The 144179-nt window shown below is 37.6% G+C and overlaps 1 protein-coding gene across 1 annotated transcript; it reads left to right on the top strand.

The window, feature by feature from the left end:
- Positions 1-29877: 29877 nt before the first annotated feature.
- On the top strand, positions 29878-88070 carry LOC134801261 (ABC transporter G family member 20-like). Its single transcript, XM_063773791.1, has 16 exons — positions 29878-29965; positions 30321-30484; positions 32413-32572; positions 40961-41097; positions 42523-42648; positions 43799-43892; positions 45445-45630; positions 46256-46494; positions 47138-47378; positions 50522-50699; positions 52552-52667; positions 58026-58099; positions 61677-61774; positions 72681-72848; positions 83016-83123; positions 86061-88070. Exons 1-16 carry the CDS (start codon positions 29885-29887, stop codon positions 86252-86254), a joined length of 2364 nt encoding a protein of 787 aa, XP_063629861.1. The 5' UTR covers positions 29878-29884; the 3' UTR covers positions 86255-88070.
- The last annotated feature ends 56109 nt before the right edge of the window (positions 88071-144179 follow it).

The following is a 144179-nucleotide window of genomic DNA, read 5'->3' as shown; positions in this document are numbered from 1 at the left end:
TTCATTTTCCGAATCGAGCCGGATGTCATTTCCTGAATAACGTCGTATGACACGTCAATAGATCTAGAAAAGATATGGATTATATGTGTCAGTGTCAAAAGTGACGTTTTTGTTTGAAGAAATGTCACATTTGACACTGACACATCTAATCCATATCGTTTCTAGATCTACTAATTGACGTATCTTAAAGTTCGAATCGGGCCGTAACATTTCGCGATGCTGCCTGGCATCGCGTCGTTAAGAACCATTTAGGAACACATTAGCGCTTGTTGCTAAAACTTATTTCTGAATCGTAATCTTATGGCCTAGCGCCTAGCACGATTTATTGCATATTTAGGTTACAATTTCACTAAAATGTTCGTCTTTTAGGGAGGTACCACACGCTATTTTGTGATTCAGTAGCGAGTTTCAAAAGCGATGTTGAAAGGTTGAAAATGGGGAATACTAGTTTGTGTTACAAGGGATCAAAATGATATATTTCCGTCAAGGGCGTACATTGAATCCTGAGCGTAATGAGGGATTCAAGTGTTAACGCCCCAGACAAAATAATTTTGATACCGTGTGACACATACTGCTTTTCACATCAACTATGAGGAAATTGTTATGTTCCAAAATATGTATTATTTGACCAACGGAACGGGTACGGAACCCTAAAAAATCGTGTCCTAGAACAGAAAAGTACAACTTTGATCCCTCCTAGCAGGGAAGAAAAGTGCCACTTTGATCCCTCCTAACGGGGAAGAAAAAGCCCTTTTTCGAATAGGTGATGTGAAAAGGTTTTTTCAACACACTTGCTCGTAACGTGTAAGTTATTGAAAAAAATATTTTGCATATTTGAATATTTTGGAATGTTTATTTGTACTGGAGCCCGTTTAAACTAACTGCACTGTGTTTGATAGCATAGAGTGTGGAAGTATTATTTTAAACGTCATAATTTCATAGAAATTAAAAGCAAAAACTGGGCAAGTGCGAGTCGGACTCGCGCACGAAGGGTTCCGTACCATAATGAAAAAAAAAAACGAAAAAAAAAAACTTTTTTTTTTTTCGTTCCAAGTACTGACCACGCCCGACGTTGCTTAACTTTGGTCAAAAATCACGTTTGTTGTATGGGAGCCCCATTTAAATCTTTATTTTATTCTGTTTTTAGTATTTGTTGTTATAGCGGCAACAGAAATACATCATCTGTGAAAATTTCAACTGTCTAGCTATCACTGTTCGTGAGATACAGCCTGGTGACAGACGGACGGACGGACGGACGGACGGACGGACAGCGAAGTCTTAGTAATAGGGTCCCGTTTTACCTTTTGGGTACGGAACCCTAAAAAGCATCTTTGTGATCTTCTAAGAACTATGAAAACCCCCTCCCTCCTTGTAAAAAAAATAAGATATGTTCAACCCGCCCCCCTAAATCGTCTTACGTAATAAATAAAGTGCGCCTTAGTCTGTATGTACGCAAATCAACTAAAGACATAATACGAAGCGTTTAGGTAACCTTAACCTCCCATTGTTCAGTTTCTTACGTGTCACATGCATTGTCATAAATGCTTTGTTATTGTAGATATTATTACTTAGAAACAATCTTGAAGGCATAATCGAACTTTTAAGAGAGTTTTATTTTTTGCCATTTTTGTGTATTGTGACCTTTTTTGCCACTTTTGTGTTATTTCTAGTCAGGATGGCGAGCCCTTTTCATCCTCTAGGTATAGGAGAAAAAAGGTGTCCACAAATTTTCATACATTTTTCAAACTTTCCTTTTTGTTACCGCCATACGAAGTATATGGGGAAATGGTAACACAATATAGGAAACTCTGGGACATTTTTTTTGTTCCCACTAGGATCGAAAGAGCTCGTGATTCTGAGTAGAAATAACACCAAAGTGGCAAAAAAGGTCACAATACATAAAAATGGCAAAAAAAGGAACGCTCTTAAAATCTTGACTTGATTTGTTATAGATACGATTCGAACTTGACACACAGTGCGTGCACAAATAAGCTTAGATGGTTGGCAGTCTGCTCTGTGTTTCTCCAAAAACTTCCTGCTTCGCACAGCTAAACTGTGGAATGAATATCGGCCGCGTGTTTAGGGGCCGATAAGACCTTCAAACCTTCAAAAAAAGAGCGTATTTACTCACACTTTAATCTGGAGCCTTGAGAGGGTTTCAATGCACGAGGATCAAACAAAGTAGGTAAATTTTGATTACCGAGTGAAAAAATTTCACAAAATTTTTCACCAGACCCATGCGAGGAAAATACTAAGTACATGTATAACATTAAAAATCCAATGGAATGGACGCTATATCATTTTTCTTATTTGCAGATTCACGTCCCAGGGGTAGACCCAAGCATTTGAGGATCGCCAGATCAGACCCTCACCTAACGGATTCCCATAGTCTTCATCAGATCATCGTCGCTGTTTTAAGGTTGGTGGTCTTTTCCAAAATTTTGAAACTTTCGTACGAAAGTGGTTAGATAGTTACGGAGCTTATGGAAACTTATAATTTTAATATAATCTATTGTGAGTGTTACAAGCTAAGCCAGATAAGTTTATAAGAACTATAAGATCCACCCCAACTAGCAAAATAGTCGTATAAGAATTGATTTACTCAGCCTGTAATCGTATAACAGCCGAGTTACGGTTGTTGAAACACCAATATATCGTATAATAGCGGTTAACTCGACAATTTAGCAATTTTCGCTAATTAGTGCTATAATCATGTCGTATAAACGTTTATAGCACTATCTTTTAGCACTTTTATTCCACCTTTTAATAAATGCTGAGTTAGCGCTACTAAATCACTTTTATTCAGCATAATTGTTCTATTAAAATCATATAACAGCTATAGAATAGCTAATTGTCTGAATAAGGCGCTTTAATACAACTGTTACTCAATTCTCTTCTCTGTTGCTATAAAAGCTTATTAAAAGCAATCCAATAACCATTTGGCAACAATGCTGCTGTAACAGCGCGCTTATATCATAATTCGGGTAATGGGGTTCAAACCGCTGTTATAGGAGCTGAAGTGTATTTACAGGTTTTATTCAACATGTATTCAGCTTAGAGTACTTTTAAAGAGTTTTGAACTACATTAACAGCACAAGTCAGCCATGTTGTCGTTTCAATATAGTCCGGTGGCCAACTGCATGAAACCCTACCTGATAAAAAAATAGAAAAATCCTACTCTGTAGGGGTAGCTGACTTTTAGTAGCATCAACTGCTCTTGGTCGGCCGCGGCTTGATTTGGCAAATTTTGCGCAAATGGCAAAATAGTGGCACAAAAATTCATCAAAAAAAAACCCCATCGTATAATAGAATTGAGGACAGCAAAACAAAAGTGGTCAGCTACATCCTGTGTTGGTTTTTCAATGAGGTAAATTGTAGCTCACTTGGTACCACAAATTCGGTCGGACACAGGAACCAGCCAACACAGGATGTAGCTGACCACTTTTGTTTTTTTGATGAATATTTGTACCACTTTTTTGCCACTTGCGCAAAATTTGCCAAGTTAAGCCACGGCCGACCAAGAGCAGTTGAAGCTGCTAAAAGTCAGCTACCCCTACAGAGTAGGATTTTTCTATTTTTTTATCAGGTAGGGTTTCATGCAGTCGGCCACCGGACTATAAATCCATAAACATGGCGACATCATGTGCTATAAGTGTAGCAGTAAACGCAGTTACTCGACTTATAGTCGAATTAATGAGATATAACAGAAACTAGAGCGTGTAAGCAAATTTTTACTTATTTTAACTAATATTTTTTTATTGAAATTTAAGAAAATAGACGGCCCATTATAAACCAGTGCCTTTGGTTTTATCAATAAAGTATTTTTCGCGCTAGGTTTTACTGTATTACGTGTACTTACAGACAGTAAAAACTTATGTACACAATCACGGTAAAAATAAATGTCATGGATGACAGCAGTAAAAAAATACTTAAGTAAGTACCTTTTTGTTTTATAGACACGTGAAGACGATTAGGCCTCAAACTTAATAAAATAATTGTAATATAATCGCTTACCTGAGATCGTTTTTAGCACATATTAGTTGAATAAAAGCATTTACTGCACTCTTACACATTTAAAATGCCGAGTAAAAGCAATTCGGCTACTTTTACGAAACATTTTTGCTGAGAAAAAGCAGTGCGGCTGCTTTTATAGAACACTTTCACTGAGTAATAGTAAATTGCTAATGTTTATAGAACAAATAGTCGAATAAAAGCACTATCGTTGCTATTAAAACACTAGAAGCGCTTTTATCCACTTTTACTCAACTCTTGCAGCATCGATTTGCTTCTTATACAGCGCTTACTCGATTTTTATAACACTTTTAGTCTGTATAAGTGCGCCTTTTTCGCGTTGAGTAAACGCTTACAGGACTTTTATTCGACTGTTTTTACACCTTTTATAGCACCAAAAAGCGAAAATAAAAACGTGCTCTCAACTTTTATAGCACATAGATTTGCTAGTTGGGACCCCATACGTCCAGGGATCGGATACTGGTATTTTTTGTATGGGAACGAAAACGGTATTTTTTCGTTCTTTGTTAATTATTTCATTTCTAACTAGGCAATCTAGTAATACGAAGTCTTTACCTAAAAACACAACTGAGTCCTACATTTCGAGCTTAAAATAATTCGAAATACTATATGATTATTTCGAAGTTATTGCAAAAAAACCGGTAACGTCTTTCGAGCGTCGGCCGCGAAATTACGATTTTTCGATTCTGAGAAAAAGTTCGTATGAAGAAACGGTTGCTTTTCCTCTTAATGTTTGTTTTCATACTATTCATATAAACATAGTTACATACTAACTTACTATCATGGCAATCGTGTATGATAAATGTAAAATTGCTATGTTATTACGGAAGCCTCTTAGAAGCCTGAAGGTTACGAATGTTACGATGTTTTTCTCCTCACCTTGCCAAGCGAATAAGAACTTTATTGTTATATCTATAAGGGTCAGTCTGTCAAAGGTTAAGGCTACAGTTAATGTAACCGTTTATAAACTTTGTATTCATGTTCAAGGACATGTTCTTATATTTATGATGTTAGAATTGTGTACTTAAACTTTGTTTTAAGTTAAAATTGTACCTAGTTTTTTCTAGGGTTCCGTACCCAAAGGGTCAAAACGGGACGCTATTACTAAGACTCCGCTGTCCGTCCGTCCGTCTATCTGTCTGTCTGTCACCAGGCTGTAACTCATGAACCGTGATAGCTAAACAGCAATAATTTTCACAGAAGACGTATTTCTGTTGCCGCTATAACAACAAATGCCTACTAAAAAACAAATACCTATATAATATATGTACGTCGGCAGCGGCGTTAGCACGGTTGCATTTTTATCGCCTGTCACCATACCTGTCACATTCTAACAAGACAACAAGTATGCATGTGCGAAAGTGACGGGCATAGTGACAGGCATAAAAATAGAACCATGCCGCCACCGGTCACTTAATCAATACCTAAATTAAAATAACTAGGTCCGAAGGTCATAGTTGATGACACTGCCCATGACACGCCGCCGTCATTAACACAGTTCCAACAGCTGATCGGATAAACCAGTTGATTGGTTGTATAACCTAAAAACCGAGCGAACGTGCCAATGCACATGTTTTGAGACATTTAAATGCGTTTCTTAGTATTAGTCACTAGATAATTACGATATATGATGTGATTTGTCAAATTGAGAATTTATTTATTCGGTTGTGTTGAGAAAGAGTGCACACTGAACAACACACATAGATGGGTAGATTGTGTTCTTATAAAATATTGTAACCTCTGTGAATGTACCATATTCTTGCAATAAAGGTGGCTATGATTTTTTTTTTTACATTTTGAACGTAATATACATATAAAGGTTGTGATGTGAAAGAGTGGATACCTACTGAACAACACAATAGCAGTTATCGGATATTACAGCGGGGTAAGTTAAATGAGCATATTACGCTATTATCGGCCCGATTCTAACTTTAAGATACGTCAATTAATAGATCTAGAAACGATATGGATTAGATATGTCAGTGTCAAATGTGACGTTTCTTCAAACAAACAAATTCCATTTCTGACCGCAGCTGCACTACTAGTACGAACGCGTCGGTGTTATTGTCAATTTCCATAGTAAAATAAATGGTAGGTAGTGCTGCTGTCGTTGGAAATGGACTCTCACCTTAAAGGTGACGTCACGATGTCAACTCCAGCTGCGAAATTAACGTCATGTCATAACTGTGGCAGTGATAGGGACCGTGCGCGTTGGAGGGTCTGCCATCTTGTGGCCTGAATGGGAAATATATGTGCACAATTGCACATGTACATTGCCAAAGCAAGTGCTACCATCTACCGTTCTCTTTTGTACGCTTCCTTGTGCATAGTAGGTTCTGCCATCTTGTGGGCTGCATCGGAAGCATAAACGACATATTTACGCCTCGCGCCAAAAATCTGACGGCTCCTATGCTGCCCCCTATAGTTCATGCACGGGACCATACAGCGGTGGCAACGACGCCGCGACAGTAATGCAGCTGCAGTCGATATTCGAACGTCACCTTTAGGGTAACATTCCATTTCTGACCGCAGCTGCACTACTAGTACGAACGCGTCGGTGTTATTGTCAATTTCCATAGTAAAATGAATGGTAGTGCTGCTGCTGTCGTTGGAAATGGACAGTCACCTTTAATGTGATAATAATTACAATTATATCAATAAATGACATTCTGCAATACCTAAGTAAGAATTTAAATTACGTTATAATTATTTCTACAATCATCTATAATTACTTGAACACGTTCGATCATAAAAGCTTATTAATTAGTTTAATTACGTCCAATAATATTGAAAAGGTCGAAACAGACAATAGATGAGTATTAAAATATGACATTTTATAATAACTAATAACTTATCTAAAGAGGTAGATAGTAAAGTAAAATGGCTGTAATTTCAATTCAAGGAAATGCCCATAGTCTAATAAAACATGGTCTTCCATTCCCAGAGTGACACGGGCCTACGTCACAACAACATGGCCGCTATATATAGCGCTATCGCATATTATCATATAGCGCTGTCGCATGATGACGTAGGCCCGTGTCAGTTAGGTGACCTAGAAAAGACGGGAATGGAGTACCAGGCGGAGTATATTATTATACCATGGAAATGCCAATGTTAGTGCTGCTGCTGTCGTTGATGAATGTATTGAATGATATAGTCATAAGGTACTGTAATAATCAACACAAAGTATATTGAGAGTTAGTCGGTAGTAAAGGGTATATTATGCAATTTATATACAATTTAAGAGGAAATACCAGCTGAAGAAACACGAAATTAGTTACTATTAGTTAGATATTAAGTATGTTATGTTCTTGAACTCCCCATCGGCACACAAACCTCCGCAAGGTTTCGCTCACGATGGGTCTTGTAGAGTTAGACCGAGAAATAAAGTCTGCATCGATTTTGATAGCCCACGCAGTGCAAGTGTTATTTTAAACGGCAAATTTCTATGAGATATTGACGTATAAATAACACTTGCACTGCGTGGGCTATCAACATCACTGCAGACTTTTCTTCGTCTAACTCTAAGTAATATTCAACTGTAACCTATTTTTTTATTAAATAAAAAAAAAACTGTGTGTACTGTTACATTCGAAGTACGAAATTGTCTTACGAGTAGACTTTACAGTATCTTAAACACAATCAATAGATTTTAAATAATATTTTATGATTATTGTGTTTCACACGTGACACAATATCAAAAATGTCGAACCGTAAACCAACTAAAACGTGACAATTGTTAATGAGACGTTTTTCACTCCATTATAATTGGTAATATATTTAATTACTGATGACATTAATTTCTTATGATCCGTAAGCTCATCCGGCTTTAATAATAAATCTAATGAGTTCCATGTACGTCATAAGGTTCATAGTAAACCCTAAATTAGATTGGCGTCGTCGTAATGTAGCTCCAGCGGGCGCAGCATGGTTCCATTTTTATCGCCTGTCACTATGCCCGTCACTTTCGCACTTGCATTCTTGTTAGAACGTGACAGGCATGGTGACAAGCGATAAAAATGCGACCGTGCTACCGCCGCAGATGTACTGTACATTTGTACAAGTGTATAATGAAAGTCTGCTAATTTCATGTACCTATTATTAATTATTACATATAAGAGATCTGAATATTCTTGCCATCTTTGAACTGTCCCTGAAATGATGAAATGACGATGATATGAATCACCATCTAGAAATAAACTTTTAGATATGAAATGTTTCTTTGTTTGCAAAGTGCATGCATGCACGCAACTGCAATTGAAGCTGATGTTCACTACACTTTATAAAACAAAGTCCCCCGCCGCGTGTGTCTGTTTGTGTGTAGGTATGTACCTATGTTCGCGATAGACTCAAAAAAAGAAAAAAAAACTAAAAAGATAAAAAATGTGCCCCAAAAAAATGACAGTTTTGTAACGCATTTTCACATACATTTTGTATGGACCCTTACAAAACTGACATCCAAAATTTGTATGTTAAGCTGCGGACACTTTTTTTCTTTGTCTCATTCAATAGTACTCGTGATTCTGACGGCTCGATTCGGAAAATGAATTAGATTTCTACTAGACTTCAACAAGTTACGATACGGATAATTTAAAGATATTTGTAAGATAGATATGTCAAATTTGACGTTTCCGCGATTCTGGAGGTCCTCTTGAACGATTTCGACAAGTTATGACTTAGATATCCAAGTCACATCTAGTCGATATCTAATGTAGATCTAGTTGATCTCTAAATCGTCTCAAGATCTTGTGATTATCTCGAAATCCGAATAGGCCTGTAAGTCTAAATAACCCAAAAGTTCATGGTTTCCGAAAAAAAGTAAATGGTACCAAATTTTCTGAAAACCCATATACTTAATAGACACCTTCGTCAAATGACTGCAGGTATTGTTGTGGTTATATGCCTGATTTCTGTAATTTTTGACAGATTTGACCACGAGACACATCTGCTAGATCTGACAGACATTTCTCTACGTATGATCCTTTTATTAATTATGACATGTCGTAACATGTGTTGAACGAAAATAACTAAATGTCTAGAAAGTTGTCAACCTTCGTTAAAACTGTGCCAATGTCTGACGGAAAATTTCGCGTCTGTTTTGATCTGGAAATTCCCTAGCGAGTGAAGTATAGGTCAAGGAAATTACTATTCGATAACAGGATATATATATTTAACCTTTATGTAACAAAAGATAAGCATAACGTTCAAAAGGTTGCCATCATTCCACAGTCTCCAGTCAAAAATAGAAGGGTGCCAGATTTGTGATTTTTTGAGTTGAGGTTGTTACCTAAAATGTGACGTTATCTATGAAGGGGTCGATGGCGCTTACGCCGAAATAATTACCGGATATTCGGCCTATCTCTACTTTTAACAAGTGAAATCATCATAAATTCGATAGAAGACATTTTTTACAAGATGAAGAAGTACGGATGTAGTGCATATTTTCCATCGTATTTTCTCGGAAACATTCGTATTTGTCATGCTACTTCAATCAACCTCAGACACCTCAGTACTTTTTGACTGACATAGCAAGACACGTTCGTACGTTTCCGTGAAAATCACCATCATCATCTTCCTCGCGTTGTCACGGCATTTTGCCACGGCTATTGGGAGCCTGGGGTCCTTGGCAATGGCAACTAATCCCAAGAATTGGCATAGCACTAGTTTTTATGAAAGCGACTGCCATCTGATCACCAGAGGGTAAACTAGGCTTTATAGGGATTAGTCCAGTTTCCTCACAAATCACAATGTTTTCCTTCACCGAAAAGCGACTATGGTAAATATCAAATGATAAGTTCCGAAAAACTCATTGGTACGAGCCGGGGTTCGGAGTTGCCGTGAGAGTATGAAGGAAAATAATTATGCATTACATCTGTAATGTCTTTTATTTACCACACATAAAATTTCAGGGCCACAGATAATACCCACCCACCAAACCAACAGGATAGACTGCTAAATATCAAATGATATTTCGTAGCCTACATAAGTTCCGAAAACTCATTGGTATGAGCCGGGGTTCGGGGTTGCCGTGAAAATACGAAGGAAAATAATTATGCTTACATCTATAATGTCTTATATTATTTTCCTCACTTAAAACATAAAATTTCAGGGCCACAGATAATACCCATTAGTTAAACCAACAGGATATTACTGTTTGACAGGACGTTAAAGACAGCACACACAAACAGCTGGCTATAACCAGTTATTTGCTCAAATAAATTAGTGGTTACATTAACTACGTCAATGCATTGTCATTTGCGGTGATGCAAGTAAATGATGACTCACGCTACACCGGGCCGTGCACGGGCCGAGGCGTCCGACGTGTCATTTTCTATGACGGCTGATCGGTGATCACGTGGTACTTTCGATTTTAAACTGTTTGCGAGTCTAAACCGTAAAATTATTCAACGTGGTACCTACTTTCCATAGAAAACGAACCGCTGGATGCTCCGGCCCGGCCCCGGCCCGGTCTAGCTTGTGTCATCCTTTACGTGTGGAAAATGGTTTTTTTTGCAATATTCATACAAAGATTCAAGTGCTTTACGTTTCATTGTTTCGACATTTTTTTGCGACATTTTTATTATTTGCAATGTTAGTATGCAATTTTAATTCGTATTAACATTTTTTAACCACTTTACATACCTATACTTATGTAAAATTTGACAAATAATGTAATTTTCATCTTGGGGATTTTTCTGCTAGTAAACTACTAGAGTTAGACCAAGCTAAGTTGGCAACGATATCCCAGACGAAGCAAGTGTTAGTTAAAACGTCAAACTTATATTTTGAAATTACGACAGTTAAATAACACTTGTACCTACCGTCTCGGCTATCAAAATAGTTTGGTCTAACTCTAGTACTTACCCCACCATGCAAAACTACAGAAAAATATTCATTAGTGGTCTGATATTATGAAGTGACAATATCGGTCATGTTACGAGCACTTAAAATCAATGTCGAAATGTGCTTCGTATTTTCCGAGTCATCGCTAGTAGGTAATTTCAAACAAGTAACAGTCGCGAGGTGTAGACTGCACTCGACTTTTAACTTTATCAGAACCACTGTAGGTTGTTTTTTGCTAGAAACATCGTCAGTTGAACTTTGTATTGCTAGCGATGTTAGTTCCAAAAGAGCGTATGATCGGTAATTAATTTAAGACATACGTCATTTTAGAGTATAGTCTCTGATGGCGATACAGTAATTCAGAAACGGCGTAACGTACGCTAATAAATGTAAGACATACGACGTTTTAGAAAATAGTCACTAAGTTAATGTCACTCAGTTTTAAAAGGGCATACAAGCGCATTCTATTTGTTGATTATAAGACTTTATAGTTTTAAAGGCATGTTTAGTGCATTCGGAAACTTTGTAAGCCCGAAGCAATGCGTCATTGGCAGCAGGAAATTGAATTAATTGGAAAAGTTTTTGAACTTAAGAGATTAAGAGTTTAAAACTGCAGGGTGCAGTGTTGCAATCTGTTACTTATAAACTTGGACGGCTTGGAGGGTGTTTGCAGCTCTGACCCATTCAGTTTTTAGTGTTTTATTATGTTATAAACATATTAATAAATGAAGTTTTTGTAATAAATAAGTTTTCATCACACTTGTGCTCGAAGGACGAAGGCCTATATTGTTTCCGCGGGAGTTATGGAGAAAAAAAAAAGCAAAAAAAGCTCATTTCATTTCATTTATTTCTTGCGAAAAACCATGGTTATAAAAGGTGTTACATAAAGGTTTGGTACATGGTCACCCTGCAAGGACGTAGGACTGTCTTAAAAACTAAAAAGTTTATTAAAAAACAAGATAATTATGTTACTTCCTAATAAAATAAGCCTGCGGCCGTCGTGAATTAACACCCTCGTTTCTAATGTTCCACTTACCCCCCTCCTTACACAATGCACTATTTTGTAAGGGTGCAGCGACGGAACTGCATTCCTGTTGCCAGGTAGGTTTTAGGATTATACTGAGACTATGGAACCAACCCCGAAACCGCGAAAAAAAATGTACCGTCTCATAGAAAATGGACCAGCCAAAATGTATGAAACAGCCAAATTTTGTTTTTCTCGATTTAGACGAAGCTCTATGAACATTTTTGACTGACAAATATCCAAAGTTATCCCTCCTCCATAAATGGGGCCCGCAGCTTTGAATATACAATAGTACCTATAGCTCAAGCAAAGATAATAGAGTGCATAGAGACGGATTGTCAAAGTAAATTATGTAGCCACTGTAAATTTACTGCCATCTTTCGACAGACGATAAAACTGTTAGAACGCCATTTGACTTTGATCCTTATTCTTTTACTGATATGTGTTATGTTAACTTATTAAATATTAATATTAACGCCATCTACTCGACTAAGTATAGGCCAAAGGTATGATCCAATCTTTTCGAGCGATGGCGCCATAACCTTCAGCCTACTCTTGAGTAGATGGCGTTAATATTAATATTTAACAAGTTAACACATATCATGCAGTGAAAGAATAAGGATCAAAGTCAAATGGCGTTCTAACAGTTTTAATCATTTGTCGAAAGATGGCAGAAACTGTACTGTAGCTACATAATATACCACGACAGTAACTCTCTATTTCAAATCCTCTTTGGCTCAAGAATACAAACGGAAACAAGAGGGAATAGTATCCCGACGGTTCTCGAGGCCTTGGATATTGGAGTGATCAAAACGATCTTGTGGCCATTGAGATAGAGGCCGGCGGCTCACACAAACGAATTTAACACAGAAATTACAGAGGCACAGAATAAATAATATTACTATTAGGTACAGAAGGTCCACTCTCTAACAAAACGCGTCTATTACGAGAGATACAACGCAAACGCGATCAGGCGTCCATTCCATAGCGGTGCGCGGCAACTACTTAACTATGTCTAGACACCAAAATTGGTGTGCGCCGCATGTACTTGTAGCGATGCGACGAAATCGCGGAGCGAGCCACGCCTGACAGAGCTAAAGTGTCATTTTATGGAGCTTGCTAACTATGTAAACAAAAGTCACCAGTAAATTCATAATTCTTTGATAATTTTAATATGGCGGTTTGTTTACATAGTTTGCAAGTTCCATAGAATGACACTTTAGAGTCGCGTAAAACAAACTTTTTTTTACCGTCGCCAATAGACCACCACCACCACATTCACCACCATTGTTAGCACCTGCACATTTGTCGCTTGCCCAGGTGTGACTACAGATATCTTGTACAATTTGTCACAAGGTAAGCGCTTCAATTTTGTAACGCCTATCTTGATTTATGTCTACGTCGGCATTTCCATCTTCACCACTTATTAGATGGTTGGCAGTGCTCAATTGTGCGTTTCTCTAGAAACTTGGTGCCTCGCACAGCTGAACTGTGGAATACACTGTCGCTCGGTATACACACCGATACGACCATTAAACCTTTAAGAGAATACCGTACTCCCATCTTAAAGGCCGGCAACGCCCTTACAACCGCTCTGGTTTTGCAGATATCTATAGGCAACGGTGATTGCTTACCGTCGATTCGTCTGCTCGTATGCCTCCTATTTCATAAAAAAATTACAAATAGAATAATACAAAAGGTTTAAAGATATTATTAAAATATTTGTAAAACCTTTTGTATGGCAGCCGTACAAATGAAGGCTTCCCTTAATGGTACTTTTACTCGTCCCCGGTGCGTTCTATAAAAAGAAATGACCTACTTACATAAGATTCTAACAAGAAATCACAGCGGTACGATACCTACCGATCTGTCAATGTCAACAGTGATTTTATTATTAATTATTATATAACAAATAAACTACAAATGGCGGACTTAATGCCTAAAGGTGATGTATTTTGGTTGAAGAAATGCCACTATTATAAGCATTATCGGCTCGGAAGCGTTCGTATTTGTCATGTTATTTTAGTCAACCTCAGTGGTTTTGTACTGAGACAGACTGAAATAACAAGACGGTCGTACGTTTCCGTGAAAATATGATGGAAAATAATTATTATATGTGGCAGTGTTGGCCGAAACGTTAATGCAATTGAAAATTCTTGACCATTAACCAGTACAAGTTGAACCGTCAACCGTAACCGTCTGTTACCGTTTACGGTTCAATTTGTAATGGTTAACGGTCAATTGCAATTAACGTTCGGCCAACACTGATATGTGAGCAGGATTAACCGTATAGTCACTTGCAATAATATGTTACACAAGGAAGGCCGCAAAAATATCTGACATGATCTTATTTGTAGAACCCTAAGAACGTGTCACATATTTTTGCGGCCTTCGAAGAGTAACATATTATTACAGGTACCTACCTACGCATTTACGCTGTTTTGTGATTGTCGATATAGTCATCTTGGATAGGCCCCCGGAGGTCCCAAACCGGTTCAGTTTCCGGCGTATTTAATGTTAAGGGCGCCCGCAGCTTAGTCACTGCCTAGGTACCTAATTCCAGGTATCTGGGGCGGGGTACAGACTAGATAGGGCAGTAGTAGCACAGAATAAATAATAGTACTAGGTACAGAAGACTCACTCTCTAACAAAACGCGTCTGTAACGATCAGGAGAGATATGGCCGCTAGGTGGCAGCGCCACGCGCGGCTTATGGCTAGCCACCAAAATTGGTGTGGAACGGATTTACTTTTAGCTACCTGTAGCAAAGCGACGAAATCGCGGAGTGAGCCACGCCTGGTAGTAGTACGTTGTAAAATGTAGTGAACCTGGCGACCAGGCCAAGGTGACGATCGCTTGCGCTTCGCCATCGAATCGCTTTGTGTCTCTCTATCGCTCTTCCATATTAATGTGACTGTGACAGACTGCCTGATTAGAACTTTAAGATACGTCAATCAATAGATCTAGAAACGATATGGATTAGTTATGTCAGTGTCAAATGTGACGTTTCTTCAAACAAAAACGTCAGTTTTGACACTGACCATCTAATCCATATCGTTTCTAGATCTATTAACGGACGTAATATCTTAATGCTCGAATCGGGCCGAGTTAGGAGTTTTAAAATTAGAATTTCACTTAAGAGCCTCTACCATCAGTTTTAACATTGACATAACGCTCACGTCTACGTAATTTACTTTCTGTACATCTCGCTTGCACTATTGCTCGCATATGCGAGTACGAGCGAGATGCATAGAAAGTAAATTACGTAGACGTGAGCGTATATGTCAATGTCAAAACTGATGGTAGACGTACAGGCGTTATTTAACTCACCTAAATTTACCTGGTTCTAAGACTTCTAAGATAATCACAAAAAACTCACCAACGAATGTATTATTTAAAGACTTGACCTTTATAAAGCTGTTATAAAGGTTATTTACCCTCATATAATATTGACGTCAACATCGAAACTACGTCAGTTTACAAATCTGGTTCCAAGTTGACCGTTGACCGATAGAAACTTACTTACTGCCCGATATGAACTTTAATCAGATACGTCCATTAATAAATCTAGAAACGATATGGATTAGATGTGTCAGTGTCAAAACTGACGTTTTTGTTTGAAGAAACGTCACATTTGACAAAGACATATCTAATCCATATCGTTTCTAGATCTATTAACTGACGTATCTTACAGCCGTAATCGAACAATGAGATACGTCAAATACTAGATAGAGTCGGGCCAAAAAAAGTCTGCAGCGGATTTTGATAGCCCACGCAGTGCAAGTGTCATTTATACGTCATAATTTCATAGAAGTTTGACGTTTAAAATAACACTTGCACTGCGTGGGCTATCAAATCCGCTGCAGACTATTCTTGGTCTGACTCTATTGAAACGGTATGGATTGGATATGTCAGTGTCAAACAAGTGTCAACAGCGACATTTTTGTTTGAAGAAACGTCAATTTTGACACTTGATTGACACTGACGTATCCGATCCATATCGTTTCAATATCGCATTGTTCGAATACGGCTGTTAAAGTTCAAATCGGGCCGTCAGTTATGACGTAGTTTGAGGACACTGCCTCAAGGATATTGAAGAGTTAGGTAATTAGAGGGCCTACCGCGAACAACGTTCGACGTGTTGCCTCCCTGTCACACTTACGTACAAATTAACAAGTGCGACAGAGAGGCAACACGTCGACCGTGGTTCGGGGTAGGCCCTCAGAGTCCGTCTACACTAACTTTGCACCGACTTAAATAACAAAGTGAGGGAGTGTCACTATAAATAACGTCATATTATCATATAAATTTGACATTAATGATGACATTAAAATTCTCAATTGCTCAAAGGTTGACTGGAAGAGATCCCTTATAGGGATAAGTTCGCCTTTGTACATTATATATATTTTTTGTTTAATTGTAGTTTAACCTGTCTTATGTACAATAAAGTTTTTACATACATACATACATGTATACATTGCTACACTGTATTATTGCAAATGCCATGCAGACTGCAGAGTTAGCTTGGTCCGATTCTAGCGTGTGCAGGGAGCTTAGCTAAGATGACAGTACATCGACAAATGAAATGAAAATCCGGGCAAGTGCAATTCGGACCCGCCCACCGAGGGTTCCGTACTTTTGAGTATTTGTTGTTATAGCGGCAACAGAAATACACCATCTGTGAAAATTTCAACTGTAACTGAAATTTTGACAACATGTCGTAATATTTCTACAAGGATTACATTTATTGACATGTTTTAAATACACCATATTTTTTTGAAAATTTTCAATGAATATTTAATACCTTTAAAATTATATTTAATGTTACGTAATCGTTTTTATTAGGGTTCCGTACCCAAAGGGTAAAACGGGACCCTATTACTAAGACTTCGCTGTCCGTCCGTCCGTCCGTCCGTCCGTCCGTCCGTCTGTCACCAGGCTGTATCTCACGAACCGTGATAGCTAGACAGTTGAAATTTTCACAGATGATGTATTTCTGTTGCCGCTATAACAACAAATACTAAAAACAGAATAAAATAAAGATTTAAATGGGGCTCCCATACAACAAACGTGATTTTTGACCAAAGTTAAGCAACGTCGGGAGTGGTCAGTACTTGGATGGGTGACCGTTTTTTTTGCTTTTTTTTCGTTTTTTTTTTTTGCATTATGGTACGGAACCCTTCGTGCGCGAGTCCGACTCGCACTTGCCCGGTTTTTAGGGTTCCGTACCCAAAGGGTAAAACGGGACCCTATTACTAAGACTTCGCTGTCCGTCCGTCCGTCCGTCCGTCCGTCCGTCCGTCCGTCCGTCCGTCCGTCCGTCCGTCTGTCACCAGGCTGTATCTCACGAACCGTGATAGCTAGACAGTTGAAATTTTCACAGATGATGTATTTCTGTTGCCGCTATAACAACAAATACTAAAAACAGAATAAAATAAAGATTTAAATGGGGCTCCCATACAACAAACGTGATTTTTGACCAAAGTTAAGCAACGTCGGGAGTGGTCAGTACTTGGATGAGTGACCGTTTTTTTTTTGCTTTTTTTTCGTTTTTTTTTTTTGCATTATGGTACGGAACCCTTCGTGCGCGAGTCCGACTCGCACTTGCCCGGTTTTTTCACGCCGCGCGCGTTTCTCCAAAATGAGGCGCGGAGGGCTGTGTTCAGCGTTAAATAAAAAGTATAAATAACGGAGATACAGTTCTACTAGTATGGAATGTTTGATTGGAAATATCCTCCTCTTTTATAATACTAATTTTGGTTTCTTAAATATTAATGCTCTTTGAGATATTGGGGAAATAAAAAATATCTACTTTTTCCCCCCTTTTTTTTGTTTATAACTTTTGATATTTTTTGTGTGCTAATACACGCTTCGAATAGATTTTTCTAGGCATCATGACGAATCTAATGAGGTATCACACGTATTTTTAGGAGTATTATCTCTATTTTTCAACGTTTTCAGTTTCTCGAACAGAGTATGTCATCTTGGCTAACAAACAGGCCTATTGTACCTATTGGCACATTTACCTGCATTTTCTATCTAGGTCCCCCTGTTTACCTTCCTGCTTGATATGTCTTTGATGTGATAAGGGTAGAGATGCATAAGCCGAGAAGGGTAAACTTTACACAACCTTTTTGGGCACTTGGGCAAAATGATGAAGTTATGAGGGATCTGTTTCTTAAACATGAACATATCAAAGCAAAATACATGCATTGAAATAATTGTCTTAAGGTGGCCACTGACGAGCCTTCCAACAGTCCAAATAGCGTGGCTGCACTCCAAAATCGGTCCGTGAATGTCAAAAACGTACAATGTTTAATATTAGGATGCCGTCCATTTGGATGAATCCATTGTAACGGCATTCATTTGGAAGGCTCGTCAGTGGCCTGCTTTACAAAACGACTATGGCCACCGTCGGTATGGTAATATTGGTAATGTCGTTGTAAATTGGGGACCTGTTTGACTGTTAACAATGATATGTCACATGTTTTTTCATAAACCTAGTGTGTCCCTATGCTGGACAAAGGTCTCCCCTTTCTTCAGCTACTCAAGTTACTTAATGGACAAAATTAAATGGACACTGAAAGTGCCTCGTAGAGAAAAGTTGTATGTAATTAAATTACTGCCTTCTTAAAGAAAATGAAACCACTGGTATTATCCTGCTGTTACACAGCCTAATGAGCAAAAAAACAACCGGTAAAGACAACAGTAACAACGCAGCCTAACTCTTAATACGTCACCTTAAGGTTTACTTTTGAATGAACCGTTTGCCGTTTTTCAGAAAACCGAGTGTTCTGTGGAAAAGTGACTTTGACTTTGAGACGGCGTGGAAACTTCGACACTTTGCAGATACTTAAGACTTATGAAATAGGTTAAGATGTTTTAAGTCACCCGAATTGAGGTATACCTACTGAAAACCGGCTAAGTCCGAGTCGGACTCGCGCACGAAGGGTTCCGTACCATTACGCAAAAAACTACAAAAAAATCACGTTTGTTGTATGGGAGCCCTACTTAAATATTTATTTTATTTTGTTTTTAGCATTTGTTGTTATAGGGGCAACAGAAATATGTACATCATCTGTGAAAATTTCAACTGTCTAGCTATCACGGTTCTCGAGTTACAGCCTGGTGACAGACAGACGGACGGACAGCGGAGTCTTAGTAATAGGGTTCCGTTTTTACCCTTTGGGTACAGAACCCTAAAAAACGGAAACGGCGAGCCTAATAAGAGCGTTTTGACACTGCCCGATCCGAAATCGGATGATACAGTAATGCAGTCGGCAGCATTACCGCAGCAGTATTGCATCACGACACTGCTGACTGCATTAAGTACTGCCTTTTTAAATTTTTTATTCATATTATTCCATTAATTTAGGATTTAATTTGAAGTAGCAACACCATCAGCTTCCATTTGTTTCTTATTGGCTAAATCAGCGGTCGGCAACCTTTTTTTGCGTAGTTTTAGTAGCGTAGTTAACGATGAGTAAGTTGACGCGGGCCGCACTTTGTTAATATTTATGACTTTATCAGACATTGTCGTTTCTCAATATTACATAGCCAGAGAGGCTCGCAGGCCGCAAGTGACAGTTTCACGAGCCGCATGCGGCCCGCGGGCCGTAGGTTGCCGACCGCCGGGCTAAATGGTTGTCATATGTATTGTTGCTTGCCATAAGGCCAAGCGCGCACCACGACTTTTTGTCGCGCGATAATTTAGTCGCAGAAATGTAACGTATGTGTTTATATGGCAGTGCGCGCATATGCGACAAAAAAATCGCAGCGATTTTAAAATTGTGAAATGTCACATTTTTCCGCGACTACTCGCGACGCGATTGTCGCAAAAGTGAATTGCAACATACGGAGTTGTATGGCCCCGCGCGCACTGCGATAATAAAATCGCACCCGGACCTCAGTCGGCATTTCGCTCTTCGAGCGTCAACATGTCGGAATGAGAAAATGAGACGCTAGATGTTGACCATTTAATTATGGAAATAGACGGGGATCACCTTTGTGTTATAAATGCTCAAAGTCATACAGCGATCGCATATTAAAGACACGTTTCATGACAAACGACTGGTACGAAATCCATGTAGAGAATGAACGAATCGTCGACTTTTTCATCGCAGTGCGCGCAGTGAATTTTCTGCGATATATTACAGCGCGATTCTAAAATCGTGTCGCAAAAATTAAAATCGTGGTGCGCGCTTGGCATAAAACAAAACTATAACTATATTCCAGACAATTGTAAAAACGTTAAACTGATCTATACCTAGTTGGTCAAACCAAGTTGTCAGTAAATAAGAACAAAAAAACTATACTCATGCTTTTCTTTTGGATGCTAGTGCTAGTGTAAGACAAAGATAGTATGATGCATACATGCTGAGTTGTGACCCTTTTATGGCATTTTTCACTAAATGTTATACATTGTATATTTGTCAACATGTTTTTGTCATCTGTGTTTGTTTGTCATAAATCATAAATAAATGTATTTCTATTCTATTTCTATTCTATTATCTCTGTCTATGTTTGAAATGAGACAGTCCTTTGACAAACTATATCCATTAAAAATGCAGTGTCGATGTTGCTCCCTGGATTTTTGACATTTGCAGTGACAATGCAGTCGGCAGCAACGTCGCGCTGCAATACTGCTGCAGTCATGATGTTACAGTCTGAATACGGACGGTAACCTTTAAACCACTTCTGACCAATGATATATAGAGATTAACCTAGTTTTACTTAATTTACCTTAACTTAAAAACTAAAAGACTGATTAATATGCATAGATATGATGTCGGTCTAACTTTAATTATTCCATTTTAAAGTCTATTTCAATAGAACTTGCTACCTATGTAAACAAACAACTTAACTTTGTTTTATCACTGTTTCTCTTTGAATTTTCACACCACCTCATCAAATACAATTGAAACCATACACATATACACTATAGAAACGGTCCGTTCCGTAAAATACACAAACATATAACTGTATTTTGGATATTTAATTAAAAGTTTAAAATGGGTTCATAAGTTAGGTTATTAGGACCTGTTGGAATGACGGTTTTGTTTCTTTTAAATTCTACAATTGTCTATGATGGGTAGTGTTGTGACTAAAGTTTGTGATATAAACCCGCTACACACTACCCAACCCACGCTCTGTACCTACCGCCACGGTTATAAAATACATCAATACATCATTCTTAGGTACTAATTTGTCTTCTGATCGTGATTAAACAAATTAAAAATAAGTAACTACTCGTTTTTTACTTTTGGTATTTTATTATTCGATATGGTTTGACATTAGTAAAGTAGTAAGTAGGAGTCTTGGCCATCACTAGTAAATTCATCATAAAGAGACAATTTCAATATGGCGGTTTGTTTACACAGTTAGCAAGTTCTATTGAAATAGACTTTAAGTACTCATACCAAAAACTCGTATTATGAGATTTGTGTTATAATATATTTTTATAAACGGGTCACTCAACAAGTCAAGCGATAATCAAGTCACGTGAGTGACCCGTTAAAATTATTTTTAAAATCATGCTCAGATAATTCGAATGCCTCGCCCGCTTACCTACTTATTATATACTTGAAACTGGAGCCCAATTCTAATGTACATTTTTATATCTAAATGATGCCATTGAGTTATCTTTCGCGCGTGAATTTCGCTCTTACTTGTCCATACGTACATGTATAGGTGCGAGTGAGGCGCACGGTCGAATGATAATAAAAATGATATCATTTTGATGTCAAAAGGTAACTTCGAATTGGCCTCCTGCAATGATCAAAGGCAGTGTCGAGTCTTGCGGTTTTGTACCAAATGTCAGTGATTAGACGAAACCGCTACAGCTCAATGCTTTATCGAGATTAACCTAGCTTTACCTGATTTACCTCAATTTACGTTACAAGACAAGTGCTCGACATGCTAATGCCCAATAGATGACACCCTGCTGTCACCTCTATTGACAATGACATAAGTTTCAAGATGACATGTACTGGGACCGCGTCGAGCACCAGTACCACCACCTCATGCCCATTGGGTTGTTGCGACTCACTGAAAAAAACTCTGTCTTCCTCATTTTAATGAGTAGGCACACGCCTGTATCCAAAAGGAATTTAGTCGAAAAATTAGTTCCGACCTCCGAGCATGTAGGCTATTAAAATAATATACCCACTGAGTTATCAAATTACCTACTTAAATAAAACCTATGAGATTACATTAAAAAGATTATAAACGGGTTACTCAACATGTCGAGCGATAATCGGCGTAATTACGTGAGTGACCCGATTATAATGTAAAAAAAATCTTTTATTGTGATCTCTTTGTTCGTACCCATACTTATTTTCAAAAACAGCGAATTATCCATGTTGTACTGAATATCTACAATAATCAAATAAATAAGGTACTTACCTAAATAATATTACCTACATAAGAGATGAATAAATGTATAAAAAATAATTATGTAGGGGGCCTATTTTAGATTTAAGCTAGTTAATAATTTCTTTTTGTAGGTAGTACCACTGTATATATAATATTATGTATTCTAATTATACGAACTCGATTAGTAAGTATGTAAAATGTTATCCACCAAAAGCCATATTAAAACTAGCTATTTGCTCTTAACCTAAAATGCTTACAAAAACAAATCTCATGAATAATTAATACCTCTACCCTTTCATTACAGAAAATAACTAACAAGTACAGTAATTACTAGTTCTGAAGTTGATCAAATAATTAAAGTTGGGAAGGATGAGCCTAATGAAAGACTCGCAGAATTCAATACCATTGAATTTACACTATGTTTTTAAGTACAGTCTTTGACAATAAATTAAACCAACATCCCTGTCAGGGTATGATGGTCAGGCTTTTTTTGGTCGCGAAGGAATGGAACGGACAAGGAATTAGATTTCTGTACAAATACGACGTAGTCCTCGTATCTTGTCACAGTGGCAATAATATGAGATCCCTAGCGGCTACATTTTGAGTGTTCTGCGTGCACTAACCTCTTGCAGTTTGGTCTTCGGCCTCGCGTATGCCCGTTACATATGAGACGCTTCGGGCCTTAGGCCTTGTGCGGTGTAGGGTGAGTGGCTATTTGTTTGTGCACACTAATTAACGTTCCTAATTACTTGTAGAAAGGATCCACCGAAATAAGTAATTCTAGTTTTGTGTAAGTAAAGTATTTGTGATACATAAGCGATGGTTCTTAGATATATTTTAACTCACCAGATGACGCTGTAAGTTCTAAAGGATCAATTTTCCCAATGTTATTTTACCGATTTAAATTACCTAATGATTTTATTGACAGTTTAAAGATGGTTGGATCCTTTTCCTTAAATTACATTTTTATATCGTCTGTCATCATAGTCACTTTAGTCACGCGATTTAATAAGTAGGTGAGTACGAAAGTGATTCGAATGACATGATAGACGATAGAAGCGCAACCATCTTATCCGCTGAGTTCTAGTACAAGGACATTAGTGTAGAATAACAAGTGCTATAATCCCACAGACTAATTACAATCACTAATGAGTAGCTAGACTATCCCGCGACATATAGTTTCAATATTTTGTAGACACTGAAGGTCGATTCAATCAAGTCACTTTTGAGACAAGATATTTGACAGATTTTAAATTATGACTCTTGCGTTGAACTATGTCACAGTCACCTGCAATAATATGTTACTCTTCGAAGGTCGCAATAATATCTGACACGATTATATTTGTAGAGCCATAAGAACGTGTCACATATTTTTGCGGCCTTCGAAGAGTAACATATTATTGCAGGTGACTGTACCCAGAGTTAGACCAAGAAAAGTCTGCAGAGATTTTGACAGCCCTCGCAGTGCAAGTGTTATTTTAAACCTCAAACTTCTATGAAATTATGACGTATAAATAACACTTGCACTACGTGGGCTATCAAAATCGCTGCAGACTTTTCTTGGTCTAACTCTATCATCGTTTGCCCGCATCATTTAAGAATTACCATTTCGAATTCGAATCAGACTATAATATTTCACCTCATATCAGCCCCCACATTGTCATTAGTAATCTGAGTTTTACTGATAGTGTGTGGCCCGCATAAATACTTAGACGTCCATGCAGTAAAATTGAGCCATTTTTTGCATAGCTTTTGCGTCTGACATAAAATCTCGTCTTCACTTTCATTTGCCACAAGATAAAAAATTAGCAGATTTGTATTGCACTGGCGCTAGTAATGTAAATAATACATTTTCTTCCGGGATTAAAGTGCGTTAGTGAACATTACGAAAATGGCGTAGCGGTTAAGATGCCCGTAGATTTTCCAGAGTCATTTCTTAATGACAGTACTTGCGTAATGTTACTCTTGTCGTCACGATCATGCGTAAGCTAAATTTTTTGCTAAAGTGACGTAAATATGTAATGTTGAACGTTATTTGCAAATGGTGATGAGATCATTTTAGCCGTAAAGTATACAGTAGGTACTAAAACTTTGTATCTATGCGTTTTTCTGAATTGTTTATAGGTTCGAATGGCAAAGCAACTTTTTTCCGCATACCAAACGTGGCCATTGAGAAATTTATTCATTGTTTATCATTATGTTATCACATTCTCTTGTAAATATTCCAAATTCTGAGTTTGTAATTCCAAAATCTGGGGTATACCTTTACGTATATTCAATTAGCAGAAATGGCATCAGAATGCTTGTTTTTGGATAGGTTTAAATTATGATTGGATTTATATGGACAGATTTTCACTTTACATTTTATGGTTTACCAAAAAACCATAAACGATATGGATCCTAAAACTTTCAATTCAAATCAATATTTTTATTTAATGACAAATAACATAATACGCGCAATATACATGTGTGTATAAAACTCCCGCGAGACTAGAATGTTAAAATTCACGAGTCACTCACGTTGTTAGTCGATTTTCGTAAGTGTGCGCGCACTCGCGGCAGATGTTCCTCAGAACGGATCGAAACAATGTCGAGAGGTTATACATTGAAATAGGCGTCACATACTAAAAAAAGTGACCAAGCCCTCAAACGTCAGGATGTTTGCCGCGTAAGCTGAGCCGGCTCGATTCCAGCCTCGATCACCGGAGGGATTGATCAGTTTTTCTTTAGTATATGTACCTACGTATGCATCTATTTCAATTTATAATTTATATAATAGTAGTGTGACTGCTTAAAAGCTTAGTTATACATCGAGAGATAATATAAAATTACGTGAGTTAGTTATGTGTAAACTGCTTCGAAAAAAAAAACTAACAAATTTAAGGCCTGCAAGACTTATCCTATACACACAACACATGTATACTAACGTAACTATTAAACTGTAGATATAGGTAATCATACTATTAAAGTATTTTAGGTTGAACACAAAGGAATTCCTTCCCTTGATTCGAAATTTCGTGTAGTTTCGTTAACATTCCTCCTTTGATTCACCAATTGTCTTTTCGTTGCCAATAACTAAGCCTATACGGTGTGCTGACTAGAGATGCAACGAATATTCGGCAACTATTCGGTATTCGGCCTATTCGGCCACTTTGCCGAATATTCGGTATTCGGCCGAATAGTAGGCAACATTGGAATATCTGTTGCACCAACCTAAAAAGAAAAATTACACAAAATAATAACCAAAAACTACATAGGTTATATTTAATATTTAAAATGTATTCTTGGAAAGTAGTTAAATACGAAGGCACGTTTTTGAGCATTTGTTGATTACAATTTTTTTTTCATGGGTCTGTTTTGATTGACTCTAACTACATTAATTAATTCTGTTCAACATAAAAATATATATATTAGCAAACGTTGTGCTTTGTTGGCGAACAGTTTTCATAATAATTGTCACTCAAAATGTTCACACGTAATGCCGAATATTCGGTATTCGGCCAAATTCACTATTCGGGGCATCTCTAGTGGTGACGTATAGGTATTTAAACATATACATATAAGTATATATGCTATGGTAAGAGAAAAATGGAGGACTCAAAAGATGTGTAGTTTAATTAAGAAAGAATCCCGTCGTGTATTTGGATTCTCCATAGACCTTGAGCGACTTCAAGTATGGACTCGCGCGCGAGAACGCAACTCATGCTAGATGGTCTGGAATACTGATACTATAATACTACTGTTTTGGCAATTTTGGCTTTCGGAGCCTTAAAATAAGACGGATTGAGGACCTTGTTTACTTTAGACGCTCTCTCGCTTCGCTTCGCTCGTGGTTCAATTTTGAAATATTTTGCTTCTTCTTCTTCTTTTTAGCCCTTTTCAATCCTTGAGATGTATCTCCTTAAATTTTTGCCATTCTGTCCTATTTTGTGCCCTTTGTACCCATTTTGATCCAGCTGTTCTTTTGATGTCGTCATACCAACGCATTTTTGGTTTTCCTACTGGGCGCGACTCCCCTCAAGGTCTCCACTCTACCAGCCTCTTGCACCACGAGCCGTCTTTCCGGACGACATGTCCAGCCCACTCCTACTTCAGTTTCGCCATTTCGCTTACCCGATCAATATTGGCGCGAGGGGTTTAACGACAACTTTGCCCCCTTTTACAAACTATAGTCACCTCGGCGTAGCATGATGCTGCTAAGAGCGCCAATTAGCTCAGATACGAATTGCGCAAAGCTTGCAAACATGTCAAGGTGAAGCCATCATAGCGAAGGGCGCGGACTCAGTGTCAGCGATTCATTGAGCCGAAACGAGCGGACTACATTCCAGTACAGCGGATGGGCTAAAACTCTCGTGCAGTTGATATAAAGTTTCCATCGCGAATTTCGCAAAGCCTGCAAACATGTCAAGGTGAAGCCATCATAGCGAAGGGCGCGGACTCAGTATCAGCGGGTCAAGGATGGCTCACGTTTGAACGGTTCGAGTCCGAGCCGAGGCTTCCGACACTTCGTTTTCTAAAGCATCATCGGTCATCGAAAACGAACATTGGCCCGGCCCCGGATCGTGTAGTAGCATGAGTCGTAACAAGGAGTACTTACATCCCAAGGCGGCGCGGCGGTAATGTGTGTGTAATTTCATTTCAATTACCAATTGCTCAAAACTAGCAAACGTCAAGGTGAAGCCATCATAGCGAAGGGAATCTCTCACGGTTGAACGGTCCGGGTCCGAGCCGTGGCTTCCGACCACAGACTACACAGACACTGCAAAATGAAACGTTTAAAAAGAGCACGAGGTACACATAGACTCAATTTTACTTGTTTCGATTGGGTCGAGACTCGGCGAGAGAATCTCGACAAATGTGTACTTACAGCCGGCATTAAGATGAAGCCATAGTAATGTTTTTTCGTTCGAATCACTTTAAACGCTCACACAGAGGACACACCCTAACTCATTACATTCACGGGCAGCCGGTTGTCTTCCCTAAACGAGTCTGATTAACCACTTCCATATGCGAATCGCTTATCAATAATTGTTGACAGTAATATTACGTAATCCTTATAGGGCAGTGGCTCGTTGGTCCAAGGATCACTAGGGATTACTGTGGAGTCTCTATTGTTTCCCAAAAAGTTTTAAGTCATAATGTATTGTTTGCCCGCATTTTCGTTAGTCATAATTTATTTGGTTCAGAAACGCGTCACTTTTCAGGATTGCCATAAAAGAAACCTAACCTAACCTAACCTAATCTATCTATGGGATAACCTTACGAAGATCCTGAAAAGTTAACGGTTTCAGAATTATGACTAATGATAATATGACAAACAATACATTATGACTTAAAACTTTATGTCAAACAAAAGGACTCTATTCCTGTGATCGCGAACATCGAACATCTAAAATCTGGGCATTTTCACTTAAGATTGTACCATTTTCTTTTATTCGAAAATGCATCAACTTTTGGGTTTGAGTTGGGGTCGCGGCTATTGTGGCATTGTTTCGTATTATGGCGGCAATTAGACACAGAAATAATATTCTATGTATTAGAAGTTTTGTATGTTAAACTTCCATCGCTCTTATTTCTAAGTAGGTACCTATAACTTTTACCAACGAAAACTTAAATGTTTTTGCCAAATTTATGCTGAAGAATGTCGTTAAACGAGAACGTAATTACGATTGTGTGATGGCGGCTTTGACTTAAAATCACCAAGTTGTTTAACGGCCTGATTCAAACTTTAAGATACCCAAAAATTTGCTTAACGGCGCGATTCGGGAAATGAATTAGAGATTCACTAGATATGAAATAGTAAAGATATGTGACGTCCCACGGTAAAGGTACCTTATGGCGGTTGGCGCTTACGCTATTATTAACGCTATGCGACGTAAGCGCCAGCCGCCATAAGGTACCTTTTGCCGTGGAACGTCACATATCTTTACTATTTCATATCCAGTGAATCTCTAATTCATTTCCCGAATCGCGCCGTAAGATACGATATGGATCGGATACCGTCAGTGTCAAAAGTGAGGTTTCTTAAAAAAAAACGTTTGACACTGACAAATCCGATCCATATCGTATCTTCAGCATATTTTTGACGTATCTTAAAGTTCGAATCACGCCGTAGGTGTAAGTCTGTGAAATGCGTCATCAGTTTGCGTGTTTTATGCTTTTGTTCATATTTTACTAAACAGGTTTTATACTTTTGTGAATATTTTACTAAACAGGTTTTAAAACACGTGTCTGCTTAACACATTTTATGATTCGATTTTACGACTGTGGATTATGTTGGTAGATAAATTACTATTTTTGCGAAATTGGGTTTTATCCAGTCACAAAATATCATGGTCGCATTTTTATAACAACCCCTGTTACCAACCAACCAGCCAACCAACCAACTGAAAGTACTTACAATCAGAAGCAGCATAACACTCTCAAACGAATTTTAACGATCATTATTTCTTGTAGAGATCTTTTTGAACACTTCGCATAGCTACTTCCGCAGCTGACTGTGCTTAAGTGACACGAGTAATATTGCTGATCCTACTCTGTTCATTCACGAGTCTGAGGTTTAATAAAAGGCGGATTTAGTCATGACCTCATGACTTAACTCTAGACATTAATGGGCCCCAGAGTCTAATAAACCGCTTTGTCACAAGTTTTGCAATTTTTTTTTTGTGGAATTTAATTTTAAAATTCATGATTTGTGTCGTTTTCAAGCAAAAGGCTTTATCGCTTACCATAAGGACCAAATTTGCTTGTATCTTTATACGAATAACTTATCTAATCGTCCTTATGGTAAGCGACAAAGTGGTACATTTTGCTTGAAAACGACACATTTAACTTTTAGTGTGTTACTTTGCCCGCGAGTTTTGTGTTACTTTGCCCACCTTTTTAGTAAAATCAGATGTAGTTAACAGTAAAATTAGTATTCTTAATTGGACGGTGTTAATAAATTAGCACCGTCTAATTTGCGTCACTATAGCTATCCTCCTAAAGGCCCAGCCATACAATTGAAAGAACGGCAGCGAAATTTGAACCTATAGTGTAGGAAATAGAGTTGATTTTGCGTTGTTTGAAAATTGATCGAAACAAAGCAAAAGCGACTCTGTTCCATTTGAATATGGTTTAAATTTCATCGAACTGAAGAAGTAATAAGTAGGACCTTGGGTCTTAGGAGGCTATGCTAATTACTGTTACTTTGCCCACATTGCTGGTAAAATAGGCAGTATTACTGCAATGTTCTGCCGCCAGAGTGCAGCACTAATTTGTTTAGTAAACCATACAGTAACTTATATTACGTACTAGGCCTTACACAGTTTTTTGACAAGTTTTCCTATGACATTGATGCACCAAGGCGGTTTGTTTACAGGTGGCCTACCGCGAAACGCGAAAATTGAAATTTCTTTATCTGCCTCTCTATCGATCGAATAAGCAAGAGTGATAGAGGCAGAAACCGAACTTTCGATTGTTGTGTCGGTAGATCATGTGATTGATCTAGTGACGCATGATGTGTCATTGATGTCAATGAGGTTTGTTTACAGTATGTGCTAGTGGTGCCACCTACACAGAGCTTTGCCTAATATTCCCTATTCTAACAAAGGTTTCTTCTTGTTGCAGCACCATGCCAGCCTACGACAACGCTGGCGCCACCATCTCCCTCGAGGATGTACGGGATCCAGAAGCAGGAACCGACGACTACGATGTACGTTTAAATAAACTAATGCTGTTTTATTATACTTTGCCCATGCCTCTGCCAACTTTGCCCATGCCGCTGGCAAATTTGCCCATGCCGCTGCCAACTTTGCCCAAAACCTTGGTGCACGCGGTGGCACGGTAGTTTTTTACACGTTACTCATGCCATTGTTCTCACTATTCTATTAGCCTATTGGGACGTTTGGTTGCAATTGTAGAGGTTTCCCATTTATCCAGGTGCCACTTAACCAGGTTTCACTGTAATAAACGTATTATTATTATTATTCCATATTCTAAGACTCTTCTCTGTATCTTTATTTATCTTCTCTATACTAAAATATATTTAATCCTACGTTGTTTCACAGATAACACAAAGACGACGTATCCAGTTTAAGACTCAGAAGTCCACATTAACCTCTAGAAGACAGCAAGCTGTATGCGTCAGAAGGGCGTACAAGCGATATGGTTCCAAAAGCAGCCCTAATGTCATTCTCGACGGACTGAATATGACCGTGCCTAAGGGTGCTATGTAAGTATCTTTTTATTAAACTGTAGATTAACCCCCTTATTCATACAACTTTACGGGCCTGATTTAGTGTATTATGTTTTAACCCTTTCTTACACATACATAAGTCAAAATGACAGATAAGGACAAACGATTATTAGCTTATTGACGTTTGTAGCGCGTTTATGAATAAGGGGGTACCCTTATTTCCCACAATGGCACTTCAAACATTTTCGATGAGTAAGAGCGGTTTCGCACTACGTCCGATCCGAATCCGATCCGAACCCGTGAAAATATGGTCCGTAGTAGCCGTAGAACTATTTCTATGGTAAGTTACGCACTAGATCCGATCTCCGTCATCCGATTTCTTTCCGTCATTCAACGTGTGCGGTGCGTAACTTACCATAGAAATAGTTCTACGGCTACTACGGACCATATTTTCTCGGGTTCGGATCGGACGTAATGCGAAACCGCTCTAAGTCTGACATTCGATTGCCATTTTTGAAATGTCAGCCTGGGAAAGGGTTAAGTGAAATAATACAAAGGCGTTCGAAACGTCGGGATGTATTTTAAATTCATTATACGCGATATAATCCGCTTCCGTAGTTTTATTTCATGAGTAACTAGGGTGAACTAGTATCTATAGGATACGGATAGGTCTTCAAAAATGATATTGAGGTTTCTAATATCATTATTTTCTAAACTGAATAGTTTGCGCGAGAGACACATCCAAAGTGGCAAAATGTGTGCCCCCCCCCCCCCCTGTAACTTCTAAAATAAGAGAATGATAAAACTAAATGATAACCGAAAATTGGTTTGAACGAGATCTAGTAAGTAGTTTTTTTTAATACGTCATAAATCGTAAACCGCAATTTTATTATGTTACTTGCTGCTACGGAACCCTCCATGGGCGAGTCCGACTCGCACTTGGCCGCTTTTGTATGTATAGGTAATTGAATCCCCTTCAATAATTGTTTTTTTATTGTATCTCGAAATATATCATTAAGTATAGACTTATTTTACGCCAAAACGACACAAAGTCTGGATCATTACAATAAATTATAAAAATTATAAAAAGTTTCATAATTTATCATCCAAGTCTCGAGATGAAATTGTATTTTTTCCAGAATATTACGCAAACGGTAAGCGCTCTCAATCCAATTAAAAGTCCGTTTTATTTTTACCAACCGGATATTTTAGATAATTCAGCCGGCAAGGGTTCAACCGGCGTAGCTGGTGAAAAGGGCGTAACCGATTATGAATTTAGTAAGATCAAAAACATTTGTAAAATTATTTCTTTCTCTGCAGAATCATAATTCTCTCATTCATTTTGAGCTTGTGATCTATTGCGATTGAGTCCAAAATATTGTTAAGAATTTTAAATGAATCCTTTTTCGTTGAATGATTTATGATAATCGCCCTTCGTTCTTTGATTCTTTAGCCGGATTTTAAAGTCATCTTTTTTACCCCACTCAGCTCGTAGTAGATAGGTTCTCGGATTTTAACTTATATCTTTTATAAATTATATAGTATCTTGAGATATTACACGCTGAGGCTATTAAATCATTAAAATAAAACAACATTTTTAGTACCTACAGGATTTGAAAGGAAATTCCATGTAAACCCATAAAATCGTGTTTCGGAGGTTCCGAGGCAAACTGCCGAATCCGACACAAGAACAGTCGATTTAACGGAGCCACGCCGTTTTGTCGCATAAACAGTGTTTACGTTTAGTTTTTAAGTTTACGTATGTTAGTTTGTAAGGTATTTGTAATATGGGGCTTGTTGCCTGACTTAAATTTTAAATAAATGAAGAAAATCCCTAAATATGATGAAAAACCGGGATACGTGGAAAGGGAGGAGGGAGGCCTTTGCCCAGCAGTGGGACACTCTAGGCTCATATGATGAAAAACATAAATCAACACCAACTACAACCAATCTTTTCCTTCTAGATACGGTCTCCTAGGCGCCTCAGGATGTGGGAAGACAACTCTTCTGTCTTGCATCGTCGGCCGCCGTCGGCTGAACTCTGGAGAGATTTGGGTGCTCGGAGGCCGGCCAGGGAGCCGGGGGAGTGGGGTCCCTGGACCTAGGGTCGGGTACATGCCTCAGGTAAGACGATATTTATATAATTAAACGGACTTAGTGCCAGATGGCACTCTATCAGTCAACCATATACCGTATTATAACTATGAGTAGGTATAGAGAAATAATAATAAATCAATCAATCAAATAATTTACCAAGCCCCACGGTAATCTATGAAGGCTTGTGTTGTGGGTACTTAGACAACGATACATATAATATATAAATACATTGAAAACAACTATGACCCAGGAACAAATATCTGTGTCGTCACACAAATAAATGCCCTTACCGGGACTCGAACCCGGGACCATCGCCTTCAAAGGCAGGGTCACTACCCACTAGACCAGACCGGTCGTCAAATGCTTCAAAGAATCCAGAGACGAAGTTGTTTCGAATGTAACTAAATGGCTATCAACTTCTGCATCGTCTGCGGCGTATTTACTAAACCAAGCGGTATAACTTGAAAATGGAAGAGAACATTATCTTTACCAGGAAATTCCGTTTTGCCCTTACTGCCCTCTTTCTTCTAGCTCTATATCTCTTCTTAATAATAAAAATGAAGGTCTATTTTAAACTTATTTTATTAAAGACGTCCACTTGAAACGGGCCTCTGTACAGAAAATAATTGCAAACACGAGTAACACGATGCCAGGTAGGTCTAGGTAGACATTTAAGAGGAAAGTGGAGGACCCGCGCGAAATTACAATAGGCGCGCGTCTTTCGGACGCTTCGGGCCTTCGAATCGGTCCTACGCAGAGCTCAGCCTTCGGCCTTCGGATTTAGTTAGACTCTTGTGTTTGAATACCGAAGTCGCGCATCTCGCAAATGCGTGATGTATTGTAATAATTTTGAGTAATATCTTAAATTTTATCTGTAAAGATTATTTGGGGTCATAATGATTCATTGTATCTAAATGAACTTGAATACAGCATTTGAGGGGTGTCTTTCCTGTAGCCATCGCAAATTTAAGGGAATCTAAAAGCATTTTTAAAGGTTTACAGGCGGAATATTTTTTTTCAGTACTTGAGACTCAAATGAGAAAAACGGGATATAAATTTACCACAGTCGTTACCTTTTATAGTATTGTCCACAGAAGTGACCTTTTCTAAAATATGTTTTACCCATAGGTACATCAGAAAGTACCCAACTAAGATAGTAATTAGACTAATTAGCAATAGGAACTCAAGATTGTCAAGCAGCCGTCATACGTTCTATGTATTCTATCAAAGTAACTCGCGCCGCCGCGCCGCCATAGACTCTAATGCATTATTTGAGGAGATCAGCATATATTACCAAGGTAAATGTGGTATTAAAAGAACCGTTATTGCTTTATCTTACAACTTCAGGTAATTTGCGTCAGTTTTGTGCCTTAATTTTCGCACACGGTGGCCTTAAACAAGAGCAGTGATAAAAATTCTGTAAAAACTGTCACATTTTTATATTTTAGCAGCTTATTATAATTCCCCCTGTTTTATTTTACTCATATTTCATTAAAATAAAATAAGATCTACCAAATGGCACCAATTTTACCGAAATCGGTTAATGGGCTAATGAGTTATTACTAAATGAACACTGAAAATAGGGGTCATTTTAGCTCCGAATACGTCGTGTCTAGCGCAGAATTAACGCCATCTATGTCAGCGGCACGTGCTGTTCCGAGTACTGGCTATTTTCTTCTATATATCTGTATCAAAATTATGTTTGTAGGTATTATAGTTTCGGAGATATAAGCCGCCGCGCCATAACACTTTTTCGTTACATTGGTTTTTGATCGTAGCCCCTCTACGGGTTTTTAAAGACGTTCACGTACGTTTCACGTCAAAAAAACAAACTTAGGGGCATAGCTATCAAGCTATGGTTAATATAGTACATCAAATTATGTCAAATTATGTATTTTCCATAACGTCAATATCCAGAGAGGAAAATGACTACGTTTGTATGGACAAACGGCCGTTCCCTTTCCTCTTAAATTTAGTAATTTAATCACTAGTTTCTAACAATAACTTCAGCGTCTATACTCGTAGCTGTCTTAAGCCTTTCACGCCATCCTTATTCAAACGAATTAAATAACTCATCGGTAACCCCTTTAATTGCCCCCCAATATCGGCTTTCAAAGCCTAAATGTCAAATACATACATGTTAGCTCGTGTCCATAAGACTTTCTTAGGAATATGTGTAGGTAATAAATAACCATAGGCTGCCATCCGATACGAAGCAGCAAATTTAACAAAGCTGACATGATATATGTAGGTACCTCACCTACCCCCCATTATACAGGAAACTGTACCTATTAATAAAGTAAGAGATATGTAAAGTAGGAATGTTAAAATAAATTATTAAAAAAAGGAGAAGGGAAGAAAGGGACGAAAGAAAATAAAATTATAGGAAGAAAAAAGAGGCATAGTTAAAGCAGTATTACCTCTGATTACCTACACATTCTGTTTCTGCGCAAACTTTTCAAGCATATGGCGCCATATATTGGGGATTGACACTAACATTTTCAATTATACTTTTAATACTTCAAAAAACTTCAAAACTTCAACCTAACTTCTTCTCCTTCTTGGGAGGTCGCGGGTTCAAACCCCGGCTCGTACCAATGAGTCAGATGGCAGCCGCTTTCGTAAAAACTAGTGCCTACGCCAATTCTCGGGATTAGTTACCAAGCGGACCTAGGCTTCCATGAGCCGTGGCAAAAAGCCGGGATAACGCGAGGAAGATGGCGATGACTCCTAACTTCTGAAAGAGTTAATTTGATAAAACGCTCGTTTCATTCGTTTCCATGCATTCGTTGCTAATAAACATTTAAATTAATTCATGAATACATAATGAAATCCCACAAAATCTGCAAAACTTACGTTTTGCTTACCACAATGAACTAATTCGTTTGTTACGCAATTTTATTTTTAATTACTATGCACTTTAGATCTAAAATTGAGTGGACACAGGTCACTGGCTTTTAACATTTTGCGTGTATTTGGTCACTTTTAGTCCTGTCACTGCGGCATTAGCGATTCAGTGGGAATCGATACCGAATACGATCCATTAAGGCCGCCTGTTCACCGGCGACCCGAGGCGACATTCGCCCGGATGTTGCTGGCTATGACGTGTATACACGTCGCGTTACAATGTATTTCCGTCCATTTACAAATTTACATGCCTATGTTGAAGGTGGATTTTACTGGAGAATTGTGTCCAGATTGTATGGGATAGAATGTACTAGTGTGTCATCGTCATGTTGAGGGTAGATGAAAACATTACACGATTGAATAATGTAGGTTAAAGCACAGAATAAATAATAGTACTAGGTACAGAAGACTCCACTCTCTAACAAAACGCGTCTGTTACGACCAGGACAGATATGGCCGCTAGGTGGCGACAGCGCCACGCGCGGCTTATGGCTAGCCACCAAAATTGGTGTGGAACGGATGTACTTTTAGCTACCTGTAGCAAAGCAACGAAATCGCGGAGTGAGCCACGCCTGGTTAAAGTCAGGTCGTTCAGTATCTGATCCAGGTGTTTTTGCATTTGGTTGGTTAACCAATAAATGTTATAACTACCCGAAAATGTACAAATTTATTTAAATACTTACCTAAAGATACAGACTATAGTCTGGCCTATAACCGCGAAAATCGAAGTTCGCAAATTGCGGGCATTTTTCTCTGTCACTCTAATTACACCTTCATTGGAGTAAAAGAGAAAGATCCTCGCAATTTGCGAATTTCGGTTTTCGCGGTAGCGCCCCTGTTATCGGACCGTGAACAGTTCCCTAAATTTAATACCAAACAACGGTGGTGAGCGAACGTATTTTATAGGCAAATGTTTAAATTACTGGCGAGTGTTACGGATTAGCTGTGGATTCACTTCGTGGTTGTTCACTTGCTTTATGGACGCGGTTTGAATTGGAAACAACGGGGTGTAAATTGCGTTGCTGGAAAATATCGAGTTGATAAAGTTGGTTGAGTCCGGAGTTCTTGTATTTTATGTTTGTTTGTTTGTTTTTTAATTTTGTTTGTACACCTGTAAAGGTAGAGTCTTGGTGAATCCATGTAAAATTGTTACAATAGTAATTAGGGGTTGTGCACAAATCACGCGAGGCGTTTACGGCTACTTTTTGACCCCCCCTCCCTCTTGGTGATATTTGGTGAGGTTTTTGGCTACCCCTCCTAGTTTCGTTCACTGTAGAAAAATACACGTGAGGTTTCCTTATACCCCCCTCCCCCAACGTGATCTATCGTGATTTTTTCGTGGACCCCCCTCCCCCTATCGAATCTCGCGTGATTTGTGCACAATCCCATACTGGCAATGTAACCCATTTTTCACAAACAATAAAGATTATATGAGGAGCACCCTAAACCGGCGAGCGTGTATGAGGAATGTTATGAAAGTGAAGGAAGCGAAAGAGGTAGGTATGTCAGGATCGTACTTACTCACTGCTGTGGCGCAACGACCCGAAGTGGATCTTGGCCTCCGACACCAAAGACCGCCATGCTACTCTGTCCAAAGCCGTTTCTTTCCAGTCGACGACGCCGAGTTCGCTAAGGTCTTTCTGCACTTCGTCTCTCCAATCAGTATGTCAGGATCGTTGCAAGTGGAAATCCGTGGTCTCTGCCTACCCCTCCGGGAAAGAGGCGTGAGTATATGTATGTATGTATGCATACATTTTGTACCTACGCATTATTTAAGTATTCCTTATTGCTACATAGTGTCTTCAAGCACTTAGGTCAAAGAAAGTCGTATTTGGCCTTTTTATGTCGTATGCAAACACAAATATTTTCAAACTCGAAGGGTAGGATGACATCTGTCATCTCTATATAATTTATAACCTAAAAACGCCAATATCGCAAAATTGTATTGAAAGGACATGTCATGTACACTATGTACACTTCGAGTTCGATATTAGGTATAGTACTTAGGTACACGGAAAGTAATAAATCATTGTATAAATAATCGATTCCTAGACTAAATAAAACAGTAAAGTACCTAATAAATGGGTTTAGGTAAAGGAAAAACAATTTACGCGCTCAAAAAATAAATCTTACCTTCGTTTTATCTTGACAAGCCAAAATAGGTAACTTTAGGTTTAATATTAGCTAATAAATAAATACGCGTTCGAAATTTCAGCGGTAAGGAAATTAAATTTGTGGTAAATTGCTGGTTTCGAATAAAGGTGCGCCCACACCACAGCTAACTTATGTGGAGCAACAGCAACACTGTACAACACGGCAACATTAGGTACTTAACTTACCTACTTTTGCTTACTAAGTAACTATAGTTGGTCAAACCAATTTCTCAGTCAGTAAGAACCAGGAAAACTATACTCATCCTTTTCTTTAGTATGATTTTCTCTGTCTATGATTGAAATGAGACAGTCCTTTGACAAACTATATTTAGTTTACTGTTTTACAGTGTTGCTCCACAAAAGTTAACTGAGGTGTGGATGGCTTAAATGACATTCTGAAAAAAAATCATTTTTAAAAATATATCTATTGCAGGCGGCTTAGCACGGTCGCGTTTTTATCCCTTGTCACCATGCCTGTCACGTTCTAACAAGTATGTAAGTGCGAAAGGGACGCGCATAGTGATAGTCGATAAAAATGGAACCGTGCTGAGCCCGCAGGTTGTACGACTTGTACTTAAATGATACCAATTGATGGTATGTCTGTATCTGTATTCGGTGATTATATCGGGTAGGTAGGTAATTCTATTCTGTTCGAAAGTAGATTCAGACTGCATTATAGTAATCTAAAACCTAACATAGATTTTAAATTTGTGTTATTTATTGAACGATGCCAAATAAATATAGAGCCTACACTCGTTTAAATAATACAGAAATTATACACCTCCATCTAGGAGATGTGGTGAGGACGACTAAAAACAATTTTGAATGACTCACACTACAACGATCCGCAAGCATTACGTGATCACCGATCATCTGTCATAGAGAAATAAGGGCCGGAAGCCACAACCCGGTCCCGGTCCGTTCTAGCGTGATTCAAATTTTAATCGTCCTTTTAATATAAGAATGTTAGCTTAGAGTTTAGACGGACTATATCTTCTTCCTCGCGTTATCCCGGCATTTTTGCCACGGCTCATGGGGGCCTGGTGTCCGCTTGACAACTAATCCCATGATTTGACATAGGCACTACTTCCAACCCAGAGGGGAAACTAGGCCTTATTGGGATTAGACGGACTATACAGGGTGATTCATGAGACGTGAGCAGGACTAATCCTGCACACTCAGTAACTGATAATTGACCGATCACCGTCGTATTTAGGTGAAACAACCACACTTTTTCCTATTTTTTTAACTTTTTGGTGAGGGCAAATTTAATCCTCTACAATCATGGTCACCCTACAAGACCTAATTAATAAGCATAAAACCTCTTTATCTTTTTGATTACGAAGAAAATAAACTGTCAAACTTGAGTGAGATACGAGTTTTCAAAAGTAACCAGACGGCGATGACAGTGGTGACATTCAATTTGACACAGAATATCGGTAGTTTAATATTCTAATTTTAGGGTGACCACGCATGTCGTAAATAAATTAATATTTTTTTTTTAACACGACTAGAAAATTAACGTAAACCTCACTAATACTGATACGAAAGTGTTGCTTATAATTTACGAAATGCGCAGTATTAGTCCTGCTCACGTCTCCTGAATCACCCTGTATAATTGTAGTAAAGTACGAGTATTTACACCCGTCGCTATTAATATAACATGAATTCTAAGGATTCTAGAGCATCTATTAATAATTACCGTCGATATTATGTACATTCTATATAATATCGGGTGAGCACAGCGTCTCTGCATAGTTAATATTCGCAATAATTATGTACCAATTCCAATAACATTTATGTATATTACAGCTTACTACAGCTTAGGTACTATGTATGTATTTTATTTGTTTCGGGCGTTATCGTTATTTCTATTTTCGGTACATTAAAACGCTGTAATTGTGCGTAATAAAAATGCATTTATATTGGTACTTAAGATGATTTGGTAAATCGGACGATATATATGTTACTGAATCAACGGAATTCAGAATTACAAAAATCCAAATTTATACCAAAATGCTACTTTGCTAATCCGCGAATTACCAAAGCAAAGCAAATTTTATTAGTCTTTTCGCAGATTAGCAAAGTAATGTTTTGGTATTAATTAATATGGATTTCCACAAAGTAATGCCTGATTCTATTCATTATTTAAAATTTAGAATGGTCTTGACAGTTTCATGTCCGTGTATGTGGCCCCTCTACAATTCAATACCTACCTACTCCATAGCATGGTATAATAATATACTCCGCCTGGTACTCCATTCCCGTCTTTTCTAGGTCACCTAACTGACACAAGCCTACGTCATCATGCGACAGCGCTATATGATAATATGCGATAGCGCTATATATAGCGGCCATGTTATTGTGACGTAGGCCTGTGTCACTCTGGGAATAGAAGACCATGTTTTATTAGACCATGCTCCATAGCAAGTGATAGGGTTCATAAAGGCCATTTTTGGAATTTTTGTTAAGTCATACTTTAGCTTACCCTATTGTTAATGTTACTAATTTAGATTGGCCTTTACACTTAATTAATCGCTGTCAATATTGAGAATCTCCTCAATTTTGAGTAGATGTTACTTTCTGGTTAAAAATCATTTATTTACATACAAGATATATACAGTCCTACTACTAAACGAAATTTTCATGAATGACGTAAAAAATACGAAGAAGATTATTAAATAATTACAATATAAGAATGTTTAATTCATAAAGTGAAGGTTGCTCTTCAAAATATGGCAGAAGTCGAAGTGATTCTTCTGTTATAGATAATCTATGGAGCTATTTCCTCAGTAATAATAGATTTGGATGCAGAGGCACGGCGCATTGCACTTGCATGCAATAATTGCTTTGGGTGCGGGTCATTGTTGTGATATTAAATTAATTAATTCATACTTTATGAGTAACCTACCTACGAATTAGTGAGGCAGAGAACCTTGAAATTGGTATTAGTTAGCAAAACTAACTATATTACAGGTTGCCCTAATCGATAAAAACTTTCAGCTCTACTTTTTTTGACTTGTCATTGACAGAGCGTCCATCTTCACCTAAACCTTAATTGTAAATTTCGTAAAAGACTGAACGTGTTAAAAGTACAGTTTCCTAAGGATCCGAATTGCACATGTGACTTTTGTGATACCGGCTGATTTAGACGACGCGCGAACTCGCATGCGATTTTAGTTACATTGCGGACTGTTGGTTACGTCCAATTCAGCCGACCGATCAAAACCCGCAATGTAATGAAACTCGCATGCGAGTTCTCGCATTGTCTAAATGAGCCCTAAATGACAAAAAATCTAAAAAATTCTAAAATTAAAATCTGCTATTCTTATTTAAATATTTTTATTGTTCTCAGGAAGTGGCGCTGTTTGGCGAGTTCTCCATCAGAGAGACCATGATCTACTTTGGCTGGATAGCTGGTATGACGACGAGCGAAGTCGATGAGAGAGTTGACTTCCTGCTGACCCTGCTTCAGCTGCCGCATCCCACCAAGTCAGTACATAGGGTCTGAGGGGCTACCGCGAACCACGTTCGACGTGTTGCCTCTCTATCGCACTTGTAAATTCGTACGTAAGTGTGACAGGGAGGCAACACGTCGAACGTGGTTTGCTGTAGGCCCTCTGGGGTCGGCGGCGGCGGTCGCGAGCTGCATGCGGCTCTTTGGAGTTGCGTTGCGGCTCTCCAAGACACCCATGATAGACTCAAATAAAGTTTCATGGCTCTTTGAGGTTTTTAAAACTGATGATTTCTTACTGCGGTTGGCTATTCTTCAAACGTTTGCCTTTCCGCGCGAAGCAACTCGAGGCATTGCGGCGGCGAGCGTGTTTGACTAGCGTGAGACACACACACATACAGTCACTTTGCGCGGAAATTTCATGGCAAAGCGAGTCGTTTTGTGTGCAGCCTAGTTGTTTTCTGATTACACCCAAAAGCCCGAGTTTCGCTTTTGACAACCTAGATAATTCAGAGGATTGGCGTAGACAGAGGTTTTACAAAGTCGACTACCTTACTGGAAGGTTTGGAAACTGAGCTATTTATATTTTAACTCTCTAACTGATCAAACCATATTAGGCCAACCAAACCAAATAAAACCGCATTAGGAACATGTAAACAACATACTTAGCTCTAAATTGTGCATGCGTCCTTGTAACAAATTAGCAAAAGGGCGTATCTGCTAATAGTTCCGTATCAGTCCGTATCAACGCCCGTCATTTCGCAGACCTAGCTATTATCCACAGCGTCAGAAGCTAATGCGAGGTAATCTGATTGGCAGATCAGCGGTAATTGAACTAATCTAATGTACAGCCGGTTGGTAAGGCACGTATGTAGTCTATGTTTACTAAAGCGCTGACATAAATGAATTAGAAATTGACACTTATGATTGAGTGTCATAATAAAATTGCGGCAATAAATATGGCGGTGAATGTCACTTATTTTCAAGGAAATTGGCAGATACAGCGGTGACTTGCTTTACTCGAAAAAACCTATTCTTTCAACCATTCATTTTGTTTACCCTGCTGGAAGAGCGGGGTCTCCTGCTCCTGACACAAGTAATAATTACTTACTAGGAGGTATTCATTTTCATTTTAATTCATAGTAATTTAAATAGTATTTTTTCTTATTTACTCGTAATGCATGTTAATTATAAGATGTAATGTTTTGAAAAAATGTGTCCCGTCGAGTTTGTTGCCGGTCCCATATTGGGATACCCTCCTCCAGTTGAGGGGGGACTTAAATCCTCTCGAGGCAGTGGTGTAGGGTTGGAGCCGGTGTAGCTTTATTTGACGTTCATAAGCGCATTGTTATATGCCTACTTGAATAATAAATTACCTTATCTTTATTTTCATTCATAATTTAGCCTGCTGTCCATTTCCAATAGGTACCGAAAATTACTGTTTAACAAGTATTACTTTCCAGGCAAGTGAAGACCCTGTCAGGAGGTCAGAAAAGAAGAGTATCCTTGGCTGCGGCTCTCATCCATGAGCCTGAGCTGGTGATCCTGGATGAACCCACCGCTGGAGTCGACCCTGTACTGCGACAAAGGTACTTACATAAAATTTACAGAAATAGAGGTACAAAGGCGAACTGCCTGTCCGCTGTGTCCAAAGTGAGAGAGTCGTAAAAATCCTTACTTTAAACCGCACTTAAAAATGGAGTAAAAGTGCCCAGTTCATCCTAGTTTTAAAGTCAAATTACCTACTTTCACATTTTAAAATTTAAATTGTGGCTACATGAATGTACTAATACTGCCACTACTGCCAGTTAAGTTCCGTAAAACGGGGTGAGTAGGTTTCGCGGGGAGAGTTGGGTTATGAATGGGGAGAGAAGGGTTGAGAGGGGGGTGAGAGGGGATTTTAAGGCTACTGCTACAAAAATAATGTATTCCAATTTAAAATGGAGCTATAGTAATACGCATAATAAAAAAAAATCGATCCAACAATCTTCCAAAATCACCTTTGTATGAAAACCCCTCTCACCCCAAATACGAGGCACTACGGGGTGAGGTGGTTTTTCCTCTTTATCGTCGAAGTTATGAAATGGAACTACCCAAAATAAAATAAAACTAAAATACAAACGTCCGGAACACTTATTATATACACCATTCAGTTTTCATGTGTAAAAATAAAATGTTATCGAGGTTTGAATTTCAGTTTTGAGCCTACTCACCCCATTTTACGGTATATAAAAGTTTTTTAGAGACCACTTGAATTTTTATATTTTTCCTGAATATAGGTGGACGAAGTCGACGACTGTCAGTACGATAACTTCTTTATTTTGTATGAAATAGGTATCTACTGAAATGTGACGTCACTTCCCAGTCATTTCAAATAATTTTAGGTACTCGTTGAAGAGCTTTCTGATTTAGATGTTAAATAGTAATTGTTTTTAAAAATGACTGTGTTCTACTGTAGGTAGGTACTATAACTCTCTTGCGCTTTTATTCATAAAGATGTGAACTAATTTAATTTAACTAATTTTCAACCGGTGTAAATGCGTCTCTTGGAGTAAATGCGTCTTTTGAAGATATCTTCCGAACACAACATTATTATAACTATTATAGCCGTCTACGCTAAATGTTCAGTTACCACACTTCGAATAGGGAGGGTTACAATAGTTCTAAAATGTTCCATTTAGGAGAAACGTGCCTCAGTGCCTTTAGTTTAATCTTTATTTTATTATTCTCTTTTTTCAGCATTTGGGATCATTTAGTGGAGATTACCAAAGGAGGCAGGACCACAGTAATCATCACAACCCATTACATCGACGAAACAAAACAAGCTAATATGGTAAGTATCATAAATATCATTAATCCCGGTCTAAGCAAAGAAGCGTATAGGTGTTACATTTCTGTTTTTGAACGAACGTTGTTTTGCCATGAATTTTAATTTATAATTTCATGCATATCATGCAATTATATAGTAACAGCACCAGTCATGGGACATTTAAGAGGAAATTTGGAGTATTTATGATATTTCCCTTGTACATGTAAATGGTCTTCCGCTTAGCGTGTTAAAAGATGAAAGTCCTATCCGCCTTTCATGTTTTAGGCGTGTTGTATCAAAGATACTGCAATGAGTTTCCACATAATTAACAAATTAAAACTATGCTTTTTTTCTCCAGTCATGGACACCAAAGCTCCAGTAATGGGCCCCCGGTAATGGACGTGGATCCAGTAATGGGCACCCTATAATGGACATTGCTCTATCAGTATAAAATATTGAAATGGGGAATAAGTTATGGCAAAAAAATCAATTTTTGGTATAAGCTTTTATCGCTGAATGTATTTTTCTTTCCACAGCCAATTATTATGGTATTAGATTCATCGAGACAATTCTAATATACCCAAACACAATTAGTTAGGGTTTATTGCGATAAAGTTCCCATGGCCACCTCCTGTCTCCATCATCAGATCAAGTCCATGTTATCATAATATTGCATTATCATCCGATTTGCATACTTAATTACGTACTTACACAAAATTTCAACTGAATCGGAAATCGAAAAGTGGGTCAAATTCAGCTACCAAGATTTGACCCACACTAACTAACAAGGCAAGTTAAATAAAAGTTTGGAAAAACTATATTAATTTATCCTAAGTCCGAGAATACCTCCTGGTTGACATACTTCGTAACTACATTTTACTTCTGTATTGTTTAAAACATGAAATTATGGCATGGCAAGCATCATTATGTCAATTGTCCCATCATAGGAGGTATGCAGTTTTACAGCTCCTATAATGGGATTGGGCCAAATACCACTATTTTTTTACATCTGTGGAGTCACAACATAGTGTGTTGTATACCTTATCTCATGGTAAATGCAATTAACAAAACACATTCTAGTTTTCATCAAGTATTCATTAATTACAATTTAATAAATTAACTCACCTCTCTTAGCGAAGTTGTTAAGAATTTTTAGTGATATTTTTTTTCAGTGGCACGGCAACTTTTGGGTTGACGCACATTTCTTAAAAAATAACCGAATTTAATAAAAATTCAAACATAATCAGCTCTAAGACTCTTATTTATGATAAAAATATATCCAGTGTTTATAAACTACTTTTATATACTTATTTTAGGGGAATTGTGTTTTTTTGTCCCATTACTGGTTCCGTGTCCATTATAGGGTATACTACTATATACATAATTATTTTCCAATCCGATTTAGTAAAGTTACTTGTGCAAGCGCACATGTCGACGCGTAGACTCAAGCCTAACACATTACATGCCTCAAGATAACCAATATTATGAGCATATTACATGCACCGTGCGCAAGAGTCTCTGTGGTCACTTTGAAATACGAAAGATTACCGTTTATTTTTTGTTCCTTGTCTTCTAGATTGGCTTGATGCGAGGGGGCCGCTTCCTCGCCGAAGAAGCTCCCAGCGAGCTGCTTCGTCGCTACCAGGCTGACAACCTTGAGGATGTGTTCTTGAAGCTAGCAGTTCTGCAGAACAGGGGCAAGAGGCGCCGCTCCACCATCCTGGAAGATATCGTGAAGAAGGTGGAATTGCCGTCTTTGCCGGTGAGTAGCTTTTAAAAGTAAATTGAATGACGCTTGCACTCGGCGCATGTCGCTTGCACATGTTTGCGCGGGCTCAAACTATCAAGCGCGGTCACTTTAAAACCGTTTTCGGTAACACCTAGTTTAAAAGATGAATCTTGCTAGAACGGTCCTTGCCCGGGTCGGGAAGTCCGACGCATCGTTTCCTATAGAAATCACTTTAAAGACACTTCACCTACTTAATCTTTCTGGTTTGACCCATTGATTGACTGGTAGAGAATGCCTTAAGGCATTTGTACCTTTATGTATTGTGCAATAAAGATTAAAATAATTAAATAGAAAGCATCACTTGATCACCGAACACCCGTCATAACACAATTTGCGAAAAAAAGTAATGAGATAGTACTTACCTCATTTTAAATGCTACAAAACTTAATTGGAAACGAGGTATAAGCGTGTGTAGATAATTTAGATTTCCTGACTTCTGCTTTCTACTTCTGCCACTACTAGCTATTAAAAGTGTATATTCAAATTAATTTAAAAGAGGTACATAACTGCTGAATATCATCTCGTATGATATCCCTCGCAATTAGACACTAAAACTTGTCAGTTCTTGCAAAATGTTCTAAATTTCCTTACCATCCAGGACCCCGCTGTAATCGATCTAGAAGAGGACATCGGCGAGATCTCCGGAGAATTCGGTGATAACGTTTCCATGAGCAGCAAAGGCCGCGTAGTCGTCACCCCAGTCGTCGCTCCCTTAGAGGCCTTGCCTCCGGAAGATGACCCTCCTATCGGCTGTCTAGAGAGAATCAAGCCGATGAGATGGAGGCACATGAAAGCATTACTGTGGAAGAACTTCTTGACTCTCTTTAGGAATTACGCGTAAGTTTTTTTAACTCAGTTGTTTCGAAAACGTTGCCTTTTTGGAAAATCTTATCTTTTACTATTTTTGTTTAATGCTTACTACAATTATAATACACGTGAGTTTAGGTATAGTAAGTGACTTTGTAAGTCAAATATCTAAGAGTCAAATAGGTCGGTACTTAGTAAGAAAATGTAAATGAAATTTTCCAAGAATGCCAGTGAGACCGATATTGCTTATTTTAAATAGTATATTTAAATATGTCAAAGCTATTAGATTTAGAAACGATTCGTGGCAATTAGCAACTTTGTATTACAAGTCATAACGAAGTAATTACTACCTACAGGCAAACACCATAATTAAGATGATGGTGATAGACGAGAATTACAAGAGCTGTGGTGATAAATCCTGAGCTACTTGGAGAATAAAATGTAACAAAGAGGGCGTTCCGACCCATCGTATTCGAGAATTTAACGAACCAACCTTCTAGACAAACTATTTGGAAGCGGCTCGCGCCACCACTACGATCACTCGTACTTCGTTCGTTTCATTAACTTCAACTAGAGTCTGTGCGGAAAGAGAAGAGTCGTGGAAAGTAAGGGAGACTCTTCTCGTTCCGCACAGACTCTAACCTTTTTTATTTTATCTTTCCTCTCTTTCCAGCCTCCTCGCCTTCATCGTCGTCCTCCCGGTCTCGCAAATGGTCCTCTTCTGCATCGCCGTCGGCCACGACCCCCAAGGCCTGCCCATGTGCGTTGTCAATCACGAGCTTGGAGAAAACAACACCAACACGCCCTGTGACTGGGACAAGACGTGTCCGTTGGATACGGAGACCTATGAGTGGAATTTGAAACGGTTCAGCTGCCAATATTTGGACTTCTTTGCGAAGCGACAGCCTAACCAGGTGAGTCTTATAGAATTGACCTAAGAAAACAACACTATCACGCCCTGTGACTGGGACAAGACGTGTCCGTTGGACCCGGAGACTTATGAGTGGAATTTGAAACGGTTCAGCTGCCAGTATTTGGACTTCTTTGCGAAGCGACAGCCTAACCAGGTGAGTCTTATAGAATTGACCTAAGAAAACAATACCAACACGCCCTGTGACTGGGACAAGAAGTGTCCGTTGGACACGGAATCTTATGAGTGGGACGTGCAACGGTTCAGCTGCCAGTATTTGGACTTCTTTGCAAAGCGACAGCCTAACCAGGTGAGTCTTATAGAATTTACCTAAGAAAACAACACCAATACGCCCTGTGACTGGGACAAGAAGTGTCCGTTGGACCCGGAGACTTATGAGTGGGACTTGCAACGGTTCAGCTGCCAGTATTTGGATTTCTTTGCGAAGCAACAGCCTAACCAGGCGAGTCTTATAGAATTCACCTATACGGACAAGTCTAAGACAATGCTATTAAATGAGGTTTTCTGAATCAAAATGCAAGATATTAGTAATCAAATCCAAATGAACGCTATTAAATATTTATCATTTAAAACAGGGGTCTCCAAACTTTTTATGAGGGCCATATTGGGGAGGGTGTCTGGTTGCTGCTGTTAGGAACTCTTCCACTCTTATTGAATGGTGAACCCCTGGAGCCTGGCTCCCGCGGGCCGGGCAATGGCACTTGCCTTGGGTGTCGGCGGGACGGATTGGAACGCGTCGCGGGCCGGATTTGGCCCGCGGGCCGGGGTTTGGAGACCCCTGATTTAAAATCATCACTTAAAACTTAATAAATAATCCTACCAGCCAACATGAGGAAACAACAAGAATTGTGCAACAAATAAGTTTGCCACTAATGTAGATAAAATGAAACGTTCTCATCAGTTTTTGACAAATAAAGATAGCCTTTACGAGCCGGTGTGGTGAAAATTTTATTTCCCTTTTATGCATGAGAGAGGCTTGGGCCCAAGCATCGGGATGTATCTGAGTAAATACACCAATAAAGGCACAGCCGTATGTACCCTTTTCTCAAAGCTATTCAGGGCATTTTCGACCCCTATCTACCTTATTTATGGAAATACCTATTCGCTTAAATTTTCAGTGACCAAGAGGGCATAATACAACTTTAGATACGAATATATTATTATTCTCAATTACATTTACGTTGATAATATATTATTATTATGAGAGAAGTATGTAACGTAGTTAGTAGGCGTTCAACTAATTTATATTTCTAGCAATAAACACTCTTGCGTGCAAAGAGTCTGTAACCATTTTCCGACACCTTATTAGCCTCAGATTTATGGCGTATATATACTATGTATACTATACGATCTATTTTCTGATATAAGCCAGGGATATACTAGGGGTGAAATGTCGGCGACAAGTCAAGCGAAATCGAGCGATTTAGTTTGCCATATCTGTTGACTTCACGCGAATTTAAGTCGGTAGCCCTGGTAGCCACGTCAGGCTAAGTTGTGCGACTTCGCAAAACTTCGTCTGTTATACTGGCAACATCGCACTTATGGAAGGTACAGGTAAGGAATACAATTTCCACGTATCAAAAAGTGTCCATCAAAAAACCTTAAATAGGTGGCGCCAAATACGTAGAATATTTGATAAAAAATTGCAAATCATTGACAGTGCACTTCACTTCCTCGCCTCCTCTTAGCTACTCTAGCGCTACTCTGAAGAGATTTGGAACTATATAGCTGACAAAGTGTGCAGCTTTTGCAACAGCTCTGCCATAAAAGATAGTCGTCCCTTCTCTACCGTCCATTATCGCACTATTTATGACACACTCTGGCAACGTGTGTCGCGCGTTGTTGTCGAAGGAATTCAGGGAACGTTACCCCACTTCGCCCAACGTCGCTGCGTGTCGCGGGACATTTTTCGCCTAATGTATCCCTGGTTTTAATGTTACTCCCCAGGAAACTACCACTATGCATTAACAAAGGCGAAGTTACGGTTCTTTTTTGCAACGGAGACGGGTCATTAGTTTCCCGATGTTAATGTCCTTGCTTTGTATTATTTATTTTATTCCTTTCTTCATTCGGATACAAGACTAACAATATCAAAGCGTTACAGCTACGATTGATCTCAAAAAAATGTCTCGTAAAAATGATTTATGTATTTGTAAAGCTGCTAGGATCATTTTAACTATACGTATAAAGTACGTGCGGCTAAGATGCCCCTGGTTCTTAAGCTTTCCTACTTTAATAATTTCATACTTTTATAAGCAGACATCGTAAATTTTATAGCATTTTCGGTGCAGCGGAGTGGTGTTAACGGAATTGATATAAACAATTTCAGCCCTAATGATTAATTAGCGTTAATTACGTTAATATCAGCCTTAATTTACCATTTCAGTTGGAATGTCTCTTTAACCTCTTATCTGTGTATAATAAGGATCCTGTGTAAAATAGTCTTGCAAAACGATATTTAACATAATTCTAATAATAATGTCTTTTATTTTTGAAATTGATAAAAAGTATTTTTTGATTAATTGCAAACTATTAAATAACAAACCTACTTAAACTAGAGCTGTTATGTAGTTGTTTTTCTGTTTTATGCTTTGGTTGTAAAAAAATCCTTTAACCCGCATAAATGTCAATGTGGTTCAGTGAAGGGGGCGGACAGAAAATCAGCGCTGCGCAGGCAATTTCTAATGAAATGACTGACGCAGCGTATGCTGAACCTTTTGTCGAGAAGCCAATTTTTAAAATCTTAATATTTTTGTAACCTGTCTTTTTTTGTGTTGCAATAAATGGTTTCTTATTCTTATTCTAAGTTATCTTTTGCATTTTCTAGAGAAACATTTTTTCTGCGTTCACAACCTAGATTCGAAGTTTGAACCCACGATTTTAACCACTCGTAATTCTGAGTTTAAATAACCCAAAAGTTGATGGTTTTTCGAAAAAAAGTAAATGGTACGATTATTTCTGAAAACCCTACCTACCAACAGTAAATACCTACATGTGAAAGGTTAAAATAAACTTTCACGACGCCTCTCTTTCAAATACTCCTGTTACCCTGTTGTGTCCCGTGTGTGTGTTGTCCTGTTGTGTTGTGTTTTCATTGGCTCCAAATAACTTTACCCCTTTTTCCAGATCTTTTACCCAACGAAGGAAGTAGTGATGGACGCAGCCTACCACGGCAAATGCCGCGTGGTGCTGATCTTCCAAGCCAACTTCTCCACCAGCCTCATGGACCGGCTCCGGGACCCGCGACATACCACCGATATCGAAATTTACAACTCCGATATTGAAGTACATTTGGATGATACAGGTACGGTATAAACTTTCTTTGTCACCTACGTCATTATCATCACTATCTTTGCAGATAGTTGCAGCGACTAAAGAGGTATTTTGAGGAGGTAAGTAGTATACAGCCTACATCTGGCCTACATCGACTGCGATGTCTGTAGGGACCAATGGCCGATCGGCATTTCTTGCCGCATCGATCACAGATGTGTCTTGGCTCCTGGGGTGGTCCAGCAGCTCTGCGAATTCGTTTCTGCTTAAGTTGGTCCAACCAGAGCTTTTGGAAGTTTTTTTTAACCAATAGCGCTGCCGTATTTCATTTTGTGTCTACTACTAGTCACATACAGTACCAGCACATTTCCCGATAGGTATGCCCCAAACCTCGTTAGCAAAACTTTTAATGTATGTGAGTGTTAGTTATTAAAAGGCATCTTATATAATCAATTTCAGCAGCTGTTTAAAAGAAAGGTGTATTAAAATGCTGAGAGGGGCACCATTCTAGAAATGTAATAAGATTTTCAATTCGTATTTAAATGTAATGTCATGCCATGTTTATACAACATTTACAAGTATTCTGTTATTGCGAATACTGAAGTAAATTTCTTAGTATAATTGAGTTAGTCGAGTGTTAAGTTGGTTTTGAAATGAGTTCATACAGCTGAATATAAATATGCAAATTTGACTAAAATATCTAGACTCTCAATTGGGTTAATATTTTCGTTGAATTGTTTTTCAGTATTTCATTAGCTCTCTTAAATTAAGTAGAAACATCTAGACGTCTTCTTCAAAACTAGATACATAAATAGTTTTTGATTAAAAGATTAAAACCAGATAATAAATACTATATTTTAAACCGAGGAGGGTATGAATCCGCGACCTTTGCTGAAGTCAATTCTTTTAAGCAATTTCGCTATGGATTGCCCTTACATGGCCTTACACTATAGTTGGCCACCAATACTTACAGTTCCTTCACTACAACGATCACCTCGATATGTGAATGTGACGCAAGAAGTGTCATATACTTAGTGAAGTACCATCCAATAGTTTATTTTTTGATACTTTGTGCAATTTTCCATATGGATAAATAGTCACTTCTTACATTATTGTATAAGGAACGAAATTTTCAATTATACTAAAATGGAAACTTCTATTGTATCTTGAGATTAATCTTAAAAACTTCCAAGAACTTTACCAAGTTTTATAAACTTTCCGTCACTTGTCGTGTTTCTTAAACTCACTTACGTTATTGAGAAATCGTCAGTAACAATACGCTGGCTCAAAAAATCATTCGTTTCTAACATGAAGCAGGAAAATCTGCTATAAAACTGCAGTTTTTAATTACAATGAATAAATGAAAAAAATACATGAAGGAGATATCGGAGAACGAGGTCCAAACTAAGCTACCTACGTTAATTAGAAAATTCTCAGCAAACTACTTAGCTTCGCTGGCCGCTTGATTAACTATAACCGTTTTAGACTATGTTATTTCTAGAGCCCTATTTCTCGTGTATCTTGTCCCTCCCCCTAAGTGTTTTTACACCTTCCTATTTCCTATCGCAGAAATAGTGCCCTAGAAATAGTTTAGTGGCCCGTAAAACAACTCTTGTGAATCTTATTAAGTTTGTCTTAACCCTGTAATTTTTATTTTTATTAGCCTACTTTGGTGTCCCACTGCTGGGCAAAGGACTCCCCTCGTTTTCTCCACTCGACCCTGTCATCGGCATTTTCCCACCATTTGGGGTAGAATGCGTCCAAGTCGTTACGCAATCTCCTTTTCGGCCTGCACCGTCTATGGTGTTCCGTGGGTCCCACTCACTCACTCAGTAGCCATTAGGGCTCACCTTTATTTTTTTCTTATCTTTTTATTTTGACCACAGACAAGCAAGTGCAGTGGATGTTGGCTCGCGACATTCAGCTCGCGTTTGGAGAAGCCACCCAGAACCTCGCCAAGATCTGCCAGCTGCCGACTCGCCTACTCTCCATACCTGTTTACGTAAGTGTAATTTAGTATTAAGAGGCCCAATTACCAGTTCGCCGGATGATATCAGCCTGTCAGTTGTTCGCAACTGTCACCTTTTACGTTTAACTGACAGGCTGATATCGTCAGGCGAACTGGTAATCTGTGGGCCCCTTTATAACATATTCGCGATAGACTCCGTTATAAATATGTTTTAATAAAGTTTTAAATGTTAAGTATATTGTATTTTAGTGTTCTTGATAAGGGCTTATTTAGACGGCGCGAGAACTCTCGAAGTTTCATTACATTGCGGTATTTGATTGCTCTAACAATTTTGAAATAATTAACCACTGGCTAAATAATACAATATTTATTTTAATATTAGTAGCGGAAATTAATAAAAGTAAGTCATGTCTACTGACATGACCAGACATCGTAAATTTGATAGCATTTTCGGTGCATCGGACTGGTGTTAAAGGAATTGGTATAGATAATTCCAACTGAATTGGTAAATTAAGGTTAATATTAACGTAATTAACGCTAATTAATCATTAGGGTTGAAATTGTTTATACCAATTCCGTTAACACCACTCCGCTGCACCAAAAATGCTATAAAATTTACGATGTCTGGATATGACATTGTAGGTGCCACTATATTAGGGCGCCCGCAAGCTAGCGCGGGTGCACGGATCGGGCGCACGCACGCTGGTACCATTAATTGTAGGTGAAATCCGCCGCACGCGTCCGCGCCAGTTAGCGTTGCTCATATATTTTTCGGTAATAGCTGCTTTGTTACTGCACACCGTTGTATGGGGACCTTGCACTTTGAGACTATGCGCTGAAACTTGGCACAGTTGATTCTTAGCTGGTCTTGAGCAGATACAGACCGGGAGACCTCGAGAGCCACGTCTCATTTAGTGGGGGGGAGGGGGGGAAGTTCGACGCCGCCGCGCTTCACTTGGAGCAACATTTCTCTAAAACTATACCTATTAGGGAATGTAATATATCATTTTCGGATAAATTAAGGATGAGGAATCTAGTTTTGGAACAAAAACAATGCACTTTCTAACAAAAAAAAAGCATAAAGTAGAAAAGACTAAAAAACGTATTTTTGATTTTTTCATAATTACCAATTTTTTTTTAAAGTATAGCAGGAATCTGAAAACAAAAAATACAGTCGTAAAGCTACACTTATTACGTTTAAGAAAATATATAGTTTAATATACAAAACTGTTGATAAATGGGAGATAAAAAATAATATTAAGCGTGGGTCAGAGTGATCTCAATACAAAATATGATGAATGTGGGAAAGTTACTTATAATTTGTTCTACAATCGTTTATTTTTCTTGTTTTTCGTAAATAACTCGTAAACGGTAGCCCACAGCAAAAAAATATCTTTTACGTAAATAATCTGTTTCAGATTTCTTATAAAATAAGTACTACTGTTTTTCGGTACCATCAATATTAAAAAAAATATTGAAGGGAGAAAATAAATACTTAGGTCCCCTTTTTTAGTCATTCGTAAATAACTCGTAAACGAAGGCCAATAGCAAAACAATTTTTAGTACATGAATAATTTACATAAAATTTCCTACAAAAAAGGTCATTCGAACTTTTTCGCTAGGATCAATATTAAAAACGATATTAAAGAGAGAAAATAAATTCTAAGGTCCCCTTTTTAAATATTGATCCTAGCGAAAAAGTTTGAATAACCTTTTTTGTAGGAAATTTTATGCTAATTATTCTTGTGTTAAAATATTTTTTGCTATTGGACATCCTTTACGAGTTATTTACGAATGACTAAAAAAGAGGACCTTAGTATTTATTTTCTCCCTTCAATATTTTTTTAAATATTGACCTTAGCGAAAAAAAGGAGCACTTATTTTATAAGAAATCTTAAACAGATTATTTACGTAACAGATATTTTTTTGCTGTGGGCTACCGTTTACGAGTTATTTACGAAAAACAAGAAAAATAAACGATTGTAGAACAAATTATAAGTAACTTTCCCACATTCATCATATTTTGTATTGAGATCACTCTGACCCACGCTTAATATTATTTTTTATCTCCCATTTATCAACAGTTTTGTATATTAAACTATATATTTTCTTAAACGTAATAAGTGTAGCTTTACGACTGTATTTTTTGTTTTCAGATTCCTGCTATACTTTAAAAAAAAATTGGTAATTATGAAAAAATCAAAAATACGTTTTTTAGTCTTTTCTACTTTATGCTTTTTTTTTGTTAGAAAGTGCATTGTTTTTGTTCCAAAACTAGATTCCTCATCCTTAATTTATCCGAAAATGATATATTACATTCCCTAATAGGTATAGTTTTAGAGAAATGTTGCTCCAAGTGAAGCGCGGCGGCGTCGAACTTCCCCCCCTCCCCCCCACTAAATGAGACGTGGCTCTCGAGGTCTCCCGGTCTGTATCTGCTCATGACCAGCTAAGAATCAACTGTGCCAAGTTTCAGCGCATAGTCACAAAGTGCAAGGTGTCGTGCACTAACAAACTAGCTATAACCCGCTCACCCGTTTCATGCAAGCGTGCCAGCTTGCGGACGCCATTATTATGTAGAGCATTGCGTGCATTTGATTGCAGCAGTACCAGGGTTAGGAAACTATGTAGAGCGTTCGGGCATTCTCGGCTCCGTTCGGCTCAGCATTGCTCCGAGCATTAGGGTTGGCACAACTTGACGTGCACGACCACAGATAAGATAATGACTTGAATTTTGATAACCCTAAATAGCCGTAAGAAATGGTGTCATACATTAGAAAGGGACAGCATGATTCGTCCCTGAATCGCTGTCAAACTTCGGTTTTGCAGGAAGTGTCCTTTCTGTACGGTAGTACTATTATTTATTCTGTGGCAGTACCTAGAACGTCCTCGAATGCTCATGCATCTGCGGTGTTTGCGCCTCAATTGCATTAGCAAGCCTAGGGCGGCTCAATTGTCAAAGGATTCCTGCAGATAGGTACATTTCATGAGCAATATTGCAGTCTCTATCAAGTTGGTTGAATTTCGAATTAACTTCACTTTACTTGGAGCCAGTTGTACTAATGTTTGTAATCGCAATCCTTATAATAAATGGTTATCACACTGGCTGGCAATAATTACAAATATCCCGGTTCTACGCGTGAAAACTCCAATAACACATTGCCACAGTCCCCTAATGTGACAGAACTCACCTTTTTCCCCTGAAAGGCTTCGGAAGACAGTGAGCATTACGTGTTTTGTGTACAAATAGTACGCGTTACGTATAAAAAGAGACCAAACAAAGAACGAGTATTGATATTACGCCATTTTTGGTGACTGAGATGAAGTGTTGCAAATAAATGATATAAATCCTTTATTTATCAGGGTTTACTATACCTTTCAAGTATAAAATCGTCGGGTGACAAGCAAAAGTCACTAAGTACTATCAAAAAATTAAAGTAACAGTGCACTTTATTACACTTGTAACACGGTTTATTGTCCAATAATTTCAATAGTGTTAGTTAGTGACTTTTGCTTGTCACCCGACGAAATATAAGTACCTAATATATGAGGTCAATATGGGTAAATATGGCAAATACGGGTAGCTACGTGTGGCTGGTCTGCACATTGGGGCCTGTTTACACATTGATTAGGGTTTATTGCGAGTTCAAGTTCATACACTAAACAAGTTCATACGCTGTACGAATCGTCGCTGCACCGCTCGCCGTCGGCAGGGTGTTCATCCTCACACCCTAGAACCTAAATGGTCGCGTATTGTGCGATTTAAGAGGAATTTCCTCCCGCGGACGCTCCGGCTGTGGAATGAGCTCCCTTCCGAGGTTTTCCCGAGGGTCTACAGTATGGGGTTCTTCAAAAAAGGAGTGTACAGGTTTTAAAAGGTAGGCAACGCGCATGTAACACCTCTGGAGGCAGACGTCCATAGGTTACGGCGACTGCTTACCATCAGGCGGGCCGTATGCTTGTTTGCCACTGATGTGGTATTTAAAAAAAACGCATGTAGGCCCCAATGTGAAGGCCAGCCACACTTATCCCGCAGCCACACTTGTGTATTGATCTTAGTCACTTATTTTTACGAGGTAAGGTCAACATTTAGATAATTTATTTAGCAAGCAATTTTTGCTCCACAACACTACGTACATTTAGCGGCCTATGGGTCTTGTACGTCCAAAATACGAGTTTTTTATTGTATTGTATTTATTGATATATAAAGATCTATCGACGCGCCTAATAGAGGCCTCGGGTGACCAGAGGGCTGGCCAGTATTTCGCACAGCGCATTAGCTTAGCTATACAGCGAGGAAATGCGGCCAGCCTTCTGGGCACCTTGCCCGTTGACGGCGATTTAGGGCAAATTTTTTACCTGTAGTTAGGTTAAGTACTTAGTATTAAGTTTTATTATGTTGGTTTTTGTTTATTTAATTTAGTTTTAATAAATAAATGTTAGTATACATTGTCATATGGACATAAAATTGGCGGAATTTATTGATTACATTTCACATATAGGTACAGTCGCCATCAGATATATCGGAGCGGCCAAGGTGCTCATAAATATCGGAACACGCCTCTATTGTCAGGGCGTTAGAGCGCGTGTTCAGATATTGTGAACACCTTGGCCGCTCCGATATATCTGATGGCGACTGTACATGTGACCTACTCTAGAAATCTCTAGATCAATCCATATTAGTCAGCCCTGCACACTCGTTTCATCGGGGCAAATTTATTGTCTGCAAAAGGTAGACTTAATTGCCTAGGGGCTTCACTTTTATTAGATCGTATTTTTGCTATACATATAACTTAATTAAATAGGCGTTGCACCTAACTTATTACTAGCTATTAGGTGGAATTGATTAGTTCTCTGGAGATATTTGGGATATTTTTCAAGCATTGTATTTAGATTCCGAAATTGATGGTAGTTATTATCTAAAGAAATGACCTGTCAAGATTTGTAAAGAAACATGAGATTGTTTTCTATTGAAATATTACCAAAAATATTACAATATTGCTACTTTGATTTAATGTTTTGCCTCTGAAGCAGTTTAATGGCGCTGCACGTTACAAACACGGTAGCATTTAACTACTAGGTAGGATAGTCTGTTTATTTTTTGGTTAATTAATTCAAAATCTGGACCTAAGTACCTTAAAAGCGGATGTCATCGGTTTTCCAAAATAAGAGTAAGGGCTGATTTAGACGGCGCGAACTCGCATGCGATTTTAGTTACATTGCGGACTGTTGGTTACGTCCAATTCAACCGACTGATCAAAAACTGCAATGAAATGAAACTCGCATGCGAGTTCTCGCATCGTCTAAAAGAGCCATTTTTGATTTTCTCCCTCAAAATTTATATGAAATCCTAAACTTATCAGTTTTAATAAAATGCTACTTTATTTTCAGATTAACGAACCACCCATATATGGAATCTCTACACCAGAAATGACTGACTTCGCCGGACCTGGAGTGATTTTGACGTAAGTTAAATAAAACCTTTAATTTAATATTTAAAACCCCCGAAAAACTTTAAAATTATATATAAAAACAGCGCCATCTAATAACTTGAAATCTATCAAATAAAGTTTGTCTAATTTTATAGTTCGCGTGCGGAAAGCACATACTATAGGTATATTTACTGTTTTTTGTCAGGTTATAATTTAAACTCACCTTCTCCCACGTGTAAGCTTAGTTTTTATTTTATTTTATTGTGTTTTTCTCTCTGGTTGCCCTGAAAACCAGTGCCATGGCTAAGCATCTTAGCCATCGGCAAATGGTGAGTGGCATCCATTTTGATGTTAGTATGGATTAGAATAAAATGTATTTTTAGGTTAAGTTTTATTTTGACACCAAATAAACTTTTTCTATTCTATTCTATTCTATTCGAATAGGTGCGTTTTACGATGTGCAGTGCGCGAGCAGCGCTCAAGCTATTCGCGAATGGCTTGGATTCGCGAATGGATCTAGACGCATCTTAAAGTTTATTCCATTAACCCACAGAGCCACTAGTCTTGAAATTTTTTGATATTTTAATAACAAAACTTCTGTGAGACACAGACATAATAAATATATTAAGAACGGGTCACTCACGTATTTTAAGTCGAAAAACGCTCGACATGTTTTACTCCGTACCGAGGAGTGTCATCGACTTACTCGTAAAATACGTGAGTGACACGTTCTTAATATATTTAATAGGGTTTTCATAGTCATTTTGTATGTCAGACGTTAGCTCGCACTGATTCTTGCACGCATAATGGTCGCATCAAAGTTGTAAGACCTAAGAATATCATAACATTATTACATTAACGGATTGTAAAATCCGAATACCGCTTCCAAACAAAGTAAACAGCTAGATTAAAAAAACCGGGCAAGTGCGAGTCGGACTCGCGCACGAATGGTTCCGTACCATAATGCAAAAAACGGCAAAAAAAAACTGTCACCCATCCAAGTACTGACCCCGCACGACGTTGCTTAACTTCGGTCAAAAATCACGTTTGTTTTATGGGAGTCCCACTTAAATCTTTATTTTATTCTGTTTTTATAGCGTTGTTATAGCGGCAACAGAAATACATCGTCTGTGAAAATTTCAACTGTCTATTAGCTATCACGGTTCGTGAGATACAGCCTGGTGACAGACGGATGGACGGACAGCGGAGTCTTAGCAATAGGGTCCCGTTTTACTCTTTGGGTACGGAACCCTAAAAATGACTTCGGAAAAGTGGCTTTCTCTCGTATAAATATTTTAAACATCTAGGTGACCGAGCTTTGCTCGGAAGACATATAAAAACTCAAAAATGCGCGTTTTCCCAGAGATAAGACCTAGCTAGATCGATTTATCGCCCCCGAAAACGCCCATATAGCAAATTTCATCGATATCGTTGCAGCCGTTTCCGAGATCCTCGAAATATATATATAAATAAACAAGAATTGCTCGTTTATAATAAGATAAGATTGACTGAAATGAAAACAAAAGCACTTTAAACAAACAGTCGTGGGTGTAGGTATCAAAATAAGTCACGTTCCAACTAAATGGAATCAATTGCGTATAAATAGAAATGTTCAAAGTTTTGAATGAATTCTAATTTTGGTTGAACTTTATTTCTGAACTGAATGAATCAGTAGAAGTATTGTTGCTTTCATTCTTGTTGACATTATATTAATTTGTGAATATAATATTACTTAATTTTATGGACTGAGTTTATTTTTGTGTTGATAATTAGGTTTTTAATTTGTGGGCTCAGAAGTCCAAACTCGAGGTTTGCCAGAGAGCTATGGAGCGCAGCATATTAGGTGTAAAATTAAGGGATCGAGTCCGAAACACCACGCTGCGCTCTAAGACTCGAATAATGGACGTAGCTCGGAAAGCGGCTAAGGGCCCGATTCGGATTTTGAAATAGACATCTATTAGATATCGTTTAGACATCACCAAGATACGATAACGATATGTATAAGATCTAACCTGTCAAATATGACATTTGCGCGATTCTGGAGATACTCTTGAACGATTTCCTCAGGATATGACTTAGAGATCCAATTCACATCTAATAGATATCTTACTCTATCTAACGTAAAAGTGACATTGGTTGCCCGAATTGCGCTGCAAGAGAGAACTAGTTGATATCTAAACTATAACGTATCTAGAACGGATCTAGTACGTGTCGTCTCTTGTGAATATCTTGAAGTTCGAATACGGCAGTTTGTTAAAATGGGACTGGGCTGGTCATGTCTGCCGAATGCCGGACGACTTGTGGGCCAAGTTAACCACAGAGTGGGAGCCCCACGAGTCGAACCGGGGAGCCGGCAGGCCTCGTCGCGATGGCGGGATAACTTGGACTCCTTCTTGAGAGGCTGGACGGATATTGCACTAAATAGAGACGAGTGGAGGGAGAGGGGGGAGGCCTTTACCCAGCAGTGGGACACAGTGGGCTCTGAATTATAATAATAATTAGGTAACATAATAACATTTTATAGAGTTTCATACCCACCTAGATTATTTGAACCCTATGAATAGTATGAATCCACATTTTAACCCCTTATTCATAAACGTGTTACCAGCCTCAGTTACCTAATAAATTGTTTGTCATTATTGGTCATTTTGACGTACCGTATGTATTTACATATAAGAAAGGTAAACTTAAATGTCATAAGTTTTACTCGGGTAATTCCGAATGTCGAAAACTGTCGGATAATTCCGAAAAGAGACTTTTATTACGATGGAATTAAGGGTGATTTTCATCTGAATTTCGGAATTATCCGACATTCGGTATTACCCGAATACACCTTACTTCATTTTTGAGTTGTTGGAATTTCGATGTTATTTTAATTAATCAAATTTCAAATTTAAATGACGTAAATTGTCCGGGAGCCGGTTCCTGCCACTTCAAGGGTTGAGAATTGTAGCGCGTTTATTAATAAAAGTTTAATTTGGACCCTTCTAAAGATGAAGAATTATTTCATTTCGATCCAACGTTTTCCCAACTGCGCAACTGAAGCTTATCCACGCGGTTACGGAATTTTTTCCCCGCAATAAAAAAAAATCCCCTGCAATAACAAAAATCTTTCTCTGTAACAAATGTGGCTCACTCCGCGATTTCGTCGCGTCGTCGCTACAAGTTGCTACAAGTAATAGGTACTAGGTTCACGCTCCGCGATTGTTGCGCCATTAAGGGTCCTAGTTACATTGGTTGTTCAATCTTACGGTATAGAATTTCCAATTTCGCAAGAACCCTAAATGGCATAACAATTCCGTGTGGTGACTGTACCTGCGGCCACACCAGATTTGGTGTCTAGCAGTAGTAGTTTCCGCGCACCGCTATGGAACGGACGCCTGCTCGCGCTTGCGCTTGTATCTAGTAGTAGACGCGTTTTGTTAGAGAGTGAACCTTCTGTACCTAGTACTATTTATTCTGTGTCTGTACGTGGGCCATACTGAAAGTTTCTGGATTCTGATATATGAGACGAGTTATTTTTTCTAAGTGGCCAGTCCAGGAATTTTCACTATGCCCTAAGTAGTAACAAAAGATAAATTCTAACTTGCATATTTTTGTATTTTTTTAGGATTGTCTTCTTCTTGGCTGTAGCCCTAACAACGAGCTCCATGCTGGCTGAACGGAACGAAGGCATCCTGGAGAGGTCTCTAGTGTCCGGAATTACAGGTAATTATTAATAATAATAACTCCACGGCCGATTCGGCCACGGCGACTGCTATCAACTCCGTTGCTGTCTCTGGTGTGCTCGCAGGTGGCTGACGTAGCCTATCTTGTTACTGAAAGTTCGCGAACATTGCGGGCATGTGAGCACACCATTTGTGTAATAATAATGTATTGCCGCAGGTGGTCTGGCTTTTACCTCGTCGCGCTTGGCATCCAGCTCTAAGCGCCGTCGCGATTCAAATTCGGTTACGTTGGCATTTATTGCTGCCCGCCATTCCGTTCGTATGGCTGCCTGCTGCTCCCATCGCGAGGGCTCTATACGACACTTTTTCATGTGCCGCTTAAGCACATCTTTGTACCTGAGGAATTGGCCGCCCTGTTTCCGCTGTAGTGTGTGCCTTACCCTCGCATATACAGTGTTAGAGTATATAAGGCTGCACATGTATCATTTGACGCGCATTATACTAATATCATAGCAAGCAGTTGTTTGTATTTACGTCCCACCTCACATGGCGACCCTGCCAGTGCAGCCTTGTGCTGCACTGGCGGCGCGCCGCGCCGGCCAGTGAAGGTCGAGCCAGAGAAGATCGTTCGAAAATTAATATGTGACCTTCTTTAATTGATTTTTTAAATCGACACCAAATTGAGAAAGTGGTAGAACAGTTATAAATAGACTATGTGAACAACATTACAAAAACATTAGTGGAGTGACTCAAAGAAGTGAACTTTTAAAATACAGGGTGTATGGCTGCAGATTTATAATTTCAATATTAAATAAAAATCGTATTATTGTGTATATATATTTATTAATTACATCCGCAGTTTAAGGAATGATGCGGATTTTATTTTTTAAAAATAATGTTATCCAAATGTTTTCCATCGAGTTGTCGACATTGATCGAAGCGAAGCCTCGTGTTTCTCGCCACACTCTGAAGCAAATTTGGTCGAATGTTGCGGATTTCATTACCAATGTTTTCTTTTAGGGCCTCAACAGTACGCGGATTGTTGTTATAAACTCTTTCTTTGAGATAGCCCCATAAGAAAAAATCCATCGGGGTCAAATCAGGCGACCGCGGTGGCCATGGGATGTCCCCAAACCGACTGATTAGTTTTCCAGGGAAAGCTTGCCGTAATAAATCCATTGAAGCTCTAGCCGTATGTGGGGTTGCCCCATCCTGTTGGAACCACGTGTGCGATGAGAACGATGGATGTGCTCGCAGATTCGGTAAGAAGTAATCCGTAATCATTCTTGCATAATTTTCGCTATTGACATTTGTCGCTTGTCCCCGGGCATTTTCAAAGAAAAATGGTCCGATAATCCCATGCGTTGACAAAGCACACCACACAGTTACTCTGGGGCAATGCAGCGGTTTTTGATGTTTCATTCGTGGATTGTGTGTTCTTGGAGACCAGTAACGACAGTTTTGTTTATTAACATGACCGTTTAAGTGAAAATGAGCCTCGTCACTCCAAAAAATCGAATTTACGGTACGAAATCTTTGCAACATTATTTCGCTAAACTGTTTGCGTAACACAAAGTCATTTTCCTTCAATTCCTGGACGATTTGAATTTTAAAGGCATGAAACTTTAAGTCTTTTTTCAAAATTTCATGGACAATTGCTCTAACAAGTCCTAATGAGGCTGCCCTTTTGCGTATCGAAAGTCGGGGATTTTCACGTAAACTTCTTTCAACGAGTTCAATGTTTGCGGGGGTCCTTGAAGTCCGGGTATGCCCTGGGCGAGGTCTGTTCATAGCGGAACCAGTTGCACGGAACTTCTTAACCCAAGAACGAATTAAATTGACGCTTGGTCCATCACTCATTCGTCGAATATTGAAGTGTGCACAAAACTGTCGACGAGCGACAACGTAAGAATCGCCACCTTTAAAGAACGACTCGATAACGAACGCACGATGCACTTCTGACCATCGGGGCATTGTGGCTAACAAATCCGCACAGTCGGTGGTTCGAATGACGTAACTGACATTTGGCACTGTTTTTTACTTTTTTTTTTAATTTAATTTAAAAAAATAAATTTCCAGCCAGACACCCTGTACTTAGATATTATCATAATAACGATTTAAATAAAAGAACGTGATTCACGACTTTAATTACGTACCTACAAACTGGAACTAAGACTGGACTTACATTAAAAACGGACGGTGAAAAAATAATGGACAGTGATTATAAACGATTTGGGATAGTATGCAGCCGGGAGTTGTCGGTGTCCCTGGACTAGGACGGCGAGCCCGGGGCAGGAGGTACGATACGAGTACGCCGGCAACAGCGCAAACAGAGAGGTGCTTGACGTGAAATGATTGGCTAGGTTACGATTATAAGAAAATTATAATAAATGATTGTTGGTACGTAGGTATATAATATTTTTAGAATTTTTATTTCTTTGTAGGTAAACTTTTGAACTAAATAATTGTTTTAATTGTGATACTTGAAAAATTAACTAGTGTAGGTACTTTATTGAGTGTCAATTTTAAGTTAAAAATTTATAGCCAATATAATAAGTAATTAATATTAAGGATATCGTTATATCCGCTTAAAGTTATAGAACTTTAATATGGTTAAAAGGACGGTTAGTTGAAAATAAACATTTATATTTCTCACTTTTATAAATAGTTTTTTTTGTGATCTAATTTTATATACATTTAAACACAGTGTTATTGCCAGCCATATGTACATGTTTTTTTTTTTTTTTTTTATGTATATTATCGTGTTATTTATAACGTGCCTAAAAGACTAAAAGATATATACTATCATTCGTTGTAAATCAGTATACGAGTATTAGGTGTAAAATACAAATATAGCGCGGCGTTGCGAAAGCGTTCCCGTAAACGGTTTGGTATGCAGATTGCAGAGGGTATGTTATTAAACATACCTTAAAGGTGTCAAAAATTACTGGAAAAATTTTGTTTGGTTTGAATTAGCCATCAAAAAAATATCCGCAAAATTAATTGTATGGAAATTCGTGTTTCGTTGAAATTCTCCGAACAAAACGCCAATTTCATAGGTAATGACCTAATACATCTCAAATTTCAGTCACAGGTGTCTTAAAATGAATCATTGTGCACAGTTTTAGATTATTTAAGTTTTATCAATTTTTGTCATAATGATACTTATTAATTGCTAGCAGAGACCACACCGATTTTTAACCATTACATAGATTTGGTATTTTAGTATACAAATGTTTTTGTTCGTATTTAAGATTTAAAAAAAAAGATTTTGTGTACCGGACTTATACATGTGTTATTATTTATAATAACGTGGATGTGACATATTATTCAAGGAGTGACTAGATTAGTTAATAATACAAGAACTATACACCAATTACATAGCTACTTATGAAGAATGAGTTAATAGTTAAATAGCGAAATCGTAGAGTTTGTGTAGACCAGTTTTTATAGATATGGGCATGATACTGTAAAGATTAACGATGGTTTTCAAGGATCGCAAGTTTTAATAATGTATAGGTATAAGTAATTGAATGTTTATGGAAGTTTCAGAAAGGTGTTGAATGTGAAATAATTTGACGTTTTCATTGATGTGAGTTAAGTGATTGCATTTGAGTGTTGTTATTTTTTTGTTTGTTGTTGAGAGGAAAAAAAATGAAAGTAAATAATTGACAAATAAAAATGCCTATCGCATCTTCGGTGGCCCGAGAGGCGGCCTTGAGCGATACGGCATAGCAAGGGTACGCCAGGATACAAGGCAGGCACGGAATCCTTGGATGTCTGACCATGATTCGGTCGAGTATCAATTGTGGAGACTCCTTGGACACATGGAAGGTTATAATGTAAGGATGTGTTAAAAGAACTGCCTGAATGTGAATATAAATATATTATGTATGTGTGCGCGCGCAAAAATAAGATATCCTTGTATCCTGAGCAAATAACTAAATGTATATTAAGATCGGCCGACCACGTGAATAAAAGCGTTGTGTACCCTTGCCAAAAGTGATGCATATAAAATGCCCACTTCAAGTGTTTATAAAAAAAATAAAATACTGTAAGTAGTAAAGTGACGTCTTAAATAAATATATAAAAAAAATGGATAGACTTGCAAGTCATACGTATATACGGATATATCATATAATAAACTCGAGTATTGACTAATTTTTTAATTATGACGAAGAACAACTAAGGATGTACGTAGGTACCTACCGAACGATGAAACATTAATGTAGACGGACGCATTTAACAAGTAAACGATAACTGTATAGATAAATATACAGGGATTGGAATTTTGGATATGTACCTATATTCTGTAAACATTAAAATTATTGTTAATTGTCTATTTAGTATTTACCTACCTATTAAGTAACTTTAACTTTTGTGTGTTTTTCTTTTAATGTTAAAACTAAATTCGAGATGACTCGAGCCTATTGGTTCGTTTTTAAATGTATTTTAGGTAGTAAGTTTCTTAGTTAGAAATAATTATAATTTTTGAAAGATGCATAGTTATATACCTAAAATGTATCCCGTACATGCAGAATATATTTTTTAACTCGAGGTCAATATCTACATTCCAGGGTCAATATCTTAATTTTTTTATATTATAATTTCATAAATGTACCAAAATGTATTTCAAAGAAATGTGTTGAAATTATTAATAGCTAAGTACTTAATGCATCTTTTAAACCTAACGAATTTAATGTGTTTTTCTTAAGGAGGTTAAGTATTTTATTTTTAAAATGTGTATTACCTATTTTATTACCTTTTTGTTTGCTTTCTTTTCTTATATAAAATTATTTTTTATAAAAAAAAATAGAGTATCGTTTTTCTGTTTTAAGTACAGTAATCTATTTTTTTTTTTCTCCAGGAGGGAAGGTGTAGTGTGTGCCTTACCCTCGCATATACAGTGTTAGAGTATATAAGGCTGCACATGTATCATTTGACGCGCATTATACTAATATCATAGCAAGCAGTTGTTTTTATTTACGTCCCACCTCACACCGCTTGCCCTCCTCAAGCTCGGAATAAAAGATGCGCTTAGCCACACGCTGGTCGTTCATCCGCGAAACGTGACCGCACCACCGAAGCTGACGTCGCATGAGGTATACTTCGATACCACCCACATTTGCTCTACGCAGCACTGCGGTATTCCGAACACGATCAGACCATCGGATCTTCAGTATCTTGCGTAGGCATCTGAGGTGGAATCGATCCAGCATGCGAATATGGCGGCGATAAACGGTCCACGTTTGAGGTAATTATTATTTTGCATTTGAACATAAAATAAATCACCAAACGCTAGATTCCAAAATTGTATTCATAGACATGCAAAATAGTACGATGAATAATACATAGACGCAGTGGCGTAGCTAGGGGGGGGCGGCGGGGGCGGCCCGCCCCGGGTGTCACCCATTTGGGGGGTGACACCCGACCGTGAACATCAGTAGTGCCATCTATAAAAAATCGTAAAACTGTGGCAGATTGCACAACCGCCATTAAGGAAATAATATACAACATGCCCACGAGGAACCCGAGAGATTTTGACAGAATATTCCTGATCATATTTAAAGACTAAAATGTCCTATAAACTGTTTTGGAATTCGCCTAGTTTCATAGTCCAGTAGCACTAGCATAGCAATGTACAAATTGCAGAACATTCCCAAAAAGCGGAAACGTTCTCGAGAATGTTCTCAGAACATGGAAATTATTGTTCCGCCATCTTGGATTTTTTCCAAAAAAAATTTTTTTTGACATAGGAATCTAGAGGCCTCTATCTCCCGCCATGCCAAATCTCAGCGCGCTCGCACCAACTTGAAAAAAATTAAAAAAAAAGTCGGCCATTTTTTTTTAATGCAGTTTGTTTGGTCTCGGGGCCCTCTATGACATTTGGTCGAGCACCACCCACCTATCACGCACCGTTTAAAAGTTGCCATACAAAATAAAAGTGGCCAGTTTTCCCGCAATTGTAGCATTTTTCCAAAAAAACAATTTTTGATAAGTATTTAGGGGATCCCGAGATTCCGTGGCCAAAATTTCAGCGCGCTAGTGCAAACTTGAAAAAATTAAAAAAAAAAGTCGGCCATATTGAAAAAAAACATGGCGGCGTCAATATGACATTTGGTCGAGCACCCCCCACCTAGGTCTGACCGTTTGGCCGGGCCGTCATACATTTTTCTGACCGGAAGCGGTAGACCAAAAGTCGGAATTTTCTGGGGGTAAGGATACTACACCTAAACTATCGTGAATATTCATGGTATAAACTACGATAAATAAATAAATTCTCGTTCTCGAGAACATTCTCAGAAGTTACCGAGAAATTCTCATGTGGAAAGTTTCGCAACTTTGGAAAGTTTTTTTTAATTATGTGATTATTTCTGTAATTGACAAAAAAAAGTTAAAATTATTTTTGGGTGACAGTTTTACAAATTATAGCATTTACATTTTATGTACAAAAAATCGAAAAACGAGAAATTCTCATGTGGAAAGTCTCGTAAATTTGGAAAGTTTTTTTTTTTAATTGTGATTATTTCTGTAATTGACAAAAAAAAGTAAAAATTATTTTTGGGTGTCAGTTTTACAAATTATAGCATTTACATTTTATGTACAAAAAATCGAAAAACAATTTTATTTTGGCGAAATTGACGTAAACTCTTTTAGTATTTTTTCCTTATTTTGGCCTCAGAAATGCATGGTGAAAATCTCTTGGGGTTCCTGGTATGTAACAATAATATGTTGGTGCCTCGTAGGTTTTTTTATTCAGAAAGTTTTTTTTAATTATGTGATTATTTCTGTAATTGAGAAGCTATGTCACTATTTCTAATTGGGTGACTCTGGACTATTTGAAATTCATTGTGAAATGGGATTTTACAGAATCTCTTTGAAATCGCGCACTTGGCAAAAAAAGTTTTAAATTTTTTTGTAACGTAAATTATTTGTATATCTTTCACGGGACAATGATGACTCGGACCTTTGGGAGGCGTGCGCGGAGCCCAGGCCAACATGTAGACCCTTATGACACTTATGAAATGTGGGTTACACCGAGCGGATGCTGTCCTTGCCCGTGTCATAGAACGCGCGCAGAGGCAACACCCGCCAGGGTGTGGACTATTGAGAGTTCATGGAATCTAAAATGAAAGCGATGGAGTAAATTGTGAGCTATGGAATATTAAACGTAATTTTATAATTGTAAAATATCAAACATATTTTACAATTTTGATTGAATTTTGGGGTGACACCCACAATTTCCGCCCCGGGTGCCACCCATGCTAGCTACGCCACTGCATAGACGTACAGGTGATCGATTTCAATCGAACAATTAGGTTATGGTTCTGAACTGGTTTTGATATGACCATGACGATTTTATTGGTCATTCACGTCCATAGACAAGACATCCTCCACACTGAGCATTATAGCTCTACCCCCTCTGCCACGCATACGGTAGTTTTACTCCATTTTCGAGTCGCAAGTGTCTTTGTGTGACGTCCGTGTCTTTGAACGGACCAATCACGGCACGGGACCTCGCTCACCTCGTCCCCCGCACCGCCGAATGTTTGGCAGCATCGGTTGCATGAAATAATTATTGCTCTAAACTCCCGGCGCGATTCGGAAAATTAATTAGAGATGCACTAGATATGATAGTGACGATATGTGACGTTCCACGGCAAAAGGTACCATTGCCCCGGCTGAATATTGGAGCAGCGTTAATAATAGCGTAAGCGCCAGCCACCATAAGGTACGTTTTGCCGTGGAACGTCACATATCTTTACTATTTCATATCTAGTGAATGTCTAATTCATTTCCCGAATCGCGCCGTCCGTCTAGAGCGGCGGTCGGCAACCTGCGGCCCGCGGGCCGCATGCGGCTCGTGAAACTGTCACTTGCGGCCTGCGAGCCTCTCTGGCTATGTAATATTGAGAAACGACAATGTCTGATAACGTCATAAATATTAACAAAGTGCGGCCCGCGTCAACTTACTCATCGTTAACTACGCTACTAAAACTACGCAAAAAAGGTTGCCGACCGCTGGTCTAGAGGATTCCTAGTCTATGTTCACGTCTCTCACGCGCGAATTTCACTTGATTTCTCATACACCAATAGAAATGAGATCAAAACTCTAAACGATCACTCGATTTCGCATGCACCAATCAGCATGAGCGATCTTCTATAGTCTGTATCTTTAGGTATTTCAATAAATATAAACAAACAATTTGTACATTTTCGGGTAGTTATAACATTTATTGGTTAACAAACTAAACACAAAACCGCCTGGATCAGTCACTGAACAACCTGACTGTAACCTACATGGCTTAAGGAGCCATTTGAGGGTAGATTTTGTTTACTTTTATTGAAATACCTAAAGCATAGACTAGGAATACTCTAGACCGAGTTTAGAGCAATTATTTCATGCAACCGATGATGCCAAAAATGCGGGGGTGCGCGGGACGAGGTGAGCGAAGTCCCGTGCCGTGATTGGTCCGTTTAAAGACACGGACGTCACACAAAGACAGTTTCGACTCGAACATGGAGTAAAATTACCGTATGCGTGGCAGAGGGGTTAGCGCGACTATGCTCAGTCTGGAGGATGTTTTGTCTGTGACCTAAAGATACAGACTATAGGTCGTATCGAAATGATATCAAAACCGTAACACGTAGTTGATTCTGAATTGGGCTCAAGGTTTCAGTTACATTAATGATTTTCACGTGTGAAATACCGATAAATTCTTCTCACGTGCTATTTGATTAGACATGTTTCGGTATACTTATATATTACTTACTTTTTTAGGGTTCCGTACCTCAAAAGGAAAAAACGGAACTCCATAGGATCACTCGTGCGTCTGTCTGTCTGTCCGTATACTGGACCAATTAAGTCGAAATTTGGTACACTTATGTAAATTCGTGACGGACATCAAATGAATGAAAACAAATGAATTTTAAACATGGAGGCCACTTTTGGGGGGGTAAATGAGAAAATTAATAAATAATCTTTTTCTAACTATATCGTGTTACAAATAACTTACATATCAAATGAAAGAGCTCATTTTGAGAATCTAAAATATTTTTTTTATTCAGAATCAACGTTCAACTATACCAAAGTACTACTAAATACTAATCCAAGTACAAAAGTAATAATTGTAATAAATATTGGTTGATTTCACAAAAAAATATATTTGTTGGCGTCCAACTCGATTTCCATAAATTTTTCCTTACTTGTTCTTTCTCGCGTCCCTAAAATAGCGTTCAGATTGAATAAAAATAGTATTAGGAAACTACGTTCCTGTTTTCGCTTATGCGTCACCAAATATACCCAAGAGCAAAAGAAAATGGGGTCAGTATGTATGGAAAAATCAGTATTTCTTCGTTTTTTGTTTTTGCGTAATTTTTGCAAGACTTTAATTTAGATAAATTAATTTAATACTTGTAGCTGTTATTTAAATATAAACATCCGTCAATTGATAACTAGTAACCCGCCCCGTCTATGCACGGATCAAAACCTTAACAAATTATACACCTAAACCTTCCTCAAGAATCACTCTATCGATAGGTGAAAACCGCATGAAAATCTGTTCAGTAGTTCTTGAGTTTATCGCGAATATATAAACACACAAACAGACAGACGCGGCGGGCGACTTCGTTTTATAAGGTGTAGTGATCGTTTGCCCTTGACAATAATTTTAACATTAGTGCTTGTTATAAAGAGACATAATTTAATCTAAAAAATAGCCACAACCGCATACAGAATCTCCTCCTTCTATGAAATTGAAGTCGGTTAATAATTGGTGAATAAAGATGTCAATCACAGTGAAAAAATCAACGATGATTAAATCTGACCAACGTGGGACTCGAATTCACATCCTTGGATTGCCGATCCAATGCGTTACCGTTACCAATTCCTCCAGCTACCTATCCGTCAATCAACCCGATTTTTAATTGTGATACGTCCCACAATAAAAAAACAAAATATATTAACATTTAAGACATAATTTAGCATAGGTTTGTTATATATGATAATAAGGTTAAGGGGGTACCTGTCTACAACATTAATTTCAATAAACACGTAATGAAAATACATTTGTTTACATAAATACGTTATATTTAACGCCATTTGTAAACATCAAGACATTGCCATTGTCCCATTGTGTAAAATATACGACTCCTTACATAGTTCAGAAGCTTTTAAAGAAAAAACAGTGATTTATCTACCTCTGTTGCCCACCTGAAATCTAGCCTTTACAACCTTACCGGTCAAAGCTTAGAAGCCAAAATGGCATAAACTTTCAGCGAATTTAAGTCATTCTACTTCTAGAGTAGAAACTAGAAACTATCAGGGGCATAGTTTTGTTCGAAGTTGTTGGAAGTAGTCGCTTGGAAAAGCGAATTTGCGGGCAGTTTCATGTATCTTTGGAGAAAAATGGAGGTATACACCGTATATAACGGTTCTATTAAAGTTTTAGTGAAACCTAGAATTCTAACCGGTAGAAATAGAAACTCTTACTCAAATGGTTTGTAAGACAGGATTTTATATCAATTCCGCCTTTGTAACTAAATAAAAAACTAGTCGTACTCAAAACAATCTAAGTAGTAAGGCTATAGAGGCTAGGGACAGAGCAAGATGCCCGCAATTTGCGAACTTCGGTGTTCGCGTTAGGCTTTTTGTACTGTTACATACCACAATATTACCATTTAAATTTGAACTCTATCCACAGGCACGGAGATCCTATTCTCGCACGTCTGCATCCAGATAATCATGGTGATGATTGATGACCCAAGCCTCGGGGGGCCTACCCGGAACACCAAAGTTCACAGATTCTGGGCATCTTTCTTTTTTACTCCAATAAATGCGTAGACATGTAAAGATGCCCGCAATCGGCGAACCTCGGGGTCCGCGGTGCCTACCGCGTACACAGAGTACCACAATATTACAATTGAAGTTTGAACTCTATCCACAGGCACGGAGATCCTATTCTCGCACGTGTGCATCCAGATGTTCATGATGATGACCCAGGCCGCCGTGGTGCTGTTCATCGGCTTCGTATTCTTCGACCTTACCAACAACGGGCCCCTCGGCTGGATCATATTGTTGACGGTGCTTAATGGCTTCTGTGGAATGACTTTCGGTAAGTGCAACCCTGAACTAACGACTTCACCTCTATTTCGTCCTACTTCACGTCTATTTCGTCCTACTTCACCTCTATTTTGTCCTACTACCGTCCTGGCCGATTGGGTGTCTTAGAACTTGGTCTCCGGTTATCGCCATGTGCTGACAGCGTCACTTTCTACAGAAATGTTTTATTTATTTATATATTTTCGACAAACTGAATATTACCATATACAACAACGTCGAGATAAGTGCTATGCTACAGAAATATGTACCTTTATCGTTTGGCATTGGAATGAATTGTCTGATTTTTTGTCTAGAAATTCCAGAATTGGTTTCTTTCGGAAAATACTACAGAAATTTAACCGACGTTGTCTGATTTTTGGCGAATGGCGATTAATTCAATGAGTCTGTTGTATATCACGGCGTTGGGAAACAAGTATACGGTCCACCATGGTTAATGTAGCCTATGGACGCCTGCGACTCCAGGAGGTCGACTAGCCAATATATCAATCGTTGATAGAAAACGTCAATAGAGACTTAAATAACGTATGGAAATAGTCACGTGACCGTTCGTAACATCTGTCATCCCGATACATTTTTTCTTTACTTGATGTAGGATTGTAATCTTGGCTAGGCCCCCTTATATCATGTGCGTTGTCGACCCCTTAGAAACCGGTTCTTCAAAGAACCTGCCACCGTAATACGTGGTAATATAAAAGAGTAGAGAATAAAATCTCTGTAATAAATATAAAATGGCAATGATACTTTCGAATAGACCCATTCTGAATGGAAGATATATGTTCTCGTTTACGATCGTAATTCTAGAAGATATTGCAATAATACGCCCTGAAAGCCTGCTATTGCGAGTCTTGATGGGTTGCAGTACTATAATGCATTTTCCTTTTGATATAAACGGAATTTTAACAAGAGAATTCTTTTGACACCTACAATTAAGCTATATCTCGGCTCTGCAGCGAGGAAATAACTTTAAAACGAGATATGAAGTACAGATAAAGTATATATAAGCTGCTTCACATTATCTTTCATATGTATGTGTGGTAAAAAATCGAGGGTTTAAAAAGTACGAGGACAAGTGGTAGGGCAAACCTTGGCTAATCGGTGATACTTGGTAATTCGGTTATACTCCGTTATAATCTTACACAGTTCTCACCATGAGGAAATGCGAGCTATAAAATCGTTGGCAGCTGTCAGTTTTGATGCTTGCAATCGGGTTGGCAGCAATTTAATTGCTTACATTTCAGCATTGTAAGCTCAGCGTAAGATAAAAACGCATTATCACCGAATTACCAAGTATCACCGATAAGCCAAGGTTTGCCTTACTAAAAGCAAAGATAATAGATAATATAGAGGGCTATTGCCAAAGTAAATTTTGTAGTCACGGTTCATTTACTGCCATCTATCGACAGCATTCGACACACGATTAAAACTTAAAATAAAATTGAAAATGTATAAATTAATCAAAATATGTTTACGGATAAATGATTTTTAATTTGTATTGTTCATACTGAGTTACTGACCCATGTTCTTTCACTGATATGTGTTAAAATTGTTAAATATTAGTGATGTACCGACTATTGATTTGGCCGACTAGCCGACTAGCCGACTAATCGGCGCTCGAATGGCCGATTAGTCGGCCGACTAGTCGGCTAGTCGGCCAGATCATTAGTTTCGTATAAGCTCCTTTGATTGCGCTATTCATTATTTTAGCTTGGGCTAAAAGGTGTTCTCTACAGGTTCAAAGACCTATCAAAAGAATCCTCGTTCAATTTCTGTCTTTCTTTTATTTTGCGATCCTGAGCAGAGAGTCAGTACAGCATGAAGGAGGTATTTCCAAGGCTCTATTTCCCGTACGTAGTCGCCATTTTAGCTTGGGCTAAAAGGTGTTCTCTACAGGTTCAAAGACCTATCAAAAGAATCCTCGTTCAATTTCTGTCTTTCTTTTATTTTGCGATCCTGAGCAGAGAGTCAGTACAGCATGAAGGAGGTATTTCCAAGGCTCTATTTCCCGTACGTAGTCGCCATTTTAGCTTGGGCTAAAAGGTGTTCTCTACAGGTTCAAAGACCTATCAAAAGAGTCCTCGTTCAATTTCTGTCTTTCTTTTATTTTGCGATCCTGAGCAGAGAGTCAGTACAGCATGAAGGAGGTATTTCCAAGGCTCTATTTCCCGTACGTAGTCGCCATTTTAGCTTGGGCTAAAAGGTGTTCTCTACAGGTTCAAAGACCTATCAAAAGAATCCTCGTTCAATTTCTGTCTTTCTTTTATTTTGCGATCCTGAGCAGAGAGTCAGTACAGCATGAAGGAGGTATTTCCAAGGCTCTATTTCCCGTACGTAGTCGCCATTTTAGCTTGGGCTAAAAGGTGTTCTCTACAGGTTCAAAGACCTATCAAAAGAGTCCTCGTTCAATTTCTGTCTTTCTTTTATTTTGCGATCCTGAGCAGAGAGTCAGTACAGCATGAAGGAGGTATTTCCAAGGCTCTATTTCCCGTACGTAGTCGCCATTGTAGCTTGGGCTAAAAGGTGTTCTCTACAGGTTCAAAGACCTATCAAAATAATTCTCGTTCAATTTCTGTCTTTCTTTTATTTTGCGATCCTGAGCAGAGAGTCAGTACAGCATGAAGGAGGTTTTCCAAGGCTCTATTTCCCGTACGTAGTCGCCATTTTAGCTTGGGCTAAAAGGTGTTCTCTACAGGTTCAAAGACCTATCAAAAGAGTCCTCGTTCAATTTCTGTCTTTCTTTTATTTTGCGATCCTGAGCAGAGAGTCAGTACAGCATGAAGGAGGTATTTCCAAGGCTCTATTTCCCGTACGTAGTCGCCATTTTAGCTTGGGCTAAAAGGTGTTCTCTACAGGTTCAAAGACCTATCAAAAGAATCCTCGTTCAATTTCTGTCTTTCTTTTATTTTGCGATCCTGAGCAGAGAGTCAGTACAGCATGAAGGAGGTATTTCCAAGGCTCTATTTCCCGTACGTAGTCGCCATTTTAACTTGGGCTAAAAGGTGTTCTCTACAGGTTCAAAGACCTATCAAAAGAATCCTCGTTCAATTTCTGTCTTTCTTTTATTTTGCGATCCTGAGCAGAGAGTCAGTACAGCATGAAGGAGGTATTTCCAAGGCTCTATTTCCCGTACGTAGTCGCCATTTTAACTTGGGCTAAAAGGTGTTCTCTACAGGTTCAAAGACCTATCAAAAGAATCCTCGTTCAATTTCTGTCTTTCTTTTATTTTGCGATCCTGAGCAGAGAGTCAGTACAGCATGAAGGAGGTATTTCCAAGGCTCTATTTCCCGTACGTAGTCGCCATTGTAGCTTGGGCTAAAAGGTGTTCTCTACAGGTTCAAAGACCTATCAAAAGAATCCTCGTTCAATTTCTGTCTTTCTTTTATTTTGCGATCCTGAGCAGAGAGTCAGTACAGCATGAAGGAGGTATTTCCAAGGCTCTATTTCCCGTACGTAGTCGCCATTTTAGCTTGGGCTAAAAGGTGTTCTCTACAGGTTCAAAGACCTATCAAAAGAATCCTCGTTCAATTTCTGTCTTTCTTTTATTTTGCGATCCTGAGCAGAGAGTCAGTACAGCATGAAGGAGGTATTTCCAAGGCTCTATTTCCCGTACGTAGTCGCCATTTTAGCTTGGGCTAAAAGGTGTTCTCTACAGGTTCAAAGACCTATCAAAAGAGTCCTCGTTCAATTTCTGTCTTTCTTTTATTTTGCGATCCTGAGCAGAGAGTCAGTACAGCATGAAGGAGGTATTTCCAAGGCTCTATTTCCCGTACGTAGTCGCCATTTTAGCTTGGGCTAAAAGGTGTTCTCTACAGGTTCAAAGACCTATCAAAAGAATCCTCGTTCAATTTCTGTCTTTCTTTTATTTTGCGATCCTGAGCAGAGAGTCAGTACAGCATGAAGGAGGTATTTCCAAGGCTCTATTTCCCGTACGTAGTCGCCATTTTAGCTTGGGCTAAAAGGTGTTCTCTACAGGTTCAAAGACCTATCAAAAGAGTCCTCGTTCAATTTCTGTCTTTCTTTTATTTTGCGATCCTGAGCAGAGAGTCAGTACAGCATGAAGGAGGTATTTCCAAGGCTCTATTTCCCGTACGTAGTCGCCATTTTAACTTGGGCTAAAAGGTGTTCTCTACAGGTTCAAAGACCTATCAAAAGAGTCCTCGTTCAATTTCTGTCTTTCTTTTATTTTGCGATCCTGAGCAGAGAGTCAGTACAGCATGAAGGAGGTATTTCCAAGGCTCTATTTCCCGTACGTAGTCGCCATTGTAGCTTGGGCTAAAAGGTGTTCTCTACAGGTTCAAAGACCTATCAAAAGAATCCTCGTTCAATTTCTGTCTTTCTTTTATTTTGCGATCCTGAGCAGAGAGTCAGTACAGCATGAAGGAGGTATTTCCAAGGCTCTATTTCCCGTACGTAGTCGCCATTTTAACTTGGGCTAAAAGGTGTTCTCTACAGGTTCAAAGACCTATCAAAAGAATCCTCGTTCAATTTCTGTCTTTCTTTTATTTTGCGATCCTGAGCAGAGAGTCAGTACAGCATGAAGGAGGTATTTCCAAGGCTCTATTTCCCGTACGTAGTCGCCATTGTAGCTTGGGCTAAAAGGTGTTCTCTACAGGTTCAAAGACCTATCAAAAGAATCCTCGTTCAATTTCTGTCTTTCTTTTATTTTGCGATCCTGAGCAGAGAGTCAGTACAGCATGAAGGAGGTATTTCCAAGGCTCTATTTCCCGTACGTAGTCGCCATTTTAACTTGGGCTAAAAGGTGTTCTCTACAGGTTCAAAGACCTATCAAAAGAATCCTCGTTCAATTTCTGTCTTTCTTTTATTTTGCGATCCTGAGCAGAGAGTCAGTACAGCATGAAGGAGGTATTTCCAAGGCTCTATTTCCCGTACGTAGTCGCCATTGTAGCTTGGGCTAAAAGGTGTTCTCTACAGGTTCAAAGACCTATCAAAAGAATCCTCGTTCAATTTCTGTCTTTCTTTTATTTTGCGATCCTGAGCAGAGAGTCAGTACAGCATGAAGGAGGTATTTCCAAGGCTCTATTTCCCGTACGTAGTCGCCATTTTAGCTTGGGCTAAAAGGTGTTCTCTACAGGTTCAAAGACCTATCAAAAGAATCCTCGTTCAATTTCTGTCTTTCTTTTATTTTGCGATCCTGAGCAGAGAGTCAGTACAGCATGAAGGAGGTATTTCCAAGGCTCTATTTCCCGTACGTAGTCGCCATTTTAGCTTGGGCTAAAAGGTGTTCTCTACAGGTTCAAAGACCTATCAAAAGAGTCCTCGTTCAATTTCTGTCTTTCTTTTATTTTGCGATCCTGAGCAGAGAGTCAGTACAGCATGAAGGAGGTATTTCCAAGGCTCTATTTCCCGTACGTAGTCGCCATTTTAGCTTGGGCTAAAAGGTGTTCTCTACAGGTTCAAAGACCTATCAAAAGAATCCTCGTTCAATTTCTGTCTTTCTTTTATTTTGCGATCCTGAGCAGAGAGTCAGTACAGCATGAAGGAGGTATTTCCAAGGCTCTATTTCCCGTACGTAGTCGCCATTTTAGCTTGGGCTAAAAGGTGTTCTCTACAGGTTCAAAGACCTATCAAAAGAGTCCTCGTTCAATTTCTGTCTTTCTTTTATTTTGCGATCCTGAGCAGAGAGTCAGTACAGCATGAAGGAGGTATTTCCAAGGCTCTATTTCCCGTACGTAGTCGCCATTTTAGCTTGGGCTAAAAGGTGTTCTCTACAGGTTCAAAGACCTATCAAAAGAGTCCTCGTTCAATTTCTGTCTTTCTTTTATTTTGCGATCCTGAGCAGAGAGTCAGTACAGCATGAAGGAGGTATTTCCAAGGCTCTATTTCCTGTACGTACTCGCCATTTTAGCTTGGGCTAAAAGGTGTTCTCTACAGGTTCAAAGACCTATCAAAAGAGTCCTCGTTCAATTTCTGTCTTTCTTTTATTTTGCGATCCTGAGCAGAGAGTCAGTACAGCATGAAGGAGGTATTTCCAAGGCTCTATTTCCCGTACGTAGTCGCCATTTTAACTTGGGCTAAAAGGTGTTCTCTACAGGTTCAAAGACCTATCAAAAGAATCCTCGTTCAATTTCTGTCTTTCTTTTATTTTGCGATCCTGAGCAGAGAGTCAGTACAGCATGAAGGAGGTATTTCCAAGGCTCTATTTCCCGTACGTAGTCGCCATTGTAGCTTGGGCTAAAAGGTGTTCTCTACAGGTTCAAAGACCTATCAAAAGAGTCCTCGTTCAATTTCTGTCTTTCTTTTATTTTGCGATCCTGAGCAGAGAGTCAGTACAGCATGAAGGAGGTATTTCCAAGGCTCTATTTCCCGTACGTAGTCGCCATTTTAGCTTGGGCTAAAAGGTGTTCTCTACAGGTTCAAAGACCTATCAAAAGAGTCCTCGTTCAATTTCTGTCTTTCTTTTATTTTGCGATCCTGAGCAGAGAGTCAGTACAGCATGAAGGAGGTATTTCCAAGGCTCTATTTCCTGTACGTACTCGCCATTTTAGCTTGGGCTAAAAGGTGTTCTCTACAGGTTCAAAGACCTATCAAAAGAGTCCTCGTTCAATTTCTGTCTTTCTTTTATTTTGCGATCCTGAGCAGAGAGTCAGTACAGCATGAAGGAGGTATTTCCAAGGCTCTATTTCCCGTACGTAGTCGCCATTTTAACTTGGGCTAAAAGGTGTTCTCTACAGGTTCAAAGACCTATCAAAAGAATCCTCGTTCAATTTCTGTCTTTCTTTTATTTTGCGATCCTGAGCAGAGAGTCAGTACAGCATGAAGGAGGTATTTCCAAGGCTCTATTTCCCGTACGTAGTCGCCATTTTAGAACCTATCCCCTGTGGTTAGCGTCTTTACGAGCAACGTGTCCTGTCCTAATTTTGCTATAACATTAATAGTTCCCCATGGTAAAATAATTTTATAATTATTCAGTTTTTTTAATGGTGGAGATTTAAAAAAAACTGAAAAATAATAATATTATTCCTATCGAACTTGCCCATGAAATTACACGAGAATCAGCTGTGATCGACCTGTAGAGGAAAACACCAGCCCACTAACATATGATAACGATCAAACGGTCAATTATATGAACAAAAGTTTTCGTTTGCACCCTGAATAGGTATTTTAGTAAAATGTAGTAAATTGTTAAATATAAATATCAAACGGTGTCATCAACGCCATCTAGCCGAGAATAGGCCAAAGGTATGGCGCCATCTATTCGAGAATGACTTTTTCTTGATTTCCGAGGCACGTATTTTTCTTAGACTTTATTTATCTTATACGGAGTTATATATATTTCTGCTAAAAGTCAATGTCGATAAAAATGTCCTACGTACCACATCACCGTTACGTAATTTAAATAATATTATAATCGTTTTTTGCAATAAATTATAATTTTGATTTAATTTTAACGATTGTTAAAATGACAGGGAATTAGTCGCGATAATAATAAATGAAAAAGCTAACACTTAATTAGAATACATATTTATCCAAGGATGACACATTTGTTTAAAGATTTGGGAATAGGGGGTATTACTGCAATGTTCTGCCGCCAGAGTGCAGCACTAGCTCCTCTAGTAAACCATAGAGTAACTTATACAAAGATAACTGTTTTTTGACAAGTTTTCACAGACAATAAAATATGACATTGATGCATCAAGGCGATTTGTTAACAAGGGCCTACCGCGGGAAACGCGAAAATCGACATTAAGTTATCTGCCTCTTTATCGCTCGAATATGCAAGAGTGATAGAGAGGTTAGATAACGAAATTTCGATTTTCTTGTTTCGCGGTATTACACCCCCAGATTGTGACGGATAGTGGTAGTAGCGCCTCCTACGCAGATTTTCGCGTAATATCCCCTATTGCTAGCTATCGATATGAACACTGAATTCGATATTTAACTAAGCATTGATACGTTTTTGCTCCCGAAAAACTGGGATATGATTATTAAAAAGTGCGCCATCTTCTTTTAATTCGCTCGAAAGCGTACCTATCATTGCTACCTCAGTCTCCTCAATTTTTTCCGTCCTATTTTTGCCGCCGGCTCACCCGGTTTTTAGGGTACCGTACCCAAAGGGTAAAAGCGGGATGCTATTACTTAGACTCCGCTGTCCGTCCGCCTGTCTGTCTGTCACCAGGCTGTAACTCATGAACCGTGATAGCTAGACAGTTGAAATTTTCACAAATGATGTATTTCTGTTGCCGCTATAACAACAAATACTAAAAACAAAATAAAATAAATATTAAAGTGGGGCTTCCATTTTAATATTTATTTTATTTTGTTTTTAGTATTTGCGTTATGGTACGGAACACTTCGTGCGCGAGTCCGACTCGCGCTTACCCTGTTTTTCTCCATAATCAAGGCCTCTTTCCGCTTGAAATGCTGTACTGTACTTTTATACAAAACAGCAGAAGCGCATAAAAAATACGCGTCGCTTACGTCGTTTTTGTAAAGACTGAAATTTTGTGAAAATACAAGATGCTGAAATTTATTGTGCTCAGAAGATAGTGTTATGTTTTTCTTTTATAAGATGTTTAAAAGGACAGACGTTTTTGATGAAAATCTGAAGTAACAAAGGAACTAATAACCTAATTAATGTAGGCACAGTGCCATCAGATATATCGTAGCGTGCGAGGTACTCAATTATTACGGAGCAGCATAACTTTTCAATAAATTCGTTAGCACTAGTTATGGTCAATAACATCAGATCATGCAATTTGTCATAAATATAAGAGCAGCGACTTTTCAATAGATTCGATAAAAATATCAGAAAGCACAGAACGTCAAAGGTATCTACGCAGTCAGGATGATCATAAAGATCGGAACATTTAGGTAAATGTTTCCATAGGTATGGAAACACAAGTAGGTAGGTTAAGTAGTCTTAACCTACAGTTGCCGTTTTATATAAATAAAATGTGATACACCAACAGATGGTTTGGCCTAATGATGTCCGTTTTAATTATGTCGAGGGTTTTTAATTTGAAATTATAATTATACCTTCAGCATTTTCCTCGCATTAAAATAATGAAGAAAGTATTATTTTTTCGCGTAGGCTGAGGAAAAAATACCGGATTAATTGTTAGAAGTTTAGAAAGCCTTTGGGATGGTCAAAATTCTACTTAGTTTTCGAAGACTTACCCCCTGAGGACACACACCGAATACGCTTTTCAAATGCGGATCAACTTCAAGTTCTTTCGTAAAACCCGGCGTACTTGTAGAAGTACAAATTAAATTCGAGTTTGAACTCTTATAGAAATACTTATAAGAAAGTTCCAAATTCAAAAGCGCAAACATTGGCTTGGGTCTTACGAGTTTACAAAAGCATTTCTCTAGCAAATATTTTCTTATAATAAAATCCTTAGTCTATCGGATACGTTCGTCCTTATAAAAAGATAAATCAATTTAGATTATGAATGAGAGACTCATTTCATCCATTATTATGAAAATTACCTTCATACTAATTGCCATTAAGGCTGTTGAAAAATTCAGAGTAGACCAATAATTCAATTTATCGGACGTGTCGAACCTACTAATAAGTTTAATGAATCCATCATTAAAGTTAGTTAAATACAGGATGGCTCAAAATAAGTTTAAAAAAATTACGAATCTTTTTCTTACATGCACGTCTTTTACAATATATGTTTTTTGTCGATTAATTAACGAAACAAAGCAAATGCAATTATGTTCCTAATAAAAAAATTCAAATGATTCAAATGTCATCGAACTCAATAAGTAGGAACTATAAACAGGACAGTGGACTGAGTGTAGAACATTTAGTCCAAAACTTATTTTATTATCTGATGTTCCATTTCCAGAATTGCGAAATCTCCACATAAAAAAAATCGGATACCATATTTTTGTATGGTGATCAAAATTTTCCGTTTCCAAAATGAAAGTTTCCCTTATTTTCTACGAAATTTTCCTGGAACATTTCCAACTTTTTTTGTGCTTTAATTTGAAGTAGAAAGAGTTCTTTAAGAAATAATTATTAACACATTCACTGCCTGCGACTCGCTAGGCGGGTTCTCTGTTCATAGGCGCTTTTGGCTACATACGGTTTTTCCCGTGTTATCGGCTACGCCACGCCTGTAGCGTGTAGCTCGCGTTCGCACTGAATGTGTTAAAATACGTATGTGTATATTAATTTGTATTATTGTTTCAGGTTTCTTCGTTTCTTGTCTCTGCGACACCGAGAGAACCGCCACCTTCATCGCTCTAGGATCATTTCTGCCCATGATGTTGCTATGCGGCATCGTCTGGCCTATTGAAGGTAAACCATCAATGTTAATCATGATTATTACCATCCATTAATACTGATACAACCGCTACGTTCATCGCTCTAGGATCATTCCTGCCCATGATGTTGATATGTGGCATTGTCTGGCCTATTGAAGGTAACCCATCAGTATTATTATCAGTTCCTATAATCATTATTATTTATTATTCCCTCTGATGCCCATCCCTCCCTACTCCCTCCCATCCCACTGATGCTGGAAAAACCATAAATATCAACAATACGTAGAGAACCGCCACGTCCATTGCTTTCGGGTCACTCCAGTCAATGATGCTGTTTGGCATCATTGCATTTGGGAGGTCAATATTACCCACATCAAATTTTTGAACATTTTTGAAGGTAAATTGAATATATATAGGTAACATTCCTTGCGATTCTTCGTAGTACACCCTACATAATAACATGACATTGCTATAAGGTATAATTTTAAGGTGCATCCACACCACTTGACAGTTCACTTTTGTGGACCAGCACTGTGCAACACGGGAATATTAGGTAACTTCCATAGTATTTTTTATTTTTTAACAAGCAGAAACGTATGCGAACGATGCTATTAAGCTAAGAATATATTTAAAAAAGGAAAAATTACTGTCTTGGGTGAGACTTGAACTCACGGCCTCTGGATCCAGACACTTGCACAGTGTCGCTCCACAGTAGCTCCACAAAAGTTAACAGTTGTAGATGCGCCTTCTACGTCACTGTAACAAACAATAAGTGGATCACCTCAAAATATCCAACCTTGCTAAACATATAAACTTTTCTACTAAGCTTAGCTTTCTAAATCACTCTCAATTCACTTTGAAAAAGTACGCTCTATCTCCACTCAATTGAATGTTTTCCTCTCTGTCTAGTGCATCTAAGTGCATCCATTTTGTGAACTGTTGATTACTTCACACAATTTTCTTCAACGCACAGGGAATAAAATATTTCAAACTAAACCTTAAAGGAAAATCAACTTTAGTGGTGCGTAATAAAGCTTAGATTGCTATGTGTATGTGTTTTTATGTCTTGTGTACTTCTAGTTTTGTTCGATTGGCAACAATTTGCTCTATTTCTTGCTTTAAGAGGATTACAAAGTTGAGTAAATACAGTTTAGCTCTGTTTATTAGTGTGGGTGTGGATAAAATGTGTAAGATAGGTGATAAAGTATAATATTTAGTTGTTGGGCACATAAATATGGGCACATGGGCATGAAAGTAAACGCAGTTAAAATTAATTAGAACAATAGTATTTGTATAATTACTTGGGAAATTAGATATAATTTATGACTTGAGCAATCTAAGAAATAATAAAATCAGTTATATTTCAAGTTGTCACAATCCTAAACCCCATACATGATTATAAATTGTGGTTGCACTAACCAGTGTAAATAACTACACACTGATGTATTTACCTAACATTATTTCTCCCAATTCACCAGTTTTCTCATGCAAACACAACAGCAAACCCAATACTATAATGGAATAGACAGACTAATAGGCCTATTCGAATGTACACTGATACCAGAAAGACATCTAACTCTGATTAAAACTTTCACGATTCTTACACATTACCCAAAGACCCCGCCGCGTCCGTCTGTTTGTGTGCTTGTATGTTCGCAATCAACTCAAAAACTACTGAACGGATTTTCTTACGGTTTTCACCTATCAATAGTGATTCTGGAGGAAGGTTTAGGTGTATAATTTGCTAAGCCGTGCGAAGCCGCTAGTTAAATTGTAAAACGGGACTTAATCTCTCTGGGTCTTCTCCGAGACGACTGGAACAACGACATCCTCGGAACGTCGGAAGTAAATGTTAAAACTTAATTATAATTATTTTATAGTTTAATAATGTGACATCTAACAGACGTCATTCAGTTATCTTGCTTACTTTTCCTTACATGTATTGACGTGGGCGAGAAGCACGATAACTAACATGATTCAAATATCATTCTGATATAAGTGTGCGTTTGAATTAGCCTGTAAATCTAAACGGAGGCCAATCCACGAAGTGCTAGAAGCGGCCAGCAATCTGTTACATTAGCTCAACGCTATGCCGCTATTTGTTAATTGGTTAGATTGGTTTTAGCAAAGATAATTTGAAACAGGCGGATTATTAAAGTAAATTATGTAGTCACAGTGAATTTACTGCCACGTGACAGTTCCTCCAAGTCGCTTTTGCTTAGGCTTAATAAAAAAAATTGAAGAAATATGTTTTCAAAATCCTTATTTTTATAAGTATAAATATACTTACCTCTTAAGGCCTGTCGTACAAAAAAGTGCCTTATGAATTTGTAAAATGTTCTCGTGAATAAACTTTCATTTCATTTCAAAGGATATTTGTTGAATTATTTTTTGTTTTGAAATCGAACAAAACAAAAGAAATCCAACTCTGTTCCAATTGGAAATGGTTTAAATTACATTGAAGTAATTTGTACTACAGATAGGACCGTGTGCCTTATTTTATTTATTTATATAGTAGTATAAATAAATAAATAAAATAAGGCCAAAGAAAAATATAGTGTACCTACTAAAGGCGAACTTAATGCCATGAGGCATTCTCTACCAGTCAAACTTAGGGTAAAGCAGAAAAGATTGTAGATTGTAAAACAAAAAAGAAATGATTGTAGATTGTAGGCCTTATGAAGATATTGGCTCGCCTTTCCTGTGGGATGAGACAGTAAAGCCGAGAGGGTAATGCAGGTGCTGGGCATCCTTGCGTTTTCTTAATTCCGTCCAAGGCTGTGTAATGTATCATCATCATATCAGCCAGAGGACGTCCCCTGCTGGACATAGGTCTCCCCCAAAGAGTGCCACAATGCGGTCATTGTGGCAAGACCGGTGTCTTGCTCGGTGTAATGTATGTTACACCATAAATCGTCTGCAATAGACGCAAAGGCCAATGAAGATATTAATGATTCTACTTTGTCCACAGCTCTCCACGAGTGCCTCCAATGGATCGCCTACTTTCTCCCCCTCACCAAGTCCACGGAATCCCTCCGTTCCATGCTGCAGCGCGGCTGGACCATTAACATGCCCATGGTGTATAACGGCTTCCTATCCACCGGCATATGGATCGCCCTGTACTTGATAGGCAGCATTCTTTTGATTAAGTTTAAGAAGGGTTAGTTAGTGCCAGGTTGGTTTAAATCCTCCTAAGGCCCACCCAAACAAATGCAAAACTCAAAATTTGTTAATGAAATTTGAACGTATAGTGCAGGTAATAGGGTTGATTTTTATTTGTTTGAATATTCAACGAAACAAAAGAAATGCAACTCTGTTCCAATTGAATATGGTTTAAATTTCATCGAACTGAAGAAGTGCTATAGGTAGGACCTTGGGCCTTAGGAGCATATTTATTTTATTTATGACGGATAGTTGATCTACTAGATGGAAGACAGCAGGCATATTATGGATAGATTCGTGTGTCACTTTTTAACCACGAGATTGAAAGAGGCAGAGGGCCTACCGCGAACCACGTTCGACGTGTTGACTATGTCACACTTACGTACGAATTTACAAGTGCGACAGAGAGGCAACACGTCGAACGTGGTTCGAGATAGGCTTTCAGAGACTGCCAGCATCAGGATATCACGTAAACAAATACGGCCATCGTAGGTATGGGCCGAGCCGAAATACTTTTCGAATAAAAAAAAAATGTAGGCATGTGTGATGACCTCAATACTTAATGTAATGCGGAGTCTAGTAGATAGATAGTCTGTGTTATTTATTGACATTGTACTTAGTTATTTTGGTTATATGCCATTATGCTTCAAATAAATCCGTCCTCGTAATCATTTTATGTTTGTATTTTGTGTATATTTTCTCTATCTACAATAATTAGTTATTTTTTTGTCTTGACACAATGAAAATAGCTTTAAGAATATCTTAGAATAAGTAGTTGTTTTTAATATCAAGGGCAATAGAGCTTTAATAACTGAATCAAATAAATAATAGAATAGACTGAATGAAATATCATGACTATTCATGACAAATTTAATGACAATATTATCTCAAAAACTAATGGTGATAATGTGAAATAATTTGGTCTGTCTTGGTGGGGTCACTTCCATGCCCCTATATTGTATAGTTAGTTTAAGGTGTTGTTTTATTTTCGAAGAAATCAATCGTACAAATTTAACGTAATTTCGTAAAAAAATTGTCACTATGTGCCATTTTTTCATAAACAGTAAATGCAAAAAAAAAAAGAATTTATTTTATTTATAAAATCTGGCCAGTCGGCATTTGTAGCATCACATTTCAATCTGTTTTATGTTTACTAATTTCAATATTTGACATTTATAGTTTATAAAATATTTGTTTTTTATTTTGTGAATTTATTTGCTATATTAGCGTGCGAGCTACATTCACAAGTATTTAAACACTCAATGTAATTGTTAACCATAACACAATAATTGAAGGGATGTTTAAAAAACAACATAACTGACTACACTGGTTGCCACCTGAAACGATTAACAATGTTCTTAAAAAAGTGTCAACCGCTCTAAGCAGTTATGTTGTTTTTGTAAACATCCCTTCAATTAATTGGTATTCTAACGCAATAATTTTCAAATAGATTTTCGAACATCACAATACGGTTGTTTCAGAAAAAAAAATCTCTTTTCTCGTAAGGCCTAGGGACTTTTGTGTTTAGTTTAGAACTTTCTTAAAATTCTGATTTAGATTATTTATTAGAAGTAGTTGAAGATTCGAATTGAATTTGTACTCCCAAAAGTACGCTGGGTCTTACGAGGAAAATTTATATTTTTATTTTCCTATAAATCACAAGGATGAAGGTGGAAGGTGTCACTGTAAATAGGACTTTATTGGTTTGATAATGGGTGTTATTTTAGAGTACAATAGAATTATAATGGCTCAATTAGATATTGTTGGCATTGTGATAGTAAGTTAAGGTTTTGTAAATAAAAGCGGTCTAGAAATCAAACTTGTGTTTTATTATTCATTTATAGATCGTGTCATACACGAGAACGCGTGCCTTGGTTCGTATTTTCATGCCATTTAGCGCCACTTGCACCATTCCACTGACCCGGGGTTTAGCGATTAAACCGTTAACTCAGTGTCAAATTGTACTAGTAACCATGGTTACTACAGGTTTAACTGGTTAACCCTGGGTTAGTGGAATGGTGCAAATGGCGCTTAAAGGTTAGATTTGTCAAATTCGCTCGAATGACACTATGTGTAAATCCTACAATATACAGGGTGATCAGTTCAAATGCAAAGTCCAAATGCAAATCAGTCAAAATGACCCATTTGGATTGATCACCCTGTATACAGAATGTATTCTGGTCTGGTTTATACCTACTGCAGAGTTTAAATGTAACTTAATACTTCACATAATGAGAGAGAACTATATTTTCTGGGATTCTACGGGGGAATGGGAAGGCTAAAACGGATATGGCAAGATGGGCAAGTCAACCTAGGCACCTATTGTTACAGAAACACAGGCGGTCAAAAGCGTAGGTACTTAAGTATTGAACAACCAATTTAGCTAAATTAGGACCCTAAATTGCAATAATCGCGGAGCGTGATGTGCTATGCTTCGGCAGAGGGGAAATAGTACGAATGCCGTCTCCCTTCCCGGTGTTTCTCGAAGTTTGAGGTCGATGGTTATTTTACTGATCATTTTAATTGTTTTTTTACATCCAGAACACAACAGACACAAAAAAACAACAAAAAAAAACTCAGTATCTGAAAAATTTTCAGTGAAAATCTTTACAAAATTCGCATTTGTACGACACGACGATAGATAGACAATTTCGTGGAATGTCCCTTAAATTGAATGCCACATTGATTGATGACAGAGACCACAGCATAACATTGGGTCCGATTTAAAAAATACATTTCCGCGTACATTAACTGCTTTTTAAGCTTAACAAATGTCGTGACCTACTTTGAAAACAAATCGTCAATAAAGCAGGTAATTTCAGTTCAGTTCAGAATTAAAACTGAATCACCCTTAATCGGCGTATTGTCGATCAATGGGCCTTTAATCGGTCGTTAAAGTGATTTATTACCTACAGTTTATTTTTAACGATTACAATACATAAAAGGACGAGATTCTCTAATCGAATGTGTCTTTAACACGCTTATATAGTTGGTCAAACCAATTTGTCAGTCAGTAAGAACCAGGAAAACTATACTCATCCTTTTCTTTTGGGTGCTAGTACTATTGTAAGACAAAGATAATATGATTCTCTCTGTTAGACTCTATGACAGTTCAGTTTTATATGGAGTAGCTGCCCCGTAATTGGCCAATCAAATTAGATCCAGAACGGCTCAAAAATTAAATTAAAAATGAATTTGTTTTATATTTTTTATTACGTAATCTTAGACGATCATGATAACAAGATAAACATAATTTGGACTTATGTGGATATTTATAGTGTAATTTTTGAGTGATTCTCAAGAAAGTGGCATCGACAAGTTAAAGTTAATGATTTGATGATTTTTTTTTTGTATTTTTTTTACTTTTAATAATGAAAAATATGTTTTACCACTTCAAGTACCCCAAATTTTCAAAAGGGAACGGAAAATGAAGAAGTTATTTTCAAGACATACAATACCCTATACATTGAACACAGGTTAAAGTTAAGCAGGTTACAGTAAAAAATACATTCATTTTTATTTTTTCCCTTGAACGGATAACACGAATGTCTCACTTTTAGCATAGATGAATAAACCTTCATACAATATTAAAATGATATTATTACATTAGGCCCCATACCAAATTCGTAAAATAATCGAGACAAGTTAAAGTTAACATTCCGTTACAAAACCCCAGATTTCTGCCATCTACGAAACTACGACACTTGGGTCATAATGGTACCCTACGGTGGTTAGCTTGATACTTACCTAATATTTTGCCATAGTTATGATCTAAATAAAATTTTCTGTGGGTGAGTGAGATGCAATACCGCGTATATACAGGTTGTATTTTATTAACATAAATTGGTGCTTATAAAATCTAAATAACTGAAACTGGAATAGCGATACTTTTGGACAAGACAAGTTACAGTAAAAAGTACTCTTTATTTTTTATAATATAAGTATAAATTTTAAATAAAAATAATAACTTTGCCTCGATAAACATTGTTTTTGTTTATCTATAAACATTTTTGTTTCATATGAAAAAGAGCAAATAAGCATACATTGAATTCAAAAACATGATGACAGGTTAAGGTGCCACTATTTTGAGAATCACTCTTTTATCGTGAAATAAAGAAATAAAATCTAAATCTATTTTATAAGGATAAATACTCGTAGTTTGCATTGTTTGCAATGAAAGGCAACTTATTTATTGAAACGTCTGATATAATTCACACACGGTGCCGAATATAAAAATATTCTGTTACACAAAATGAAATATCTGCTCCAAGAAAGATCTTCTCTTATCTTTTTTAGACATTCACAATGAAATCCTCGCGAAATTCACTCGTTGCAAACTCATCAATCTGGCTCACAGAGAAAATAAAAAAAGATTGGAATAAGATAAGGAAAAGCTAGGTTCAAGTTATTTAAGGTAACGTGGGGGAAATCTTCGCACGAAATCTTTAAGAATAAAATTACAGTACGTGTTTTATTAGGGGGCAATGCACTGCTAAATGCTGATGTTGTACAGTACATAGTCTAATAAAACATGGTCTTCCATTCCCAGAGTGACACGGGCCTACGTCACAATAACATGGCCGCTATATATAGCGCTATCGCATATTATCATATAGCGCTGTCGCATGATGACGTAGGCCCGTGTCAGTTAGGTGACCTAGAAAAGACGGGAATGGAGTACCAGGCGGAGTATATTATTATACCATGGTACAGTACACACAGTATTGGTAGCAATGTGCAATATACTATATTATCCATCAATCAATCAAAGCATTTATTTTCAGGCTACTATAAGGCCCATAGATACATACCTTACAAACTAACATATATGTATACACAATAATAAAAAACTTAAATACTATAAAATAATTTTCGTGACGCAGTTTTCTGTTGCGGCGTCACTTGCTCTGGTGTAGGATTCGGCAGATTCCCACGGAACCGCCGAAATACCACACCCTTCGGTCAGAATGCGCGATGACTTCCAGCAGCGGCCGCGGCGGCGCGGAAATTATGTATCTTTAGGTATTTAAATAAAAGTAAACAAACAATTTGTATATTTTCGGGTAGTTATAATATTTATTGGTTAACCGACGGGTTAACCAATAAATGCGCTACTATTAGTACGCTGTTTTCGTGAAGGTTTTGAAGGTATTTAATAAATTGGAAATAACTCATAGAGTTTCAGAAGTTAAGAAGCTAATTTGACCTGTCAGTCTACTGAGTGACACGCAGAGTATCGACAGCATTGCAACATGGATGTTTCCCGATTGCAATGTCTATTGTCTGTCTGATAAAGCGATATGACATGTGACGCCGTGCGAGCGCGATAATTTGATTAACAACAGCGACGGAATATAAGAGTCGATTAACTTTAAACTCGGATAAATTCAATCTAACCTCAGGAAATATCTAACTTTCTTTAATACTAAAATTTCAAAATCTGACAGTTGGATTTATCCGAATTTGAAGTTAAGCGACACTTATTATAATAGATAGATGAAGCTTTCAGTACTTCGAAAAAATTACTTTAGGCTTTTTGAATGAATAATGATTGGCGATGATGATGATGATGACTGATTAGATGATTCGATAAATGATAAATGATGATGATGAATGATGATGAATTTTGATGGTCGATGAATGAATTCGAATGAATGATATGATGATGAATGATTGACGAGTGATGACACTTTAAATATTAAAATGGCATACTGTTTAGTAATAGTATTCTAGAAGGCACTTTATAACACCCGCCTGCAGCCCGTAATGCGCTGCACGAATTTCGTTTAGTTCACATTACCGGCCTTTTTCAGGCGGTGCAATTTATTTGCCAACTTAAATCCAACTTACGGTACCCCATTGACTTTTATTTTATGTACTCCAAATTACATCGTCTGCGTAGAATGATGATAATGTGGACGGATAAAAACTACCCTATATCCTTCCCTGGGCCTCAAACTATCTCCATACCAAATTTCATCAAAATCGGTTCTGCGGTTTTAGCTTGAAGTAAGGCAGACAGTATGGAAGAAATAAAAAAGTTAAAAATATAATTCGACCTAGGTTCATCATTTATTAATTACTCTTTAGGCTTCGACCAGCGGCGGTAGCAGGGTCGCATTTTTATCTCTTGTCACCATGCCTGTCACGTTCTAACAAGTATGTAAGTGCGAAAGTGACGGGCATAGTGACAAGCGATAAAAATGGAACCATGCTGCGCCCGCAGAGATGTGTGAGGAAGCGATGAGTTAAGAACCAATAGAATCACTTCATTTATTTTCCTAGCTCAACGTGCAGTGATTATATTGGTCCTCCCTCCCTCGCTGCGCATCCTCGCCCATCTATGGTGGAAACGCAGCCTTATGACCCCAGGAATGCATGGTAAAAAATCGAGTTCATCTCGCGCACAATGTATTGATTGGTAATATCGTTAATACTCCTAATATGTTGTCTTGTCTGCCTGTCCGTTACCTCTTGAACCGCAAAACCGATTTAGATGAAATTGGGTATGGAAATAGTTTGTGGCCCGGGGAAGGACGTAGGTTAGTTTTTATCAATCATCATCATCATCATTCCGCGTAGACGAAGTCGCGCGCAGAAGCTAGTTTAATATAAAGCTATATAAATAATAATAAATGAATATTAAAGGACAATTTTGCACAGCGACCTAGTCCCACAGTAAGCTCAATAAGGCTTGTGTTGTGTATACAGGATGACCTTAGCCATTGGACAAACCATGAAATCCCACGTAGGGTTACTTCTCAGAAATGCTCTAACGGTAATATTTTTTTAATTAGAACAAAAGATAAAAAAATAAATTATCAAACAAAAGTTATTACCAATAATCGACAACAAAAAGAAACATACTGTATTAATCATTGGCAGTGCTTTTGACAATTTGTTTGAAAATGTGCGGCAATGCTGACATTTGTCAAAAGCCAAAATCTTATTAATGTCATAAATAAAAAAGATTATCAAAACGATCGAAGAAGGTTTCATACTATTTATTACCTCAGGAGCTACTAACACATACAGGTTGCTCCAAAGTAGAAAAATCGTAATTTGTTAATTTCTTTGTAACCGCTACACCGATTGTTATGATACTTTGTATACTGATGGTTCTAAATACCCTAATGCATATGTACATTTCAGCTTTGTCCAATGGCTAGGGACACGCTGTATATTCCAATAAATGCATATCAATGGCACTACGTACGTAAAAAGGGGTAAATGACCCCTAAATATGTCTGGATTGTTGCATTTAAGGATTACAGTCCACTTAAAGATTTAGGGGTCTTTAGGGGTCGAGTACTTTGACTGACTTGGACGTGTTTCTTAGTTTAAAAGTTTGGGGTCTGACTTCAAAGTGGGTAAGTTAAACGCACACTTTGAAGTAGATTAATTATACAGAGACTTTACAAGTTAGTACAATCAAGCTAGATACGTCTGGGTCAGTTTAAGATAAACAGGTCATATTTATTTTTATTTTCATGTTTTTGTCCCCAAACAGTGGGCAGAAACTACTTCTTATTTTGTTGTCATAACAAATGTAATTATTTGCCTTTGCTATTTGTTTCGCCATTTCATTTCTGTTATTTCTGTATTTTTCATTAAGTATAAAGACCGCTGCGTAGTAGTGTTTATTATCTGCAAAGCTGATTCTTTACACCCAGAATATCTTAACTACATACAAGAAATGAAGCATATGAATATATAGTTACTACAGTAAGGCGTTATTACCACTTATTTCTGTTGCGCCTACATTTATGAAATAGTTGTACTTATGTTAATTAAAAATACCAACAAAAATTAAGTTATGTAATAGTACGAAATGATAAAATACAACTTAGTAGTTCTGTTACAATTTCACAAAATGTGTGGTGACTTGTTTGATGTGAAGAAATATCAGGATAATTTTTCACAGATTGACCTAGTAATTCAGTAGGTAAGTTCAATAAGGCTCGTGCTGTGGGTCATCCTGTCCTAGCCGGTTTCGGCCTCGGCGACTGAGTATGCACTGGCTAGTGAGAGCGACGATCGTGAGCTCTCAGGTGGCTGACGTAGCCTATTTTTGCGGTGAATGTACGCCCATACTCACCGCAGGTCAGCACTCCTCCGACAAAATTGTAATTTATGACCGCAGGTGGTCGGGCCTTTAACTCGAGTTCCACTCGCCTAGCTGCTCTTCAAAGGCTTGCACTTTTGTACTCACTGTATGCCTCCACTTCGGCCGATCTTGTGCCGAAGTCTCCCAGTGCGATGGTTCACTGTCACATCTCCGCATGCGACGCTTCAGCACATCTTTGTAGCGCTGTGGGGACGTACTAGACGATGACATAAATAATATAAGTATAGTTAAATAGTTATATAAAATCTCTACATCATCTATAACTTAGGAACATATATTTGTGGTGTTTACTCGTATGTGTTTACACGAATAAATCTGCGCCGGCTTTGATGTGACAATGTAAACAGATTCCACAAGAAAGTCATGTTTTCCTACAAATATGACGTTCCTGCTGACACCGCATTTTGCAAAGTCTGTGCAGAGTTAGCTTGGTTGATCTGACTTTAAACACTTTAAGGATGACTCACGTTAGACCGGGCCGTGGCCGGGCCGGAAATTCTGGAGCTTCGTTTTCTATGGAAAACCCCACGTGATCACCGATCAGCCGTCATAGAAAATGACATGTCGGACGGCACGGCATGGGCAGTGGGCACGTTCCGGTCTAGCGTCCTTTATAATGCGGTGTCTGTTTGTATATGCTGTGCTCTTACTAGACTGGTATGCGATTAAATAGTTTTTCTTGTAAAGCAAACAAACAATATAGGCTTTCGTAGAGCTCCGACGGATCAAAGGAAATAAGAAAAATATAAACTTTATTAAATTCTCCTAGAAAATTTTCGAGATGAAATATTTAATTAGACCTAGCGAGCGTTTCTAGCGTGTTTTGCTGGTAATATAAAAATGAAAAATGTTGCGTTTCGTGTGCCGGATGGAGCACTCGATGCAAACTTGCCACCCATAGTCCCATACATAGATAGTTTAATAAACGCTTTAATCTCTTACAGGTGTAATCTGTATTATTTTTTGATTATTTAGAATTTTTGACAAAATTCCTGATTTGCAATTTTATTTTCTGTCGATCATACCGATAGCCGTAAGCGATATCTATGTAGGTATGCTACATAATAAAAAAAGTCTGTTAATTCAATAAAATCCCTGACATTTTCGTATTCCGGCCGCATTTCTGACAAACGGCCAAAATTCCTGACGTCTGGTAACCCTAAGGCGTAGCTTTAAATATTACTTAAGTCCTCAAATTTTTATTTATATAATTTAATTGTGCTAATTTAATGTAACTTTATCTCCTAGTTAATGACTCTCACAGTTCTCTCTACCTAATTTTCTTAACTCCTAGATTTCAAGTCCAATTACGAGAGTAAATCTTGCTAAATCCTTTTGTAGAAAATATGATTTCACCTGTAGGTTCTAACGGCCTGATTCGGTTTTTAAGATACGTCAAAAATTTGCTAAAGGTACGATATGGATCGAATATGTAACTGTCAAAAATGAAGTTTTTGTTTGAAGCTAGCTTTTGAATATATAGTGAATAGAATCAGGCGTTACTTTGCTTTGGGATTTGGTTTTGGTTGTAGCTTTTGACACTGACATATCCGACCCACGTCGTATTTTTAGCAAATTTTTGACGTGTCTTAAATTTCGAATCAGGCCGAACGGCTTGGGAAGCTTAAGGAAAATAAAATAATTCTTTTTATTCTTTGTAACTTTATCAGTCTGTTATTGAATCAAATAGCGTTTTATATAACATTTGCTTGGCTACCGAACTGATCTTTAATAAATTGACATAGGCAAACCTGCCGTATTAAATATAATATCTGGGAGACAATAAAACATATAAAAAGTCAAAATTGTGCGTTTTCCCAGAGACACTTAAGACCTAGCTAGATCGATGAAAAGTGAAATATATACCTACGTATAAGGTAAACGTACTATATAGTGCTCGACATGCTAATGCCCAATAGATGACACCTTGATGTCACCTCTATTGACAATGACTTAAATTTCAAGATGACATGTACTGTGACTGCGTCGAGCGCCAGTACCTACCTTATAGGTGAAAAGGCTTCAAATTCGGAGAAAAACTGTTTCAAACGAATCCTCACTTCAAAGTATATACTGTGAATGAATGGTTCCCGAATTATTCAACCAAGTGAATGAAAATAGCAAACCTAGCCGGTCTGATGACGCCATTGCCGAACGAGGTCAATCGGTCAGACTATTTGTATTTTACAGATCTGAACATTTGGAACTAGGAGGCTAATTCGCGTTCTGTAACCAAAAACGTCACTTTTGACACTGACCGGTCAGTATCATATCGGAAACATCGAATAACTAAAACTCGAATTGGCCTGTAGGGCTAGGTTATTACCGTAAAATGGGGTGAGTAGGGTCAAAACTGAAATTCAAACCTCGATAACATTTTATTTTTACATATGAAAACTGAATGGTGTATACAATAAGTGTTCCGGACGTTTGTATTTTAGTTTTTATTTTATTTTGGGTAGTTCCATTTCATAACTTTGACGATAAAGAGGAAAACCCACCTCACCCCGTAGTGCCTCGTATTTGGGGTGAGAGGGGTTTTCATACAAAGGTGATTTTGAATGATTGTTGGATCGATTTTTTTTTATTATGCGTATTACTATAGCTCCATTTTAAATTGGAATACATTATTTTTGTAGCAGTAGCCTTAAAATCCCTTCTCACCCCCCTCTCAAACCTTCTCTCCCCATTCATAACCCAACTCTCCCCGCAAAACCTACTCACCCCGTTTTACGGCATTTAACTCCCTACGGCCCACCGTACAATAATGATTGGTGAAGCAATTTGAAGCAATAGTGTAGGTAATACGGTCTTTGTTTTCAAGATGCAACGTTCCAATTGAAAAAAAAAACCGGACAAGTGCGAGTCGGACTCGAAGGTTCCGTACTTTTTAGTATTTGTTGTAGCGGCAACAGAAATACATCATCTGTGAAAATTTCAAGTGTCTAGCTTCGTGAGATACAGCCGTGTGACAGACGGACGGACAGCGGAGTCTTAGTAATAGAGTCCCGTTTTACCCTTTGGGTACGGAACCCTAAAAAAAACAATTCATAGAAATAATTTGTATTACTACAGGTAGGATCGTGGGCCTTTAGCAGGTTAAAATTATATCTATTTAACCTTTAAATAGGTGTGGTTATCAAAAAAAACAGGATTTATAAATTGGCTTAGAGATCTGGCTGCTCTTGGCAAATTGATATTATAATTGTTATAAACGTCAATTTATTAATTAAGTAATAACAAACAAAAAAAAAACTAAACGTTAAAATTTTAACTAAATTATAACAAATGTTAACAAACTAAACTTATGTAACTTATGTAACTAAAAAATGCTTCCCAGGTCACCTTCATGCGTTATGGTACCCAGAAGGCTGGCAGCGTTACCTTTTTGGATGGCCAGGCTTATCCTCTGGCCGAGGTAGCTGCCAGCCCTGCTCTTGGCTAATTTAGTACTGAAACGAAATAGAACAGACTATTTTAAACCTAAATTCGACTGCTACTCTAATATTCTCAGCTTCAAGAGCACGAACAATAATGGAAATATGGCCCGAAAGGACCCACGTGAGTCCTTTTGTAAGGACACGTGGTCGTTGGCGTGACCAGGACCTAATGTTAAACGTACGCGGGTTCGATTTCGGTACTACTATAGAGAAATATAGTAAGAATAGAGTGCTCACTCCATACATCAGTTTTGATACCAAAACGACTATTATTTTCGCAGTTGACATCTAGCATCGAGTAGCGGAATTATCAGTACTGCTACTTGATACTAGAATTCTCTAGAGCCGCGACTCACGAAAATTGTGTTGAACAACAATTTACAACTAATATTAAAAGCAGAAGGAGTTGAAAATAGAGTTCCGGTCAATCGGTTATAATATTAGCTGAAAATTGTTGAGCATTAGACTCTTCGGTCGTCGGAACATCTATTGTCAAGTAGCAGTTACAGTAGATACTGATAATTCCGCTACTCGATGCTAGATGTCGACTAATAAAATAATAGTCGTTTTGGTTCTAAAACTGATGTATGGAATGAGCACTCTATGTATTTTTTTCTCTATGGTACTACGGAGTACTTGATACATTTTTATCATGCACAGAATTGAGTTAGGTATTAGGTAACACAAGTTTCAGGGAACAGCCTAATTTATGGTTCGTTTTTTTAGCACTAGAAAAAGACTACGCGATCTTGAGGTGTCTTTTAATTGAAAAACGCTTTTAAAAAATCAGTAACTATTACTTATGAAAGCAAAATAATGTAACTAATCGTATATGATTCATAATTGTTACATATTTGCCGTGACTTATTTATCAAAAGTGTTTTTCAATAAAAATATACGTCAAGATTGTTTAACTTTTTTCTAATGCTAAAAAACCGAACTATAACATACAATTAGGTATTTAGTGTATAGGCTACGTCCTATTTACGTTATGTCTATATCTATGTGATGCTCCGTAGAAAAGATGTGCAAGGTAATGAGCATTCTTTGAAATTGTCTACCGTTGTCCTGTACAAACGCAAATTTTCTAAACATTTGCTGATACAGAAGTTCCTTTTCATCACACTCGCTCAGTAAATGTGGAATTGCACGCAGGTTTAGCGGGAGTTATAGAACAAGCGTTCTCCCTAGGGAGTTATGAAGTTTCTAGTGCCATAATTAACAGTTTTTTGTCTTTATACTTAATTTTTGTATGGCAAGTGTGATGAAAAACATTGTGTGTTACTCGGGGCGTAATAATATTGCAAACTCGAGTCTATAAATCGCTCCGGCAAGCCGTCGGGATTTAACTTACTCTCGTTTGCAATATAAAACTTACGCCCCATGTTGCACATTGTACTATTTTCTGCGAGTGTGACAGAGGTTTAAAAAATTGCTTAGAAAAATAATCATCCCCCGAAAACACTGAAAAATAAATTCTGATAGATATACGAATTCAAATGCCGGGATAACGCGAGAAAGAAGAAGATACGAATTCAAATGTGTCTGAGGGCGTAGTACCGCGAACTACGTTCGACGTGTCGCCTCTCTGTCGCACTCGTAAATTCGTACGTAAGTGTGACAGGGAGGCAACACGTCGAACGTGGTTTAAGGTCGGCCCTCTGTACAGGACTTTGTGTTACATATTACGTCGCTTTTACCAACGCCTATACAAACGGGTTATCGTGTTAAGTCACGGTCAGTAGAAGGCTTTTATGTCGCGTATCAATAAACTGGATAAATAATGTGGACCCTCAGAAGCCAGTATTGTCCGCGAAGTGATTAAATAAAGGAGGCTTCGGATACTGTCCTACACACTTCCCGATAAAAATATAAATAGTACTCCTCATCGTTTTCGATGACGGCGACCCTAAATGAACATTATGGACATTGTCTAGCGTGGGCCCTTATGTGGCTGGCCAGGCCGAAGTTGGTCTTAAATAAGTACTCTATTGCACGCGTGTGACGCGTGACACTAAAGTTGGCAAGCTGCGTTGAGCGTGTGGGCATTTTCACTTAATTGAACACCTTTAACGGCCGGTTAGTAATCGTTACAAAACTGACGGTCAATGTCAAATCCCATACATTTTGTTAGGAATGTAACGATTAGACGTTACTGAAACACGACTTTAGTCGCGCTTAACTTGTACAAGTTAAATGAAAATGCCCGTGTACACGTAGGATAAAAAAAAGAAAAGATAAAAATAGAAAAGATTCGAACTAAGCTGTCTGTGTAGACTTAACAATGAAGTGTGATAGTGTCACCATAAGACAGACCCCACACTATACTCTGTATCTTTAGGTACTTACATAAAAGTAAACATATAATTTGTACATTTACGATTAGTTATAGCATTTACTGATTAACCAACCATCAAATACAAAACTACCTGGATATGTCACTGGACGACCTGACTTTAACTTATTTTTTTTTTCATCACAAAAAACTACAGCGATAAAATCCGCAACAGGCTTCGTCAACTCGCTTACTCTAAAAATACACATTAATAAAAAACAAAAAAAAAACCTACTTACAAATAAAATACACCCTCCAACTCACCTCCCACAGGCAGTGTACCCAACAGGCTGGCCGCATTTCCCCGTTGAATAGCGACTACTACGACTTATATTATTTGATTATGTAATGTTTTAATCTACCCTTAAATGGCTTAAGAAGCCATTTGAGGATAGATTTTGTTTACTCTTTTTTAAATACCTAAAGATACAGACTATAGCGTGTTTTAAGCGTCGGCCTCTATAGTCTGTATCTTTAGGTACTTAAATAAAAGTAAACAAATAATTTGTACATTTTCGGGTAGTTATAACATTTATTGATTAACCAACCAAATACAAAACCACCTGGATCTGTCACTGAACAACCTGACTTTAACCTACATTATTTGATCATGTAATGTTTTCATCTATCCTCAACTGGCTTAAGAAGCTATTTGAGGGTAGATTTTGTTTTCCTTTTTTTTAAATACCTAAAGATACAGACTATAGTCAGCGCTATGGAAAATGACCGGTGTCGCTGCAATTAAAAAAATCAAATAATATTGCGTTTTGTTTGTCTTTCCTATCACGCAAAAATGGCGTTCCGGATATTTGGGAGACGTGCGTGGAGCCGAAGCCAATACGTTGAGGCCCTTTTGACACTTTAATGAGATGTAAGGGCTACACCGACTGGATTGCTGCCAGTGTCAAGGGACATATTATGCACACAGAGGCAGTACCCGCCAAGGCGTAAGGACTATTGAGAGTTGATGGAATTTTAAGATAGCTAGACTATTGTGTGAAAGCGATGGACTAAATAAAAAAATAAATAAATATTGGGGACATCTTACACAGATCGACCTAGCCCCAAACTAAGCATAGTTTGTACTATGGGTACTAAGTAGGCGACGATATAAACATATATACTTATATAGATAATTACGAGTACATTAATTACATACTTATATATATAGAAATCAACCGTGACTCGGGAACAAATATCTGTGTTCATCACACAAATAAATGCCCTTACCGGGACTCGAACAAAGGACCATCGGCTTCGCAGGCAGGGTCACTACCCACAAGGCCAGATCGGTCGTCAATATGTGGCCATGTGATAAAAACCGGACAAGTGCGAGTCGGACTCGCCCACCGAAGGTTCCGTACTTTTTAGTATTTGTTGTTATAGCGGCAACAGAAATACATCATCTGTGAAAATTTTAACTGTCTAGCTATCACTGTTCGTGAGATACAGCCTGGTGACAGACGGACGGACGGACGGACAGCGGAGTCTTAGTAATAGGGTCCCGTTTTACCCTTTGGGTACGGAACCCTAAAAACTGAACACCTGCTTATGAAACGGTATGCAATTTTACTTCCGGCATACGGTGACTCGCCCCACAAGATAAATATTGCTTATTACATGCGTATAATCACGCCTATTTCCGGGTAGGCAGGGACTACGGATTTCCACTTGATACGATGCTTTTATTATTAAGTAAGTAATTACACATATCGCCGTTGAAAGGTCCGAAAGCCATTCATGCAATTTGTATGAGGTCTCAATAGAAGAAGGGTATTGAAGGGAATTCATTGCCCGCGGGCACCCGTACCGTGATTTAGGGTACCCGAAACGATATATTACCGTTTTATTTCGGGAAAGAGGTAGTTAAGGCGTAATTTCTTTTTCAGCAGATTTTCTGTTTAGCACAATAATTACTAAGTAGATAATAATAGTTAAAATAAATACTCAGTGTCAACATTCATGCTGTTTTTAGTATTCGACAACAGAAAATTTCAACTGTATAGCTATCACCGTTCATGAGATACAGCCTGGTGACAGACAGACGGACAGTGGAGTCTTAGGGTAGGGTAAGTAGGGTAAAACCCTTTGTGTACGGAACCCTAAAAACTATTGAAAACGTATTTATAACGTTTATGAATGGATTGATTGAACGTCACAGGTAAGGCGGCCAACGTCACTTATTTTATCAAGGAAATAGACAGATTCAGCAGTAATGTCGCAACAGCGGCAATTGACATTGAAGTTGAAATTGGTTAGACTCAAGCTTTTTTAGGGTTCCGTACTTCAAAAGGAAAAAACGGAACCCTTATAGGATCACTCGTGCGTCTGTCTGTCTGTCTGTCCGTCTGTCACAGCCGATTTTCTCCGGAACTACTGGACCAATCAAGTTGAAATTTGATACACATATGTAAGTTTGTGACCCAAATACGGACATGTAACGTAAACAAATGAATTTTAAACATGAGGGCCACTTTTGGGGGGTAAATGAAAAAATGAAAAAATTAAATTTTTCAAACTATATCATGTTACATATCAAATGAAAGAGCTTATTGTAAGGATCTCAAATATATTTTTTTTATAATTATCGAATAAACAGTTTAGAAGTTATTCAAGAAAATAGGCAAAAAATGACCATTCCCCCCCCTTATCTCCGAAACTACTAAGTCTTAAATTTAAAAAAAAATACATAAAATAGGTCTATACCTATAGATGACAGGAAAACCTATTAGAAATGTACAGTCAAGCGTGAGTCGGACTTAATTACAGTTTTTGATCCGACCCCTACGGATTTTTTAAAGAGATTTCACTCACGTTTCACATAAAAAATACATTGTTAACAGTGCCGGATTACTTAGGCCCACTTGCACCATTCCACTAACCCGGGATTAAGCGGTTAAACCGTTAACCTAGTGTCAAATTGTACTGGTAACCATGGTAACACCAGGTTTAACCGGTTAACCCCGGGTTAGTGGAATGGTACAAGTGGGCCCTAGAGTAGTAGTTTTCTTAGAGTAGGTAATAATTGGTGATAATTTTCTGATAAGATAATCATTTTAAATATTTAACGGCCTTACCTGCTTACGAGTAATTGTAAGGTCAAATTAAAAATAAATTAATAAAAAAATGTTAAATTGAAAGCTAGCTCAAAGTTTTTTGTACTCGTCGACTTTAATGGTTGAATTAATAAAGACTTTGTAACCAATAAGCAAAACAAGCACGTGCTTAGGGCACCACGTTCAGGGGGGGGCACCAAAATGCCAGGTTTAAAAAGGTGCACAAATTTTAAAATTAGGGACAGACACATCGTTTTTACCACACGATTTTTTTAGCTGTCCAAAAGCTAATTTGCAAAAATAATGGCGCGTAATTCTTTGGGAAACAATCGGTAGCAGTAGAAGAGTCGTGATTACATGCATAGATTCGATTTCAACCCACTCTTTTGCGGTTCGGCGTTAGGTCTTATGCGAGGCCTTCTGCCTTACGGCAAAGTTGATCTTCTGCCTTAATTACACTTGGGCGTGGATCCAAATCCAAGCTTTCCTCTTTCGCAGCTGGGCCTACTGCCTTTCTCACACTTCGCCAATTCAATTCCAAGCTCTGCTTTCTTGCATATTTTATGCATGAAAACAACCTCGCTGAGACCCTTAAATATCGAGCCCTATGCGAAGCTAGGCTGATAGAAAACTGTCCCATCCCTTCTCTGTATGAAATTCTGGATTCGCGCCTGGTTGGGACTAAAAGTAAAATTGCGTTTTTATATCGAAAAATTTTCGCGCTCGCTTCGCTCGCGTTTTCAATAACTTTATAAGGTATGATAAAGATGACATTCCGGTGGCGACTGCAGCAACATTACTCTGTTGCAACGTTACTGCTGCAGTACTGTCAACTTCCGTGATAAAATGATGTGACTGATTTCCATACTAAAAGTAAAAATGTACAACTGTCTATCATATTGCGTTTTTATATCGAAAAATTTCCGCGCTCGCTTCGCTCGCGTTTCTATTACTTTCTAAACTATGATAAAGGTGACATTCGGGTGGCGACTGCAACAGCATTAGGTACTCTGTTGCAACATTACTGCTGCGGCACTGTCAATTTTCGTGATAAAATGATGTGACTGATTTCCATTCTCAGCTGTAATGCGGCAATGAACTTCTCTCAATTTATCAAAAAATCAATGTAATCTTGATGACCCTAGGGAGAGGGGGCACCTAGAAATGCTTAGGGCATCAAAATATCTTAATCCGGCACTGATTGTTAAAAATTGTGTAATATACGGAACCCTTGGAACGCGAGTCCGACTCGCACTTGGCCGGTTTTTTTTTTATTATTTAAACCGGGCCGGAGCTTACGGCGCTTCGTTTTCTATGGAAAACACCACGTGATCCTGATCACCGATCAGCCGTCATAGAAAATGTCATGTCGGACTCCTCGGCTCGGGCCCGGTCCGATCTAGCGTGAGTCATCCTTAACACTTAGGTACTCTAATTTTCCCGAATCAACTTACCTACGCGCTTTAAAGCGGGATTTACATTACGAAATTGGTGGCGTGACATTAGTTTTACTAACAGTTTCACATGTAATTTAACATTTTCGTAATGCGTGCATTAATTCCATGAAAGCAAATCAATTTCGTGCCCTGCGCGATTTTTTGGTGAAATGTAACTAAATTCGTAGTGTAAATGCGACGTGAAAACTAAATGTCGCGAAAGTGTTTGCGCTGTGCGGACTTGTAGCTTCGATGCTCATGTGGCTATGGTCATTGCGATACTGCGAATTTCACGACACTAATTATTTTACGAAATTACTTTCGCATATATCGAATCGAAACTACTTTCGTAAAAATTATTTCAAGATGCATGACACTAATTTCGTAATATATTACCTACCGCTTAGTACTTTCAGTTCCAGCGCCCCATTTTCAATACAAAAAAATGAACCCACCGTCCTGTCGTGTTACTGGCAGTGAATGTGTTGAGCAATGGAAGTACGCAACAGGAATAAAGTTGGGGATGATCCGAAACACAAACTTTTCCTAATTTGTTTTCAGCTGTCGATACTGTGGTGTATTTCCGTTACTAACTTAAGTCCGTTTGGTTTATTGATAAAATTTGATATTATCTACACACTTGAAAATTGCGCACATATAAATACATAAAAAAGTAATAAACTAAGTAAGTAATAAACTAATATAATTTAAATATTGTATAAAAACTTATAAACTAAAAAGTACCTAACTATTTTAAATTAATAAAAATAAAACATCCCTAAACCTAAACTACAATAAAAAATCACCCCTCGGCAAGGTCCCGTAGACGCTGGCAGCATTACCTCGCTGAATTGCAATGCTTATGCGCTGTGCGAGGAAGCTGCCAGCCCTATGGTTCCCAGTCACATCCACCAGCCTCTTTGATAACTTGAAATGTGTAGGAAGTATTATAATATAATCTGTGAATAATGTAAAAACTAAATTTAAATACAAACAAATTAATTGTTGTGTAAATTTGGCTATTACTTATTAAAAAGTTACAATTGTCTCACTTTCGTAGACACATCTTTTAGCACATTGTGTATTAAGGGCGGTAAACAAGTATTTACTAACTGGAGTGAATTGAAGCCCGAAGTCGAAGGTGAGGTCTTAATTAACACAAGTTAAATATACAATAAATTTATCGAAATTTAGGATTTATGGACCGCAAGTGTGATGAAAATAAAATAGGTACATTACAGCCCTAGGTCGAAATTTAGGATTTACGGACTGCATCGCATATGTGTAATAATACGTCTTACAAGTAAGTTTAATGAAAAATCATTTTTTGATGGCATTTCTAGTTATCTGAATGTGTCATCATCATCTTCCTCGTGTTGTGCTTTTTGCCACGGCTCTCGGGAGCCTGGGGTTCGCTTGGCAAATAATCCCAAGAATTGGCGTAGGAACTAGTTTTTACGAAACTACTTTTGGAACTTTTGGAAGTTCAAATGGAAGTCGCTTTCGTAATTGGGTTGGGTTGGGTTGGCCCAGAGCGGAAACTAGGCCTTGTTGTTGTATTAGCCCGTTTCCTAAAGATTTCAAGCAAGGACGAGTGATGTCAAAATAAGATGAAATCGAAATCATATTTATTTTGAGTTACTTAGTTATTAATCCCCTACTACTACTAGTCCACCGTTCAATACTCAGTAAGTCATCGGGCTTATGGCCTATACCTACCGATTAATCGAATAAAATTCAGATGACCAAATGAAAAAGCGTCGAAACGGGATAAAATAACGAACTCCACGGGATGCTTCTGACATTTCAATTTTCCTATTTTGATATTTCATATCTGGCTGTTGCGTATTAAGTGTGTAGGTAGGTACACACCACACGTGTTGTTTGTTTACATTATGTAATAGGTCACCTATACAGGGTGATTCAGGAGACGTGAGCAGGACTAATACTGCGCATTTCGTAGATTATAAGCAACACTTTCGTATCAGTATTAGTGAGGTTAACGTTAATTTTCTAGTCGTGTTGAAAAAAAAAGTTATTAATTTATTTACGACATGCGTGGTCACCCTAAAATTAGAATACTAAACTACCGATATTCTGTGTCAAATTGAATGTCACCACTGTCATCGCGGTCTGGTTACTTTTGAAAACTCGTATCTCACTCAAGTTTGACAGTTTATTTTCTTCGTAATCAAAAATTAAAGAGGTTTTATGCTTATTAATTAGGTCTTGTAGGGTGACCATGATTGTAGAGGATTAAATTTGCCCTCACCAAAAAGTTAAAAAATAGGAAAAAATCTGGCTGTTTCACCTAAATACGACGGTGATCGATCAATTATCAGTTACTGAGTGTGCAGGATTAGTCCTGCTCACGTATCATGAATCACCCTGTATAATACATTGTAAAGTTACATTAAGATTAATGGATAACTAGTATCTTACACGCACAAGTTACCTATCTAATACCTTTAAACGAGCAATTCTTATATATTTCGGGGATCTCGGAAACAGCGCTAACGATTTCGATGAAATTTGCTATATGGTCGTTTTCGGGGGCGAAAATCGATCTAGCTAGGTCTTATCTCTGGGAAAACGCGCATTTTTGAGTTTTAATATGTTTATCGAGCAAAGCTCGGTATCCCAGATATTACATAATTAAGTTACATTAAGATGGATTATGTACTAGTACCTATCATACTCGCAGAAGTTATGTAAGATAAAATGTGCGATTCACCGAATGTGGCGTATCGCCAAATTACTTGTCGATTACTTAAGCTCTGTATTTTATTTAGGTATTTAAATAAAAGTAAACAAAATCTACCCTCAAATAGCCCCAGTTGAGGGTAGATGAAAACATTACATGATCAAATAATGTAGGTCAGACCAGGTCGTTCAGTAACCGATTCAGGCGGTTTTGTATTTGGTCGGTTAACGCATTCACTGCCAGGGGGCGTGGCCTAGGAACAAACTTGTATGACGGTGAACGCACATGTGCGTCGGGGGCAGTGAATGTGTTAACCAATAAATGTACTAACTACCCGAAAATGTGCAAATTGTTTGTTTAAGTACCTAAAGATACAGAGTATATTAGGATCCGCACAGAAATTTTACCATCGGAAGTTACAAGTACTCTAACACCCTAAATTGGGTAAATACGCCCAAAATATACACGAAAACAGATTAATAGCCCAAGAGGCTTTACCCAGTTTACTTTTTACCCAACCAACAGTCAAAAGGCGGGTTCTGTTAATTAAACAATATTGGCTCACTGGCTTAATTCGTATTTCGTCTGTTTTGAGACCCCTAATTTGTTCTTGATTTGTGGTTGAATAAGGCAATCACTCAATGGAAGGGATTCTCGTGCGTTCTATTTTTGATTGTTGAAATAATGTGATTTATTTGAAAATTCATAACAAACGCTAGCTAAATTGGTTGTTTAATATTTACGCTATAGGATTTCCAATTTAGCAAGAACCCTAAATAGCATAACAATCACGTATTGTGAGTTGTACAGTCATGCGGACAATGATGTCTCACTGCGAATAACAACCGAAAATGGCGCTGAGAAAACAATTTGAACTTGATACCTAGGAGATATTGAATAAGTTTTCGATTGACTTTCTTTTAATCGCTGGTCTAGAATAACGCTACGCTAAAAGATAATTGGCGTGCAAAAAGAGAGCCATCACATAGTTATCTGAATATTTTATGTGTGCAAAAGAGGTAGGTAGACCGCAAATTAAAAAATAGGGACTGTGCGCGTTGGAGAGTCAGCCATCTTGTGGCCTGAATCGGAAACATATGTGTACATGTAGATTGCCAAAGCAAGTGCTACCATCTACCTACCGTTCTACTATCTACCGTTCTAGTCGGTACGTTTCCTTGAGCATACTAAGTTCTGCCATCTTGTGGGCTATATCGGAAGTATAAACGACACATTTACGCCTCGCGCCAAAAATCTGACGGCTCATATGCTGCGCCCTATAGTTCATGCACGGCCTATCTATTCTATAGAGGCGTGTTCAGATATCTGTGAGCACCTCGGCCGCTCCGATATATCTGATGGCGACTGTATATTATAGATTTGTGGGTGCTTGTGGCATGTACGGCGTTAGCACGATCTACATATAATGGCGATCAAATTCGGAGCACAAATAAGTGTTACACTTACAATACAAAATACAAAACTCTTTATTACTTTAAAATAGACACTTTATACAATAAATCTTTGATTTAGACATAAAGTGAAACAAAGAAAGTAACTCCCATTTCAAAGGAAATCGACCCGAAACAACTATTAACTAGATAATACGTACATTTTGATGTTGGAGAAAATACGACCTTGTTTTGTCACGGACGCCTCTGTATTTGAGTCATGCAGAGATTGAGCTAATAATTTCTGTTTGAAGCTTTTTTTTTTCTAAACCATTTTGTTTTTCTCGTTAAAGAATTAAGAAATCGCTCTCTATAAATATCCTGACAATATTTTTAACGATATTTTTATTTTTAACAATATATTCAACGATAGGGTTGAGTGGAAGAAAGGAGGGGAGGCCTGTGCCCAGCAGTGGGACAGTAAACCAGGCTAACAAAATAAAAAAAAGAAAGAATAAATGTTTTGGCCTTTGCCATGTTGCGGATTTTCAGTTGTACTAATTTATCTTACTGGCAAGTAGACACTTTGAAAACAGAATGTCACCGATGTAAATATTAAGAAGAAGAAAGAAAACCAAAAAAGATTGGCGAAAATGCTATGAAATAATATATTTTGACTAAAATAAAACATTTAGGTACATCAAGAAAAGGACGAAGTATTGCGCAGTATTCCAATAAACAGTGATGTCACTGTCGAAGTTGTTTTGATCAAAACAAATGTCTTAATCAACAATGCCGTTCTTTAAACATAAATATAAAATCTCTATTTAACACCTCCTTAGGAGAAAACGGTTCGAAAATTCCGAATAATCACTCTTAACTTCATTATACCAGAGTCCATTTTCCAAATACAACAGATAATATAAGCGGTTTTTACTTATGATGACGATGTAACTGTTCCCTTTTGGTATCTACGTCAAACGGTCTCTGAGAAAACGCATCTAATTTGCAAGAACGAAGCAGGCGTGTCTCACTCCGCGATTTCGTCGCTTTGCTACAGGTAGCTAAAAGTACATCCGTTCCACACCAATTTTGGTGGCTAGCCATAAGCCGCGCGTGGCGCTGTCGCCACCTAGCGGCCATACCTGTCCTGATCGTAACAGACGCGTTTTGTTAGAGAGTGAGTCTTCTGCACCTAGTACTATTATTTATTCTGTGACCCCAAGTGTTCCGTTAACAAAGTTTTGTACGGAACACTAATAAGTACTAAAACTCTCTAGACTCTGGTGTGATATATAACAGATACATAAACACTATAACCTTAATTTCTAGTTCGTTGCGTACAAGCTTATTGGTAAACAAGCACCAAATTGAAGGGCACAAGCAATATCAATATATTCAATACGTTTACGTGACTTTGACTATCGTTTGTTTATTCAATAAGTATCTCTTTGGATAGGCACTTATTGATACATTATGCTTTTTTATGTAAAATAGTTGGATTTGGATATTGCTTTCAGACAGATTTAATAGTTATTTGTTTTAAAAGGGGGGGAATTTATTGTTTAAATATCTCGTATCGTACTATATAGGTAGTTCGTTTTTTTAGCATTAGATAAAGACTACGCGATCTTGACGTGTATTTACATTGAAAAACGCTTTTTAAAAATCAGTAACTATTACTTATGAAAGCAAAAGAATGTAAATAATCGTATATGATTCATAATTGTGACATATTTGCCGTGACTTATTTTTCAAAAGTGTTTTTCAATAAAAAGACACGTCAAGATTGTTTACCTTTTTTTTTGTAATGCTAAAAAAAAGAACTATAATATTGACACTTGCGCAATCGAATAATTACAAAATTTTAATCTTCAGGGTTGCGAGGGTTTCAACTTTTCAAGGCACGATGGTTAAAGAATTTTTGTGTGTTCATTGTTATAAAAACAATAGAAGAAAAATATATCCAAACTCATTTCGTGATTTTTTTGAAACATCACGGACCCCGGTTTCACGGAACTGGATGTTCAATCATAACGTAAGCAACCTTTTCACTAAAATTCCCTGATGACTTATTTACATACTTAATTTCTTTTTTTCCCTACAAAATACGTCAGTTCCTACCTTCACACAGAAAGCGAATCGTACAGATGCCCTCGGGAAATCTCTTGGTCACTGTAATAATTCCAATTTGGTGCAAAAAAGTCGGACCTCCGTCATCGCCGCGTCATATCCCTGTAGACTTACGAAACAATACGATTACTTTTGGCGCCTTTATTTGGTAAGAGTTTTTTCCTGTAACGTATGAAAAAAAACCATGTAAGTTAGAGCGTTCACATTGTCCGAGCCGATATCGGATGTAGGATCCAACATCCGCGTAAAGAATCATTCTATGGAACTTGCTAAATATGTAAACAAAAGTCACTAGTAAATTCATCATTCTTTGACAATTTCAATATAGCGGTTTGTTTACATAGTTAATAGTTAGCAATTTCCATAAAATTACACTTAAGTCAGGCCGCGTAGTGAGGCGCTGGCTTTAGCGGTCACGCACACTACAACAAGTAGTATGCCTACACATACGCACACAAACAAATATTATCGGTCCGACAGCTGACGGGGGCTCCGACATGGCTGAATTTATCGGAAGCGCTTTTCCGATATCGGATGTCGGAAGGCGCCTTTGACAAAAACAGCTGCAAGAGAGTGCCATTGGCATTAAGTCCGCCGTTTTTTCGCTTATTATTTATCGCTATTTAGTAACAATGATTTATTAAATGCATAAATAAATAAACACATATATTTTATTTCACTTCCTTCCGACATCCGATATCGGATCGGACAATGTGAAAACGCTCGTACTCTCCAATAACAAACAAGTATGTAAGTAAATTGAGTTATTTACATATATTGTCATCATAACCTACTTATGCAAATTTTTAGCCTCAACGGAAACCGGGAAGTGGGTCAAATTTAACTTGCAAGATTTGATTACAGACAACGGGACAGGTGAAACTTAATAAAAGCTTGAAAAACAAAACTACTTACATTATTAGGCATTATTTGTTGTGCAAGGTTCGAATATCAATTGTTTTTAAATAGGTAGGTTCATAGACTAGGAATCCTCTAGACAGAGTTTAGAACAATTATTTCATGAAACCGATGCTGCCATAAATACTGGGGTGCGGGGGACGAGGTGAGTGAGGTCCCGTGCCGTGATTGGTCCGTTCAAAGACACGGACGTCACACAAAGACACTTTCGACTCGAAAATGGAGTAAAACTACCGTATATTGTGGCAGAGGGGGTAGAGCTACTATGCTCAGTCTGTCTTGTCTGTGGGTAAGTTATATATATAGGTATGTATAGTCCGACAAGAAATTGTTGAAAATTATTGAGGGCGCCACTTCCTACGTAACTGTCACATTTTTGACGTAAAATATATAAGTAACTGTATAACAATTTAGTATGGATTTTTTTAGTTCCATTTTATTAAATCTCTACTATTTCAAGTCGCACTATACAGGTTTGTTTTATTTCTTTTATCTCTTCTCATAAAACATTAAAGAACTATGTACTAGAGTCGGACCAAGAAAAGTCTGCAGCGGATTTGATAGCCCACGCAGTGCTAGTGTTATTTATACGTTATTATTTCATAGAAGTTGACGTTTAAAATTAACACTTACCCTGCGTGGGCTATCAAATCGGCTGCAGACTTTTCCTGGTCTGACTCTAGATAAGAAGGCTGAAAGAACTCATATAGCCTTGGACGTGTAAAAAGGGCTTTTCCGAGTGTCCTTAACTTTCGGGCAACCAACCCTCTAATATAGGTCGAGTTACCACGACGCATTTCTGTCCTCTATTAAATACAAATACAAATACAAATAATTTATTGAAAAAAGTATAGTACAATGGTTGTTCTTAAAGACTAAGAATTTACATAGGGACACGTGTTTTACAGATGCCTGAACTAAATAAACGCTTACTTAGGTTGGTACTTGTTTTTTTTTTCTATTTTCTGTTTTGTCTCGTCATATATTTATTAATATAACAATTTAATTTCATAAGGTAATTAACGCCATTTTAGTTAGTATTAATTTTATCTTTGTGTTCACTCATTCGACTTTTACATTATACTCTTGACACACTTGGAAACACAAAACAAATACTTCCTGGGATTTTTCTATATTTTTCGTGCTTCAGAAATTCTGTCATGAAAAGAAATATGCTCCAAACAAAATTCAGTACTAATAAGTAAAAATGTAATTATTTTAATATATTTTTTTTTTTTTTTATTTAACATACACACAACCATCTTTACAGGCTATCCTAATTCGACAGTATGGAATTTTAACACAAAAGAAACTAAACAACATAGGTACATTGTTACAAATTACAGTAACACAATACATATAACGTGGCCTTTGTGAATTCGATCAAAGAACAAAAAAACAAATCTAACTCGATCGCTACCCGATTAAGGGTCCGAATTGCGCGCGTAAAGGGGGCCTGGCGAAGGAGTTGCGTTCGAGCGCGCGGCTCGGCCAGCAGGCTCGGCCGCCGCCGCCGCCACACATACCGGTCTGGTACGTTCAAACGCACCTCTGCCAGGACTCCAGGATTGCACAACTTCCCTCGTACCAACTTAAATATATATGAAGCTAGCCCCAGTTCCCTTCTAACTTCAAATCTTACAATCGCATGTTTTTGTTACATTAAAGACAGTAATCGACAATAACAATAAACTAAAACATCAATAAAATATAAGTACCTACCTAAAGGCCAGCCGTCGTGGAAAACTTTCAGATAGTTTTCAGAAAAGTTCTAGTTCAAATATACTCATTTTTTGATGTTAACATTATTCCATAGGAATATTGGATTATTATATATATTAAATTTAATACTAAGAATTTCACAAAATGATCGTCAAACATAAAAAAAATACAAAAAATACTAGGTAGCATAGAATGTTTCTAGAATAAACTCTAAATGTCAAAAAAATAACAAAAGAAGTACATACATTGAAATATCCATTTCCTCATCAGTAATCAAATATAACAAATAAATAATTAATCATTTCGAATCACAATTAATCCCATAATCCCAAAGAGGCATAATATGCCTTAACGATATAATATATCGTTAAATATTATATCGTTAATCTTCTAAAAATATCTTGAAAGTAGGCAATAAATTAAAAAACCAATGACTATAGAAATGCTCAGTGGTATTTAAGTCTATTTAAAAATACACAGCTTTCCACTCAGATTAACAAGACTATTTTTAACACCCGGGTGCTAAATCCGGGTAATCCCCTTAAGAGATAATTACTTTGTACCAAAGCGCCTTTACGGTTAAGCTTATTAATTGTATTCAGAATATAAGACTTAAAGGCTAAAAATTGCCTCGGAAACTAAACTTCAATAGTACATTACGATACAAGTGCGAAAAGTAGGAAATTCTTACCTTTTCGCACGTGTATTGTACAAGGTTTTACAGTACATATGACCCTTTAAATAAAAGCATTCTGTATACACATACGGTGCTAAAATTATTACCATAAGTGCCATTAAATACCGTAAGTACATTACATTACTAGAGTCTGTGCGGAAAGAGAAGAGTCGTGGAATGTATGGGGCCCAATACACACACACATACACACATACCACAGTGCGCTGTAAATACTCAAACATCCTTTGACGAGACAGCAACAAAAAAAATTAAAAGCGTCTACGTTCTGAAACGCAGCCGACCGAGTTGAACGAATAATTTGGGTCCAATCACTGACTTAATATTAGAAATAGACACACAGAGCGGAACAAAACGTCAACAAAATGTGGGTCAGAATGACATTAGCGGCAAATTTGCATTGATGATAAAAACGCCTACGTACATTTTGAGTCAAGATAAATGTTTTGTACGGAAAAGAACTTACTGTCGTAAGCATTAAGTGTCAAATTTGCTAACATTAGTACCAACACTGTTAAAACTTTAAGTCCGATGGCACTAAACGTAACGTCACCATTGTATTTACGTCAAACAACGTCAAACGAGAATAATGAACGAATGGAGTCCCTTTGGTACATTTTAATAGGTATTCCTGTACAGAAAAACCAAAGTAATAAATGAAACAAATTTAATTTGATCGGGAGTTCAAATAAAATTAATTCATGGTAACAGCCCGTGTAAGTTATCATAAAACAACTTTATTTTTAATAAGTATACGTCTTTAAATACTATTTTCCTTGAAATAAATTCAACTTATTAAATAACTGTGTATTTTAGATCTACATATACTCTTCGCACTTTCGTTCTTTGCAATATAGTGCACGGGGACATTTAGGTCGTTACTGGTACTGATTGGTTATGGTCTTTATCAAAAAAATCCTGAGGTTGTCACTGTGTTCAGACAGGTGTAGCATTTACAGTTAGTCGATGTAAGCCCTTATTGGTGTGTATATGTCGGAAACAGGGAAATGGGCCGAACACACAAGTGCCGTTTTGCCTTGTTTAAAATTGCATCACCCCTATCTCTTGCTATAATAGCAGTCCACTCTGCACGTCACATAGGTTTTCTTGGAAATCTTGAATTGAAACATAGGTAATATTATATCTTACGAATTCCATATAAAAATAAAAATAAGTATTGACCTCACATCGACTCATTAGATTTTTGTTCCTTCACATCCCTTCTTTGGTACTAACAAAATAATTTATTCAAAACCATGAAATTACCATCAGATTACATAAATTATGTAATGCTATCCAAAGAACTAACCGAAAGAAATACATTCCATGCTTTTTTCCTGTTTTATCATTGTTATTTTTGCATATTTTTACGACATTGTTGACAACTTCACATTTGAGCGGTCCATACAAGACTAAACGAAAAAGTAACGCGTGATTTGTTTCAACGTTACTTTTGCGGGGCCATTTTTTGCGGCTGATTGGGTATCCAGTTCTTATTCTATATCAATGGGTCCAATAGAAAAACATTGTTAGAGGTTTTTATTGGAAATTATACTTCTCTAGACAGTCATGAAGACTACTCTAACGAGCTAAACAAATAAACTGGCTGTCCACCGAGACTATAATAATAGTAAGTGTAAGATTTAGTGAATAATCATTTTCCACCGTATTTTCACGAAGCGCCTGGCGTCCAAGGCTCGTGCGGTGGATGACGTTAGAAAAATCGAGGGGCAATTTTGGATGAGATGAGATTAGCCCAGGGCCGGGACAAGTGGCGTTTACGAAGAGAGGCCTATGCTCAGCAGTGGGCGACTGAAGGCTAAAATGATGATGATGATGATGAATAATAAAGGTCCACAATAAAAAAGAATGTCAACGTATTATTGGGCTATCCTGTAGTCGGATTGGATAAAAACTAGGGATGTACCGACTAGTCGCCGACTAGTCGGGAAAGCCGACTATCCGGCCTCATTTGTAGTCGGCGATTAGTCGGCAAAAATGGCCGATTAGTCGGCACTTTATAAGTGAAAGAAAAACAGGGCAAAAAGTAATAAACAGCACATATTTTCATAAGCCTTCACTATTTTACCCAAATTTTTATTTACGGTGCTTACGAACACGAAAACTTGGTTTAGCAAAAAGGTTTCTATTGTTCGAAATTATTGACCTTGTGGTCGCTTTTTTATGTCCGATTGTCCCGTCGCCGTATGAAACATAACCTTAGGATTTTTCTATTTATTTTTTTAGCGTTACTATATGATAAATAGCGCGACGAAAGGGGTAAAACGATTGTTTTTTAGTGCATAGCAACCGAACTTAGTCTAAAGTAATGATCTGATTGACTAGCCGACTAGTCGGCCGACTAATCGGCCATCCGAGCGCCGATTAGTCGGCAGTCGGCTAGTCGGCTAAATCAATAGTCGGTACATCACTAATAAAAACTTCTTAATTCTTGTTGTTTTATCTCTCGTTATCATTTTTATCTGTGTTAAGCACTTAATTAATTTAAATTAATGTTAAGTACTTATTAGTCTTAGGCCCCTTTCGCACGGCAGCTTTTTCAACGCGCGTTAAAAAAGCGTTTGAATGACGCAAATGGATAACCATGTATGTATTCACACGAAGGCGGTTTTTAAGCGCGGCGCTTTTTTATCGAGCACTGTTCGATTTTCGGCGTTGAGCGTTGGCGTCAAATTGAATAGAGCATACGGATCTCCGTGTATCTGTTCTCACAAGCGTTAAAAAAGCGCCGGCGCTGCTGTCAGTTGGCTGTCAAGTGTCAATTTTTGGTGTCAATCGTCAAGATTATTATTAGTTTCACCTTAAAAATGTCAACTTATGCTTACAAATTCCTGAAATATTCAAGCTATATTCAAATAATACGTCGTAATAGCAAATAAAGTATGGCTTTGCTGAGATGCGTACGTGACAGTACGACTCACAAGTGATTTTTAAGCGTTCGTATGAACACAAATATTAGAAACGGTAAAAAAGCGCCAACGTCGGGTTTTAACGCAACGCTTTTTAAGCTGTCGTGCGAATGGGGCCTTATGAACGAACCAATTAAACCATTAGTAATTGCAGTTTATGTTTTAACCTCATTAACATAAACCTATTTAACATATGTATCATTTCAAATTCTGTTACATCTGTCGTGACAAATTTGTATATCGGATTACGAAATTAATTGTGAAATGTTAAAGCCTGTATTGTGCATTATTAATATTCATTAATTATACTCAGTGTCAATTTGCGGGAAATTGTAATGAATTGATTATTATATATATATCTCCGTTTTAAACTCTCGGGCTTTTCGAGCCCCAAGGCGTGCGTGGGGATATGGATCCAACACGTAATCCGTTTGGAGAGATTTGATGTCATGTAAAACGCCTGCTGGAACCCATTCACGGGTAGATTATATATTATTATTATATAATATGATTGTGCGAATTATACAATGTTAAATAGAGGTTTTATTTTACAGTGATTAAGCATTTCAAACTGCGATAGGAAACATGTCACGTTATTGAGTTAAATATAACCTTAAAGTTATCGACAATCGACAATAAGGTACTATTGTCGATTGTCGATGCTATGTCTATATGTATAAGGTGCTATGTCTATAAAGCTTCCATTTGAAATCAAAACCTTATTGACAACCGACAATGTGGTACCTTTTAGTTGAAAACGTCACATTATTATTTATTATACAGAACCCTTGAAATGAACATTAAACGCACTTATGTCGTCCTTTCTTGGGAAGCTTGCGGCAATGGTTACATATTTTCTCGAATTCGTAACTAAAATCCTTTCATGCAAAAATAACTCTTATTTCGAGTGTAACCAAGTTCAATTTCCAAATGACGGATAGTTTCATTTAATGCATCGCTATAATTTGAAAGCAAACTGAACAGAACTGAGTTTTATTTTTTAAAGTTGTCAGTTCGTATGTTGCAACAGTTTTATTTCAGAATCCTTTCAGACGGTCTTCATATTGCATGTGGAACCGCTGTGGAAAGCAAACCGGTAAAAATGTGATAAATGTGTATAGAAATTATCGGTAAACCGGTATATTACCGGTAGTTCTTGTACTAAAAATTTACCTGGGAACCGCACAGCCGCACACCGCCCCAGTGCGCTATTTCGAGCACACATCAGGCCCATTTCTCGAACGGTATTAGACTAATATTATTAGTTCTGTTCACAAATTGTCAAATCGTATGGGTTTCCATGGAGACGCACTGATAATAATATTAGCCTACCGTTCGAGAAATAGACGCCTGGCAGTCGACATAAATTCTAATTTAACAAAATATTTTGGTTTTGATACGACCTCGACGATCGTCTTGCTTGAATTTCTTTTCACGGTCGTATCTAAACAACAAAACCGTCACAAATTGTTAAATCAAATGCGCACTGGAGCGGCGTGCATATATATATTATACTTTTATTGAGGGTTCTTACACACTAGCGTTTCTACACCGCTTTTTCTCGGTGGTTCCATACTAATCGACACGCCGCGCGCGGAAACGCTAGTGTGTAACGGCACTAACGTATTATAATTTCATTATTTATTTATTTATTACTTAAATTACAGTAAAAAACAAGACACTAAAAATACAAAATAAGTATATAAGAAAACAACAAATAAAAACCAAAGACAAATTAAACATTAGATTTGGACGACGACATAACAGCGTGGGCTCCGTTGCGTGCATATTAATGAATGAATGAAATCTTTATTTCAGGCAACTAGTGGCCCATACATAAATACCTTAAAACTAGCATAGGTACATATTATAAAAATATATTTTCAAAACATTAAAAATCTCATTATGATTGCGATACCCCGCAGTGTCAGGAAACCACTTAATTATGAAACTTAATAATTACACTTACACCAAGAGTACACAGAGGCAAGTCATTAATAAATTCTCAGCCAAAGCGAATTCGATTTTATAATTCTCAATTTGATATAGTACTGATTCTTCATTAAATGACTTGTAGTCAGTCAGTGAACTGATCCTCTAAGCGCCACTTAAACCGGGGTTAGCCGGTTAGCGGGATGGTGCAAGTGGCCCCAAGTGTTTGAAAATCGCGCCAGTGACTAAAATAATGTATGTTACAACTCGCGACAGCTTAAATTCAATGATTTTATTTTATTTATTTCACTTTTTTCGTACAGAAATAGAATTGATTAATGATTACAAACCAGGTGCATTGCGATTAAAATCAAGTAAATTTAAATCAAATTGAAACTTTAAAATTCGAATTTGTGGCTACACAACCGGTATTTCCTATGTTACGGAATATTGCTTGTTCGGCGTCATTAGTATCGCCCGCAAAGTTTTTTCCTTCATTAAAATCGTCGTCTGCAAACATCATAGTAAAGTTTGGAACAGTATAATAGCGTCACTTTCATGAAAATACTGTTACCAATAATTTTTCATATTTTAGCCAAAGGAGCCTTGAACTTTGAACTTCATGTAGGTACTTATCTATTTCCATAAATACGGACCAAAAGCACGTCAGTCCATGTACAGTGTAGGGTTCCGTACAAAGGAGTATTCAGTTCCACGCTTGGCCTTAGCTAAAATGTAGTACGAGTGCTAAAAATTCGCCATCAACGAGCGTAAGACTCCATGCAGTCCTGAGGTCTTGAGGTTATTTTATTGTTAACTCACTTCGTATTAAATCATGACGACCTTATCATGAGTTAGTATAAAAATGTATAGGCAAACCTCATTTCAATAAAACAATCTTAAAATGATTAAGTACTTTCGGTTATTCTTTATCAATCAGAGCTGATTGTCTTCGGTGGTTCGAAGTCGATGTATAAAACTTTCTATTAAAATAACATTAATATAACTAATTTTCTTGACTACTTATATATCCAAATTGTTCACAACAAAGAATAATTTTTCAGATAAATCGATCGTCTAAAACTGCTTCTTTTAAGGCTACCCATTCTGTGAGGTGAGGACAGGTTACAAAACTTATAATTAGTGGTTGTTTAGATGTTTACATACATACATACCTTGTAAACAATGTTATGGGGTAATGAAACACAATTAAAATCATTTTAAAGTTCTTTATTTAATTTCTTTACATCCTGTTATATTAGTCTGCAAAATGAATGGCAAAATAGTTAATCAATTAAAAAATATATACTAATATTGCGTTTATCCTTTGTTTGTGTACCTTTACGCCACGTACCTCAAAGCTACAGTAGTCTATATAACCCCCAATTGTTTCAAGTCTTGCACCAGTCCGCGGAACCGTTCGACGAACTGTTCGTTCGTGCGCGGCACGAACTGCTCACTGGCGAAGTTCGGAGCGCTGTCGGCGTCCACTGTCACGAATGGCAGTCCTATCGCAGCGAAGCTGAGCGCTACTGGAAGTTTCTGGTCCAACAAAAACAAATATGTTCACGGCTTGTACCAAACATACTGTTAGATTTTTAGTTAACATTGCCGAGCGGAGTCCAGTCTCGCTTTGTGAGCCATGGTCAAAATACCGGGACAACGGTAGGAAGATGATTGTAATTGCATGCCAAGTAATGCTGGGATAAAGTAACTAAATCGCTCATCTGAAAGATGCTACTTTTAATTGACTTATCCAATAACTGTTATGATCATATTATATTGTGCTTAAATACCAAATAGGTTTTATGTATTTTATATTCATACCATAGTCTGTAGTAGTTCGGTTTTTGAATTAAATTATAATTATGCCCATGATCCGATCCGTGCGTTTCCTTTACATATTATACTAGGCGGGCCCGCGGCTCCGCTTGCGTAAATGAAATAAAGAGTTTGTCTTATGTTTAGTTAAATATCGTGTATTCAACCCTGTCAGGGTACATAACTCTGTGATAGGGACTTCTTATTTGTAACCGTTATTTGGATAACTTAATTCGCATATTTCTCAATAAATAATGTCATTTGAAAAAAGACAAGATTGTATTTTTTTAAATTATTATTTATTTTTATAAGCTCATATCAGTCCAGTCAGCAAAAACGTTCATTAGATTAATTTCCGCCTTAAGATGAATGTGGACGACCACCGCCCATAAATCGCCTTTTCATACAAACGTAGGTAGTCCCCATTTTCCTTTCCGGATATTAATAATACTTACTACGGTGACGCAACGACCCACAAAAAGAGTCCTAGCATCTGACACCAGATCACGCCATGTTTCTCGGTCTTGCAATAGCTCTCGCCAGTCGCTATGGCCGAGGTTGAGCAGGTTTTGAGCAACGACGTCGTTTCTGCGGTACCTAGGACGTCCAATCGGGTGTCTCTCATTTCGTTGTCCCAAGTACGCTCTCTTCACGGCACGATCCTCTCCCATTCTCTCTGTGTCCGAGCCACGGAAGCTCAGCCGCTTTAGTCTCTTCAATACCCAAATATATCGCCAAATAATTATATCGGAACACATCCTTATTTCTATGGCAACAAAGTTATATTACGATATATTTGGCTACTTTAGCCGTCACTATCTATTTCATACTGACTGACTGACTGTACATTTGCTTTATGAATGTGTAGTCGCCATTACATATATATCGTAGCCACCAAGGTCGCTCAAAAATATCTGAACATGCACTTTAATTACATTATACATAATTTACATGGTTCAGATATTTGTGAATACCTCATCCGCTCCGATATATCTGATGGTGACTTTCAGCAAGAAGAAAAATCTTACCTGGTCGAGTCGTATCGTATTACGCGAGAAAACAGTTCCCGAATTTATTATATCTCTAAAGTCATCCCTTGAACTGATGGACTTCATATTAACGTATCAACTTTTTATTTTTTGGGCTTTCTCGGCAGCCCGTTCCCCGGACGAATGGCAATGGTTGCCGAAGCCGTAAAAGTCATCTGAATAATATAACTAAAAAAGAAATTTGAAACAACGAAATGCAAATTATTAGTAATATATTAATACAAATATGACAGAAGTCACTCGTATGGGGGCATACCAAGGTTGACATTGACAGCACTTTTTATTTCACTTCGAGTAAAAAAAGCCGAAATTACTGCATACCAACATAACAAACATAATTTTGGTAATTTGAAGTTCGAAACGAAACGAACCGAGAGTTTCCGAAAATGGCCGATAGACGTAAAATGAAGAATGTTATGAAAATTTCTTTTGCTTATTGTAAATTAAATACGCATCGAAAACTATAGTTTTTATGCTCTAGTTCTGTTCTCATATGTAGATAATAGACAGTTTTTTCTTATTATACGTGCGTCGTATTCGAGATACGTGTCAAAAACTTTTTTAGAAATTTGTAAGGCGCCATCTCGCTTCTTCGCTCGTTTTTTATCCCGTTCTGGTTTTTCGATTTTATATATATGATGATGATTATAACCTAAAATTGCTCTTGGTTATTCCCAAGGATTTAAGAGAATAATAATTTTATTGCGTCAGATATAACCATTTGTTTAACATTTTTATATTTAGGATGTCATTTTAATCCTAGTGCATATTACTTGCACGTATTTCTAATATGAACAGAACGAGCATTATAATTAATGCCTGTCATCCTTATCGTTATGTTATGTTATGTTATGTTATGTCGTCATGATGACGTAAATTGTTTAAATTTACTTTAACAGAACTATTCTTCTCTCCTTTTGTCGATTACATAATACACTTATGCACTAAAATAATACGAAACAAGTATAATATCAAAACCAATTAACTCTCAAAGCTTCTTACCGCTTTTATGACACTTTCAAATTCCTCCCTCCCATACACCTCATCTGGCTGAAGACCGAACTTGGTCATCATCAGAGTCAGATGCTGGTAATAGTAGTCTAGAAGCTGATGGTAGTGCGGTTTTCGGAACTGCTGGTCAGAACCCATCACGATGAAGTAGAGGAGATCGGACGCGGGACACCCTAGCCTGGCTGTTTGGTAGTCCACCGGAATGACATGATACTCTCCATTCTGGGAAGATATTTTTCATTAGTTTACACGTATCAGCATGATAACCGTAGTATCCTATTGTATACCTGCACAAAGTGTCTGTATCTGCAAAGTTGTAAACTTTTGACAAAATATCTTAGTTACAATAGTAGGTAATGTTATCTATTTATTATAAGTAACCAAAGAAATAAATACTTCTTTATGCTTACCACTTCTTTATGCATCAAATTACTAGCCCGGTAGTCTCCGTGGACGATCACTGCAGTCTTACGGAGTTCAGTAAGATCCAAACCTTTACTCAAACCCTTAGACCCCTCAAGAAGTTCAATGAGTTTCTCTCTATCTTCCCCATCCACAGCTGCCATTGCAGCATCAGCTTGACCGTCCGAATGAAGGCTTGTGAAGACAGCCAGCGGTATATTTAACACTTCCCCAGCTTTTCTGAACTCCTCTGGACATTCATTCTTAAAAGCGAAAGAAAGTGCATGAAATCTGGCTAATGCTTCTACAGATTTCGATGCATAATTCCAGTCAATACTCTTGAATCTATCATAAACTTTGTATCCTTTGGATGCTAAATTTTCCATGACAACGACTTCATCAACGCTCTTGTAAAACTTTGGAAATATAAATTTTTCTTTTATTCCATATTTGCCTTCTAATTTTGCATAAGCGCTGGTAAGTGATGTGAAGACGAAATTTTCTATATTGGAGAGGTGCTTACTTGTGTCTTTGAGATGATCACCCATTGATTCTACTTTTGCAAACAATTCAAGTGTATCTACAGGGGTAATGATACTAGCTTCAAATAAAACTGAGGTATAGTTCGCACCATCGGTGCTATATGGCTTGATTTTAACATCGGTCGCGTGAGGAAATTTTTCCTGAACTATGCAATTCAAAACTTTACGCAATCTTTCCTCAGCGTTAGACATTGTCGATGATTAAACTACCACTGCCACATAACAATATTCACTTGTGTTTTTCGTTTTATTATCTTTATCTATGATTGCATACTTAATTTAATCAAAAAGTCAACTAAGATCATCTTAAACAATAGGTTTTGTTATTGCTAGAAAAACTTTATTACAACAAAAGATAACTAGTTTGATTGTAGTATTTACACTAAAAATCTGACATGCAATAATTATGATTATTAATGATTAATTACAAAATTATTGTGATACTTAACTGCAATAATGACTGCATAATGCGTAAATAATCCTTGTATTAGCAAAAGCATCATAAAGATAGAGTCAGACCGAGAAAATTCTGCAGCGACTTTGATATCCCTCGCAGTGCAAGTGTCATTTTAAACCTTAAACTTCTATGAAATTATGACGTATAAATAACACTTGCACTGCGTGGGCTATCAAAATCGCTGCAGACTTTTATTGGTGTAACTCTAGTTACAAATAGTGGCGAAAATTTAACTTGTGAAAAAAACTTGGGTGTCGGTAGCTACGAGTAATAAAACATATTTAGATATGTGTTTCATAGACTAATGAAACATGTATGTCATTTACAAATAGGAATGTAAATGTATACTTTATTTACACTTTTTACCTACATAATACCATGACTCGTAATTTATCTGAAGTCGAACTGAAATTCTAATTTAATAGGCTTTGCTGTTTTCTAAATTTACTATGCCAAAAGTTTGTTCCATTCGTAAAGTGAAGGTTTCACTTTGCATTTTATTTTATGGAGTGAATTTGAAGGTTTGGCGACTATTCATTGGAGTAAATTTTAGTAATTAGGGTTCTGTAACCAAAGGGTAAAACGGGACCCTATCACTAAGACTCCGCTGTCCGTCCGTCCGTCTGTCACCAGGCTGTATCTCACGAACCGTGATAGCTAGACAGTTGAAATTTTCACAGATGATGTATTTCTGTTGCCGCTATAACAACAAATACTAAAAAGTACGGAACCCTCGGTGGGCGAAACCGACTCGCACTTGTCCGGCTTTTGATAACTTGCAATTGACCAAGTGATTGGAAGATTATTAAACAAGTTTTCACTTCTCATGCTCAAAAAGTGCACCTTTATGTCGTGCGTAGACGACATAAAATCGCATTTTATGCTCTAGAGCATAAAGTAAAATCATCTATTACGACCCATATTGACTTAGCAATAAAGTCCAAATTCTGCCATACAAACTGCCAGCCCTGCCGGCGCGCCCCCGACCGGCGCTCTCCCGATCGGCGTGCCCCGCGCCTCCGACCGGTTAAAATAACCTAAAATATTTGATTGAAGTGAAAAGCAGAGTGTACAACAAGGGCATAAATGTCCATTTTTACCCTCGTCTACTATTTTGGTCTTCGCTTCGCTCAGACCAAAAAATTGCCTCGGGTAACAATGGGTCACTTTATGCCCTTGTTGTACAATCTACTATTTAAATTCTAGAGATTATAAAATTGATATAAAATTGTAATAACTTTAAATTGGTCCAAACCAATTTAAATCACAATAATTTTGTAATTATTGAAATTAATGGTATAGATCAGGGGTCTCTTAAATCCGGCCCGCGGGCCAAATCCAGCCCGCGACGCGTTCCAATCCGGCCCGCCGGCACCTAAAGCGAGTGCCCACTGTCCGGCCCGCGGGAGCCAGGCTCCAGGGGTTCAGCATTCATTGAAAGTGGAACTGTTCCTAACAGCAGGGGGGTGTCACTACGCAGTTTAGGTACATTTGGCTGGCGCGCCGCCCGGGCCGGCAGGTGTATGGCAGTGGGCTGCCGCTCGATCGCACGATAGTCGTGTCACGTGGCGCTCGCGCAAAGAAGATTCACCGTTCGTGCGCGGTTATAAATTTCAATTTTGTTGCAGGCGGAGAGTATAGGTATAATTTTATACCTAAATCTGACTTTTGTGAAGGAGTGAATTTTCTGTACGGTAGTACTATTAGTTATTCTGTGCTAACAGCAGCAACCACACACCCACGCAAAAACCGACGGTGGCCCGCGCGAAAGTTTCTGAGGCGCAGGCGAAAAGTGGGGATCCGTTTAATATTCTGTATCATGTTATGATTAAGAAAAAGTAGAAGAAAAATGTTTTTGACGAGAAACAGCTTGAGGATTATAAACCACTTAACGTAGGTACCTATCTAGACTACCTAGGATTTCAGACTTTTCAGAGCAGTGAAATGACCCGTAGCTGCCTGTAAAAACATCCATTAAAAGGTTTTATATACCCAACAATAGCTCTCTTGACGACACAATCTACTCAACACGATTAAAAGCAACAACTTAAGGTATAATTCAAGGGAAATTGAACCTTGTTTTGTTCAGTTGAAGGTTCTAATTTATGTTTTCTGATGGTGGTGTTTGAGTTGTTATGGGTTTGGTAGGATACTATAATCTACGGTGATTGATCACTTTCACTGAGGTTGAGTAGGATATGGTATGTGACATGTGTGTGACTAAAAATTATAGAAATAGAGTGATGATGATAACATAATTAACTAAGGATCAGCAACGCGCATAGAATTGCCCATAGGCTGCAATGGCGGCTTATCACCAGGCTAAAAATATACCTAATTTTATCAAAAGATTTATATTAAATTTGATATTTAAATGTCATGCCAAAAATGATAATTTTATCAAGACATTTACATTTATTTTAAACTGTTTAGACAACAAGGGTTTAACTCACTTGTAATTTAAGTGCCCTGTTGATCAAAAGCTTGTAACTTGTAATACAAGTGGAAGTCCCTTTTTGAGAGCTTTTGTTAGAAAGGGACTTCCACTTGTATTACAAGTTACAAGCTTTTGATAAACAGGGCACTGGTCTGCCAAACCGCATAACGTTTATCTGACATGGCTATTTGTACGTTACTTACGAATCATGTACAAATAGCCTTACATTTTGACGTGCCCCTCCCCCCCAAAAATCGGCAGACTATTTTGTACAGAAAATGACAGTCAAGGCGTCTCCAGTTACCAAACGCTCTAAGCTCATATTAAAAATATGTAAATGTCCTCGAAATTAAAATTTCGTGAGACATATTTTAAACTGTTTTAGACGACAACGGTTTCACACACTGCACTGCACGAAGTGCAGCCGCCGCGAGCACTCGAGCCTGAAGAAGGACCCCCGAGGGGCCCGAAACATGTCGCCAATAGCGACTTAAATTACAAGTGAGTGAAACCGTTGTTGTCTAAAAAGTTTTTCAAAAACTTGTATCTTGTAATACAAGTGGAAGTCCCTTTCTGACAAATCTGTCATAAAGTGACATCCGCTTGTATTACAAGTTACAAGCTTTTGAGAAACGGGCCCCAGTACCCTGTTATAGTTTACAGCAGTCAGTACAGCGGTTAAATAAAAACCAGTGACTCCGATATATCGACTCACCGAGACAGCCGCGTCACCCTTTTGAAAAAATTTGATCATGTCAGTTAAATACACTTAGGAGAAACGTAACAAATATAAGAGCCTCGGTAGAGAGTACCATTTTGTACCATTTGGAGTTGAAACTCTAGGTCCATGGGGTCCCAGCGCGCATAATACACCAGTCAAATCTTACAAAAAAATCTCTTAAAAAAACAATGCGTGATGTAGTTCTGTATTTTTTGTATATTGTGTGGAGTCCTTGGAGGAATGTCAGACTATGTTTTGCAAGCAAAAAAAAGTTGTGCTCTCTGCGTAATTTGCGAAAAACTGCTAAAATTTCGGACTTTTTTCAGATTTTACAGTTTCATTATAAAACTATGGGTTTTTGGTCAAAACTTGCTATGTAATGTTGAAAGTATATTAAATTTGGAACAATTTAAGCCTATAAACAGTGACGTATGTCAAATAGTTCTTGAGATGTGGGGCTTTAAAAAAGGATATTTTTTTCCTTGGAATGAAATTTTTAGTTTTTCCTATTTTTTAAGACATATCGGCACAACCGCTCATGCTATGAGATATATTGCAAGGAATAAAGTTGTAGCAAATTTAATTACCTTTCATTTAAGTGCTAGTAAAAGTCAGTAAGTCTTACAGTTCTCTAGTTATCGTAAAAAAATGAAATTGCTATAATGAGGAAGGCAACTAATGTATTGTTTTATGCATTGTCAAAATCCCTTCAAAAGGCAGTACCATCGTCGAGAACGCAATCTACGATTATCTATTATCGGTTTTTCCCGATAGAAGCAGAGCAATGCCAGAGATCAACCATTTTTTAAATGCACTCACCTCTTAAGCACTTTATTCCTTCAGTAATTAAATCAAGATACAATCTGTAGTTTGGCTTGTTTCTCGGCCCCACTTTTGGTTGTAGCCATAGATTCCAAGATGCCGATTCTGATTTAACAATTTGTTATGGTTTTGAACTTGTTTTGATACGACCTTGACGATAGTTCACGGTAATTGGCGTGGTGTTGGTGAAACACCCTGAAATTACTGGAAGTCATGTCATTAGTATCTAGCTCGCGCTCGCTTATTGGTGCTCTTGAGTGTACTCTGAGTCGTGGTAATACAAGATCACGATAAAATCCTAACCATAACAAATTGATACATCAGAATCAGCTACTATTACCCACTCTAGGTATACGTTTGTGTTATAATCCACGGGTTTTAACTAGCGATATCCTATTAGTCTTTACTAGATAGGTGTATAAATTGACAAACCATATCATTAATAGAAAAAGAACTGAACGAAAGACGTAGGTAAGTATAGATAAGTGTGTGTTGACATGATCTGCCAAGCCGGGCGGATTGCATACATTTGTTTCATATCGGAAAGCTTACTTTATACCGGTTGCTTTAGCCCTTGACTCGCGTATAAGCGATATTATGAACTACAGCATCATGTTGAGTAACTGGCGTGAATTAGATTGGCGTGATTGGCGTTGGGCGAGCTTTTATAAGATAATTAAAGAGAATATTTATTAAGTTAAGATTAAAAACCCGTTCTTAACACCCTAAATCGGATAAATTTCCGAATATTTTCAGTTAAATGCCTATATCTACAATCCGAAAAAAGTTTTACTTGTATCGTGGTTTCATAAAACCAAACAAATACTTTTTTTCTATTGACAAATTGACCCATTTACTTTCCAATTATTTTTATTTTTTACTATTAATACATTTATACAGTAAATACTACTAGTGAAGGAAGTATTGCTAGTTACAATCCGTGGATTGACAATTCTCTGAGCAGTAGCTCCACATTCATTTAGCCTTAACAACCATTGGAAATAAATTTGTAATTTATTGTGTAAATACGGTAAACCATTGAAGAAGTTTTAATATACTGGTTACATGACAAGACTGAGTCACATACATGCCCTATACCTATAACACAAACGTTTACCTAGAGTGGGTAATGGTAGCTGATTCTGATGAATCAATATGTTATGGTTAGTATCTTAGGATATTATCGTGATCTTGTATTACCACGACTCAGAGTACACTCAAGAGCACCAATAAGCGAGCGCGAGCTAGATACTAATGACATGACTTCCAGTAATTTCAGGGTGTTTCACCAACACCACGCCAATTACCGTGAACTATTGTCAAGGTCGTATCAAAACAAGTTCAAAACCATAAATACAAATCCAAAAACGCAAAAACATAAATCAGAATCGGCATCGTGGGATCTATGGCTACAACCAAAAAGTGGGGCCGAGAAACAAGCCAAACTACAGATTGTATCTTGATTTAATTACTGAATGAATGAAGTCCTTAAGAGGGGGGTGCATTTTAAAAATGGTTGATCTCCGACATCGCTCTGCTGCTATCGGGGAAAACCGGTAAAAGCTAATCGTAGATTGCGTTCTCGTCGATGGTACTGCCTTTTGTAGGGATTTTGACAATGCCTTAAACAATACATTAGGTGCCTTCCCCATTATAGCAATTTCATTTTTTTACGATAACTAGAGAACTGTATGACTTACTGACGCTTTTTTGCACTTAAATGAAAGGTAATTAAATTTGCTACAACTTTGTTTATTGCAATATACCTCATAGCATGAGCGTTTGTGCCGATATTTGTCTTAAAATATAGGAAAAACTAAAAATTTTATTCAAGGAAAAAAAATCCCTTTTTTTTAAAGCTCTATATCTCAAGAACTATTTGACATACAGCGCTGTTTATGGGCTTAAATTGTTCCAAATTTAATATACTTTCAACATTACATAGCAAATTTTGACCAAAAACCCATAGTTTTATAATGAAACCGTAAAATCTGAAAAAAGTCCGAAATTTTAGGAGTTTTTCGCAAATTACGCAGAGAGCACAACTTTTTTTTGCTTGCAAAACACAGTCTCACATTCCTCCAAGGACTCCAAACAATGTAGAAAAAATACAGAACTACATCACGCATTGTTTTTTTATTGTAAGATTTGACTGATGTATAAGTTGTTCGCAGAAATCGCGAAGCGTCTGGTTGACGTAACTGGTGACCGAAGAGCTGGCGGCTACCTCGCACAACGTATCAGCATTGCGATACAGCGAGGAAATGCCGCCAGCATCCTTGGTACAATGCCTCAAGGGCCTATTTTAGATTTAAGCTAGTTATTAATTTCGTTTAGTAGTACCACTGTATATATATTGTATGTAAATAAATTATATTAAAAAAATAATTTAATAATATAACTTAGGAGAAATGATAACGGGTCACTTTCTAGATGTGAAATTTCTTTAGTAAGTGGCCCGTTACTCCAACTACATTACTGCAGAAAACTTCAAATTTATTATAAATTACCTAAGTTACGTTTGTATAAATTGATCTGTAACGTTTATATTTGTATAAATGTGCCTGCTCCTGCCTGTACTAAATAATCTGTAAATCACAATTCACGATTCTTCCCGTGATTAGGTGAAATAACGCATTCCACTAGGGTTTATAACATAATATGTATCTCTATTATTCTCAGATCTGTGTAAATGACAAATAACCTTAACTTCGATAACTCAATGACAATACAACAATAGCAATGTCACGACTAACAAGATCAGGTCAGCTGGAAATATTGTCCACACGTTCGACAAATTTGTTGCTTATAACCATAGAGTTATTAATGGTAGCAGAGATACAAATTATAAGAAAAAACCGGACAAGTGCGAGTCGGATTCGCCCACCGAGGGTTCCGTACTTTTTAGTATTTGTTGGTAGCGGCAACAGAAATACATCATCTGTGAAAATTTCAACTGTCTAACTATCACGGGGTCATGAGTGACAGCCTGGTGACAGACGGACAGACAGACAGTGGAGTCTTAGTAATAGGGTCCCGTTTTAACCCTTTGGGTACGGAACCCTAAAAACCGTGTATAGAATCTAACAGCTGAGGTAGATGTCGCTATACGACTCCGTACATTGTATACTTATGAGTAAAACCAGTTAGTGTGTTGCCTCCCTGTCACACTTACGTACAAATTTACAAGTGCGACAGAGAGGTGCGGGAATGTGGTTCGCGGTAGGCCCTCAGGAGTCCGGCAAAGCTCATGATCACTGGCCTATGGCAAGAAAGCGTAGCGATGGATGGATGGATGGTCTGTAACTAAAGTCACATTAAGTACCTAAATATATTTATGTACCGGGCCCAAGATAGAGCTTAAAGAGCTCTGGTGAAGAGTGTCCACAGCCGTCACGTCTCTCAGTCATGAGGTTCTTCTTCTTTGACCTACCGTTTTCCCGGCCTAGCGCCAGGGTCCGCTTTCCTGCTCAATCTTCTCCACTTTGCCCGGTCTTCGGCATCTTCAGGTGTGAGATTGTTCTCTTCCACGTCCGCTGTCACGACGTCCAGGCAGCGCTTCTTAGGTCTACAGCGGCAGCGTGATCTAGGGACTTGGACAGTGAGGTTGAACCTCAGTTATGAGGTTACGATAAAAAAAGGAGAATGACTTATGCAACAGGATTTGGTCTAAATCATTGTTACAAAACATATGGCGCCGTGTAGTGTCACTGTCATTTAGTTTGGTTCAGACTTGAGGGCACAGTTTTTTTAGTACCGACGTATATTTTATACCTCTTCTGCAACACATTTGCTACTTTTTTTTTCTTTGTTATTTACCCTAATTATCACCCGATCATTTCACAATATTTTTGGCCACGTAATATATAATATCGTAATAATATTTCTCTATAAAAAACTGTTCTGAATTTAGCAATTTTTGTTTAGTACTTAATTTTGACTTTTGACGTTATTTAATTTTACAAGCCTATATTATATTTAAATTGTTCTGTTAGTATAATTAGTGAATAATCCTACAAAAAGTACTGAGCGTGAAACTACCTCGACTGGCTCTCATTTCGGTCGAGGTATTTTGTTTGGCGCTCATCCCTTGGTTAACAATATACTATTGAGATATTTTTTAGATAAAAGGTAAAAACCCGGCCCACAGGTTTTCGCTATACCTACATTCTCCATGTACCAAAGTATAGCGAAATCCTTAAATCTGTGAGGTGCAAGACGAAGATTGACCCCTAGTATTTGTAGGGTTAAATGGTATTTTCAAAAGCCATTGACCGAGGGTCATTTATCAAGCAATGATATTGCGTGCCCTTAGCTAAATAGCGAGACTTAAGACTTAGGTATTAAGTAAACTTACGCCTAGCATATCGTACAATACAAATAATCTATCATCTTTAGGTCTCAAACATCAAGATTGGGTATTGTAATTAATCATTAATATTATTATTAATTAATAGCCAGCTGTGATTTATTGGCCAAGTCACCATACTTGGCCAATAAATCACAGCTGGCCGGTGGTCAAGCGTACAAGCTTACTGAACAAGTCAGTTAAGACCAGAGATGGGTAGGGGTGAGTAAATACTGAGTATTTACTCAAAGCATCCGATAAATACCAGTATTTACTCATTTAGGTGGGTAAAAACGATTGCTTATAAAATATTCAAAAAGTGAGATTTAAGAACAAAATTGTCTTTTATTGAAGAGTGCTAACGTGTATTAACAATATCTATAAAATAAAAAGCATATAGGACGTTTAATTTAGGAAAAAAAGGTAATTATTAGTGAGAGGCAAATTCTGATAATGCATAGTTAACAATTTTGTTTTAAATAAGAAGGTATTTACTTTAAAAATATGATACTTAAATTCTATCGATGTTCTAGATAACTGCATGTTGCGCAAAAGTGCGTGTTTACGCGGCACTTACGACCTTTTATTAAGGGTTTTTTTTAAAGAAAACTCAAAAATGGCTCAACCGATGATGTTCAAAATATTGCTTTTTGTATTCTATTATACGGCTAATCTCCCGATATGTTTCCATATTTTTCTGAACTTTGGTTCTAAAGTTATAGAGAGATAAACATTATTTTGGCCTTTCAAAACGGTTTTTTTTTTTCAATAATATTCAATTTATCCAAAAAAATTCTTAGAAACATTCCAGTTATTTTTAAAGACCCATTTAATGATGTCCGACACGTTGGTGGTTTCTGAATTTTTTTTTGTGACAATTAGTGAGTAAAAATACATTTCTTACAATTTTGAGTACTTAATCCAGTAGCGGCTTACAAAATACACCTATATTTCAAATTTATATGCCCCTTTCAGCACTCTAAATAGTTTATACCCACCAATTTGGGTATAAACGAGTAAATACGGGTATATTGAGTAAATACTGAGTATTTACTCGGTATTAACCCGTGAGTATTTACTCACTACCCATCTCTAGTTCAGACCTTATAGGAGTGATCGGTACGCAGGGTTGGGCAAAATACTGGCTTCCACGTATTTCAAATACAAATTACAAAATACATTTTTAAAAGTATTTGAAATACCAAATACAAACTACTTTGGTGACTGGTATTTGAAATACAAAATACAAATTACAGTGTTTAAAATAATGTATTTCAAATACAAAATACAAAATACTTTTAATTTTTTTTTGTTTAATCATTTAGTTTATTAGGGTTCCGTACCCAAAGGGTAAAACGGGAACCTATTACTAAGACCCCGCTGTCCGTCCGTCCGTCCGTCCGTCCGTCTGTCACCGGGCTGTATCTCACGAACCGTGATAGCTAAACAGTTGAAATTTTCACAGATGATGTATTTCTGTTGCCGCTATAACAACAAATACTAAGAACAGAATAAAATAAAGATTTAAGTGGGGCTCCCATACAACAAACGTGATTTTTGACCGAAGTTAAGCAACGACCGTCTTTTTTGCCGTTTTTTTGCATTATGGTACGGAACCCTTCGTGCGCGAGTCCGACTCGCACTTGGCCGGTTTTTAACGAATATCCTTTCCTAAAAACTTATAGGGTCATTGTGCTTGTTTTCGTCCAGCTCTAGTTTTCTTCCACTTGACGAAATTTGAATAGGTATAAACCTACATTGCTGCACAAATTTGGACTGATTTCAATCCTTAGCTAAACAATATATCTGTCTACATATAAAAATTATATTTGGCAAATAGTAAATTAAAAATGAAATATATTATTTGCTAATCTGTCAAGATGTCGAAAACTAGAGCATGGACGGAAACTACTGCAATGACCCTATCCCCTGGCTGTTGACGAAAAGTTCCGCGCAGAATAGCTCGCGCATTGTACCTACATATTTGTACCTCGTACAAGTCGTACATTATATTTAAAATAATTGGCCAAGCACGAAGTCAAGACTACGGTGTTCAGAGCACCGTACGACACATCCCTAGGTGGTTTTAAGTTTGGATACTTATACTAATTTGAAAAAAAAAACAAGTTTGATCAAGATCGGCTTACTTTATATTTCGTCAACTTTACCTTTGTTTCCAAAACCTGTGAATTTTAACTGTCATATACAATACAGGCGGCGTAGCACGGTCGCGTTTTTATCGCTTGTCACCATGCCTGTCACGTTCTAACAAGTATGTTAGTGCAAAAGGGACGCGCATAGTGATAGTCGATAAAAATGCAACCGTGCTGCGCCCGGTCTTCCAAAATTATTTTTTCTTTCTAACAGAACAGTATCTAGATGCTGCTCTCACCGATCTGTTCAAAAATATACATACTGTATACAATTAATACATAAATGTAATGGTACTTAACGAGAAGGAATACTGTTTCGACGAATCAGATACTCTCAGTAAAATCTATAGGTAGATGACGCCATAGCTGTTAATAAATATTAAATGACTTTATTATCTCTATACGCTTTACTAACTCTATGTGCGCTAATGTGAAAAAAAAAACACAACGACAGTGAAGAACGGAATTCTTAATTTAAATTTGTACTGATCAACTCCAATAATAAATATGATTCTTACTGAGCACACTGCGATAGTCCATTGGTTGGAAAGCCCGTTCGAAATTTAAACTTATTTGCTTTATTACAAGGTTGCATTTTGCAGATCTTTTACTCTCTCATACTTATAGTAGGCTATTCAGAAAAAAAATGAAATATCTCACAAAAGTAAGTAAGTAGAATTAAACTTTGTATCAAAGACATAAAGTCATAAATTTCAATGCCAAAGTTTTAAGTAAGGATCTTTCTCACTAAAACTACTTCCTAATATGAAATGACCAGTGTAAGCATCAGTTAGCTAGCCCTAAGCAACCAAAGATCAGGCTGCAGTTTAAAAACTAATAAAGATAGAGTTAACCTGATAATTTTCCCGCCGTCTCCATACTTGTTTTAGCTGGATATTGACTGGTCAGCTGCCTGTTAGCTATAGTTTTCCCGAAAATCGTCAGGACAGAGGTGAAAAATTTTGTATGAAAACTTGCAACTTTAAATGCATTTTTTATCGAAACTATTGCATTCTAAAATGAAGTCAAAATCAGTCCATCGACTCAATTTTTTGCAAGCTTTCTAATGGTACCTCACACGATTCTTACAATTGAAAATAAAATTCAGCCTAACCCTCTAACCCCCTAAATTTCCCCCTAAAATCAGAAATAAGCAGTTTCGACTTATTCACAGTGTTAGTGATGGTACTTGCCATAACTATTCCAAATTTCAGGTACCTACATCAAACGGTCTTTGAGAAAAACGCATTTAACCGATTTGCAAGACCGAAGTGATCCCATAAGAGCACCGTGAACAAAGTTTTGTACGGTGCTCTAAAAACGTTCCATTTTAGGATCAAAGAATTTAATAAAAAAATGTATTTTGTAGAAATGTATTTTGAAGCTTAAAGTATTTGAAATACAAAATACAAAATACATGTGAGTGCAGTATTTGAAATACCAAATACAAAATACTTTTCCAGGTAGTATTTGAAATACAAATACAAAATACTAAAATGTATTTCAAATACGTATTTCAAATACATGTAATTGAAATACTGCCCAACCCTGTCGGTACGTCTTTCTAGATTAGTTTATTATTAATTATTTATTTAAATCAGACAACAAGGCCCGTATTACAAATACATAGCTACCTTACAGACTAACATATGCTTCTATGCATTTTATAAACTTAAAAACTAAACACTATTTAGGCGTCAAAACGGCGTGGCTCCGTTGAATAGGGTATTTTCCTACTAGTCAAATCAGTTACTTTTTTAGAACTGTCAAAACGATATCCTAATATGGAATTTATATGAAACCTTGCATCGTGACGTCACGGTCAACTCACCTACTTTTTAGGGTTCCGTACCCAAAGGGTAAAACGGGACCCTATTACTAAGACTTCGCTGTCCGTCCGTCCGTCCGTCCGTCCGTCCGTCCGTCCGTCCGTCTGTCACCAGGCTGTATCTCACGAACCGTGATAGCTAGACAGTTGAAATTTTCACAGATGATGTATTTCTGTTGCCGCTATAACAACAAATACTAAAAACAGAATAAAATAAAGATTTAAATGGGGCTCCCATACAACAAACGTGATTTTTGACCAAAGTTAAGCAACGTCGGGAGTGGTCAGTACTTGGATGGGTGACCGTTTTTTTTTGCTTTTTTTTCGTTTTTTTTTTGCATTATGGTACGGAACCCTTCGTGCGCGAGTCCCACTCGCACTTGCCCGGTTTTTATATTTCTATCCGATTTATTAAATAGAACTTGTATTTAAAAATAACTCCTATCTGTGTTTTTCTAATAATTATCTGGCACTTTATTTCATGCATGGTGTAAAATAATTTATTTTAAAAACCACGCCCGACGTTGCTTAACTTTGGTCAAAAATCACGTTTGTTGTATGGGAGCCCCATTTAAATCTTTTGTTTTATTCTGTTTTTAGTTTTTGATGTTATAGCGGCAACAGAAATACATCATCTGTGAAAATTTCAACTGTCTAGCTATCACGGTTCGTGAGATACAGCCTGGTTACAGACAGACGGCCGGACGGACGGACGGACGGACGGACAGCGAAGTCTTAGTAATAGGGTCCCGTTTTACCTTTTGGGTACGGAACCCTAAAAACAGTATAATACCCTAATGTCTGGTCTTGTGTCGGATTCGGCAGTTTGCTCCGGAACCTCCGAAACACGACACCCTTCGGCCAGAAGTCGGAGAGACTTAAATATGAGACTCTTTAGCTTTTGACATATACATATCTACTTACAACTTAGAGGATATAACCAACGGAGACGCCATGTCTCAAATCGTCGGTACAAAATAGTCTGCCGTTTTTTGCGGGGGAGGGGCACATCAAATGTATAGGTACGTCATGTCAGATAAACGTCAGTCCATACATATGGTTGACAAGTTGTTGACCATTGGCCGCCTATTTTCGACAGAGGGGAACGCCTGTTAATGGCGGCTCCATTGTTAATTACTCCGAGACTTACAAAGAGAACGAAATCACCTATTGTCTTCAAAGAAGGTTGGACGAGCTGCCAAGATTCATATGGCCTGATTCGAAATTTAAAATTTGCTAAATATACGTTATGTGTTAGATATGTTCGGCCTATTCGCACGAGCGCTTTTACAACACCGATTTGTAAGATTAACTGTGCTGTGTAAACCATAATTCGTAGCACATACACCATATTAATTATTTATACTTTATACTTACAGAGTAACATGAAATATACTTGGTCAAGCAGATCTTGTCAGTAGAAAAAGGCGGCGAATTTGAAAAATGTAGGCGCGAAGGGATATCGTCCCATAGAAAAATTGAATTTGGGTATTTGACTACTAAGCGCTGGTGGCCTAGCGGTAAGAGCGTGCGACTTGCAATCCAGAGGTCGCGGGTTCAAACCCCGGCTCGTACCAATGAGTTTTTCGGAACTTATGTACGAAATATCATTCGATATTTACCAGTCGTTTTCCGGTGAAGGAAAACATCATGAGGAAACCGGACTAATCCCAATAAGGCCTAGTTTCCCCCCTGGGTTGGAAGGTCAGATGGCAGTCGCTTTCGTAAAAACTAGTGCCTACGTCAATTCATGGGATTAGTTGTCAAGCGGACCCCAGGCTGCCATGAGCCGTGGCAGAAATGTCGGGATAACGCGAGGAAGAAGAAGATTAATGTAAACCATAATCACTTTAAAATATAAAATAGGTATGTTTTATCTGTCCTCAAATGTTATAGGAATTAAACGGCAACAAGCCTTGTGTAAGTAAACGGCATCTCTAATCACATTTAGCTAAAACCATCCTTTTCCCGTCTTTTGAAGTACTAAAACTTCCACTGTTCAGCAACAGATAATTAATATAAACTCGGCACCCAATTTAAAAATTAATGTTTTTTCCCTTATTGGAACAAGGTTTTTAGGGTTCCGTAAAAGGGTAAAAACGGGAGTCAACTGTCCGTCGTCTGTCTGTCTGTCTGTCACCAGGCTGTATCTCATGAATCGCGATACCTAGACAGTTGAAATTTTCACGAAATAAAAACAAATACTAAAAACAAAATAAAATAAATAATTTAGTGGGGCTCCCATACAACAAACGTGATTTAATGCCGTTTTTTGCGTAAGGGCACGGAACCCTTCGTGCGCGAGTCCGACTCGCACTTGGCCGATTTTTTGGTATCGTCTTGGGTCGTCCCATTCGTTTTTGTCAAGTTCTTAAATTAGTCCTATTCTGCTTTCGTCACTCATTCTACATTGAAAGCCACCGACGATTGTGACGAATGTAGAATGAGTGACGAAAGCAGAATAGGACTAATTTAAGAACTTGACGAAAAACGAATGGTACGACCCAAGATGATACCGGTTTTTTTTACAAAATTGGCAACCTAACCTTAAAGAGTACATTAAGGGCTGATCTAAATCCCAGACTTCCAGATTGCTTCCATTCTTGCACGCATCGTGGCAGAATAAACCTTCCATTGAGAAAAAGGCTAAGGCCACGTCACACTTGCCGCGTTTTAAATCTTACCTAGACGCCTGTACCTAATATACCTAGTAGGTAGCATTTTTTTAGCAGTATTGTTGAGTTAAGACTACACAGCAATGTCACTGTTAATTTACCTGATAAATTGCGTTGCTTGTCGCTGCCACATAAGAAGTCCAATTCGTCATGAAATGTATCATTGAAATTTACAGTGTTAACGTTCGCGTCAATGTCGCAACAATGATATTTCACGGTGAAATGTTGCATGTATAGTTGGCATAGGTACAATTTATTTTTCAATTAAATGTAGGTAAGGAATCTAATGGTACTTATATTTTTTTCCATTTAAATAAATAAAAAAAAAACTTAAAATGATCTACTTTTGCAACAAATTTCGAATCCTCGACTTCTTGTATTATTTTAACTTTCTTTTCAATGTCCATGTCTCGTTTCTTGTGATAAATTACTCATTTTCTTACTGTGTTGTGATTTTGTTATAAAAATCATCATGTGCCATCTTATCTACATGATGTTACTACCTAATTGAAATCTGGAGGAAAAAACCGTTAACCCTCTTTAATTTCTTTATCGCTTCATCCAAAGACACAGCCTTATCACCCTTACAACGTGGAATCTGCCCTATAATCGAGCTAAAATTGCCGCTATCATGGGACAAATACACACATTCCGTGTCGCGCGTGTACCAAATGTCTTGCATTTGCCTATAGGCCCCGTGCATGAGCTATAGGGGGCAGTATTTATTAGTATGACTGAATCCTCATAGTACAAAAGTAATATATTTTCCTTTGGTTTTTGAATTATATATTTATTCAACGGTCAATCTTATGAGCCAAGACTTCCGTGCGAGCCAAGCAAGTGCTGGCAGTTAGTGCATTTTGTAACAGAAGTGTAAATGGGATATGCACGTGACTTACCCTTAAAACTACTCTGTATGGCTCTGTAAGGCAGTGGCCATATAAGGACCACGTAGCACCATTGGTAACAGGCAGTGGGCATATAAAATCCACCGGGTTTTTAAAATGAATTAGTGATAATAAAAAAAATCAAGAAGTTACTTTTCTTATATAGCTATTACCTCCCCGAATCAGTCATCAAAAGTAAAAAATGCGTCATGCGTTTAAGGGTTAAAATACCTATTATCTAATACTAAAAAAATAATACGACACAAATTCAAATATTAACCAATAAATTAATAACAGCACTTAACATTATTTTGACATGACACGGCCTAGTTAAATGGGATCCTAAATGGCTAAACGGACCACAAACCGCGGTGTGTACCGCATTATACCTAACCGTTGAGTGCCTGACATAAAATACCTAATACTAAACTAAACTAATGACATTCTTATTGTGGGTACCTACTTAGGGGTCATCCATTAATTACACTAGTGGCTCTGTGAGCTGTAGACCTCGCGAGCAGAGTTTAAAACTGAATAAATGTATGGTTCCGTTGTTTTGAAGAATTTAGAGAATCTAATTTGACCATAAAAACTTAACTATCAATTGCTTACAAAATTCGGGAATTGGTTTAGATATGCGACCTGTAGAGTAGAACATATGGACATACGAAACAATTTTTGGCTAGCAGGCCAATTCAAACTTACACTGATATCAGAAAGACATCTAACTGATGTCATTTAGTTTATCGTGCATTTCACTCGTTCTTGTCCGTACATGTATTGGCGCAAGCGAGACGCACGATGACTACTAAATAACATGATAAAAATATCATCCCGATGTCAGTGTACGGTCGATGCCCCTTAAGTATACACGTCGCCATACTAATTGTATAGAAAAGTGGATAGAGTTAGACCAAGAAAAGTCTGCAGAGATTTTGACAGCACACGCAGTTCCAATGTTATTTGTGCCAGTGTCAAAATCTCTGCAGACTTTTCTTGCTCTAACTCTACTTATGTTAGGAAACCAACATTACCTTTGAATTATTTTAACCTGTAAACTGCAACTAAGAAGCTTCGTGCGCGAGTGTGGCCCATAATTTCCGAAAATCATTTTTTCTTCGAGGCAATTACTCCGTTCTCATATTTTGCGTTGCCCATAATTTCCCGAAATCATTCATTCTCGGTAGCAATTACTCCGTTCCCATATTTTCCCAATGGTTTTCTTCCGCAATCGCCTATTTTTAATATTTTTAAATTAATATTTTCCTTATAGTTTTCGTTCTTTTAAATATCTAGGATAATATTTTCTTGTTACTGTATGTTAATAGTGTAGTAATTATATTTGTTACTTGTAGGTATTTCACATACAACAAATATCAAAAACACTAAAATTAAAACATAATCTAAAAAACTGCAAGTAAAAAACCAAACGCTGTCAGCCAATAACTCTAACCTACCTATCTCTGGGAGCAGATTCGTTTTTAGGGTCATCAAAAAAAAAATAACCCTAACCTACCTATCTCTGGGAGCAGTTTCGTTTTTAGGGTCATCAAAAAAATAACCCTAACCTACCTATTTGAAAAAAACCTGGTTATATAAACGTAAGTGGAAATTGACTCCTGGAACAGCCATGCCCTTGAACTAAAACCGCTAACAAAATGTTCAAACAAAAACTCAAACGAATACGCTTACCTCGCGCTTCGCGCTCGCTTGATCAATCAGCAATACGATGTTTAAGTGCAAAAAATAAATAAAAAAAATTGCATTTACTGGGGATCGAACCGGGTACCTATCCCATATCCTTGCTTATAAGCGTCTTTCCAACTGCGCTATGATAACATTTAGATGAGCTGACGAAATTTGGTTACTTATTCTCGAGTAAGAATTTAAATATCTAATCTAAAGAGAATAAAGTGTATAGGGGACGTGCATGAACTATAGGGGGCAGCACAGGAGCCGTCAGATTTTTGGCGTGAGGCGTAAATGTGACGTTTATGCTTCCGATGTAGCCCACAAGATGACAGAACCTACTATGCATAAGGAAACGTACCTACAAGAACGGTAGATGGTAGAACTTGTTTTGGCAATGTACATGTTTCCGATTCAGGCCACAAGATGGCAGACCCTCCAACGCGCACGGTCCCTATATGTAGTAGAGGGTTATTGTCATACTAAATTTTGTAGTCACAGTAAATTTGCTGCCATCTTTCGATACAGGATTAAAATGAAAATGAAAAAAAAAATCAATAAATGTATAAATGATTTTTTTTTATTTTTAGAACGCCATATGATTTTGACCCATGTTCTTTTACTGATATGAGTAAAAATTGTTAAATATAAAATGGTGTCGCCATCTAGACGAGCATAGGCCAAAGGTATGGCGCCGTATATTCAAGAATCAAATTTTCTTTAAAGCGCAAAAAGCCATCATTTCTTGCAAAAAATAAACGAATGCGCTTAGCCCGCGCTTGATAAATAAAAAATACGATTTTTTTAATTTTTTCAAAATAAAAAAATAAAATATAAAACAACAATTGATACGAAATTTAAGTATAAAAAAATACAAAAAGTTATGTAGCAGCATACAATTACTGGGGATGGAACCAGGGACCTCCCATGCAAACAAAAAAGCGAACGTTTGCAAAATACGCCATGATAGTTCTTACTAAAGCTGACGAAATTTAGCTACTCATTCTCAAGTAAAAACTAAATATCTAAATACCGCCGAAACCAGCGATACAAATTTTCTGAATTTTTGGCCATTTAATCTATAAACATATATCAAAAAGAAAAAACTCTTATGATATCGATACGACTATTTGTTTAGGCGACAGGTATCACGACTCCGCCATTTTTAAAAATTTCCAAAAACCGGATTGACAAAAAAATTTTATTTAGTCATAAAATTCGGTCACAAAATTTCACGAGAATCGGTTAAGAATTGCGACCTGTAGAGGAGAACATCCGGACATACGAAAGCAAAATGCCCGAGTCAAAACGTAGACCTTCGCTTCGCTTCGGTCAATTACACGAATTTCTAGGCTTTTTGACCCCTCCGCCCCTCACAAGTCATACTTGGTCACATTTGGCCAATCCCTCGCCCCTAGTGTGACGTCACATTTTTTTACGAAATTGGCAAATCGAATTAAGTATTATTAATATTTTATCAAAATATTTTTAACAAAAGGAATATTAGTAATTTTACAACCCAAGACAGATTAGGAAAGAAAATTAAACGAATGAATTATTCGACTATCGATCAAAAAAATTGTTATTTAACTGTACATAAATAAATAAAACCAATCATAACACGTATATTACGTATATTTGTTTTCTAGTTATAAATTGAATTAGATGCTCAGGTGTGTGACCAGAATAAAATTTCATAATTTATTGTTAAAATCACGGCGATACAAACGCTACCATCATCATGCTTTATCTTTTCGTTCCAATGGCTGAAGACACCATTGTGACTAAGTTAAGCCAGCGATGAATTAGGAAACGAATCTATCATCGTTAAATGACTTCGATTTATCTTATTTAATCAGTAGGTACGTTTTCACAAAGTTCTGAATATACAGTGTTCCAGTTTGCTTTTGATGTTGTAGTCATACTTGTGTTAGTTATTAAAATGAGAAAATCTGACTAGCGGAATTTTTATTTATTATTGGCTAGACGTTTTACAGCATACAAATTATTCACTCGCTCTTTTTTAGGGTTCCGTACCCAAAGGGTAAAACGGGACCCTATTACTAAGACTTCGCTGTCCGTCCGTCCGTCCGTCCGTCTGTCACCAGGCTGTATCTCACGAACCGTGATAGCTAGACAGTTGAAATTTTCACAGATGATGTATTTCTGTTGCCGCTATAACAACAAATACTAAAAACAGAATAAAATAAAGTTTTAAATGGGCCTCCCATACAACAAACGTGATTTTTGACCAAAGTTAAGCAACG

This window comes from Cydia splendana, chromosome 21 (genome assembly GCF_910591565.1).
Source record: "Cydia splendana chromosome 21, ilCydSple1.2, whole genome shotgun sequence".
Classification (NCBI taxonomy): Eukaryota; Metazoa; Arthropoda; class Insecta; order Lepidoptera; family Tortricidae; genus Cydia; species Cydia splendana.
The sequence above is the reverse complement of the archived record's forward strand: the minus strand, read 5'-3'. Positions and strand labels throughout refer to the sequence as shown.

Bases quoted from the DNA above. Each gene is read 5' to 3' on its own strand.
- LOC134801261 (XM_063773791.1), top strand. From the start codon at position 29,885: ATGCCAGCCTACGACAACGCTGGCGCCACCATCTCCCTCGAGGATGTA. The intron at 30,485-32,412 runs GTAAGTATCTTT...TTTTCCTTCTAG, and splicing joins ACCGTGCCTAAGGGTGCTAT to ATACGGTCTCCTAGGCGCCT. The intron at 43,893-45,444 runs GTAAGTATCATA...CTTGTCTTCTAG, and splicing joins AAACAAAACAAGCTAATATG to ATTGGCTTGATGCGAGGGGG.